This window comes from Mus musculus, chromosome 13, assembly GCF_000001635.26.
Source record: "Mus musculus strain C57BL/6J chromosome 13, GRCm38.p6 C57BL/6J".
Taxonomy (NCBI): domain Eukaryota; kingdom Metazoa; phylum Chordata; class Mammalia; order Rodentia; family Muridae; genus Mus; species Mus musculus.
The window spans coordinates 101,678,008-101,822,186 of NC_000079.6; the positions used below are offsets into that span (position 1 = coordinate 101,678,008).

Here is a 144,179-nt window from a genome sequence, read left to right on the forward strand (position 1 = left end):
CTTCCTATCCCTCCTATTGTCAGGAGATGGCAAAAGGTCATTTTGAAAATATATTTCCATGCACACTGTAGAGAACTCAGTTGCCAGTTTGGGTTCCCTAGAAGGATAGCTTTTTAAGATGTCTGCAAGACTACTAGACTCCAGTTTCTGCAATACTGTCCTTCAGCCACCTTGCTGACAGTGCAAGAGACTGAGTGATATTCAGATCTACCTCAGCCCTGCAGTAACGAGTCACGCTTGTGGGCTGTGACTGTGGCCAGATTGTGAATGGGATGTTGGGGGATGCAGATGTTTCAGTTCACCCAATTCCCTCTATATAGCCTACAGAGGCCCACGAGCCTCTAGATTCAGACTTTGTTTCCAGAGGAGGAGCTGGAGGCCTGGATGGCTACGTGAGTTAGCCAGGTTCTTGCAGTTGGTTAGAGCCACCAGGAAGATAGTCCCTCCCACTGCTAATTAAATTTACCTATCTGGAGTCTGTGCCATGAAGTAACGTTTTGAGCACTCATTAATGGAAATATGCTTTGCTAAAACACTAGAAGTACTCTGAAGAGGTGACATAAAGCAGCCATTTTCAACCCTTTGTATCCATGAAGGGAGGCTGCAGAATTTGTGGGAGCAGAGGTACAGCTCTACTCTGTCAAATGAGGCGTGAGGTCTGGGAGTTGGAATGTCAGCAAGGTCCCAACTGATGCTGATGTGTTCTTCTGAGTAAGAGCAAGCTTTCTCAGGCCCTTCGTCATTGGGCACCATGTTCTGTCTATCAGCCACGTCACATTGTTCAGCCCTTAGCAGGAGGAACTACTGGTGACCCCTCTTTGAACTGCTCTGTGCATTTTTTTTTTCATGGAATGTCTTTAGATTCTATCTTGGGAGGGGGTTGAAGGGTGTGCCTTGGCTTTCAGTGAGATGCTCTTCTTACTCTGTTCTAACATGTTGTAAGACCTTGAATAAGTTATATTATACCTAGGCATTTATAGTTTTTATAGGCATTTCTAGGCATAGATAGTGTTTTTCTATCTATAGAATGGAGGTGATATCTTCTAACTCATATAATTGTTGGGGGATTGGTATGGATAAAGCATAGGAAGAGTTTAGTAGATAACAGTCACTTGGTATGTCAGAGGCCAGTCCTGACAAGATTATAGCCATATGTCACATAGTGATATTTCAGCTCCCCTAAGAATAGTGTGGGTCACACACGGTTATGACACTGCCACAACTTATCATATAAATGTGCAAAGGCTGATTCAGACAAACCTACAGTGCAAGCATGTGTAAAAAGTAGCAATGGGCAGTACCTGAGACCTGACAATCAACAGTTCTCATTGGCCAATGTAGTTGATGTATCTTGGAGTACACTCCTAATTATAAAATGTTCTCTGTAAAAGTTTGCAATGCTACACCAGCAGCAGCCCCAGATAGCTAGTTTATAAGTCTGGATTCTACCATTTGCTCTTGTGCTTGATCTACTCTCATATTCACTAATTCATTTGGGCCCTGGGAGCCCATAGGTACATGCCACACAGCCCAGGTGTAGTATAACAGGCTATGCCAGTAGGTGTATGGAAATGCACCCTATGATGTTCACATAATGACAAAATTATCCCTGCTGCTAGATACTGCATAGTGCTGCTTACAGGCAAAGTTAAGTAATCAGAATTACTCAGCAGCCAATGAAAGGGTTAGAAACCCAAAAGAAGATGTATTCAGAAAACAGAGGGTTAGAAGCTGCATGAGACTGTAGACATTCAGAAGATTGCAGTGGGACCAGAGCCTTGTCTGGGAGCTAAGTGCACAGGATTTCACTCGCATCTGAAGGAGAAAATCTACATAGCAATCACAGTGTGGGGACTCACTCAGGGAGACCAGAGGGTATAAAAGCTAGGGAATGAGTTGTGATACCCAAGAGCTATTGCCTTGCTTACCACACACCAGATACTGTTGGCATAGACGTGTGGGTCCTCTCACTCATAACCCTAGCTCATGTCTTCTTTTCTGTTTCTTTGGGTTGGGTAATCATTTGTTTTTTGGTGTTTTTGTTTTGTTTTGTTGAGAAAGGGTTTCTTTTGTAGCCCTGGGTATACTGGAACTCCTTCTATAGACCAAGTTGGCTTTGAGCTCAGAGATCTGGCCCCCTCAGCCTTGAGAGGGCTGGGATTAAAGGTCTGAGCCACCACCACCTGGCAGTGTCTTCTTTTCTAGCAACCTCATTGTGCTTACATATATTATGTGTGGCCTACATACATCATACATACACAGTAGTATGGTGGTGGCAGATTCAACCAGCAGGAAATGTCGCTGGGGAAGTCATTTCACAGGAAGAGCTGTTTCTTGACTAGGTGATGCAAGGCACACTGGTATGTGGGGACTAAGTGGCCCTGTTTATAGTCTGAGGTCACCTCATTTTACCATGAGTTTAAATAAGCCAGTGTACAAGAGACAAAACCAGAAGCCATCAAAAACCCAAAGGAACTAGTAGATGATTGTCAAGGTTGGGTGGAGGACAGGAAAGATGGAGGGAAATGAGACATTTTGAATAGCAAGAACATGCCTTGAAATGATACCACCTAGAGGTATTTATTTTCTACCACCAACGCATTAAGATGCTATTTCTTATAAATAGCACTGAGCACATTCAAGTGACTGATTCGTACCTTCAGTTTATAAGACACAGTCGAAATAGTGAAAACAAACGGGTTGGTGGGAGTTTAGAAACATCTCCGGTGAACACTAAAATTTCAAATGGAAACTTTTAAGTTTCAAAACAACCTTTATTCTGTTTGAGGACCTAATACAATGCATTAAGCAACTTAAAACAATACATAGCTTCACTGAATCTATATCTTGAACAAAATGTCAAGGAGGCACACTCCCTCCCCTCCCACCCCAGTTACCTTGTAAAGGCAAAATTACAACCGACCATGACATCCTCCCTCTCGTCAAAAGACCAACTTTAGTTTATCAATGTCATATAAACAGATTTGTAAAAACATTGAACAGAGTGTAGCTTTAAAAAATACACACATATAAATGAGGGCTTTTTTGTTTGTTTTGATTTTTTTTTCTTCTTAAATAGCAGCATCCTGGGCAGCCAATGCTATCTCATGGCGACAAGCTCGGTATGAAGCAGGAGAGTCTTTCCAATGGAGCCAATTCTACCCTCTCCCTACCCCCAGTACTAGTTATTTTATATAATTATAGATTGTTGTAAGAAAGAGAAGAATTTGGCATTTTGGAATGTTGTCCCATGGGAGGCATTGTGCTTCTTAACTGCCCCTTTCTTAAATGACCCTAAATTCGAACAGACAACAAAACCCACTTTCCAACTGACTTGGATACCATGCATTGCGAAAGCACAGTTGAGAAAACCTGCAAGAACTTTCTCCCAATAAAGAACATCAGTAGGACTTCCCAAACAAGTTATAGTTCATAATCAGATATACGACAAAGCGATTGGTTCCCCACAATGACAGCTCACAGAAACACACTCTGACTTGACAACACTGAGAACAGGGATCCATCAGGTAAGCAAATCATCCAGGCTGCTCCCTGAAAGGGAAGAGCTTCTAAAAAGAGGAAAGTATCAAATGACGGACTTCTCACTTCACTTGTGGACAAATTGTACTTTATAAGACAAAACAAAGCAATAGCAAAGAAATACAGGAACACACACACACATACACACACACACACACACACATATACAAGACCTGTACTGGACATCTGCTTGTTATGTACTTGAACTTGACTGTGGATCTGCGTGGCTGAAAGGTGTATTGGAAACAGTCCATGCACATTATACATATATACATATATCCAGGGCTGTGAAGTTGTCAAATGTTGCAAAATATGCTTGCTGCCTTATCCCATGGCTATGATCACTCTGGTGTGGAACACAAGGTCCCAACCCTCCCACTTCTATAGTCTAGCTTAGTGTCTGGCTGTCTCTAGAATGGGACAGTTGGTGAGAAAACCTGAGTGGGCATGCTCACATCCCAGCTATGCTGTATCTATCTGCATTCATGAGCCACTCGGTGTTACTAGAAGATGGCTTGGATGGAATCCACAGAACCTTAATGGTCAAACCTCTCCAAGGACAGAGTTGGTGAGCATGCTAACCTGTCACCAAAAGGGCATTCAGTAGGACAGGTGTGCTATAACTCAATGACTCCTGCCTTCTGACACATGAAAGCTCTATTGTACTCACGTCAGTGAGATGAGAAATTCAGGCAACTGCCTAAGTTGCAAGTTATCTTGCAGAGAGTGTTGAAGGAAAAAAACAAAACAAAACAAAACAAAACAAAACAAAACAAAAAAAAACCACTTAACAGAACTTGTCACGAAGCAATCTCAGATCCTTTTTAAAAATTAAAGTTATTTGTATCTGATAGCATACATGATGTGCTACAAAAAGAAAAAGGAAAGAGAGAAAGGAAGAAGAGAGCAGAAGCCAACCACAAACCTAGCTTACAAATAAGTATTAACTCTTCAGTTGTATGTGGTGTGGCGGAATGCTACCGCTGGAGGTTGCAAAGCCCAGAGTCAACCCGGGGAATCAATTTCCTGGCAGTCAGGAGGTGGTCGGGTCAAGTTTGTGGGCTGACAGTCTGGTTGACTGACTTTTGCTCTTGAAAATGAGCAGTGGCTTCATAGGAAGAAAAACACATTCTACAGACCATTAACCCAGACACTGGACTGCAAATTCCAAGATCAAAACAAGAGCAACATTACAAGACCCCTTCCCCCCCCCAAATAAGGGAAGAGCTATAAAGCTGCAGGTGTGTCTGATATTGAGAAAGAGAAACTGATGATGGCTCATGAATCTACCTGGGCTGCGACAGGGACTACCATCAACCTCTACCCATCACAGCACATGGCAATTCCCCATGAACTCACCAGCTTTGACACATATACACTAGGGTGGGAAACTCGAACTTTTGTCCTGAATTAAAGATGTCACCAACTGCTCCCTTTGCACACCGTGATGTATGCAACATGCACAATCACGCTAATGAGAAGACCTGTCCGAACTGTTAAATGTTTGCACTTAACAATCTCCACAAAGCACAGTGACCACCCACTTGGGTCTACTTGCCTTCCATTCTAAACTGAACTCTGAACAGAGAGCTGGAAAAATATCAAGCATCCAACTAGATGCTGTTTTTTCAGACCATGATTTAGCCAAAATGAATGGTGACTGGCTGACTGCTGTGACTAGTCCAATGCTACAAAGAGAAAAGAACACATTTTCTAAATGCAGGGATTCAACCTTGAGACCAGTGTGTTACAACAACGAAAGAGGGCACATTCCAGGAACCCCAGAACAAACTCAGCACTTCATGACAACGGAGATGCTGGCCAACTGTGCTGGGATGGAGTTACAACATTAGGTCTGGAGTTGCTGTTAATTGCTAATGACTACCAAACTCAGATGGGGAAAGACAGGAGACAAACAGCCTGGCTCCTCCCTTCTCTGGGATCCCTAGAAAGTGCACACCACCTTACTTCCCCCCCTCCCCTTACCCCGCCTGTTACAACCCATGACTGCCTCCCCCTCCCTCCAGATTCAAGAAGTTCACAATTCATTAGGAAACAAACATTGCCAGGTACCGTATTTCAAGAGTCTTAACACTGTTGGACTCAGCAATACTTTGTCATATCATATATCATTTTCTTTTTCTCTTTTTATTGAATAAAGCAGCTTTGAAGCTTATCAGGGCCCTGCCCAACATTTAGTCCAAAAAAAAAAAAATCTGTTATGAACTTTTTAACCTTGGGCTAACAGCCAAGTATTCTGTACAAGAAAAACTGTAAAATATTTCATAGTTTTAATTCTTAAGCCATTCTCCTTTCTGGCATCCTGTACACTTCTTTAAAAAAAAAAAGTAAAAATGACAAAAACAAATATTAACAAAAATCAGGGACAATATTTTCAAGCAACAAAAACTGGGGTAAGGGAAGCTTATTCCAAAGGTGTATTTGAAACGGGTAACAACATAATAAAAATTAAGAATTGCATAGCGCTGCACGTTTATAGCCTTCAGCAAAACAAAACAGAAGCTATTTGGTATTGATACAAATCCATCTATTTGATAGTTAGTCACCCAATATTATGTACATATTTTATATACTGAATGTCACTGTAAGTCTCCTTCTCCACACTCTTTTTTCTGTTGGTGGGTTGTTGGTTGCTGACTTGATAAGTTTAAACAAAAACGTTTTCTGGTGTTTCATTTTTCCTCCGAACAGACTGCATCAATGTTCTCTCAAAGTGTCCTGCGTGAGCAGACGCGGCTCTCTGATACATATCATTCGCTCTTTTAAAAAGGAAATAATCCACAGTGTGATGTGTCTGGGTTCACCACACCCAGCGACACCCAGGCTACACCAGGCTGGACCAAGCGGCCCCAGGCGCAGGCTCTTCGGCCCTGTCTACCTTCTGGTCTCCAAAGTCCCAACTTGTAGCTGGTAAAGCTTCAGAAAGCGTTAACAAGCACCATGGTTAAAGGCCTCTTTGTCCCTGCACGGAGAGATTTTTGCATTTCTTTCTCTCTGTGTGTTGGTTGTGTGTTGTGGCTTTAAATTAGAAAGAAAGAAAGAAAGAAAGAAAGAAAGAAAGAAAGAAAGAAAGAAAGAAAGAAAGAAAGAAAGAAAGAAAGAGGATAAGGTTAGAAACGTCTGGTCATCCAACAGTCCGAGGCTGCGTGTCTTCCCCGACTTCTTTTTGTCCAAGAAAGCTCTAGTCCCATGTGCAGACAGCCGGCTTCATTTCTGCAGCTCAGTTCACAGGTCGGGCTGGAGAGGAGCCCTTTGCTTCTCAGAGGCCTTGGGTGGCTTGAAGGTGAGGAACTGGATCCGAGGGCAGCGCTTCATCGCCTCTGTTGTGCATATACTGGGTATGCTAGTGTGACATTGAGGGAGTCATTGTGCTGCACGAGGGAGGTGTGTTGATAATGTAGCACCAGCTCCTTCAGGGAGCTGTACAGGTTGTAGGGCTCGGCAAAGCCATAGCCGGTGGCAGTCTTGTTAATGACGCAATGCTTGACTTCGCCGTCTACCCTGGAAAGGGGAAGGGAACAAAAAAGTCTTTTTCAGTGGTTCTCAGATGATCTGGAATGCTGCAGGGTATTTTTAAACAAAGCCGACCTCGTGGAGGGGCACAGTGGATGGGTCTGTTTCCCTCCTGGGGAACCAAAGCCCCAAAGCCAGAGTAAACTATGAGTGCCCTTTGCAACATACACCAGGACTAACCATTTGAGCCTGCTTCACTGGACTTTAAATGGTTTAACACAAGGAGAGGTATAACATGTATGTATGGAGTAGGGTTCCTATGAGACATGTTTGTTATATGTGGGGCTGGATGTGCCATGTAATAAGCATGTGACAAATGAGTTTCCAACCTCTCTGGTGCTGTTCTAATCAAGTGGTCAGTTCTAATCAAGAGGTCTCTTAGGCTCTCCATCTTGGTGTGTATTCTGCATTCTGCTATCCTCTCATCCTAACTCAAAAGCTCTCCCTCTGTCTTTCTTAAAGAGATAGTTCATAAATGAATCGGTGGTGGGTTGTAGAAGGTTCTTTTGGTGTCCATGCATACAAGAGGACAGTTATTTTCTTGCCCCTAATATGCTCATGACTCCAAACCTTCCTTGCATTGTCCTTTCAGTTGACTCGGGGTCTCCATGTTGAAGCCTATGCTGGCCTCAACCACTCACCATCCTCTTGCCTACGCCTCTGAGTGCTAGGATTACAGACACCATGCTTGGCTTCCCAGTTTACTTTTCAAAGTACTCCTCCAAAGTATTAAGATGTAAAAAGAAACTAGACCACAAGATAGACATGTGCCCACTTTGGGGTGTATGTCTGATGACCGAAATGGAGTCTTCGCTCTTGTTTTGGTCGTCCCTGAAGGAGTGCTTGCTTTATCTATTTCAGGTGGTGCTCTCACAAAACAGACTATGCATTCTAGCTATACTGACTTGTAGAGGGGCAGGGACAGCCATTTCACTTGTCCCAGCTGTCCTACTAAATGGCAGCAGGTGTCTGTCTCTCTGTTAGATGTTCTTAACAGATTCATCTGCCTGGACTAACCATACTTCTTCAAGGTTAGAACGTTTTTTTTTTTTTTTTTTTTTTTTTTTTCAAATTCCCATCGCGGAGGAATAAACAACTGAAACACAAGTTGCCCTGGGCTACTTACACTACGGAGCAGGCATAGCAGCCCTGCTTACTGCTCTCCCGGACAAGGAAAGTGCCGTCTCGCTTCCCTCGCAATAGGTTCTCCGCTTTGTTTCGGTTGCTGCTCCCGACATTCCACGTCTTCTCGTCATGGTGGGGCAAATCCTCATCATCTTCTACCAGGGAGTATTGACTGCATGGGCAGAAGGGAAGGCTTGTGACTCAAGAGTGTGGGAACCCAGCCTGCCCCCGGGTCTCCTTCCCAGCAAGTCGGATAAGGTGACTCAGCCTTTCTCTCCGAGTTCTCTTTTTGTTTGGCCTTCTCACCAACCCCCAGGGTGAATGGCTGGCAGAAAGTTATTACTATCTCCACCTGGAGTTCAGTAACCTGGGCCGAGGGCAGGGACGGTATTAAGAAGACTGCCAGTTTGAAAATAATTCAAACTAAACATATACTTAACCCTCAAAATACACTAAACGTAATTGTTGGTTTTCTCTCATTGTTCCAAAAATATGTGGGGATTTTTTTCCTGATGTTCGGGGACATCATTACGGACACACAGGGTCAATTTACACAACTGTGGGTTAAAATACAAACAAAAACCCAAAAAACCCAACCCTCCTGGGCTCAACTCTCCCTGGGTGAAGCTCTGGACCCTGCCACTACCTTTATACATTTTTTTTTTGGCTTGGGATTTGTACCAAAGTCACTGAAAAATCTGTTGACAAAACTCCCACTGCCCAGTCCCCGCCACCCCCCAAAAAAGCCTCCTCAGTAGGTACTTACTCTTCGGTATTTTCATTCCCCAGCCACTCGTTCAGCTTCTTCTGCCGCACACCTTTCTGCGTCAGCCACCTGAAAGAGTTTTACAAACGAAGGACATTGAGACTCCCTCCTTGAATTTAGCCACTGCCAAGTCTTCGGGTTCTACCTCCGACACTTACATCAAGTATTGGTCTCTTGTCTTTCTCAACTGGATGAGGTCCGGCTTAATACTGTTCATGCGTTTGTCGATCTCTCGGTACTCAGCTGCCTGCTTCTTCAAGTCTTCTTCCAACCTCCTCCTACTGTCAATGATCTCACTGATACGCGACTTCAGCTTATCATGGTTATGCATAATCCTGCAGGCAGGAAAAACAGACCAGTAAGCACCTACGTACACCATACAAGGTCCCCAGAGTAAAGGGGGTTTTGTTAATTTCATTCGAAAGTTGCTCAAATTACAGGAAGGGAGATCTTCACTGCGACCAATCTTAAACGATTTTTGCCACTTTCTGTCACAAGGATAACGGGAGCCTCTTGAGGTTCATCTACCTTTGAATTTCTTTCTCGTTGCCTTCGCGTTTAAACTTCTCTATGTATTCTTTGCTGTACCGCTCCTGGGTTTGGCATTGTTCTTCAAATATTTTTATGGTTTCATTAAATGCTTCGATAGCCGTTCTTTTCATTTGGATTTCCTGCAACACAAGTTTCATCAGGCAATGTCATCGCTTTCAGAGAACGACTTCTTTACTATAAGAGACAAGCTAGCTAGCGATGCAACGCAAATGAGCTGCCAGTCAGCACAGTCATCCATGGGTACCAGCAGCCCTCTTGGCCACTAACAAGCCAGATGCTTAAGTCTCTTATTGAAGTGATGTAATGGCCACACAGAGCCTGAGCAATTTTCTCATCGACTCCAAATCACCTCTAAATGGCTTGAGCATGAGACAACATCAGTGCTACGTAAATAGCTGTACGGTATGGCTTAGACAACAGGAGCAAGGGGGCGGGGAGATGCCTACACTGTGCATCTTCAGGATTCAGGAGCAGGAGATAGGCAAGGGCTGTGTATGTTAGCAGGGCTGGTCATGAATTCACCAACTCTCGTCAAATGATCAAGAAACAGATGTTCCTGACAGAGAATTATCTGTCTTTCACTTTTTAAAATTATGTTTTCTTTTTTTTTTTGAGATTATAACATAATTACATTATTTCCTCCTTCCCTTTCAACCATCTCACATACCACTCCTTGTTCCTTCAAATTCATGTTGTGTGAATGAACGAGTGCATGCATGCATGTGTGTGTGTGTGTTCCTAAGTATGTAAGTACAAGCCGGTCAGTCTTTGAAAAAGCCATTTTATTTTATGACACCCATGCTGCTTTCTCTGATAATCAACACGGCCATTTCTCCTCACAGCAGGAGGGATGGGTCTGAACTTTCCATTCTAGAGCTTGGACAAACTGACATTAGCAGTTATTATCAATGTCTAGCCTAGGCAGAAGTAACCAGTCGGAAATTAACGTTCCATCAACTGGAAGCTCATAATAGTAACACTGCGAGTTAGAAGCAAGCTTAATGTAGGACTTTATAAGCATGGGTTAAGCTGAAAAGGGTTAGAGACACTTGATTCTTCCTTTGAATCTGAGTATAGTATGTGTTAGTCCAAAATATCTTAAACTCACCTGGGAAGTACGGGTGTACTCCTCATATAATCTATCATATTCCCGACTTTTTTCTTGAAATTGAGTATTATATTCATGTAATTTTTTCCCTACAGCTTCAATATTATCTTCTTTGACAACTTGATCCTGGAAGAATATACAAGCAGGGAAAAAAAGAATTCAGTTGATAAGCTATTTACTCAAATAACAATCCCTAATGGCATAGTCAATATGGTATCTGATTTAGCTATTATAAAATTCTGGTCAGGGTGTAAAGTTTGTCAAAACCCAATTTCAGATCATTTCCTATGCTGAAGAGTCTCTGGCCCCCTTGTTACTGCAGCGGGAGGAGCTCTGTGTGAATTACCTGCTGGTATTTGGACACTGGGTAGAGCAACTTCACATCCAGCTTGGGGTTGTACTGAGCTAAAGACTCATTCCGGTAGTGGTTTATTAACTCAACCACAGAGTTGAAGGTTAATGGATCAGAGAAGCCATATTTTCCATCACGGTGAAAGATTTTGATTAATTTGTTATTTCCTCCTTTCCTGTAAATACAATACAAAAATAATGATTATTAACATTTTCTGATGCAGAAGGAGGGCTCTCAGGATGGGGAGGAGAAGGCAGTAGGAGAAAGGGACGAATCGAAGATGTTTGAAAAAAAATCCTATAGTGAAACCCATTACTTTATATGCTAATTTAAGGAGGAAAAATAGGCAATCTAATGAAGAAATGTTTTCATGACAACTGAGACATCGCAATTACAGCTGACTTCCTGGCTCACCTTAGTGTAAGAGTGTAATCGCCGTGCATTTTAGTAGATGCGTCTCGTACCAAAAAGGTCCCATCAGCAGTGTCTCGGAGTTTTTCATTCACTTCTTCCCTAAAATGAACACAGTATAAGACCATACTTACTTTTCAACTTTGAGTAACCACACACTTACAAAGACACACACACACACACACACACACACACACACACACACACACAGAGCTTCCCTTCTTCTGCACTGGGGATTGATTTACCACTGGGATAGATCCTTAGTCTTAAGAGACACTATTCTTTAGGACACTGAGCAGAAAATCCAAAGGTTCCTTGTCTTTACATTCTGCGGTCCTTTAGATTTTACATGTTGGTATTGTACATTTTCAAAGAACACTAATAGTTCCTTCTTTGCTTATACAAAAGTGCTACAAATTCATCCCACAGAAAATAAGTGCACTATACATTACATACACTTATGTGTGTGTATGTATATATATATATATATATATATATATATATATATATATATATACACATACACACACACACACACACACACACATATATATATATATATATATATATATATATACATACACACACATACACACACACACACACACACATTTACACTATTGGTGACTATAATACAAAAATTGTTGGATATATATACACACACACACACACACACATACACACCAGTTACTTTCAAATCAGCACAGAAAACCAGGATCCACAAAAAAAAAGGGGGGGGTTCTAGCAGCTCCCTCACTAACCACTCTAAGAGCTAAAGGAGCAAACCCCTTTATTCCCGAAGCCCTGCCCATTAGAGAGAAAGCAGACAGTGCCCTGTTACCCCGACCTTCTCTGGCACCTCTGGCAACAGGGAAGCTTCCTGGGTATTCAATGTCCTATGTCACCCAGCACCCACAGTGCTCCAGTGCTCGGTGACTTTTCTTGTCATCTTTGGAAGAGACCCAAGTATGCTTCATGCTTATGTTGGATGACATCCTAAAAACGGCACTGAGCAAGCCAGTGCTCTCTGCTCTTACTCGAAACCTCCCTGCAGCCGGTGAGAAGGAGAGGCTCTGTGGCCTTACCTTGAGATGTCTCCCCAGTACCATTCAGCATCCTGCAAGGACATATTGTTGTTCATGCTGTTGTTGGCTACAGTAGTGGGCTTGGGTGGTTTGGGGGGCAGTGCTGCAGGCAAAAGAGGAGACCAAAAAAAGTTGTAATCCGAACTCCCAAGTGTACATTTAAAATTAGACTTGCATCTTTTCATTATAAAAACAAACAAACAAACAAAAAGTAAGGGGTAGGGGGTGAGTGGTATAATCCTATTTTAGTTAAAATATATAAAAATTCAATTCAATTTTCAGTTAAAAGGCAATTGAATTTACTAAAAACATTTACAATGGAGGGGGAAAGGGGAGGGGTGGGAACGGATACCAGGAATTCATAATTTCATGTGCCATGGAAGACACTAGTCTTTGAAGGAAATCTCAGAATATGACTTAAAACTAAAACTGGAAAGGAAAAAGTAGTAGTGCATGACAGGGGTAGGGGTGCAGAGATGACACAGACAGACAGACCAACCTAGAGATTAGGAAATACATGGGGCTGGCTGTGGGAGAAAATTTCATAGCAAATCCAGAGTCGACATTCTCTACTTCTAGATTTTATCTGCACTAAAGTTGTGCACCCTAGCAGCTCCGTCTAAAGTAAGAAACCAGGAACATCTGAGAAGCAGAAATAACAGGAGCTGGGCTTTCATTCCTCTCCCTTAATTACGAAAGGCAAATTTGGTTGCTGTGCCCTGCCTGAACACAGCAGTCACATTTAAAGCAGCCCTCATTTGCAGCAAGCATGCTTTAAGAACTGGGTTTTTCTATGTTGATACTTCAGGCACAGCTCTGCCAAAGCCACTTTAAGAACCTCATCTGTGACCTAAATCTCCTTAGTCTCCATGTTACTCTTCTGCTGGGGGACGCTGGGCTTTAGATGCCAGATCCGGTTAAAAACCCTATCCCCTTCTTCAGTGTCAAATCAGCACCCACAGGGTGGCAAGAAGCCCCTCGGCGTCTCTGAGTTCCCTCGTGGTAGGAAGGGCTGACCCCAGAGGGAACAACCAATGAGCCTAAGATTTTTAGCTAAATCCAAAACCATTAACTTTGAAAGCACTGTAACTGCTTGAATTTATGCCCCGGGAAGATTCCAGGTGTCTAGTAAGACTATTTTACAAAGGCGAGGAAAGACAACTTCTTTTCCCATTGTAGTATCTCAGCATGAGAGAGAGAGAGAGAGAGCGAGAAAGTCCCCACATCTGATTTATGAGAGAGTCTCGGATCATCAGAAACCAGTTTGAGTCACTGCTACATCTCACATGCTTTCTGAAGCACCCGGTGTCATCAAAGTACCACAGAGCCCAGAGCCAGCAGAGAAAAGCCTCACAAAGGACACGTCCTCTTAATGAAAGGAACAAAATACAACAATATAGCCCAACTTGCCAAGGATCACAATTAACAAAAGACAGCAGCGGACAGAAAAAGTAGAAACCAGTTCCCATGCATTCAGCAAGAACCAGCATTTATCAGACACAGCCTGGGCTGCTTGCTGCTACAGGCAGGCAAAGAGTCTATTTAATTTTAAAGTTCTAATCAAACTAATTTTAAACCGTGAAACACATCAGTAAAAATAGCAACCTCAAGAGGATCTGTTACAGCAGCTTTCAAAAAGAAAAAAAAAAAAAATTAAAGTCACAGAATTATCTAGCTCTCTCCGTTAATACTGCAGTTTTACCTGGTGGATCCATTTCTATATAAAACACCAAGTCTGTGCCACAGTTTATATCTGTCTTGGCACACTCTAAGTCCAGGTCTTCCATAGTCCAAACCGTGGTGTACATGTGTGCGACAGTTTCCTTGGCTTTGCTCGGTTATAAGAAAAGAGTCCGGCTTTCTTTGTAATGGTGTCTTGGAATTCATTTTAAAACCTATACGGCCCGCACTGTAACCTATTACATCACACACCCCAGCCAATCAAGTCAGAAAAATGTCACCAGACCACTCCTGCTTCGTCAGTTCTCCTGGATGCCAGCTTCACACGGCCCCAGCCTCTCTCTGAGAGCCTACATGTCACGCCGGCTCTGCTCTGCTCCGCTCCGGCATCTCCGTGCTCACCATTTAAGGTGTTTAATTTGCCTGCTCTCTCCCAGCCCTGTGCTCTCTAAGTCTCTCTTTATTACTCTGCAGCATGGTACATTCCACCGTGGGCAGATTGACGAGAGCTGATAAACTGCAGCTTCCAGCTCCGTCCCCTTCGTGCATCTGGGTTTAGAGATAGCCTGGCTATTCCTTGGTATAAAAAAAAAAAAAAAATCTTACAAAGGCACCAAAATATCCCTAAGGTCTCTATTACAGCCCTTAGATATCACGCATATATTAGAAGCAGAAAAGATCCGAGCACTCTGGATATTTAAATCCAGTCTTCCACAATTCACTGAGAGCTTGGATTTTAAACACTGCCATAGACGCACCACATTAGAGAGAGAGAGAGAGAGAGAGAGAGAGAGAGAGAGAGAGAGAGAGAGGCTTAAAGACAGTACTTAGGCAAAATGCCTCTATCAGATATCCCAAGGTCAAAACAAGACTTTATAGAATAATCATGAAAATTCAGCACAGGAATGAAGCTGTCTATTATTTGTAGAAATGCTAAGCATATGCTCAATAGTGGTGAGTTTCAATGTTACTGCCTAAGACACTGGGCAAGAGGATGCTTCTGAAAAAAAAAAAAAGGCAGTATATCAGAACGCAGAGTACAGGTGCTCTCTGCCAAGTGTCTCACTCAGGAACCCATCTCATTGCTAGCTGCTTTAAGGAAGGTGATGTAATCTCTCTCTCTCTCTCTGTGCCCCCCCCCCCACTTCTCTCTTTAGCTCAGAGCCCTACTGAGGGATGGGGGGGGGCGGTCGGACAAATATTCCTTCTTAGTAGTGTTCAATATAAAGAAATCAATTTCCCTACAAATGTAATGATTCATTTTGGCTCTTTAAATCATTCTGCATGCAATTCTGTCACCAAGACTGGAGCTTGATATACGTTGCCCCTGGGAGCCAGAACCTCTTGACATTTACATGGATGGTTGGGGTAATGCTGCAATGTAAATGTGGCTTCCTTTTAAAGAGTGGGCTTTGTGGCTGTGAATGTTGTGCACCTAGGGAAGGATTTACACAACACGGGGGTGGGGGAGCACTTTACATTTCTATCCCAATTGGAATCGCACAGCATTAAAAGTGGAGCAGGGCATTCCGTTCTCTGGATGCTGTCCACTGGCGTCCCTTCTCTACCGCATTTCTGTATTATTGGAGACTCAACCTGTCCCCTTCCACCTCATACTTCTCTATTTGCCGGTAGATTAGAAACCCAAAGTTTAAATAAGTCTAAACTCAACGTCAAATAAAAATGGTAGAGAAGTGTGTCCTTAGATAAGATAAATTTTTAAAAAAGTAGTTTAATTTAAAACGTTGAGTCTTCTCCCAAAAGTAAAGAGACAGGTTGTCTGGGCAGTAAGGCCCAAGGGTTAGCCCACAGGGGACTTATGTACGGCACTCAGTAAAATCAGCCTAGCTGTAGACTGCTGCTGCCCATGTGGCAAGGGAACCCAAAGAGCAGGTCTGGGAGACAGGTGATTTTCCACGGTCCCTGCAAGCCCTGGCTTGGCCCCAACTTCCTGCCCAGTACTTTCTAAACTCCAAACTAAACCCCATCTCTTCTCCGCAGTGTCCCCCCCTGGAGGACAGAAGGGAGTGTCTCCCTAATCGCCCATCTGCTCTCCCCAGGCAGCACTCACCCAGGCGCACACACTTCCAGCGCTCACACACACACACACACACACACACCCCCGCCCGCCCAGCCAAACTAGAGAGGACGCCTTGCAGATAAAGAGCCCGGTGCAGAGAAGTGCATAAATGAAAGAAAAAAAAAAAAGACTTACTTTGCAGGTTATGCATTTCAACGGTTTCGCTTTGAACTGCCAGTATCCCACAGAGAAAAAAAAAAAAAAAAATTCAAAGAAGCTGTTCTTCTACCAAGTGGTCCCAGCCCCTGAGGTTCTCCCGCCCGCCCGGTACCGGCAGTAAAGAACCTAGCTGGAGGAGAGCGCGCAAGGCGGGGGCGCGCGACTCTCAGCCCGGCTGCCGGCTCCCCGGGGCTAGGCTGCAGCGGGTCCCTCCGCCCCACGCCCCGCCCCGGCAGCAAGTCCCCGGCTCCGCGAGAAGAGCCCCCTGGGTCGAGCTACTGCACCGGGGAAGAAAGGAGCCCCGGCGGGCGCTCGCACGTCTCGCTCAGATAAAGATCGAGGCTTCATGATTAACTCGGGCAGGTTCAAATATTTGCTGAGCTAGGGATTTTGGGAGGGGGAGGGGCACCCAAGTCAAAGTCAAAGTTGTCATCAGGCTGACAAGTGGCCGAGGCAAGACTAACTTGCTCATTTTCGTCCGGGAAATGAGAAGGGCATTGTAAGGGGGTGCTGAAAATAGTCCTCCCTGGTGGCCATGGTGCCTGTAACGCGCTGGCAGCCCCCGCTCCGGGGACTCAAGTGGGCCGCAGTGAAGCAGCACAGGAAGTAATCCACCTAGTTCATCAAAAAATAGAATCAAAGCCGCGTTTGTGAAGGCCTGAACCTCTCGGAACAGCTCAGGACAGGGTGCCTCTCTCTCGTGTCCTCCTCCTCCCACGCACTGGCACAGTCAGCCCCGCAGGTGTTAACAGGAAAGCCCTTCACATAGCGCATCACACGCAGGCTAGCAGCCCCGGGAGGGCATCCTTCAAGCAAGCCCAGATCTTTAAGGAGTCAACTTCAGCTCACCTTCAAATAGCCCTAGGACTTTCTAATCTGGAGTATCTAAGAGGTGTGTCTGCACTGGGTTAACTGGTGTGTCTGCACTGGGTTAAGTGCTGGCTGGGTGTGACAAAGGGACAGAGAAGGACGCGCTTTCCCTTCTCTGGGATTCTAGTCTGTAATTTGAGAAAGTTGCAGCTAACTGGGTTTAGGGTTGCTGGGTGGACAGAAATCAAGTCTTTTCCTAGGAAACGTCCCCATGGCATCTGCCCAGAAGCCCCCACTTCTTTTGAACCATTAACGGAAAAAAAATCACAAAGCCCCCAAAAACTTTTGGTCCTAAATTCCATTCTCAGCCCACTGCCCCTAGTCTTGGCTTTCCTTGGTCATGGAAAGTCGAAACTAACAAGCTGAATTTACTTTCTTTTAGGCCACTCTGAAGAAAAACTAAAAACCAAAAAGCAAAAACAAACCCTCACACCTATAACAAAACTCTGGCTTTCTTGTTTTCTTCTTTTAGCTTAAGAAAAACAAAGGTCCTTCTTATTTTCATGCATTGCCCTGATCTCAAAAGAGTTTCTCTGGAAGAAACATCAGACATTGGCTTCTTACAAATACCTGTCTGTGCGACGATTAAACTGTAAATCTGACAGTCTATTTTGTCTCAGAACAAAAGTATCTACCGTTAAACAGTATATACCAGAAAAGGTCCCGAATAGCCATGGACAGGTTGTTTCAAACAAACTCCTCACTATATGTACAATCCCCTACCACGGAGGCTCTATTAAGGACATTAACTCCAAGTGTGAGCAGAAGCTTTCTGCTCTTTATTAGTTTAAGGAGGGCGCCCTCTGCTGGCAGAACGGAGTAAATCATGCCTGCTTAAGAGACAACCATCAACTTCCAGTTTCACCTCCTCCGTATCCAAATAGCCCCACAAATTAATAACACATAATTATAAATAGCTTATAAATATACGTAATTCACTACTAAACCAAAGTCACAGGTGTCACAATTACCTAGGAATTTATTTCCACTTGGCTAATAAGCCCCTTTAAAAAGAAACTTGTGCTTTCTTGGCATCCTATCTATTTGGGGCTGCTAAGACCCATTGCACATGCATAACGGAAGGCTCACTTCACCTTCTGGATGCTTCAGGCCAGTGAGAACCCCTTTTCTCAGGGTTTTGTACAACTCACTTCAGAGGCAAAGGCAGGCCAGGGTTCGACTTGCCAGTAGATTTCAGCTAGCCAAGAAACTCTCATGATTATTAACATGTGTTTCCAAGTTCTGTGACATGCTTTCTGCTCTGAACAAGACCTCTTGGGGCATCACCCGAGACCTGGAAAGCTTGCTTCTCAGAGACTCATGTGCACCACTGTCAATGAACAAAAGCCAGGGAAAACAGGCAGCAGGAGGGAAAAATGAATTATCCAAAGTTACCCAGGGTAAAAAGAATATGTTTCTTCACAATTCCAATGTAAGACATCTTAGAAAGTAGGGCCCTCCAGCACGGGGCTAATTCATGACTCCATATCCATGCGAGCTCAATGAACCCACATTAAGAAAAAACACCCTTTCCCTTTCCAGTTAATAAACAAACCCAGGTTTACATACCAAAAATATATAATAATAATAATCCAGACACAGGCTACAGGCTTTCTGCAAAGGCACACCCACGCCCACTGTCTAGCAGACAGAGGAACTCCCCCTCCCACCCCACCCCCCATCCTGTGATGTCTGTCCCTTCAGAGTCAGAGAAAGCTGTACCCTGAAAACAAAAGTAAAAACATGGCCTAGCACGTGCCCAGGGCAGCGATCACGTGGCACTCGGGGAACTCGAGTAAAACTTTTCTAGTTTTCATGAGATGGAATCAGCTCTCCCCTGTTCCTCTACCCCTCTTGGGGCCTGCATCTTTTTCAACGTCTCAGATCTTACCTTAGAGACAACTCTCTCATGTCAGGCCATATTTTAAACCCAATGGGAGGAAAAACAAATGAGAGAAAAGTGAAACTCTGAAAGTTATTTCCCTCGTCTTCGTGTTTGCTTACATCTACAGCTGAGAATGCAGCCCGGGGTGTTTCAAGCAAGATGCATGGATTCTGCGATGTTTTGCAAAGCACCAACAGTTAAAAATCAACCTTGACATGTGTAGGAGGGCAGCGGGGGTGGGAAGGTGGGGGGTGGGGGGGTCACTTCTTTCCTCCGCCTGGCTTGCGGGTGCAATATTAGCCTCCAATTATGCTACATTAATATTTCTGAATATATCCATGAAATCCGAAACACGGGTAGTATTCAGAGGTACCCTGTGTTCACAGTGATCTCTACTGTGGTTGCCCTGTGGGATCAGCTTAGCTCCCCCCTCCCCGTGCCCCTCCCTGCCCCCGCCCCGTCTGAGGAGCCTAAGGAATTCCAGAAAACCTGCTGTTCAGCTTCAGATATAATGAAGACTTCTCAACCAGAGGGGATGGAGGGCAAGCTGACAATAGAGCTCTGAAAGCATACTGTCCCCATCACCTGTCCCCATCTGTGTCTCCTTCCATAAATCAAGGAATCTTTACCTCAGAGGGCTGCTGGGTGCAGGAAATCAGTTGGCTTCTGAGATTTCACTGCAATCTGAACAGCTTATCAGTGTATGTGTATATATGGAGAATTAGGAGGCTGCTAATTCCAGACACTAATTGGAATGAATCAAAATGAGGAATAGCCTTTGTCTTTGCTTCTTAGAAATGTAGCTGAACCAATTAAATTTACAGTAAAAAAGCAAACAACCAACAACCACAGGGCAGTTTAAGATAAGGGAACAGGGGCTGAAGAACACACACAGGGAATGGGCCATGTTAACAACCTGCAGAGAAAGCACACCGGGACTGGTTGGGACACAGATAGAGTGGATGGCACTGGGAACACTGTGTACGGTTGTACTTTCTGTACACTGTGCAAGGGCACACTGGCAAGGTGACAGAGGGAGTGGCGTTGACACCTAGGCCACTCCACCCACCAAGACACACAGCTTGTTAAATCCTAACCACCGAGGGAGAGAGGTTCAACTCTCCTTCCACTACAAACACCTCGTGGAGATTTGTCCCCCAAACTACCCACATAGGACTGGGATCCTTTGCTGCATATGGCCCTAAGATCTTCCCTCTCTCCTTGTTAGCTCAATACTTTCTGAGAACTTCAGAAGGCCTTTTCATTAGACACTGAAAACAGGCCCATGATTCGTAATGGATCCAGTAATGTAGGCAGATTAATCCAGTAATGACCTGCAGATGGGACAGGCTGAACTCAAAGGTAGCTTCTGGGCAGGTCCAGGTGTGGCATACACTGGTCGGGCAGCATAAAGCGAACCTCTCAGCTTTGTCTCCTCATCGTCCCAGTGATGCCTTATTAACACCGTCACTTAAAAAGTGGCCTTGTGTCAATGCCTGGTGGATCAGCTTGGAGAAACACATTAAGAAATGGCGACGTACATATGTCCTAGAGAGTGTACACACCCTAGAGAGCACAGCCTGCCACAACCTGATTCGCTATCTGCCTGCAAATCAAAAGGCTATTTTCCTTTCCTCCAGTTAAAACTGGATCTGCTTTTCAAGGCCCCTTTCGGGGTGTGCTCTTTCATGAACTTCTCCACTCATCTGATCACCCTAAAATGTCACCAACAGCACCTCTAAAGCTCTTTCTCTTGGGAGAAGTACACTCCCAGCTAGTATTTAGACACTGTGTCTTAACAGGCCTTATTTAAGTTGTGCCTCAGACATCAGCATTATCATTCCAAGTACTACCTGGTAACAGCCCAGAGACAATCTGCCCTGCAACAAATACTTCCTTGTAGTCCCCACTTAAGGATCCTTCAACGACTCCTTTCTGTTCAGAGCAGCAGTTTCTATTAAACGACTGGTTTATGAGCATTCATTTGAGATGTGCTGGAGGTGAGCTTCCAAAGCCCTCAGGGACTCTTTCGTGCTGGGCTAGCGACGAGGGCCTCTGGGAATGCACTGCATTCCCACTGGGGTCACACACACCCAAACCCTTGCCTGGGGGTGCCCTACCAATCACAGCACTGGAGCTATCCTAGAGCCCAAAGGTGACTCAGGACGGAGGCACCTTCTTTTACCCTCTTGTAGGTGGAGAGTGAAATGTTTGCACAGGTGAGAGACACTGAAGCATCCATTTGGTCCCACGGGGCCTATACAGTGCTCATCGTGGCTGAGAAATACCGCATGAAGTGAAAATGGCTCGCATAGGGCTTAAGAATTACTTGGATTTAATTCTTTTTCTCTTCTCTCTCTCTTTTGAAGAAGCCGCACAAGGACTGGGACAATCCAGTCCGTTCAAATCCGTCATTCCTCGGCCGAGCTGACGGAACTAATCCTCCTTTGAAATTAGTATACAAGCGTCTATGCAGGGCACTGTAGCCCTCTTCTGTGTATCAGCCGCAGTATGAAAATGGATACTGATGATACGTGCTTACTCTTATAAGTCAACCTTACAAAAGACATTTAATCCATTTGTATTAAACTACAGTGGTGAACTCCCCCCTCCCCAGACAAATAAGCCCTTAGTAATCAATTCATTTGTGAAAGTCCTGTCTGGCTTTGGGCTTCCATGTATATTCCCCAATGAGGCCAGAGAGTGCCATTAAGAAGACCATGATGACCAGCTCGTCAGATTCCCCACACCCGACTCGGCACCATCCCAAGCCCTTCAGGGCACACAAAGCTCAGCTGTGCCTCCTCTCCGACAAACAGCCAAAGGCAAGCAGGAGGAAGTGAACATTTGCAGCTCAGGCCTTTGGCTCAGGGCCTGAATATTCTTGGTGCCCCTCTTCCTTCCTAGCCTGTGTGGTGAGTCTCAGGGTAGGCAATCTCTATAGCTCACAGCCACATCCATGCCTCCACACTCTTTCTTCCCCGTTAAGGTCAAAAGCAGCTCCCAAGGATAACCCAACACTCCTGAATCCATTCTCTAGTAAACTCAGGATCATATGGGGTGATGCCCTTGGCCTCAAATCCCAAGCTAGGCTGAGGTTCCTTGATGCACTGTCTATAGCTCTGGGCACCCTGGTTAAATGCTGTCTGCTGTGGTTTGGAACTTTTGGAATATACCATTCATCCATCATCTCTAGGTACCATATTTTGAGCCAGTCCACAGAACCTCTTTCCAGGTCCTGCATCCTGGGTGCTCATCCATGTTTTGAGCCCAAGACCTGACCTCTCTCAAGCTGTCTCATCCAGATGCAAAGAGCCACAGCTGACCTTGCAATGACAGACAGAAACGCACGGTAGGATGCTCTGACCCCCTGGCTGCTCACACAGCGGTGCTAATCTTCGTGAGTTACCCATCACAGATAGAAGAAGCAGGGTACTCCATTGAAAAGCCTGGCACCGAGGAGGAGTACAAGCAGAACTTATCTCTTGGCCCTGCAACTATGCTCTCCTGCTAAGGGCTGACAATCAATCTAAAAGGCCAGCCCAGTAAGCTAACTGCTACTGGATCACAGGTTGTTTGAACTCTTTGGTCCAGGCTCTTCCTGCTTCCTGAACTTCCTGGACTTAAATGGCTAGCTGAAGGCCCACCTGCTTTTAGAATGGCATCTGGCTTGGTCTAAACAGCCCCAGCAGAACACTGCTTTCATACCGCCTGCGTTACTGAAAATGTTTATTTTGACAGACATTTCTTGGTATAGTCACTTCCAAAGCACACACTCCAAAATACTTTAAATTATATAGTAATTATAAATCCCCCTACTTTGTAAGATTTGGAAAAACAACAACAACAACAACAAAATGTCAACAGCTGCAACAAACTCCATAAATTTATTCAGCAGCCCGAAGCCTAAGTGGTGGAAGGCCCAGGGAGCTCTCTCTATTCTCATCTGAGACAAAAAGATGGAGACATGAAGGAATCTTGAGGTCAAGGCTAACCTCTGCTACAAAGTGAGCTCAAGGCCAGCCTGGACTACATGGTGAGACCTTGTATCAAGCTAGTAAATTAAATAAAAATAAAAAATAAAAAAGTAAAACCAAGGTAGCTTAAAACCTGCAAAACCCGACATATGACATTTCACAAATACCACCACTGTTATTTTTCCATGAACCATAAATTAGCATATTACTATGGATTGCAGAGATCTGTGTTAATTCCAAGGAGCTAGAAACCACCGATTTCAAGGTCCAAAAAAGCTGAGCCGGAAGTGAATGTCAAATGTTGCAGAGCCTTACCTGGTGCTGGCTGTCTCTCATTCCATTCCGTTGAGATTAAAATCTCTATCGCTTTTATGAGGTGTTCAGTATTATCAGAGCTGCAACAAAGAGCATTTTGTGAGAACCATCATTTCTAAAAGTAATTCTCTTTTCATTCATCTACATCCTATTGATGTGTGTGAAGTAAGTCCCCAGAAAACGTGCATCTGTGAGGCATCAATTTAGGGCCACTCATCAGCTCTCACCCATACCGTCCGAACCTTCTTTTCATCCTTCACTTACCTGGCGGCTGGAAATCTGAAAAGCACGGGGCTGAAAATCTCAGAGAGGACTCTTGCATTCAAAAGGTTTTTGCTGGAGGCTTGAGAGAGCTTGAAAAAATGCTTGAGCAAATACTGAAGCGTAAGCCAACACTGATGAGGTATATTAGGCAATCTAATGAGCTTCTTCAACAGCTGGATGCAGTCTTCAGGGCTCTGTAGTTCTGCAGGTTCAAAACAAAACAAAACAGGAAACAGAGTAAGGCTAGGTGTAGGTGCCGGTGAGCCAACGCTTTGACCATTTCTTCTCTCTCCCTTAGCTACACGAGGAGGTGCACACAGACATCTTCAGGAAAGGTACCTAGGACATTTGTCCTTCTTAGTAAGAAATGCATTGTGAGAAAGTAAAGTTCTCAGGTCAAATGAAATACAAGACAACTCTTTTTGTAAAAAAAAAAAAAAAAAAAAAAAAAAAAAACCCACAGACTGTTCTGGGTGTGCTCTCAGAAGCCTGGCCTCCATCAGGCAGCACCAAGCGTGATTGGCTACTTCCTCGGATCATCAGATAAGTAGCACAGGTTATACTTTGAAGGTCACGGACCACAATTTCCTGTCCCCAAAGCACTGAGCAGAGCCTCGGCTCCCGATGCTGAGTCTTCCACCCTCGACACATTTTGTTCTGGGTGTTCAGGGAAGAGGGCAAAAATATGCCCCATCGTGCACTCTAGTACTGGATCTCCGAATCCGGTGCTAGATGGCTGTGGCCTGCCTAGCTGCAGTGGTCTTTGCAGAGAGTGATCAAAAAGTTAACAGTTAGCCAGTTTCTCACTTGGGCAGGCTTCTGAGCAAACACAATAGGGTGTCTTCTATCAGATGCTGTGTGGTAAAGGAGATCTGGGGTGGCAGTTTAGTGTTTTCTCAACACCTCCTACTTATACAGGGCCGTTGGCGCCTCCTAGAGTGCCAAGTATACCTACATCCCAGTATCCATTCCGAGAGGTCTGAAAAGAGAGAACCAACCTTGGGCTAAAGACATCATCTCATTGTAAACAGCTACAGGAATGACAGGATTTGGTAAGTCGGCGAGATAGCGTTTGAAAGCATCTGCTAAGACGTGTACGTCGATCATCTCCAAGTCCACTGACGCGGCATCTGGAAGAGAAACAATGTAAGAAACCATGTAAGAGGCACTCAGACTTTCTGTTGGGCCAGTTTTCCAAGTGTGGGACTTAAACGAGACACAGGGAAGGGAGCGATGCAGAACAGAAGCATGGCACACTGACCACTGTTTCATTCCTGAAGTTGGGACAGAACAGCTTTTCCTCATGGAGTTCTGTCTCACAATCCGCCTTTAACTATCACGTTAATCCCATATGTCTTGGGGCAACAACAACAACAACAACAAAAATATGCCACTGTTACTGATCAGTTAATACTCTGCACTGCTAAGGTGGCATCCTCTCCATGCCTGTATTAAAAGTCAAAGGCCCAGTTTTCCAGAAAGAACACGGTTTAGAGAGAGATCCTGTAAGGGGTGATTTGATTAAACAAGGTTATTAGAGTGGACCCTAAGACCGCTAACTGGCATCATTATAAAAAAAAGACAAAGACACAGACACAGACACAGACACAGACACAGACACAGACACAGACACAGACACAGACACAGGGACTACGGGAACAGAGGAAAGGCCTCAGAAAGACACACTGAGAGGCGGCTGTTGGGGAGCCTAGAAAGGGAATCTCAAAGGAAGCGAACAAGGCCTAAACCTTCATCATCTTGGATTTCCAGCCTGTGAGGCTGTGCGAGAAATACATTTTATTCAGTTTTCTGGAGTGGTTCTGCTGTGGCTGAGGAGGCTCTGTCCTGGAAATAGCTCACCATACAATCAGCGTCTCCTCGAACCACTACAGGAAGAAGAGAAGCCCCAGGTTTTCCCAAATCTTTTTTTTTTTTTTTAAGATTTATTTATTTTATTTATATGAGTACACTGTAGCTGTCTTCAGACACACCAGAAGAGGGCATCAGATCCCATTACAGATGGTTGTTAGTCACCAGGTGGTTGCTGGGATTTGAACTCAGGACCTCTGGAAGAGCAGTTGGTGCTCTTGACCACTGAGCCATCTCTCCAGCCCTGGTTTTCCCAAATCTTAACTGATGAAGGCTGCGTGAAATATAACCCTAACAGAGTGATCAACCGAACATCTAGATACTACAGGCTTTTAGCAAACAAGTTCCAGATTACCTACAGAACAATTTGAATAGTCTCAGAAGAGCAAACCATTTCCAGATTACCTACTGAGCAATCTGAACAGGCTCAGAATGCCTCCCCTAATGCTGCTCCTTTCTAATCTGTGAGCATCAAACTAGCTGGGAAGAAAGAGAAAAGGAGCAGCTTTCCCATCGGCTAGTAAGGAGGCCACGCCATTCAGCCAAGGGTAACCTAAAGTACTTTCCTGTACACGGGAGGTGTGCATAGTTCAGTCCTTGGGATGGGACAGGAAATGAGGGCCAATAGGAAGCAGGTGTACCGAGAGCAAGAAGGATCCAGGATATCCATAGAAGAGAGGCATTTGGTGATGGGACCTTATCTGGGGAACAGTGTGCTCAGAAGGAGGACCTGACATTACTCATTCTCCTGCCTTCACTAAGGCACTGGGGGTTCTGCTGCCAAGGAGATATACGGAGCAAGATAATATAAAGATATAACCTAGTGTGTAGCTGATTCAGGCAGTGTCTGGGAGATGAGAAATGCCAGAGTCACTTTAAGATGCTTCTACGTAAGGCGAGGACAGTATTTAGGTTATCCTCGAACTAAAGATGATAGTGCAAAGCAGGCTCCTTAAACTTGCCCCATTCAATTAAAAACAAGCAAGCAAACAAACAAACAAACAAAAAAACCTTTGCCCATTCATGATCTCTTTGTACCCAGGAAATTTGTATATGATCCCAAATAGTTAGGTACATAAAACAGGCATACAAAGCAAATACTTAATGAAATTATAAAGCAGTTTATTTTACCAGAATTGCTAGGAACACATATAACTTTTATCATTGATTAAAGGTGAAAGCTAATTTGCATATTAATTAGAGATTTCTTTGTTTATTCTTATGCGGTAGTAAATCTTAGCTGAGTATTTGATGCTTCGAGATACAGAGCATCTTCAGTGCTTTTGGAGGTAATCAATGTTGACTTAAAAATTGTCAATGCTGGGACGTCGCTTTGTATAAATCCATGATACTAAATGACGGAATTATACGTCAAGGGCCATTCCAAATACTTCTGGAAATTCTTTCCTAATGATTCCAGCCCAAAATTTATTTAACTTTTTTTTTTTTTAAAAAAAAGAAACCCAAAGAACAATTTTTACGATCAAACATCTTTATATAATTCAATCCAAAGACATATTAATATTTGTGTATGTGCATATATGTGTATGTGTGTGTCTGTATACAAACATCCTAAGATAGACATGTTGAGGATGAAAGATTCACGTCAAAGTCTTCTATAGTTCGGTCACACTGTTTCTATGGGGCAGGAATCTCTGTGTAGATAATCCATAACATACAATAGTGTTGAATCTGAGCTTAGGTGCAAGTGGCCTGACAACATGGACCCCCATACACAGTGAGAAGCATGAATGTTGTATGTTCAGAACTAAGGCTAGCGAAAGTGAAGTGCGATGCGTGTGTCAATCTGGCCAAAAAACATCTTAGAGTGTTACATGTCTGACTTAAATCTTAGCTCAGAAACCTTTAGTGTTGTCAACTTCTTTATGACCACTACATGAGGTTACCCATCCCTTTATGGGAAGTGACCTCCAAACTGAGAAGCTATGGGAATCTGGGGTGAGACTGCGGTACAGAAAGTCTTTGGGCACATCATCCCATTAAGCAAACCTTGTCCCACTAAGTAGCCAGATGTCTGAGACTGTGACACCACAGCCTAGTATAAATGTACATAGGCCAGGTCAAGGAAAAACTGTAAGAGGTAAGACCTAAGAAGATAACTTCAATACCCTAGAGAGCTAACAAGACCACAGAGCACATGCTAACAAAGGTGCACAGGCCCTGCTGGGCCTTTGCATAAAGGATCTAGCCTGAAACTGAGCAATTATTTGTGAAATGATGTAATGCCAATTAAGATTATATGAGCATCTGAGGTTTCTGGCTCCTCTAGACGTGGCCCTTGTATGCCTCATGTCTCGTCTCTCTGCCTTGAAAAGGGGTATCTCGAAACTTGCTCATCCTGAAAAATATATGTGGCACCCATTAGGAGACGTGTGTAGACTTAAAGGTGTTGCAGTCCCATGTTCCTCTCTCAGGCATCATCCCCTTAGTGCTCCTTCCTGCAGGGGCTGATGAGCAATGCCTTCACTAGGACACCTGGCAAGCAGTTTGTATGTTTTATGAATCTCACATCACACTTAGGGGGCCTCAAGGACAGAGTGTGCCTCTCCCCTGCTCTTCCGGCCTTGCTCAGCAGCCAACGCAAGAGCTGTGGTAAATAGATGAGGTCTGGAGCCCTTGGGAGGTGCTCACTTCCGAGACCTTATGAAGAATCTAGGAAGCCCGGTCCTTGGAGTCTTCACAGTGTTTGAATGAAATTATGCTTCACAAGTCTTGGGATAAATTCCCCATGTGTATAAATCCACGGGAGTTGACAATAGAGTACACTTGGTTTTATTTATTATTTTTTTGTGACTTCTCCCATGCCCTGGGTTTTCTGACATGTGCAATACATGGTTCCCTTTCTGAATTAATACCACCGGGCAGCTCTTCGCTACCCACAGCTAAGAGGTATTGGTCCCTCACTTCACTCCTCACCAAACTACTGATGGGTAACCAGTTCCTTTAATGCTTCACTACTCTAGTTCCCCGGGGAAGTCCCACCCCCCCAACCCCCAGCCAGCCACAGGTTGATCTCTATCTGGTTTAGTGGTTCCCAGGGCGTGGGGGTAGAGTAGGAAGAGTCTGGCACTATTTGGAGACTGTTCTTGACTGTCATGACTGGGGGTGGATGCTACTGGCACCCGGTGGGTAGAGGCTAGGGATGTGGCTAAATACCCTGCAGTGAGCATGATATTCTTCCACTCTTGATCGGCAGAACACAGTCAGAGCGCCAGGTTGAAGAAGCCGTACTCAAGTTAAGAGAAACCAAAAGGTGTCAGGAGAAAATTCAGACCATTAAAACTCAAGTAAAATAACAACAACAACAACAACAAAAAAATGTTTTAGGGTAAAATGAGGAAGGTGAGAGGAAGGCTGGGACAACCAGACTAATCTAATCTGGATATAAATCACAACTTTGCTAATTTACCACTAAATCCTGTTAAAAGAATTTGCTTAATCGGGGCTTTTGTTGCTGGAGACTTAAGAGTCACTAGCAGCAGCAGCATCAAGTTAACATGAGATGCTGTAAAAGGGCGAGGAAAAGCAGGTGGCTGCCCACCTCTGGCTGGCTGGCACTGCAAATTTATATGGGTATTTGAAAGCCAGCATCTGTCAGGTGAAACTGAGGCTTCCATGGATACTCTAATAGCTTCATGGACTGAAAAGGCCACCACCCGGAGACACTCTGGCAGATGTGCAAGCTCCCAAGTTTGGATAAGGTTTGCTCTTTCTTCGCTAGGAACGTGTACCAGTTTTCTGCATGTGGCTTTTGATGTCAATGGGGAAGGAAAGTTGTCAAAATGCATGACTGACGTGAGCGAATCTTGGTGGTTTACGCCATCTCATGAGTGGTGTGAAAAAAAGCAAAAACTTTTTCCAAAGCTAACCCGGATCGTTTTTTGTATTGGTAACATTAAAACCTTAACCACAACTTTTCATAGTTTCATTAGTTTCTGGTGTCTTTACGTTTCCTGTGACTTTTAGCATGTGTTCAATTTCACAACACCCCCCCCCCTTTTTTGTAACCAAAACATGTAATTCTATTTTAATTGGCAGAGAGCAAAATTCAGCGTTTCCTTACCACTCCAGTAAGGCTCCTGCCCGTCAGCTTCCAGTGGCCCAGTTGGTAAGAGCACGGGGCACACAAAAAAGCAATGCAGCCCTCCCTGTGCATGCTCAGCTGAGTTCAAGGCACACGAGGGACCCGAGTTCAGACACTTGGTTGGGTTTGCTTCAAGTGAAAGCAAGCACTGATAAGCATCTAGTCTCGATCTTTCCTCTAAGAAACACCTTTTGTAGAAATTCCCTGAGTTGCCTAATCCCGAAGTGGCTTCTCTCTTCAAAGGGTTACCTTGTGAGGGTCACGTGGGCAGCCCCATTCGAGCAGGGTTTTGACAGAACCTTGCCCAGAATAAGAACAGCAGCAAATGCAACTCTTTCATTTAAATCTACAAACGTGGGTAAAGGATGCATGGTAGAAAGCTCCAAGAAAGAAACAGAAAGGGACAGAATACTGTGAAGGGACGAAGGGCTTGAGAGAGAGAAGCTGGCATGAGAAGGAAGGCAGCCAGGGTAAGTTGTACTACTTTATCCTATATGGAAAAGGAAAAGAGGAAGCCATACGAAGCCACCATTTGGCAGAATGAATTGGTGTCTCCTAAGTAATGGTGTGTCGGAGCTGGCTTGCCTGGTGCTGGTTCAGGAGGCCAAATGTTCTCAATTTCTCCTAATTCCACGTTCAATGGCATGTTAGTCATCCTGAAAGCCAGCACAGTAGGGATAACTCAACACTAACCTGGTACTTTCTCTCTGCAGAGTGCAGGGTTATCGGTACATTACTGAAGAAAGCACCCGATGCCATGCTCCTCAATGTGTACAGGGTGGGAAAAAGTGAGCAGGTGAGCAAGACAGCCAGCAAGCCAGGTGGGAGGGAAAGAGAGACAGGAAAGGGTAAGAGGACACCAGGAGACATTCGTTAAATGACACAGACTTTTAGAATCTTTTTGGCTGACCCAAATGAATGAGATGTGGCTGACAAGCAAGGCTCAGGGACAATGACAGAGACACAGAGTCAGGTAAATGCCAAAAAAGGCTGTTTCTGCAATTCCTGCTCAACCCAGGGGCTTGTGTATGTGGAAAGGGTTGAGAGCTTATATTCCAGTCCCAACTCAGAAGCCCTATGGCTAAGGTGTGGATGCTAATGTAATGGGGCAGAAGGAACTCCTGCATGTGAGTTGGAAATCCCTTTGAGATTTACAGTGCTGTATGAATGGGGGTGAGGTACATCATCAGAAACAGAAACTTTATCCTCATTTATAATAGTCCCGTGACACTCACCACAATCAAGAAGCTGTCGTAATTCTGCAGGGTTGCTGGAGCTTTGTGTTCTGTATAGAGTCGAACATTCCAGTCCTAGGACACAAAACAGACCATGTATGCAAAACACAGCTCTCAGGAGAACCTGTGAGCCTGCTGCCAGAGGGACATTCCAATTTCCATCCGCTATCTATTCTAGATGTGTACTAAATATTCTCGGAAGCCAACCTCAACAATTAATTTTATCTGGTATGTCAATAATTTTGGCAAATCCAGTGGACTATTAAAGAGCAGGATCTTAATAATCATCTTTATTAAATTATAAAGAATTGAATAGCTCTCACATAGTAAGCACATATTAGTTTTTGAACAGTGGTTCTCTACCTGTAGAACACGACCACTTTGGTGGGTGTTGCCTAAGACCATAGGAAGACATAGATATTTACAATATGATTCATAGCACAAGCAAAACTACAGTCATGAAGAGGCAATGAAAATAATTTTATGGTTGGATATCACTACAACGGTATTAAAGGGTCTCAGCATTAAGAAAGTTGAGAACTACTCACTGACCTAGAGTTAGAAATTATTAGCCAGGATTTCTTCCCAGTACAGATTCCCCATACAACTAGTGCGTGGATAACATAGCCTCTATCCACAGCAGTTAGTAAGACAGTCATATAACGAGTGGCCCAGAGATACTTATAAATTATAACAGTCATGAAATAAAACTTGTAAGAAGTCTGGTTACCTTTCTTCTCAATGGCTTCCAGGAGCTTTATAAGGAGAGGCGGGGCAACATCAGGAGGGGCAAACTGCTCGGCCAGGTCAGGAAGGGGCAACGCTGAAAGAGAAAGATTTCCAACATTAGGTTTCATGCAAGGCAGTCAAGCGCATTCAAACACAATGAAGAATAGTTAAATACAAGTAATTTAATTATTCCCAACCATAGGAAACTGGAGTCTCCTAAAGGGATTCCTATGCCAGGCTGCACAGTGCTGGGGCCCCAGAGACATATGTGTTGTTTCCTTCCAGAGAGAACTCTCTGAATGCTCACCAAGAATCCCAGAATCCCCTAGCAACGGGCTTCTGATGTTCTCCCCTCTGGGGCATCTTTCCAAGGACAGACTGCCCTATGTTAGGGCACCTCGGAGTACAGGCTGGGCCTAGGTGGAGGAGCTCCAGGCTAGCCTAGAGCTTGCATGTTCAGGGAGAATAAAGAGATGATGCTTCAGCCCCATGTCCTGAACACAACCAGGGAAGTCCAGAGACTCTGAAAGCAAGTCTGGCTTCTACATTATTATGAAAGAACTGTTGCTCAGGTAGGCGAGACTAGATAAAATCTTGAGATAGGCTGTTACCATGGTACATGGTCCATAACTGATATATCTGACTTCCTAGTAGCTTGGTGTTCTTTTGTGCCCTTGCACTGAGTTCTATCAATGCCAAGGTATCACTGCAAGCCAACACAAATGACCACTGGCCACCCAACAGCAAATTTAGCCCCTGTGTAAATGTTGTCAAAAATCTTTGCTTGCATATGCATGCATACACACACATACACACACACACACACACACACACACACACACACGTGCGCGCACACACATATGTGTGTATGTGTGTGTATATATTTATATATATACATATATATATATTTGTGTGTGTGTATACATATATATATATATATATATATATATATGGGTAGGAAAAGAGAGACTTCAAATGGTTTTAAGATTTATTTCATATTATGTGTATGAGTGTTCTGCTGGCATTTATGTATATGATGTATATGCACCACTTGTGTGCCTGGTACTTTTGAGGAAAGACAATGCATTAGATTCCCTGGAACTGGAGTTACAGATGTGGGTGCAGGGAACTAAACCTGGATCCTCTGTAAGAGCAACAAATGCTCTTAACCAAGTATTGTGATATGCTGTGTCTTCATATGTTATGTGAATATTTTACCAATGGCAACAATACAAACGATCAAATAGGATGACAATCTCAAATGCCTCCCTCTGACAACATTACAGTGATGACCATGTTCTTATTCAGAAAGGGGGTGGGGGTGGCTGAAGTAAAAGTAGTTTTCAAAACTATGCCAGAAGAGGGAGCTAAACATTTCACCTTAAATTTCTCAAACTCCAAAATACAGGTTGTGAATCTTAATGACGACATCTTCAGGAGTAACTTGTCTGTCATTAATGCATAAGTTCAGGTGTTTATAATTAGCTAGAACAGACAGTTCATATACTCCTAGAAACACTAAATGGTCATAATTAGGTTTCAGCGCTGCAAATATTATAAGTTGTATATGATGTTAAGAAAATTCCTAACTAAACCCATTGTAAGTACTAAGGATCAGCACTGATAATGGCAGTGCAGGACTGTAATCCAGCACTTGGGAGGCTACAGCTGGAAGGTTACAAGGTAAGAGACAGCCTGGGCTATCTCCTAACAAAAGACCTTGGCTAGAAGAAGGCAAACATGCAAAAGACACATACACACATACCACACACACATAGACACATACACGCACGCACACACACACACCAGCAGCAACAGCTGCAAAGGGCAAACCATTTCATTTCCTTTGATAAACTTTAAACCACTTCCCTTGACTTCAGAGTTTCAGCTCACAGCAGTATCCTCTCCCACAAATACCTTCCCTTCTACATGGAACAAAATGAAGGTCATCCTGTCCACATACATATGTACAGAAGAAACTGAAGACAAAGAGAAGAGCTACCCATCAGGATTCAGTACAGGGTCTTCCTGCTAACAAGCCTCAGCACAGCCCAAATCCCAAACCCAAGGGTAAGTAGTAGAGACACACACCCCTACCGCACTCACATAACTAATCCTCAAGTCCTCTCCCCTTCACATGTAACACAAGCATTTTTCATCGGAAAAAAAAAAAAAAAACCCACTGGCACAGAGATCGGAATTGCTTAATAAAGTTTATCTCTTTCCAAAATCTTATCAACTCGATCATTTCCATGGGCAAATATAAAAACTAAATTAAATGATAATTAAAAATTTCATGTAACTATTATTGAAATATGCACCCAACAGTTGCTGGCTGGGCAAGTGCTTGCACACACAGGAGGTTTCTATCTTCCTCTACTTCAGCTGAAAAAAAAAACAAAAAACAAAAATCAATATCCTGAGCTACAGAGTGTCTCCATCTCACAACTAGACTACTGCTAGATGAGGTCTCTGAAAGCCACTGTAGTGAGAACACTGGCCTTTTCAAAGCACTGTGCACATAGAGGGGGAGGAAGAGTTCTCCTTTTTTGTGCCGTATCGAGGAGATACCCAGCTGAATTTTTTAATACCGAAGAAGCTAGATTGGGCAAAGGTATGACTCACAACAGCTGATGGAGATTGCGCAAGGGGAACTTGACAGGGCAAACTTTACAAGGTAAGACAATGAAAACAACAACAATTCTAGGATGTCCTACTCCTTGGTAGAAGGTCTCTCACTCGGCACGCTTCCTCTCAGAAATATTCAGGCTTGGATGCTACGGCCGTTCCGATTGCCTGCTTTAGACAATGGGGACCATCCCTGGAATTCTAAACAGCACTCTAAAACAAGTGTTACTTTCTTACAACAATTCTAAGCCTAACTATTCTCTAACCCCATTAAATACACATGTAAGACCTATATTTCTGTCCGTAGATTTCATCGTAAGTGATTCCAGCAGGAAGTAAGTAGCTAGGGATGACTAACAGGCTAACTGTTCCCTGTCCATGATGAAGCATCAAATCAAACTCTGATAAAACAAAATGGTACCAAAAATTTCAATAAAAACAAACAAACAAACAAACAAACAAACAAAAAACCCTACAGAATATACAGGTTGGGGCTGCCAAGCAAAACCCAAATTAGCAGGCTGAACATTTCCATTTTACATATACATTCCATTCGATGCAATTCTCCAGACAGTCTGCTTCTGAATCAGAATGCACTTGGGGTTGGAAGCTTGCCCTACTGCGTTGTCTAAGGGCTGCAGAGCTACAATCCTTCTTCCGCATCTGGAAGTATCTGTAGATTTCCTGACACACCCAAGCCCAGTCTCTCACTTAGCCAAATCATTTTTCATCAGAAAAAGTTAATGTTGTGCAAGGAAAAAGGAAAAAGAAAACAAAGGAAGAAGAGTCGAAAGGTCTGAGAAGAGTGAGTCTAAACTAGTATGTCTAATTGCTAAGGAAGGCAGGTAGGCTAGCCTTCCACACTTACAAGAACTCCGGTGAACCAGGAGCCCCAGGTCATAGAAGAAATTACTCATGCGACGTTGGAGGCAGCATGTTCTGTTTGCTCTTTCTGCGGACCCTGGGGACAGCCAATCACAGAACAGAAGAGAACCTCTCTCCAACCTGAAGCCCTTCCCAGACTACTGAAGTGGGCAAGCCTCAACACTCCTGGGCACCAGAGGTGTGTGGGAGATAGGAGCATTCTGTGCTCTAAGTGGTGCCAGCGCTACCAAGTGCAAGATGAAACCAACACACAGCTGCAGCTCCTGGAGGCGTTCTCCATTAAAAAAAAAAAATTAAAAGAAAAGAAAAAGACATTTTAAAGTTAGTGCCTGGCAGGAGCGAGTGGAAAGTTTAAGCGGAAACATCAAAACGCAGAGACTGCCCAAGCCAAGTATTTCATTCCTAATGGAAGCGGCTTGGAAGTGTGTGAAAAGTTCCTCGTTTCCACTCAAAATCTAACATGGACTACACAGGAAAGAAAGGATATATGCAAATGGGGATCGATATTAAGTCAAGATGTTAACGTGTCTACTGACTTGCTGAATCCAAGCTTTCTTTCTGTCTGTACCAATCTTCTCTAGTGACTTCAAAAGAGGGGAAAAAAAATAGTGGACACAAATCAAAGCAACCCCAATTCTTTTCTTAAACAAACGCTGTAAGCACGTTCATACTGTCTACCTATAACAGCTAATACCCTGGACTTCAAACTTCTTAAGCTCTGTGGGCTGCAAGCCACATCAAAAGCTGGTGCGCTCTTTGGGCAAGACAGTAAGACTAAGAATCAAAAACAAAGTAGAAAAATAAACCATGGGTTTGTTCATTTTGGTACACACTGGTTTCATCAGTAGTGCTGACATGATTAAAAGCACAAAGAGACGTGTGTTTCCATCCTTGGGGTACCACTTAAGAACAGTAATCTTGGACAAGTTAATTGACTTTAGACCTGAGGTTTTTTTTTTGTTTTTTTTTTTTTGTTTTCTGTAAAATGGGAGTAATTATATGAGTTAGTGGACAAAGTACCCAGGGTGTAGAAAGACAATCATTAATCCCAGAATGATTAATAGATTTAAAAGGTTTCATTTTTACATCTAGTAATGTCTGTCTGCATGTCTCTACATGAACCACATGTTCCCCAGGTGCCCAAGGAGGCCAGAAGAGGGCACTGAATCCCCTAGAACTGTAGTTATTGATAGTTGTAGCTGCCACGTGGGTGCTGGGAACTGAGTGTGGGTCCTCTGAAAGAGTAGCCAGTACTCTTAACTACTGGGCAATCTTCCCTGCTCCATTAAAAGATTTTTTTCGATATTCATTCACGATGACAAAATTTAAAAGTAGACTCTCTATATAATATTAGGTCAGTTTTCCTAGTACTTCTTAAGGAGAGGAGCTTGAAGCGTATCTGACAGAGTAGTTATTAACGTTTTGCTTCTCACTCTATAAATAATACTCAGTATCTTTTCAGAAGTTAACTCAAATATTATACTATTTTGAACTTATCATATTGTCTCCTAATAAGGACCATAACACTAGTCTGTAAGTTATTTGACTTCAAGTCTCTGAATCTGAAGGATAAACTAAGTTGGAATGATTGTGTGATAAATTCTATTAAGCTTCCACAAGTGAACTAGGTTTTGCTTTGGAGAATGAAGACGCAAGGATGGGCAGTGAAATATGGGAGTTGATGTGAAAGTAAATTTTCAGGTGTAACCACTGTTTTCTGAGGTAACTAGGGTTACTAGTAACACTGACATTTTCAGGCGGCTAACAGATTTGAACTGACGCCTGAGAGTCCTTGCAGGTATCCTACACTCCTTACTTCTCAACATCTCCAAGTTCATCCCCTGCCTCATCTTTTTTTTGCTCCACAAGTCAGAAGAGAATAGGAGTCTATGTCCACTTAATCTTATTTCTAGACTGGCTTCTAGGTCAGCCTCAGAAACAAACAGCAGGCAGAGGTCTTAGGAAGTATATGCAGGTGCACAGCTTTGCCTGACGGCCTCTACTAAAGCCATAAAGTGACTTCAGGATACAGAAGGGCAAGGTTACACTTAATCTTTGACAGGCAAGCTAATTAATTGTGATCTTTATCACCTAAATTGGAATGTGATGTAAAGATGACAACTTACTGTGCACAGCGAATTAAAATGCTGAGCAGGAGGTAAATAGGGAAGAGAGTGAGCCCCCCACCCCCATTTCCTAGCAAGAAAATAATTTATAGTTGAGTCCAAGGAATTTCAAAGGCCAGTGATTTATAAGGAAGTTGGTCCTTTGGTCTGTTGGCTTAGAAAGATTTCATTTGAAGCATGACTTAGATAACCCCTAAAAGAAAGAATGGGGAGGTGGAAGTGGGGAGTAAGAGAAAAAAAAATCACATTTCACATATGTTCTCGTGGTGGCACTTGGCTCTTTGTTGAATGCATGAAGGAAGGAGTGTTAATGGCACCAGCTAAATGTCCCCACACCTTTTAACATGTATGCTCTTTTTTCTTTTTTCATACCAGCTCAAAGATGTATAGTCTTTATTGTTTTTTTGATGTAAAGACAAGGAAACAGAAGTTGAGAAATTAAGCCACTTGGTCCATGTCATAAGCTCCTAAGTAGTGTGTATGTGCTTAGCATGGGCCAGTTTTCTCTTCATCAGTCCCTGGTTTGGACATGTTTGCTATGATGTTTCCCAAAATTTCAAGGTTCCCAAATTTCAGTGGTAACTGCAGTAAGAATGTCATGTAATACAGAAGACATGTGATCCTCATTCCCATCAGGCAATGGCCAAGTACTGGTGGGTTCAAGAAAAGCCACCTCAACAGCAGCATCCGCTTATGTATCTCCTGCCCCCAAGTTAGACAGCAGATGTATTCTCTTCCATTCTCACACTGTTTTGATATACAGGTAATCAGGGGTACACACAGTGGAGCAGTGGGCACCCCTGTTCATAGCAGATGGAAGTAGGAACACCTTGCAGAACAAGGTGAGCGAGGGCTGGACGCAATGCTCACATCTCTCCTATATACATTTGATACTAAACCTCACCATCAAATGTATAAAAACGTGTTACAAATGCTCCAATGAAGCCAGATCATAGGAGGAGTTTGAGAAGCCCCAGATGCAATTAGAGGAGATGGAAGGGACTGGAAAGTTAACATGGTGACCCCAGAGGCCAGGAAGATGTCTGATCTCAGCTGGCAAACCCACTGATCAGGCAGAAGCAAATGCTGGCCAACGGAGGACAGAATTTGAGGAGGAGGAGCTGCCAAAGCAGTAAACTGGTTCAGATGAACAATGCTGAGAGTTTTAAGAAAGGCTGGATGGACATCAGAGGCAACAGAGAATCACCAGACCCCATCCTAGTCAGCCATTACTTTTCTCTGACATTTAAAAATATACTGAAAACTTGAATGCCTGGCTATACTCCACCTAGACCCAACAATTAATATTTTGTCATAAATGTTATCTGTAATTATTTTTATGGTACATTTCAAGGTAAGGGATGTGATTCAGTTGCCTTGGACTATATTGTGTTTCCCATAAATCATATGTTGAAGTCCTTTGAGGTACCACCCTCTGCCCCTAAAGTGAGGATACTCAAGAGACAGCCTCTGGAAGATTATTGAGTTTAAATGAGGTTTGTGTGTGTGTGTGTGTGTGTGTGTGTGTGTGTGTGTATGGGGGGGGGGGGGTCCTTCATAATGAGAGCAGTGGTCTCACACTTTCCAGAGGAGGATCTGTGGAAGGAGGCATAAGGCTTCCTTACCAGGTCTTTACCAAATTACCAGAGTTTACTAAGGTTTTATGGTAACCTGAGCTCATGTATCAAGATCCACACCTAAAGTGAAAACAAAGCAAAACAAAACAAAACAAAAAACTTCCTTTGTCTAGAAAGTCAGTAGCAAACTCTTTTAAGTATTTAGAAAACACCTCTATGGGTAAGAATGTTTCTGACAGTGATGAAGAAAGAGGGTTGCTGTATAAGGTTTCAGGTACTTATCAATAATTCCAGCTGAGCAAGTGATTGATACCCATGCTTCGAGATCTCAGACCACAACTTTCAAGGAGCAAGAATTGAGGATGAGTGTTCCTCCAGCTATAAAGAGAAAAGGACGCCAGGAGCCAGAATACTGATAGCTGTTCCCTAGCTGTGCTTGGTTTCAAAGGCTGGTTTTACAGTGAAACTCCGCAAAACACCTTGTGTTACGCAGCAGATGGAACTAAGTAGAAGGTCTCCCTGTCTCAGTGATTAAGTTGGATATCCTACCTAATGTCATATCAACAGATATTGGGGGCAGAGACCCTTGTTGTTTGGTGCATCTCGAGAGTCACAACTTGACTGAGGTCCCGAAGTTCTGGCTAAGGGCAAGACTCCTTGGTTTGGATGTGTGGTTTGGAGAGACTGTGGAAATGGGGCATTGGAGATGCAGTGGAGCCCAGTTACCATGACTAGAGGTGAGAAGCCCCTTGTCTTTCACTCTCAAACCCCTAAGAGCTTGGGAGGCCGTATAATTATCCCCATTTTACAGATGAGGAAAAGGAAGATTTAAAATAACGACGTGATTTGCCCAAAGTTAGTACAGCAGTTAAGTGGCAAACTAATCTGAATGGATCCAGTTTGCTTTCTTGGGAGGCCCACTTGGTGCGCGCTGGAGGTTACCCAGCCAAGAACAGAGGCTGCAAAAAGCTTTGAATAAGATGGATATAAACGATCCTGGCAACACGTACGGGCCTTGGTGACAAGAAGCATGTTTGTTCAAGTCGGGCTGGGATTGGTGGGTCAGCATCTTACCATCACTTCTCCTTTATCAGGCCTGAGCCCCTGCCAGGCTAAATATTTTTGGGACAGCATTTATTAAATATTTTTCTCATAAGGCTAAACTAAGCACATTCTTCCTCAGGAATGTCACTGGGTTTATTCAGCTAAAAATAACTGGCCAACTTATCATATTTGGCAAACTATGAAGGGCTCACTGTGAGTCATCAGGTGGAAGAAAGGTCCAGTAAAGACCTGGGCACTGGTGGGTATGAGCATTAGCTGCCCTTCCAAAGGACTCAGGATCGATTGTCAGTGCCCGCACAGCAGTTCACAATGGCTAACTCCAGTCCCAGGAGATCCAGTGACGACTTGTGGCTTCTGAAGGCAGGACATGCACACGGCACCCACACAAAACACCCATACGTGTAAAAATAAATAACCACAACAAAATATATGGAGACTAGAATATCAGAGGAAGAAGAAGAAGAAGAGAAAGATGGATTGCATATGGGATGGGCAAGAAAGATGAATGACTCAAAAATACTGAATGGAAAATTCACAATAAAATTCGAGAAATACATGAGAAACTGAGGTTGTAACAGTCAGAGTTATTCATTAACAAAACCCCTTAATTAAAAAAAAAAAAGACACAGGCAGAAAGCTTTATTCCACAGAATAAAGGCAAATGATCTTGAGATAAAGGTAAACACAGCCTTAATGGTGTGAAGGGTCATGGTTTGAAAGAAGTCAAGCAATATGTCTTTACTACTACTGTTCCGCGCGGGCAATTAATTCTGGTGGGCGAACACATTTTCCTCTATCAAAAGACACCACATTCATCAAATAAATGAACACAAACTTACCCACCTCTTCACTAAAGAAGTGACCTTGGCTTTAAGAACGTTAAATGGGCCCACTGAAGCAAGATGGACTGTCTCAGTACAGTCTCTTACAAGCACCGCCAGTTGGAACTAGTACTAAGCTATGGCAACTCATTTATGTCAGGCTAACTTTTTTTTTCCCTTAACTGCAATACCAGGAAGCACTGTAGATAGAACTGTCGCAAAATATTAAGTATATATTGATTGCATCTGACCTTGTTCCGCCAAAGATTCTCAGAATAAGCTAACAAACAGGGAGATGACATTTGAGGAGTGCTTGTGTCGTAATAATTGCTTAAAGGTCTGGGGGGCGGGGGGGGGAGCGTGAAGTAGGCAACTCAATATAAAGGAGCAACCTGCTGAATGAAAAGTTGTAAAATAAGCCTGCCGCCCATCTGGGTGGCAACCAGTCAGGCTTTTTAATCAACACCTTAGCTCCTACTCCTGCAGACAGGACGCAGCTGAAACTTCCTGGCTGCAAAGTGGGATTGGTGGGAAAATGCTGATTTTCTATAAATGGAAATACCTGGGATGTTGTTAATGAAAAAGAACCAGTGACTCAGCCTGGCAGAGGGGAAGGCACTGCCCTCGCTGTGGGGTGCTCTCTTCTGCCATTAGCATCTCACAGAGGACCCTTTCTGTGTTCCCCTTCCGCCCCGCTTAGCCACTACTTCTTTGTAGGGTTGAACAGGAAGTGATAGCGCCTGCACCATGGGAAGGAGTTTTGTACATTTTGTTCTATCAGATTAGCCCCAGTAACTTTATGAATTATGAGCTGTCAACTCCTTTTTCAACCGCTATAGAATATGCTTCTTAGAAATTGTAGCTATAAATAAAACAACAGATGTTTTCAATTGGCTCCAATAGCGCTTGGGCAACTTCGTTCAAGGGGAGAAGTGAAAAGAAATCATTGTAAGACTGCGTTAGGGCTCCGCCTGCTGGTCGCTTTTGCAACAGCCTTGTAAAGACATGCTCATTGAAGCCACTTAGGAAAACCAGAGAGGGGTTAAAAGCCAGCCGTGGCCTCTCTGTGAGTTTTATGTTTTGTATGACTAGATCCTCTTCTAGGCACAACTGTCACTATATCTAGAAAAGAAAAGGGGGGGAGGGGGATCCAAAAGAGGAGGAACATGCTTGAGCTGTTCCTGGTTTCTCTATGGGCAGTGAGAGTCAGGGAACTTTGAACTAAATATCCAGTATCTCGGGATCCTCGCGGTGCAGCTGAGAGAAATTGTCAAAGATTAATAGGATTAATAAGACCAGCCATATTAAACTGCTTCTAGTTCTTAAACTCTAGGGGGGAGTTGGAAACATAGCTAAATAGGAAAGTATTAAATTTACACCTTTCAGGTGGATTTAGCAGCCAATGGTTGATTGGACTGAGCGTGGGGGGTCCCCTCCCTGATGGAGGAGTTGGAGAAGGGACTGAAGGAGCTGAGGGGGTTTGCCGCCCCGTATAGGGAGCAACAGTGTCAACAGGCCAGTCACCCCGGAGCTCCTGGTGACTGGACCAACTACCAAAGAATACACATGGAGGGACCCATAGCTCTGGCTGCATATGTGGCAGAGGATGGCCTTGTTGGACATCAGTGGGAGGAGCAGCCCTTGGGCCTGAGGGTGTTCAATGCCCCAGTGTAAGGGAAGCCAGGGCGGGAGGTCGAGAGTTGGGGGGGGCGCACCCTCATAGAGACAGGAGAAGGGGGAATGGGATAGGGGGGTTTCCAAAGGGGAGACCTGGAAAGGGGAAAACATTTGAAATGTAACTAAAGAAAATATCCAAAAAGTGTTCTCTGCTGCCATGCTACCGAAACCCTGTCAATCACGTGTTAGGGATGGCTGGCATCAGCAAGCACAGGTTCCTTCAAATGTGTGTGCAAAACATTAGAAAGTGAGAGGGTGGTAGGAGTCACTGACACATCGTCTGGTTACAATGACCTATCCTTCTGAACCTAAGGTGTGGGGCTTAAAGCAGGCTTTGCAAATTAAGTATTCATTTTCACTCTGCTAGAATAAAAAAGACTGAAGAGCTCCGGTGACCTCTGAACATGGACCTCGCAGAAGACAACGGGCCATGTGGCCTTAACGTGAATCTCAAAGCCTGGGGCAGCTACAAATCAGAGATCATGGCTGCAGGAGCCTCTGTGTGTTCAGATCTGGTGGGGAAGGAAGACCGTGGAACTGCGAATAGCATGAAGCCAGTTAGTGAGGGAGGAAAGGGGATAGTGGAAACTATGGTACACATTCAGGCCGCTACACATTGAGGCCACTTCCGGGAGCCGACACAGCAGCCTCCTTGTCTCCTTTGGGATAGACTGGGAGGCTGGTGTGAGTGCTTACCCTCCCCCCCTCCCCCCCCCCCCCCCCCCCCGCAAAGAGGTTAAGGCTCTAGGAGGGCTTCTCTTTCCAGTCCTCACTCTTCCCTACTTCTGAGTCATCTGTCAAAGTAACCTCCTTTGATGGTTTTGGAATTCTGAGCAATGCATGCACAGCACTATAGGACTCTGAGAAAAGGGTGGGGGAACAAATCTGCCTGTGAACTACTACAGTCAGTCAATGACAGGACAGGGACAGGTGGCTTAGTCTGAGGAGCCCACTCTGCTCCCACCACAGGTTATTCTGGGGTGTGTGTGTGTGTGTGTGTGTGTGTGTATGTGTGTGTGTGTGTTACCATTCAGTCATTTCATTCTTCAGAAAACTATGTTTTTTAAAATGTGGTTATGGGAAAATAATCCCGTTCCACACAAGATCAGAGACAATGCACTAAGGCCAGAGCATCTGAACTGTGGGTACAAAGACTGTCGTCGTCATCGTCGTCATCGTCGTGGCCAACATGATGATGATTTAATATGTGCTACATTCTGGACTTGAGTGGGTGTACTGAAATTTCCAAATACAATTGTCCACAACACCGTGAGGAGGGCTCTGCCATCATCCCATCTTTATGAGGAGGTGGGCAGACCGGAGACCCAGATAAAGAATTTGTTCAGTCTCACACAACCAAACCAGCCAGAACCAGCATTCAATTCAAGGGACTCCCCATGTACTAAGTAAGTACTTCATCAATGGACTGTCCAGAGCCAGATGGCAACATTATTAGTGGTTCTGTGGCCAGAGAACGGACTCAGGAAGTGAGAACTGCTCCTTGCCTGGTCTGGCCTTTACAGAACATAGTCTTCTTTCCTAAGAGAGTCCACCATTAAATGCATAGCATATCTGATTGCTGGCTGTCCAATGGAAGCAAGCCCCATCATAGCGACTCGACACACATCCCTCCTCACTCTTAAAAACCACAAGAGTGCTTGTGAGAGCAGCTTGGGCACAGTTCTCTCCTTTCCCAACTGACCATTCACTTTGGAAGGGGAAAATGCCAGATCTTAGATGAAATCACGCAGAATACATGACACAGCCACCATGTGGACTTCAGACTGGGACAGAAACAAGTCACAGGGCCCTGCAACAGGGGCTCTGAACAGAAGGAGGCGTGGAATCAAGTTTCCTGACATGCATCCTGCACTTACTCTTATAAATGTAAAACAGAAAATGAATTAACCAAAACTTTTACGGTCATTCTTGCCCGCCCTAGTCACACTTGGAACAATGTCAGCACAGAGCAAGGACCTGCCAGCAGGCTGTGACACAAGACTGGTAGACTCAGAACTGGGTAGACAGCAGTGCTCTTTCAAACAGTCTTCCGATCTTCTTCTGTGTGGCTTTGGTCATCTGGGGGATGTATTCATTTCAAAATAAAAACTATTAAGACAAACAAATGAACTATACCATAGTGTTCCAAGAGGATCGAGTAAGCAGGCACACTTTTACTGGGGTTATTCAAGATGGCTCTGCCCTCCTGGAAAGGCATTTGGGCTGAGCTGAGTGGAGCTGGGAACACCCACAGCATTTGACACAAGCCAAAAACCTGTTGGGTTTCCAGCTATCTCGGAGTTTGTCATAGTGTCCAGCGTGAGAGCAGGACATGAGCAGGGCTCTACTGAAACGGTGTGATTAGTAAGGTTCTTGCATCTGACGCTTCTCCATCTGTCCCTGGCTTCCCTTTAAACGAACAGGAAGTTTGACTGTGTGCCTCCTGCTTCGAGACCATCATCTGCTAACTGCAGATGACAGAAGGTTCAATTACCAGGGAAAGACTGGCATCGCTTAGCCATTAAGTCAGAAAGCCCACACGGTCTGCTTAGGTTCACATCTGGACAATATGAGCAGGAATAATTTCATTTATTAAATTAGGGGTTATTAACATGTCCCATATTGGCTGAAAGACAAATGGACAGAAGTTATAATATAAAAGGGGTCGAGGTAGAAATATCTACCAATATTAGAGACAGAAGCAGGCTCCTTATAGAACTGAGTTTCTTCTTGATAAGATGGTCCAATGGTATACATTTTAGTAGTACAGTTGTCACCAATTCAGTCTTTATAGAGCATTCGGGTTAATGACCTCATTCTTATGAAGACATGGAACTATTTTTCAAGGGTGGTGGTTACAGTCTTAAGTCTGAGCTGCACACTTCGGATAAGAATGATGACAGAGAATGGCTGAGCCATGCAGCCATTCCTTAAGCTGCAAAGCTGTCTTCCTGCATGAAGTGACTCCTAAAACCCAACTTAGAAGTGGCCTGTGGACCTTCAACCCAGCACCTAACACTTATAAAAAGCACAACGAGTTTCATAATGCAAATAGCCTTTAATCGTTTGGGCCCAGAAGAGAGTTTTCTTTAAACACGTGAGTAGCTTTTGTTCTTTTTCATTGCAAGGTGTTGGTGGTGGGGAGCGGGTAACAGAGACTAGAGTTGCAGACAGTTTCCATCTTAGACCACGTATTACAAATTACCAAAACCCACCAAATTAAAAAAGGAAAAAAAATTATTCTGGAAAAGCAGCAAGAGAATGGGAAAGTTATGTTTTCCACAGGGGAATCTCCCTCGGAAATGTCACTTCCTGGGTAACAGATGCTGCACACAATGCATGCGTGAACAAGCAGTTAACACAGAGCAGGGACCAGATATTAGATACGGAGTCTCCCTCAGAAATGACAGTTCTAGTTTGGTTTTTTTTAAGCTATACAATAAATGATTGGTTGGAAATGTTAATGTACTCTGGAAAAATTATCTGACAAAGGAAGACTATAACTTTGCAGGCAACATACATATAAAAGCATCAGCAAACAGATAACACATTCAGAGTGTTTTACACCCAGAACAGGAAATGTGCCAACTGGCTGCCATGACTGCATTAAGCCAGGGAAAGGGGTCAAGTTCATGGTTACTCCGTCATGTCAGCTATCTTTCCATTAGACAGAAAGGGTAAAGTTTAAGGGAAGGGTAAAGTTTAAGGGAACTTTCTTAGGTCTGCCTGTCTGTTATTTCTCTAAGTTCCCAAATCTGTTACTTGCTCCTTTAACTCAAGATGCTAGAGAGAGGTTAGGAAAAGCCCAGATGTCGCAGTAATCTGGACTTGCTCCCACCTCGGTCCAGACCACCCATCATGCCAGCTTTCTACGGCACCTAGCATAGCGATGTGCAAGAAGCCTCTATGATGTACTTCTGACCTCTCCCTACAGTGGCCATACCTGATGATGCTCTATAATGCAAGATAGGTCCCAACATACCACCTCCCCTGAAATCTGAAGTCACGAAGGTACAAAAGTCCCAGTGAATGCACTGCGATTCAGTAAGAAGATACTAGGGGACAGAAGAGCACGAGGCGTATGCTTGCCGAGCAGCTGCCCTTCCTTTCCTAACCCTTTCTTAACTTGCCGATGCTTCCCCCCGACATACACACACACAAACACACACACACACACACACACACACACACACACACACACACACACACATACACACACACACATACACACACATACACACACACACACACACACACACACACACACACATACACACACTGCACATCCTCCCCAGTCCCAGGCTTCAGGTACTCTGTCTTTGCCCACACAAAAGCCACCCTCTTCAACTCACTAAAAGAAAAATCCATTATACTGATGCAGGAAACATGGTATGCAAATGGCCCAGGACACCAGGACATGGTCAATTTTCATGGAGCATCAAGCCAAATTCTTCTCATTGCAAAGATGTGAAGGACGGTCTTTCCTGAAAATAACTGCTCACTGATAGGAATCTTGGGAAAGTCTAATTAAGATTATCAACATGCTCCACCTAACAATGGATTCATAGAGATCAAGATAAACAACCATACTCACTTGACCCAAATCAAATATTAATAAGCAAGCCATAAATTGGTGTAGCATATAAAACATTACAAAGTATTTTTACATATAGTTTATAGACTCTAAAAATAAAAAACCAATTCTAATAAGCAAGTACAAACTGTTTCCCTTAAAGACTAGGGTTGGGGCTGGAGAGATGGCTCAGAGGTTAAGAGCACTGACTGCTCTTCCGAAAGTCCTGAGTTCAATTCCCAGCAACCACATGGTGGCTCACAACCATCCGTAATGAGATCTGACTCCCTCTTCTGGGGTGTCTGAAGACAGCTACAGTGTACTCACATATAATAAATAAATAAATCTTTAAAAAGACTAGGACCATTAGTTACTTTGAACTGTGCTATTTTGAATCAACAGATATTTGTTTTTAAAGACTTCTTTGAGTCTCTCCCCTCCAATATCCGTGAACAGCCACAGGATTGGGTGTTGCAGGGAGTGGTAGATCCTGGCTGTTCCCTGACATCCTGACTTCCTCCCTTTAGATGAAGCACAGTGGGGCCTGAGCAAACCTGGGAGGCTCAATGCTGTACAGACAGCAAGGCTGACATGAACACATCACATCTTCCACCATACTTTCGTGTGTTCACGAGTTCCTCAGCCCCATCGGTTGTCACGGCCTCATTTCCCTCCAGAATTATTTTGCAGGGCAGAGTTCCATTAACTCTTGGTCCACAAGAGTCACAAAGCAGTAGCTAACAAGTGGTATTCTCTGCTCTGTTGCTGAAGCAGACAGTGGAGCTGCGCTGGAGGCCGACCCTGATCATCAAATTATTCCAATACTGGCAGTCAAGAACGGATACCAATGGATACCAGTCTTTGGGAAGGCCCTGACTTCTGTATTTATTCCTGAGCACATTAACTGCCCCTTTTTCTTTACAAATGAGTTTTCCACGTGTGTGGCGCTGAAAGATGTTTGCTAACCTATTCATGCGGACTGAAAGAACCCACGAAAACCAGGGATTGATGCTTCCCTGGTAATTTTAGAAAATCGGACAGTGTTAAATTTCATCATCTACTTAGAAATCTCAGAAGCTCCAAAACAATTGTGCTCTCTAACAACCCAATGGCTAAAAGTGTTCCAGGCCCTTCTAGATTTATTCTCTTCAAAGGTTCTCTCCCCAGAAACGCTGCCTCAGAGCCACATCGAACCCATTCCTGGAGTCAGGGCCTGACTCGTGTCAACTGGGGACACAGGCAAGAGGGGGCCTTGGAGGTTACCCAGTGGAAAATTTAGGAATAAGATTCCAGAACCTCAGGAAACTCTGATTTAATTTAAGATACTGTTTTTGTTTGCCTCGTGGAAGAAGAAGAAAAAAAGCTAGAGGCAACTGAGTTAAGCTGCACCTCTATATTCCATAAGATTTAAGACTTAAAAAGCAAAACCACACACAATTATAGGTCTTAAAAAAAATACTTAAATGTTTCCAAAGGTGTCATTTCTTGAATTTCAGTAAAACTTAAGTTACAACTGGAAACTAAGACACTTCTCGGTCTGGACAATCCAAGAACTGCTATTTCTATAGGCCTAGCCTTAGGATCTTGACAGGGTCACTTCTTAATTGAAATTTTCATTAAACGTTAAATAGCCTTTGGGCTGAAAACACCTTGGTGATGCCCCAACCTCTTGGGAAAGAACCGAACATCTCAACATTACACCTCCTCCTCCTCCTCTTGGGATTTTATTTTATTTTTATTTTAGAAGGAAAGGAAGTGTAGGTGGGGAAAGATAACCCATACAGTCCTTTTCCAATCTGAGATCCACGACTTGAAATTCTGTTCAGTAAACTTCCAAGTTTCTTTTCTAACCTATAGGAGGGGACAGCAGAAGAGGAAGCGACCACACATAGCGATGAAACACCTACTGAGTTTACATAGGGGGAGAATTGCTGCTTTCTTGGGGACTTCTCTTGGCTGAGCTCATTTGCACCAGGTGACTAGGGACCTCACAGGAGTTCCCAGAAGTTTACTCTGACACTGAGTAATACTAGTTTATCTCTCTTTCAAATGTACACATTCCTATTTACTGACCATACTGTTGACCAGATGGCCGACATTTTGGCATCTCTTGAGATTCCAGAAAGATGACTGAGAAGATTGCATCATCAGTGAAATATTTGCTACACAAGCACCAGGATCCAAGATGGCATCCCCAATGCCCACATTTAAAAGCCTGGAAGAACCTGTCTGTAATCCTGGTACCTGTAAGGCAGAGGCAGATGAATCCTTGGAGTTAATTCGCCAGCTAGCTTAGGTACATCAGTGAGCGCCAGCTAGAGAGAGTCTCTGTCAAAAGCACATAGGGTAGTGGGACTGGAGAGTGGCCAGTGGCTGATAGCACTGGCTGCTCTTTCAGAGAATGCAGGTACAATTCCCAGCACACCTGGCAACTAACAACCTGTAACTCCAGTTCTTGGGGACTAGACACCCTCTTCTGTCCACCATGGGCACCAGGAATGCATATGGTATGTGCAAATACATGTTTGGCAAGCACTTAAACACTATCTATATTAATGTTATATATTAATATATTATATATTATTATCTATTTTACATGTAGGTATGTATAAATATTATATTACATGTTATAAATATTAGTGTGTGTGTCTGTGTGTCTGTGTAGAAAGTGACTAAGAAAAGACACTTGGCACTGACTTCTGGCCTCAACACATCCAGACCCGCATGAATACATACATACACACAAAACACATATGCACAGATACACCACACATAATATAAAATCAAAATGAAGTTTATAAAAGCGTGAGGCCTAATGCTGCAATCCATGGGGGTCACAGAACGCCACTTTTCAAGAGTGGCTTAGATGTTTCTGTTTCAGTCACTCTTCCTGTGGAGGAAACGTCCCACCTGTTTGGTCAAGTGTTGAGAGACTATGAATCCACTGAGGTAGGCAAGATGCATGTGTTCCAGCTACCATGAAGAACTCCAGTAAAGTGAGCCAAACGTGTGCACCAGATTCCAACAGCTCTGCTCATGGTGCGGACTTGCAAACACGTCTAAAAGCCCCAGCTGCTTTTAATTAATAGCACATGCTGGGAGCACCTTGCCTAACTTAGCAAAATCTCACTTTATTTTAAATAGGATTCTGAACATTTTTTTATAAGCACTGGATCCATTTATTTTTCAAGGCAAATAAATAACCCCAAAATAAATTTAAACTGGGCTCTTTTAAAAACAGTCATATTTCACATTGAATGTGTTCCTGAGGCCAGAGGAAATGGTCTTTCCTTTCCTAAACTTTTTAGCCAAGTACTCACAAACCCCATTTCTTCCCAAGAATATTTGCTTTTTTTTTTTTTTTTTTTAATTTCTCAGAGCCCAGTTTTAAAAGGCTGGAATTTTTCACAAGGCAAAATAATTCCATTTGCTAGTTGGCTCCTTCTCTGAGGCCAGCTCAGATCCTATGGGACACATAACCCTTAACTGAAATGCAGGCAAAGTGTCATGAACCATGCTAGGATATTGGTCAACCACAGCTCAAAGTACAAATTCAAAGGGAGATGGGGAGCTAGCTTTAAAGTAAGTGTGGCGAGCAGATGCACCCGCTGAGCATTAATCCTTCGGCCAAAGCAACAGAAACAGTCAAGGAGAAAATACAGACTTTATGCCTAGTTGGGGGAGTAGGGTAGGGAGCCAGATAGCAAGAACTACTGTTAGGAATATGGGGCAAGGTAAATAGATTCAATTGCTCTCAGTTCCTTAAGCCCGAGTCAAATTTTCTTATCAAATACTGCTTGCAGGGGCTGAGAAGTTCTAGGTGGCGGGGATCATCAAGCACGGGCAGGTTCTGGGTTCGATTCCTACCACTGGGGAGGCAGGAAATAGTGCAGGTACCATATTGGGAGGAGGAAAAAAATAGAAAACTGAGCAGCAGAGGCAAACAAAAAAAAAAAAGGCTTGGGAGAAAGAGTGGGTCTAGTCGTCAGCTCCTGTGTTGTGGAGCCAACCGCCACTGGATGGCAGTGAGGTTGTATCTACTGAAGCTGCTCTGTGAACGAAGGAGTTAGTCTTTTCTCCAACCGGCCTGGCCCCAAGGCCACAGAGGAAGGTTAAAAAGTAAAAATAAAATAAAAAATAAAGTAAAATAAAATGGTTCTTCTCTGCAAAGAAAGACTGGGTACCTCTGACCTAGAAATCACAAAGCTCAGTCTGATTTTTTTGTTAAGTTTCTTGAAATTTACTATCAATAAGTCTGGAACTGAAGACCAAAACAAGCTAGAGCTTCTAAATGATTTCTAGGAGTTTGAAATTCAGGCAGCACATGCCACACACATGCAAAAATCTGTATGCAAGCAGGCAGCACACACACATACACACACATCTGAATACAAGCAGGAAAGCACACACATACACACAGGCACACACATCACACACACACACCTGAATGCAAGCAGGAAAGCACACACACATACACACACGCACACACACACCACAGCACACCACACACACACATACACACACACACCTGAATGCCAGCAGGAAAGCACACACATACACACACGCACACACACACCACACAACACCACACCCCCCCCCACACACACACACATGTATACACACCCCTCTGAAGTTTGTTATTGAGATATTGTCATCTTGAACCTAGTAAACAAACTGAAACCACATCTTACCCCTACTATTCCTGGTGAACTTGATGGCTTCGCCACACTTTTCAAAGCTATACAGTTCCCTCCTTTCCTTGGCATTTGATCCTTTGGGGTGGGAGTGTGGGGGGGGGGGCTAGGGGAAGGGGGATTAGTAATCTCACCAGTGACAAGCTTTGCTTTCAGTAAGGACATTTGCCAACTTAAACAGCATCTCCCAGGGCAACAGGATAATGAAAGACACATGGAGGTCTTTGCTGTCATCAGATGCAAGCTCAGCTCTGCCTGAAATTGAGCCTGTAATTCGGCTGATCCTCATGTTAGGAGAGGTGTGACCCAGAGGGTCTAGAAGACAACCCTTGACTTAACAGCAGAGAAGGGTCCCAGGGGCAAACGTTCTCATCTTGCAGGGCTTCTGACCAGCACTACTCCTTCAGAGGAGACACAGGAAGCCAACTGCTCTAATTCTTGGCAGACACCTTAATATACTAAGTGTTGAAATCTTCCATCTCTGCTGCTGATAAAACTGAGGCTCTGCTACCCACCCTGGACCACCAGACACCAGCAGAACACATGCAGGTGGGTCACTCTCAATCACAGCCAAGACCCCATAAACCCCAAACCAGGGTCACAGCTCCTGAGACTCCTAACCTGGAACTCCAAGTTTCTCTTTTCCCCCCATTTCAGGACATAGTCAACTGTGTGCGTTTCTCCGTTCATCTAGAAAGACTTTTAAACCACGCAAAATCTAAAAATGAGAAAGAATGAAGAGTCTGGAAATTTCTGAAAGAAAGAACAGAAGCTGTAATGGTGCGCAACGCTGTTTCCTACCCTCTGCGGCTGGGTCCAGTGTCAGGCGTCAGTGGCTGATTCATCCACAGGAACTCAAAGCTGCCCCCACCCACAGGCAACTTGACCCAAGAATGGCTTATACGTACCCAGAGCCTCCATTTTTTTTTCTTGTTTTCTGTGGTACTAGGATTAAGCCCAGAGCTTCCTGCATATCAGGCAAGCACTCCACCACCATGCTGGCTAGTTTTATTGCAATTAGCCAGTTTTGAAAGAAGGGACCTCAGTTAAGAAAATGTCCCCACCAGATTAGCCTGTGGGCAAGCCTGTGGTACATCTTTTTTGTTTGGTGATTGCTAAGAGAGGACCTAGCTCACTGTGGGTGGTTCCTCCCTTGGGCTGGTGGTCCTGGGTGCTATAAGAAAGCAGGTTGAGAAGGCCATGAAAAGCAAGCCAGTAAGCAGCACCCCTCTACTGCCTACACATCAGCTCCTGCCTCCAGGTTCCGGCCTTGAGTTCTTGCCCTAATAAATCCCTGGTCCCTGGAATAAATTCTTTCATCACCAAGTTGCTATTGGTCATAGGGTTTTAGCATAGCAACAGAAACCCTAAGATAACCACTAAACTGATGTCAGTTACCATCCCTTTACTTCCTTATCTATTTATTTTCAAACTGGGTCTCAAACTCGCTTAGTGTAGCCCAGGCAGGTCTTAAACTTGTGATTCTCCTGCCTCAATCCCCCCAAACAATGGGGTTTACAGGGTACCACTAAATCTGGCTCAGAGTCCTCAGTACAGCCTAGCAAGTGATAACTTAAAGAACCATGGGCCATAAGGGATTGTCAGGACATACTCAGCAGAAAAAATGACTATCTAAATATAACCAGATACCCTGGAAAACCAATGGATTTTCAAAATGGTGCTTCTACCATTTGAGCTGAGAACCTGAGTGGCCTTGGGCACACAGCAGGCGATTGTCAGAAGCGCTTTGTAAATTTTTATCCAAAGTACAATGTCACTCATCTACTATAACATTGCTATTTCAAAAATCTAGTTTCTTTTTCTTTTCTTCTCTCCCTTTCCTTTTCCTTTTTCCTTTTTCCCCTTACCTACCTACCTCCCTCCCTCCCTCCCTCCCTCCCTCCCTCCCTCCCTCCCTTCCTCCCTCCCTTTTGAAACAAGGTCTCCATATGTATCCCAGGAGATCCTTGCAGTCTTGATTATCTTCCTTGCTTTGGCTTCATGAGTGGTAAGCCTACAAATTTGCATCATCATACCAAACTTTAGAAACGATCTCATAGTCCAGGTTAGCCCTAAACTCATCATGTAGAGCAGGTTGGCCTCAAAATCCTCTTGCTTCTGTCTTCCAAGTGCTGGGAGTTCCACACTAGAATTTTTACTTCTACACTAACAAAGGCAAACCTTTCGGCACAATCACTGTATTATCTATCTTACAGACTACAGTTGGGGGCAGAGATAACATGTGGGCTTGGTGCCAGAGCCTGCAGTCCCAGCACTCAGGAGGCACAAGCTGGAAGATCTCAAATCCGAGGCCAGCCTACGCTACATACACAGCAAATTCCTGTCAAAACAAAAACCAACAATGTCTATTGGTGTCATCCTTGTTCGGATCACGCTTAGGCAGCCATGTTGATGAGACTTCACGGCTGTAGCTTGTGACATATTTAGGAGACACCGTCTCATATAGAAGGGGGAAAGCTCACAAGGACTCAATTATAAAGGAAAAACCCAAACTGCAGGCAGCCAAGGAATGCTGAGTGCGCACGAAACAGGCTTCCCCAAGGAAAAGCACAGGAATCGGTTATCCAAATACCAAATGATCAGCCCTAAAAGTAACATTATACAGTCTGAGCAGGTTGTATTTATGTATCTGGTATTACACACACAGGCACACACACACACAGAGACACACACAGAAAACAGCAATTAAAGAAAAAAAGATATGAATTTGAAAGAGAACAAGGGGGTACACAGGAGAGTTTGAAGGGGGAGAGGGGGAAGAGAAAAGCTGTGTAATTATAATCTTAAAATACAAACAAACACAAAGGAAAGAACTCCTACAACAGTAGGAGCCGTGACCCAGCAGAGGCAGACGGTTTTGAGGGGGAGCCTTAAATACTGATCTTCCTTCTCCCTCGGGAGTCATGAACAAAGCACAGGATTAATGTAGTGTGTGCACAGTCTTAGGAGGACACCAAGCCATTTTCTTCCAAGTGAGTGATGTTCATGAACGCAATTTTGAAATCTCATAAGGAATCTTAAAGATTTCAGGGCAGCTCATTCACCCTTCTGGGCGCCGCTCTTAGGAACGGGACTCGATGACAGGAACAGTCCTGGTCCCAAAGCAGGCTCTCCTCACAGGCTGCCTGTCGCCCGCCACAGGAAGTCTCCAGCCTACATGTGGGTACTATTTCCCAAGCTCATTGTAAGATCTAAAACATGTGTTTCCCCTCGGCGTGTTCTATAGCTGAAGGTTACGGTTCCAGACAAGGACACCAAAGCCACTTCACCAAAGTCACTTTTAATGATAGTACATCACTGCAAATGGGCATACCAATGACATTATGGGTCACATAAATTTTAGCAAATGAATATAGAAATCGAACGCACTTAGGGAACTTCCCAATTTACACACTGGTATGTTACCAACAGAAATAGTCAAGTCTTCTGCCCTGCCATCTTCATCACAGGCATGCAACTGACAAAGCTCGCCAAACACAAGCAGGCGGAAGGAGAGGGCAGGCAGCAAAGGCAAGACAGCAAGCATGGGTCTCCACTACCATATCCCATGGAGCCTATGGCTGAGGTGTAGATCCCACGGGATACCTTACCACTTCAAACACCAGCTGTCTACCCCCCAGAAAGAAAAGTCAGCCACTGGCAGGAATACGTAGGAGACTAAGGAGGGCATGGCACCTCAAACACAGGTGCCTCCAGCTTAGCTCCAATCCTAAAGGACACTACTTGTCTGGCCGAACGGCCAGCATTCTGTTTCCCTCCATTAAGTTATGAGCTTTGATCAAGGCATCCAGGCCAGGACCAGGTCCTGGCACAGAATGAACACATAACACACAAGTCTGTGAAGAGGAGTTCCCAAGGAATTCTCTCCAGTTATCGTGGGAACGAGTGAAAGTCAGCGGTAGGAGATGGAGCCTTAAGTATTTGTTCCCTCACCCATAGTCCACCAACCCTGTTTTATGTGGGAATGTTTATAACTGTGAGAAAAAACGCTAGTGTTACCCTTCCCTCCCTGGCAGTTTTCATTTAAAGAGCCCTTGAAATACTTGGTAAGTGATGCCTATAAACACCTATTAAAATGCAGCTTTATAGGAGGTTAAATCATTTATAATGGAGTCCGGTAGTACAGGGTACCAGTTGCAACAGAATTCCTAGAAGGGCTTGCTGGATTAACCTACATCGTCTAGAGAAACAGTTTAGTTATGATGATGTCCAACAACCCAGTCCAGTATTATTTAAAAGTAAGGCTGAATTTAAAGACGTCAATACTGGATGTTTCAATTCTGGGTTTTATGACAGGGCCACTTTGTGCCAGAGCAGATAATCTATCCAGGCAGAATTTTAAAGCTCAGTATATCTGCCTTTATCCAAAAGGGAAAGACCAAGGAGGGGCACCACGATACAGATCTGGTGGATGAGAGGGGACAGCATTTTAAAAAGAAAGACATATCAGGTAATAGGAAAATGGAAACTTGACAGAGGGACCAAATGTTTCACGCGGACCTAATTCGATTCTTCTCAAACTCGAGGAACAAAAGCAACCAGAACAGGAAAATGACTTTGAGTTTTAACTAACGAGTAAGCATCTAGTCCTTTTCCTAAAGGAAGGGACAAAAATAGAAGTGAAAGAAAGGTATCATGACTGGTAAATGGGCAGGGCCTTTTCAGAAGGAAGTTACACAGCCTGACCTCAACAATACATCTCGGCTTGCCCACAGGAGATGCCCATGCCTCAACCATTTCCATGATGCTGCCCTTTCTCTTCTCCCCACTGCTCACATGACATTAAGCCATTCAGGGTGAGCCTAATACTGACCTGTATCAGAACACATAAACATGTCTCGCTTCCTTCAAAAACTCTGCTTTCTCTAGGCCCCACTCCAACCGTTCTCCTGCCGGCTTCTTGCTCGTATCATGCTCCACTCATTTCAATTCATCAATATGCTGCTTTGTAACAGTTTATATATTTGTTTCACACATATATAGGTGTACTATGTGAAAATGGAAGCAAATAACATATGGGTTTCCTGGTTTCTCTTGTACCGCCTCCTTCTTTAGCTGTCATCGTTCTTAGTTCACAGTGGAAGGCACAGGAATTAATTAACTGAACGTCAAATGCCTGAATCCAGGGTATCAAATGATTACTTGGGTAGTACACAGCATTTAAAAAAGCTTCACACTCCAAATATGAACAGGCAGGTAAGGAAGAAATAAAACCACAAGGTTAGACTGTGAGCCTTATTCATAGTTGGTTAGGATACTACCCAACACACACACATACATACACACATACACACACACATACACCACACACACACACACACACACACACACACACACGCACACACACATACACCACACACACACATACACACACCATGGTGAGGCATATTAAGTAAAGCACTAATGTATATACAATTTAGCTTTCAGGATTTATAAGATTATTTTCAGATATTAGGGATGAGAAGTCAATTTAAAATGATGTGTTATTAATAATAAAAATTGTTATACTGGTGCTTTCTAAGTTCAAGCTGTCCTATGTGTTTGTGTGTGTGTGTGTGTGTGTGTGTGTGTGTGTGTGTGTGGAGTGTGGAGTGGGTGAGTATGTGTGTGTGTCCACCCAAGACCAAAGGAACTCTTTCCCCTGTTTGCAGTTGCTTGAGAATTTTCCACGAACCACCTCCCTTTTTTTGTCAAATGCACCTTATGACATTATACAACTCTGGAGAGATGCCACTACTTAAACCTCTAAATAGTGCACATGGTCAAATTAACCAGATCCCAGCACCAAGAGCCACCAGTTGCCCGTTCTACAGAGCCTGTCTCATGTCAGCTGGGCAGGAAATACCAGATTCCAAAGGCTGGAATGAAAGAAAGCCCAAACCAACCACAGAGTTACAAAATCAGCCATCAATTTGTCTAATTAAAACTCCATTTAATATTTCATTAAAATGGAATTCTGGTGGTCTCAAGAAATATGCATTTAAAAGAGCTATGTAGCCACTTCTTAAATACCTATCATGACTTACAGAGACCGGCTACGGCCAATGATCCTGGGCTTAAGGTTCCTAAAGAATCATGCATTTTCATATATTTTAGCCAAGAACTTTACCAAAAGAACCTCTCCGTGACCATCGCACCACCTGGAGCGTGGGCCGAACTTTTCATTTTATTTCTCTCTTTGGCCAATAGATGGCAACCTCTATTGGGCAGGAGAATCAGATTCAGAGCAGGCAGGCAGGCATGTCCTCCCTCCCACCAAGACCCAGCACATTTTTTCTTTTTTTCCTTTTAAGCATTGAGCTATTTCATAATGAATTAGTGAGCAAGAAAACAAAATATTTTTAAGTTATTTTGCTATTGCAACTCTGACTTTGTAAAGGAAAATGGAGTTCTGAAAAACCAAAGGTTTTCCTCAAAGAGGAAATGGACACACTAAATGGACAAAGCAGAAGTGAACTGCAGCTCTGGGTATGGTTTTGCCAGTACTATGCCCTCTGAAGATACAGTATGGAGTCAACTAAACTCTGCCTAACAGATCCATGACCCTGGAATGGTTTATACCTAAGTGGCACAAACAGTTGGGCCTGATTGCCTATACTTATAATTCTAGCTCTAGAGAAGCTGAGGCAGGAGGATTATCATGAGTTTAGAGGTCAGCTTGGGTGTGTGTGTGTGTGTGTGTGTGTAAAGTATTAGTCTCCTAGGACTAAAGAAGAACAGTCTTGGAAAACAAAACAAGAAACAAACAGAAAACAGAACTAGATACTATTGAAGCAGGCAAAGGAAAACATGAGTAGAGACTCCTAATGAGCATCATTCAAGCAACAATGTTCCATGTTAAATGAAAACTCTGTGCTAAGAAACGAAACCATTCCAGGTTCCAGGGTGCCTGCGCCTGGGAAAGCACCGAGCTGTGGAGAAAAACGCATTTTGCCACAGAACACAGCTGGTCCTGTCTGCCTTCCACGGACGAGGAGGAGAACTCTCAGGTGAGGTAGAAGAGGCAGCTGGTCTAAACATGACAATTCTGCTGTCATTTCTCCCTCAAACACCGACAAAGAGAGCGTCGAAGCGTTTGCTATCTCCCATGATCTCCTGCTTTGTGCGTGGTTTCAGCTGTTTAACTTGGCCCTTGGCCTCTATTTCCTGTGGCCGGGCAATCTCAATTCCTTTCATTTTCGTCAGGTTCAAACATATCACTTAAGTCTAAGAAACACTGAGTGTGTGTGTGTGTGTGTGTGTGTGTGTGTGTGTGTGTTCAATGTGTCCTTTCTGTTTTGAGAATTATCATCAATGAGCCTTAGGTCCTGGGGTCTTCTGGGAGTGGAGGTGTGTCTGAGAGAGCTCCCACACAGCTCATTCCTGGCCATCGATCCCATTTTACAGATGAGAAAGCCAAGGCTATGTATGTTATGGTACCATCTTTAGGTCATGCAGCAAATACTTCACAGTGACTAAGACGGACTCTCAGCCAAGGATGCCACTGGAAGTTTTTAATGCCTGACTTATTTACAAGTTCACCATGTAACTGAGACCATAGTGCAATGGCTACCCCTTTGGCTGTACAATAGCAGAAACCAATCTTCATCCCAGGCACTTTACACCAGATTCAAGGGCGCACACATAATAAATGATGCAGAAGCCAAACAGTTTGTCTTTCTTTTTTTTTTTTTTTCCTCTAAAGTATATTTGTACAAATTCCCAAATGTCCCGAAAAACTGTTCCTACTGCTGACTGTGTCCGTTTTTACTCTAATTAAGAACTGTCAAAGACAACTGGGAATGGCCAATGTACTTGAGTAGTCTAAATTGCTTTGTTCTACAGATTCTCTTTGGCGAGAAAACGAGATGGGTAACAAGGATTGTTCTGTGCTATACATGGAGGATGTTGAGATGGGATCTTCCATCCCAGAGACAGCAGCTAGGTCTGAGAGTCAACCTGAGGCGCGCCACTTGGATGCCCGGTTTAATCCCGACAGGAACTGTGAGTGAGTTCCCCCTTCCATTCTGCCCCTTTTCGTAAGAGGCTGAGAGAGTTGCCTCTGTGGATTTCCCAGAAACTCTGTCAAACCCACGGGAGGGGCAACGCAACAACAGCATCTGACAGAGTTTTAAAGAGAACACAGCAGAAGTAAGCGCTGCTCTTTACCTCTGCTTCTAGTCACCTGTATTGATCAGAGCAACTCAAACGAGAACCTTTCTCCAGAAAGGACACTGATTGCTCTGCCACTATTACTGGAAAACGAAAAACATCAACAACAATAGGTCTCACCAGTTAACTCTCCAGAAACAGTTAGCCAGCTAATCAACACAACATTAATATATTTAGCATGAGTTATGATTGTGGTTAAAGCTAAAACGTCTTTTTGGTACCCACAAAAATTTAATTTATTACTTGACGTAAAATAAAATATGCAATTAGAAAAAAATTTTTTCCATGAAGCCCACTGAGTGTAGCTTAATATTTCTAATTAAAATAAATAAGCCCCAACGTCTTTAATTATGACCCATTTAGGTAAGACTTTCGACACATGCTTTCTGCTAAATCCTACTGAAAGAAAAAAAAAAAATTTCCATCACTCAGGCCTGTCTCCACGTAAATATACTCAATTGCTTCATGCTTCTGATTTTTTCTTCTACTAGGTATCCAGAAAAAGAAAACCTCGTTAAATCATTTCAATTTTAAAAGGTTTTAATATAAACAGAAAACTAAAAACACCACTCAGGATTTCAGCGTGCAGAACTTTTATTTGCCCTTGATAAGCACATATTGTCACTTTTATGTATCTGTCAAATCCACAGGAACGTAATCCCAACAGAGAATATAATGAATGTAGTCACAGAAAACTCCAAATTAATGATTTAATTTAAACTTCAGCTGTTTAATCTTTTCACTGTAAGAGACCAGAATATTTTATGCTTGATCCCAGAGGATTAGGTAGTGACCATAAAGAAAGGAAACTGGGGTTATGGGGTTACTCAATTGTCCATGAAGCCTAAGAAACCATTTTATTTGACGGCAGAGGGAGGTTGAGACAAGTTTTCTCTGTGTGACCCTGGCTGTCCTGGAACTCACTCTATAGAACAGGCTGGCCTCAAACTCAGAGAGTCATTTGCCTCTGCCTCCCCAGTGCTGGGATTAAGGGTGTGACCCACTAAGGTTCAACTAAGGAACCATTTTATACACTTTCAATTAAGCAGTCCTTTGTCGCTTGGGTCCACTCGATTGTGCAACAATTGGCAGGCTGTCCACTCTGGGTGCCAAGGATGATCAGCCTCTGATCCGAACAGCACCTGCTTTATGTGGAAGGCTGGGGCTGGGGCCAGCCTCGCAGCAAGGCGAGTTTTTGGTAGCGAGCATGCTGAACCAGTCTCTTCCACAACCTGTTGACAATGGCTTACACTTATTTTCTCCAGCAGTCATTTGGGAAAGATACAACTACTGGTGCAAACTCCTACTTAGCTAGGCTATTCCTGCCCTGTGCTGGAAACAGAAATCTATTTTTTAATATTTTATTTAATAGTTATACCTGCATATACATTGATCAAAGTCCACTCTTTCCTCGCCTCCACTACACTTCTCCCAACTTCATGTTGTTCTTTCTTTTTCTTTTTCTTTTTTTTAATTTCCCCCAAAATTTCTGCAGATGTGTGTTACACGTCCCATGAAGGCTGCAGCTCAAGAAAGCAGGGGCTCACACACCAGTCACCCACTGCAGCACTCAGAGCTTCCCAACCGTCCCTGCCCTCTTCTCACTGAAACTTCCCTTCAAGAATTTTGTAGGTTATGACCTCTATGGAGGGCTCTTCCCAGAACTGAATTTTCTCTGAGGAAAATCTTCTCATCTTCTGGGAGTTCATAGGACAGGGTGATTTTTTTTTTCTTAAACAGGAAATGAACAACAAAACTTTGCAAAGTTTTATATGTCTGATCGCAGCAGCAGAACAAATCTTGCCTTAATCGACATTCTCCTTCAGCAGTTAGAATCCAGTAGGTCTTACGTGCCTATCACTAAGGTTTAGAACTTAACAGTTCTCCCCATCCTGAGGCAGAAAGCAGCTTTCCCATAATACAGAAGAGCACAGGGTTCAAAATGGGTTTCCCTCCTTCATCTTGGCCCTTTGTGGAAACTGTGACAGTAGACCAGTGGGAATTCTGGCAGGAAGCAAGTCTCATCAGAGACTGACATTTTGTTTAGTTTACAAAAAAAAAAAAAAAAAAAAAAAAAAAGGAGGGGGAGAAAGAGGAGGAGGAAGAGGAAGAGGAGGAAGAAGAGGAGGAGGCAGCAGTATCGGCCTTTCTGTAGAAACTTGCAATTTCCATTATGTGGTGTCTGGAGAGGGAGGAAGGAGGAAGTCTTCTTTATCTATAAGCACTGTAATTTATGATGACTCGTGTGAAATATAAATGAAAAATGTGACCCTCTGAGGCAGAGGTCAACAAATTTTATTCCCACTTAGATCCAGTTTTCTCTGCCAAACCACTGGCTTTCCCTGGATAGGCATTCAACTGACCCAGACACTAAGGGCTGAGTCCATGGGTGACAAACACAGGAAGGACTTTCCACAGTGGGAAATGCTCAGCTGTGGCTTGGCTTTGTGGGTAAGCCTGGGCTCCGTGCACTTCCTACCTCAGAGGCGTGATGAGGAGCCTGACCCCAGTACTGGGGATACCCGATTCCTAAAAAGGAGGGAACAATGTATCCTGGAGCTATGGCATCTCAAAGCCCTCTACTCAGTCTCGTGGACCCAACGTGGGAAAACACTGGGATGCTTCAGAACAGAAGAGCGTTTGTTCCTTGCCCCAGTGTCCTCTGGAAACAGGACTTCAAAGATAAACATTACGTCCATTCATCTTCATGTCTTCACGGAACCACCCTGCACCTACAAACTTCACTTTTGCAAATTATGCCCAAGATGTGAACCCAACTTTGACCACTACGTTCTCTGAGCAAGACCCAACTGAAAGTCACATGAAAAACATTCACACCCTGACCCAAGAGCTCAGAACAGTTCTTTTTGGTAAGACTGAACTTTTTCCCTAGCCAGTCAGATAAAGCACAAATGCTCTTCAAGACTGCGGTGGTTATGAAGGACTTCAAATCCAAGTTACAGAACTAATAATGAACTAATAGTACCTTTGCTAAGTAAATAGGGTCACTGCTCTAACATGCAAAATCTCACAAAGAAACCTTGAAAGAACTGGATGGGTCTCATGAAAACAAATACCTGGGGCTGTAGTGGGGGATGCTGGGAAATTTGTCCCATGCACATTGAATACATGTATGGAACTAGCCTTGTCATACCCTATATAATAAAAAGTTAATTAAGATAAAATTTCAAAAGAAATGAGTATACCAGTGATCTCCTGTGGGTCTTTGATTTAATTCATGCTCCAAGTACATGAGTCTGACACAAACAGCATCCATCTGTCTAGCACGTGACCTGTGGTATTTGTAAATTACTTTGAGATAAAAGAAGTGTTAAGCAAAGTAGAGAAATTCAAAACTGTGTTTATTAAGCCTATGGTTTAGACACTGCTGTTTCTTAATGCACGAGGATGACCGACAAGAGGTCCTGGTCCTCCAGCCTGGCTCTTTGAAGGTTGAGGGTGGTACTGAGACGCACACACTCAGAAGTGAGACCACTGTGAGGACTGAATGACCACCAGCTGTGCTTGACCCTGGTCTAGTTTCTTTTCCTAAGCCTCAACCTGCAATCAGGATTAGTAGGTGCACAAGAGCGCAGTAGCTGGTGTCCAGCCCACCACATACACTCCACCTATTTCTGCAAACTTCCAAACAGCCACATTGAAGCTGACTTTTTTTCCGTGTCTGAGCAGGGCCTTTCCTCTTAGAGAAATGTGGAATCTAGGATTATGAACTAAAAACGAAAATGTAAATTAAAGTCACAAATACAACCTTTCTAGCAAATCGAAAACCTGTGTAATTATCCAGGTGCACATGCACAGATGGGAGGTCCAGGGTCAGGTGGCCACATTCCTTAGGTCCTGTCCCGCCTTCAGCACAGTCGCTAAATATTAACTCCTTTTCTGTCCTCTATAAACAAAATACTTTTACCCTCATGTCAAAAGAGTTTACAACCACTATCAACTAGCCCTCCTTTCTTCTCTTAGGAAATTACACATGAGATGTGAGAGCGAACTCAAAAAGGTACTAATTGTAAGTGATAGGATGTAAAATTCACAACACTTGCACATGTGAACTAAGCACGGTTTCCGATGTTGATAAAAGATGGACCCTCAAAGAACTACTGAATCCAGGGGCAGGATATCATCTAAGTAGAAACCAGAGCAAATGGACAAGCAGGGCTGCCTGAGAGGTGAGGCGGGACACTGGTACTACATCATCGGGAAAGTTGGTTGTGAAACCAACCCATCCTTTGTGAGGTATGTGAAAGACACCAGCCTCTCAGAGTGGACTCTGCAAGCATAGGATGGGAGAAGAAAGAGAGGAAAGGAAGGAGCCAGGTGGGAACTGCGAAAAGGGGGTGGGGGCAGAAAGGGAGAGGGGAAAGATTGGTTTCCCAGTAAAAAATATGTATATATAATATATATTATATATAAGTATACTTATAATATGTAATATATAATGTAAATTATATATGTATATATATATATATATACATATATATATATGAATATGATAGCTAGTGGTGTACAACTTTAATCCCAGCACTCAGGAGGCAGAGTCAGGGGCAGGAGGAACTCTCTGAGTTTGAAGTCAGCCTAGTTTACAGAGTGAGTTCCAGGACAGCCAAGGCTACCCAGAGAAACCCTGTCTCAAAAAACAACAAAACTATTTACCCAAAAGTATTATCTAGGTTTTAGAATTAAGTTGGAATTGGCCAAAAGCAATTATACAACTAAAACCTGTAGACTGACGACAGGCGGCAACCAAGCCTCAGATCTGCTGAGCAGACCCCAGCTCTGGCAAAGGAGAGAAGAGTAAACATTTGTTGCACTCGGTGAAACTTTTCCTTCCTGAGAGCCAAAAGCTAGCTGACTCCAGCCGCAGAGGGCCTGGAAAGATGTGGTCTGACAAGAATGGGAGTTTAAGCTAAACAATTTTGAAGACTCTGCGCCAATATGTTTAAACTTCCTCTACTCGAAAAAGCTGACAGTGTTTCTCAAGCTTCCCTTAAGGGGAAGATTAGACCACAAGTGACAGTTACAATGTAACTGTCCATAAAACTCCTAACTTGAAGGCTGTTACAAGTTACAGTAGCAAGTTACAGCCTGCTGGAACCATCAAGTAGTTCCATTAGAAAGGCATATTTGAATAATTATCCCAGCAAAGCTTTTCCTATGACATTATATGCATGCTGTACTATCAGATCTTTTTATGTAAATACAATTTTATATATATTACATATAAGTACATAATAATTTGTATAGAAACAAGTTTATATGGCTTATATGTGTGATATATAACATTGAGAACCGTAAGTCAAATAGAGGTTAATTTAACAGTTAATATTTTCATCAATCTCATAAAATGCACAGGTTTGGGCTGAGGGTGGAAGGCTCAGTCACTACAGTGCTGTCCATTTAAGGATAAAGACATGGGTTTGATCCTCAGAACCCACATAAAAATGCTGGTCACGGTGGCTCACACCTGTAATCCCAATCCTAGGGAGGCAGAGAGAGGCAGAGCTTCGGTACTCACTGATCAACCAGCCTAGCCTAAACGTCATACTTCCTGGCCACTGAGAGAGCCTGTCTCAGTGGAGAGGGAGTTCCTAGAATGTCACCTGACCTTGTCCTCTGGCCTCTCTCTCTCTCTCTCTCTCTCTCTCTCTCACACACACACACACACACACACACACACACACACACACACACACACACACACGCGCTCGCACACACACACACACACGCGCACACACACACACACACACACACACCAAAAGCAAGGCTCCAACATGCGGAGGGGATAAACTCTCTTTAAAATCAATCACTTTTTCCTAGCTTGCTGACCTGGCGATCTTTTGATAGAAGGAAAAATGACACTCATGTCTGCTTCATACATTAGTTTTTCTTGCGTCTATTTCCTGAAACAGGAAACATCCATTTTGTTGAGCTCCTTTTGTCTTGGCAGACCATAGGTCACTGCAAAGCAAGAGGGTAGGGGTGGGAGATGGGGGTGGGGGTGTCATCTGTCTTTGGCTCCGGGACACACCCTGGCCGAACAGGAGTGAGTGAGTCACACGATATAACATGATTATCTACCAGCTCTTGTTAGCATGCTATATCTGCTTGAGAGCACTATAAGGTCAAATCTCAGCTTTCCTACTGGCTGTGTAACTTGGGGATTTAACTACACTTTGACTTTACAACGGGTGTATGGATAAAGTCACTATCATAGAGTTATCATGAAAAGTAAGTAGCTAACACACAAATAGGTGTTAGCAGAGAACCTGAAATATATGCAACATGCAAAGGCAGGTGTAAAGCTAGCTTTAGGTTTATGTGTGTACACACAGATATATATCTTTAAATTTTTTATGCCAAGTAAGCATTTTCCATCCACATTGATATACTTTTGGTATATCATGGTAGCTCTAGGATTTTGGAAGATGCACTCTGTATGTATGTAACAATTAGTTCTTAAATTCAAATTTCTTTTAGCATATGCTCTAGTTGTGAACTTAAGGATGAAAATGGAACTTTTGAGCCCCACCCCCGAGTGACATGAAAGGTTTGCTGTGTTGTCCTGAGTAAATGCAGCCAGTAGAAAGTATAAGGAGTCAGCTCATCACCCTAGTCCCCATCATTTCTTCTCAAACCTGGGTTGAAGCTCACCAGCTTCCCACACAGACTGCTAAAGATGGAAGGCAACTTTGTTGCTTGGTAACAAACACCTTGTTACTTATTTTGGCAAAGAACTCTAATATTATTCTTATAATCTATTTTTTTTCCTAAAACATATCTAGAGGTGGCTTTACGGTGACATCACGTGGGAACGGCGGAGAGCGGGTTCAGGTCTACACACACAGTTCTTTCTGAAGCTGCTTCAGCCATGTCACCAAGTGTCACTTGAAATGAGTCCCTGTTCACAGACACCTGAAGTTTTCACCACGTCTCTGACTCTCCCCCGGCTCCTTTCCATTCAGACTTTTTCTCTGGATTCGACAAACTCTTTCTTCTTGTATCCTGCTCAGTACAGATCTTATTTTTAACACTGACCATTCTCCTTTTTTTGCTGGCTACGTCTAGTACACATTTAGTTTCTTTAATAACTCCCTGTCCATCTTACCCCGTCCTCATCTCTTCAGCTCGGAATCACCCAGCTGCTTTCTGTCCACTCTGGGCAGGCAAGCTTGAAACACTCACTTCAAGAAGCTTCTCTTGCCTTTCAAGTCCTTGGACGTACAAAACAACAGTTTCCTGTATGCCTGGGAGGGTTTTCCTGTTTATCAGTGAGTAAGATCTCTCACAGACATTCGGATTGCCCATCCTGCACACCAGCTTAGGTCCTGGGTTCAAGTCTAAAGTCAGATACAGACTGAAACCAACAGTTGCCAGGCAATGCCCAAACTGGTTCTCCTTTCAATGTAGTTGTGCTAATGTGAAAGGAAAAACTCCTTTCCTGATGTTAGTTTGGCTGTCTGAGGCCCTGAATGACCAATAGCCCAGAATGCATGAAACCTCACTCAGCTAGTATCTTTCGGAGCAACCTCTAGCACTTTTCTTCGACCCCACTGCCCCACCCCTCCCTGCTTAATATAGGGAATGTATTTATGTGTTTGCTTCTTCGCTTCTTGGGCAGGATCTCATCAGGTAACCTAGGCTGGCCTTGAACTTGGAATCCCTGAGCCTTGTCTCCTGAGAGCTGGAATTGCAGGTTTGAGCAGTCACCCATGACTTAATTATTATCTGAAGTATTACCTCCCACTGAAGAAAGATATGGGTTGGAGAGATAAAGAAGAGGGGAGAAACACCCCCAGTGACAAAACAGAGACAGGGGGGTCGTGGGGCTACCTGACTACTTTGAAGAAGTCAAACCTCACTCTGTTGTGTATTTAAAACTGGATCCACTGTGTTCACAATAGGCAGGCTTTCCAATTAGATCTGATTCCTGGAATCACCAAGAATGCGTTTTTGTTCTTGCCTCTTATGACGGTGGTGGGAAGAGAGGTCCTCTTGGAGACTCTTAACAAGCTATGCCAGAGCCACCGGTTAGGGCTTTATAAACTCAGGAAACTTTTTACATAATATTTTTTTTTCTATTGAAGAAGGAAAAAAAAAGTGAGAGTCAAAGTATTCAAGAAGTCTTCCTGGTGCCCAGTACTTCAGAGACTTTACCAGTAGTGTCACATTGTCATGGTAAGTCCCTAGAAATAAAATTCACCTGTGCCCTATGCAAGCCCTCTATCCCCCCCCCACCCCACCCCCACCCCATCCTTGGAGTTCAGGGAACAGAACACAGTGTGTACATTACAAACTTGGCAGTGGCCGACTCTGCTGAGAAATAGAGTTTGACATTCACAGGAATTCAGCAATTTACTCAGTCCTCTAAAGCAGCATTGACTGCTAACCTTGACATAATTCAGGGAACAAGGCTCCGGATTCATTTGAGTCAACGTGAGAGCTCTCATAGGTACAGACTTTAAGCAACCGGTCTTCCCACGCCAAAACACACAGCTCTTGGACTGGCTATCCTCGGGATTTTGGCTTTGAAGCAGGGCAGGCCCAGACTGTGTTTCATTCTAATGGGAAGGCTATGAGCCTGAAATATGAAAAGCTGAAACTCAGAGGCATGTGAAGCAGCACCTAGCATCGTCAAAAATAACAGAGGTGGGTGTGTGGGGTATGTTTATAAGTCTATAACTTGTGAACTATCAGACCGGGGTACATATATCCTAGTATGGGGGTGGGGTATACATAGGCATATACCCAAAACATGGTCTTCCTTTTGAAGCCCCATCCGCCTTTGATGTATAAGTCAGAAAAGAGTCATATATATACTATGAAGGTAAGTTCTTTGCAGCTGGGTGAATAGAATGACTAATGCCTAACAGATAAAACAGGTATCTATGAAGACGTCAGCTGCCCGTACGTGAGAGGGGACAGTAAGCCAAGATCCACGCTGTGGCTGCCACCATGCTCCACGTGGCTCTCCAAATCAGCAAAGGCTCCTGGGCTATGGCATCAGAGTCTGGCTTACGCTATATCTCAAAGGGGTTCTAAGAAGCTCCCTGTGAAAGGATGAGTGAGTAGCTGATGAGAAATGGCTATAAAACGCCCAGCAGGAGGCTGGCGGACACTCGTGTCTACAGAATTGTAAGGTTCAAGTTAAAAATAAAAACGTTTCCAGTAAATATACTTATGAGAAGGTATGGGACAGTAATCATTTATTCTAAACATATCTGTTTCATATTCATTCCTTGGAATTAGATAAACATCAGTGTTCTGGGCTCTTTAAATACGTTTCTTTCAAAAATATTCATTTTGGGGCCGCCTTTAAAATAAGAAGGTGGGACTCCAGAAAATCAAATAACCCCATTAAAAAATGGGGCTCAGAGCTAAACAAAGAATTCTCACCTGAGGAATACCGAATGGCTGAGAAACACCTGAAAAAATGTTCAGCATCCTTAATCATCAGGATGAGATTCCACCTCACACCAGCCAGAATGGCTAAGATCAAAAATTCAGGTGATAGCAGATGCTGGTGAGGATGTGGAAAAAGAGGAACACTCCTCCATTGTTGGTGGGATTGCAAGCTTGTACAACCACTTTGGAAATCAGTCTGGCGGTTCCTCAGAAAATTGGTCATAGTACTACCAGAGGATCCCGCAATACCTCTCCTGGGCATATATCCAGAAGATGTTCCAACCGGTAAGAAGGACACATGCTCCCCTATGTTCATAGCAGCCTTATTTGTAATAGCCAGAAGCTGGAAAGAACCCAGATGCCCCTCAACAGAGGAATGGATACAGAAAATGTGGTACATTTACACAATGGAGTACTACTCAGCTATTAAAAAGAATGAATTTATGAAATTCCTAGGCAAATGGATGGATCTGGAGGGCATCATCCTGAGTGAGGTAACCCAGTCACAAAAGAACTCACATGATATATACTCACTGATAAATGGATATTAGCCCAGAAATTTAGAATACCCAAGATACAAGATACAACTTGCAAAACACATGAAACTCAAGAACAAAGACCAAAGTGTGGACACTGTGCCCCTTCTTAGAATTGGGACCAAAACACCCATGGAAGGAGTTACAGAGATAAAGTTTGGAGCTGAGACGAAAGGATGGACCATCTAGAGACTGCAATACCCGGGAATCCATCCCATAATCAGCCTCCAAACACTGACACCATTGCACACACTAGCAAGATTTTGCTGAAAGGACCCTGATATAGCTGTCTCTTGTGAGGCTATGCTGGGGTCTAGCAAACACAGAAGTGGATGCTCATAGTCAGCTATTGGGTAGATCACAGGGCCCCCAGTGGGGGAGCTAGAGAAAATACTCAAGGAGCTAAAGGGGTCTGCAACCCTATAGGTGGAACAACAATATGAACTAACCAGTGCCCCCCCCCCCCCCAGAGCTCGTGTCTCTAGCTGCATATGTAGCAGAAGATGGCCTAGTTGGCCATCATTGGGAAGAAAGGCCCCTTGGTCTTGCAAACTTTATATGCCTCAGTACAGGGGAACGCCAGGGCCAAGAAGTGGGAGTGGGGGGGGGGGGGGGTAGGGGAGTGGGAGGGGAGGGTATGGGGGACTTTTGGGGTAGCATTGGAAATGTAAATGAAGAAAATACCTAATTAAAAGAAAAAGAAAATGAACTTTGAACGCCAAAAAAAAAAAAAAACCTAGTAAAGCTTGTTATTGATGGAAATTGCTTTAAATCTGTGCATACTATACGAGCACATAAAGTTTAAGTGTTATATTTAAAAATAATCATACATATCAAGTTTAACAGTGACACAAATACCCACCTATGTGGTTATAAAGTTAGGACAGAGACGAGCAAGAGATAGCAAAAGTTCAAGTGGATTGTTTAGTGAAGAAGCAATCTTCGTGCATTTAATTAAAATAGACATCAAAGGGTTGGGGTGGAGCACAGTGGAGTGGGGTGTCTGCTTAGCATCCACAAGGCTCTCAGTTCAAGTCCCAGCACCAGAAAACAAAAGAAAGACTCCATTTTTTTAAAACTGTAGTAGAATTAAAGCCAGCAGCACTGAATGCAGTCACAATAGCTTAAAAGTTCACATCTCATGATATACCTAATATCAAAAAATAGTACCTTCTCTGCACCTTTAAATAATTTTGAAAATTGCATTTTATCAAATCAAATAAGATAGCTTCTTTTTTGCTGAGACCAGTATTAGTCGTTTTCCTGTTGAGCAGAAAGTTCAACCCAGATAATGTCCATAAAAGACAGGAACTAGCTTCAGGACAGTCCTGCCTAATATGAAAATGTTACCTCTTCAACAGATGTGAAGTCTGAATAAGCAAAACCTCAGAATCCAAAGGAACACATTATGACTATCATTCTTTACCGATCCTGGAGACTATAATTCAGATATCCATGAAATCCTCAGGACAAGGAGGACTCCAGAGGCAGCACAGGGTGAGAAGGCATTCCACGGACACCATTTCATTTGCTCATGAACCCTGAAGAGTCAGCAACTGCCAAGTGCCCACCAATGAATGGACAGCAATTGTTACACCGTGGTGAACTATGTCTTAAGAAAGTGTATCCTATAGATTGGCAAAAAAAGTACCAACTGGACACTTTATTAGTAATGGTTCCTATAATTGCCAGAAGCTCCTGAGCAGATCCTAAGTCAGTCCTTCACATAAACTCTCTTTTCTCCGCATCCAGGCATTCAGGGTAGTGCTGCTGGACTATTAGAGGGGAAAGAACTTATCCTTGGGGGCTAGGGGAGTTAGTTCTCTAATAGTTCTTAGCAGTAAAAATTCAGAGGTTGAAACAAAAACAGAGCCAATATTGAACTGTTCATTTTACAATTAGTGTTTATTGGTATTAAAGTGGTTAAGGAATATTTGGAGAGGCAAGGCAGTTTCAGGCCTAAATAGCATATCAGAAAGAACTGATATTTCAAGCATGCCAATATTCCTTTCTGGCCTGGATATCAGAGTTGATCAACAAATTACAGGAAGTCTTCTACAATAACTTCAATATGCATCAAACTGTGGCAGGACAGAATGATCTAGGCCTTGCATAATGCATGCCAGTAGCTGAGAACAGGTAAGATGGATGAATCAAGAAGATTGCCAACATCTATCTCTAAGCAAAGTGAAGAGAAAGTATTCCTTAAAATGATGCCCAGGCGATGTGGTGGCAGTGGCATAGTGCCACCAGGAGAAAGTGGGAGGTTCTGTCACTTGTTTCTCTTTCTAATACAAAGTTGCATTTTAACAATGTACGTTGAATTTGACTTTTAGTTACAAGATTGCTCCTTAACACTGTTTATACTGCTACAGTAGTAGAATAAAGATAAGTAAGGATACTTCAGAGATAAATAATGATAAATAGAAATACTTTGTAAGTGGTAGCTCACTCCTCTAATCCCAGCACTCTGGTGGCAGAGGCAAGCAGATCTCTGAGTTCAAGGTCAGCCTAGTCAAGAAAGTGAGTTCCAAGTTGGCAAAGTGAGTTCCAGGACAGCTAGGCTACACAGAAAATCTTTGTCTCAAAAGCCAAAACAAAACAAAACCAAAAACAAACAAATAAACAAAACCAAAAAAACCCAAACAAACAAACAAAAAACCTTTATAAAGCATTCTAATACTATTTTGTTAAATTGAGGGCAATTGGATAGTAGTTACTGGAATAAAAGCAATTTTTACTTAATCTTGTTGGTCTCTATTTAGATTTGTTTTATTAAAAGCCTGAAGATTGTCTTGATATTAAATAGTATAAATTAAACTAAGACATGAAAGCATTCAGTACAGCGTATGAAACAATGGTGTTCCTACGTCCAGCTACCATACCAAGTGACCCCACCCCTACCCCCATCTCGGGCTTCTGCCCATTTTACATCTTTTCCTATGGCAATCTGTCAGCAACAAAAAAATATACATAGACCTAGAAACAACAGCCAGCTGCACAGCTAACATTTACTTTCTGTTTGTTCGTTACTAACTAAAATACGAATATGCAAATGACATGCACACTTGGCATGCAAATTTGCCACAGGTACAAAATTTTCTCCTTTTGGGATACAACTTAGCAGATGCAAGGCACCATGTGTTGTTGACTTTCAAATTTTCTAATGTTTATTTTCCCAAGTGTGGCTGTACTGAAGACATGTTTACTAATCCCTTTTGGACAAAAATACATACATTCACCTAGAAACCAGACTAGACACCAAGCTTACCAAAGACTCTAAACTAAAGTTATAGTCCACAGGGCTTTATCCTTATGACAAAGAAAACTTAGGGAGATAACATTAATTCAATCATTAGTGGTAGAAAACATGAGATTTTGGCTTAAATAACTTGTTTGAAGGGAGGTAGCTTCATTCACACTGAACAGGTAAGGCCTGTGGTCATTCACACACTTTGCAAACACACACACACACACACACACACACCCCAAAATGCTATGTCAAAAAATTTAACATAGAATATACTGGAATACAGTAGTTCTAAGACCCTTAGTAGGCACCTAAATACACAAATAGTATCCTTCTCTATATATTCCATTTTCTTCCTATACATACACATCTGTGATAGGAGCATGGTGTATAAACAATTAATACATACAATAATCACAATATACCGTAGTAAAAAAAAAAAAACATCATGGAAATATGGTCTCTGCCTCTCTCTCCCACAAATGCCTAGTTGTACAGTAATATTTTCAGATCTCTGTTGACCTCGGGTAACCAAGCGCCAGCCAGGGGTTACTGCATTTCACTTAAGGGAAAAATAAAATGTGGAGCTAGAGAGATGACTCAATGATTAAGAGCATGTACTGCTCTTTCAGAGGACCAGAGTTCAGTTCCCAGGACCCATGGCAGGCAGCTCACAGCCATCTGTAACTCCACCTACAGGGAACTTCGAGGTCACTAGCACGTACCCACAGAACTATTATCTATAATAAAAAGATAGAAATAAATCCAGAACGAAAGGAAACCAAGGAAACCAAGCTGCCTGCCTTGGCCATCGATCCTGTAAAGCTCTGGCCTTTCCCTGTGAATAATGCCCAGGAGAAGGTGGTGTGTCTCATTTCCGCATAGCCCAAGGCATCCTTGACTCAGTAGCCAGAGGGCTCTGTCAGTTCCTAAAGGTTGCTTCAGAAGAGGGCTGAAAGGGAGTGAAGGAGAGACAGCCCTTTCGCTTCTTCTGGATTGCCTTTTACAAATGGATATGCAGATTGTTCTCTGGAATTCCTTTCTCCTTTTAATCCTGGCACTCCAATGGCAGAGGAAGACAGATCCCTGTGACTTCAAAAACCACACTGGTCTCTTCAGTGAGTTCCAGGCCAGCCCTTTCGTTACATGGTGAAATTGTATCTCAAACACCAAACAGAAAAAGAGCTACATATGTGGGCTAGGTGCCTAGTACTTGCTTCACATGCACAAGGTCCTGGGTTTGATTCTCAGTACAGTGCTATCACCATGGCCACTAAAATAACTACAAAAACAACAACAATTGTGATGAGTCGATTACACTAGTCATCTTTCGGAAATACATGCTGTTTCCTAGGAAAACATGGAAGGCAAACATTCAAGCTTTTTCTGGCTACCTAGAAGCAGAGAGTGGAGGTTTAAGAACCCTCCCATCATGGGTCCAGCACCTTGTTCTGATTTCTCCACAGAGAGCCATGATTACAGAATGCAGAACAGGTGAATGCCACCCAAAGTCAGATGGTGAGACAGCCCTCCAGCTTCCTGGCAAAGCTTCCCTTGAAAGGAGGAGAGGAGGTGGAGAACGGTAAGAAAAGGCATATTTGCAAACAGAATTCCCACAAACAGGAATACATCTTGGTCTACCGTCTCCTGCAGAGACTCATGCATTGAGACCATGGCACCCCACCAAGGAGTGTAATTTGGGATCAGGTCTCTCTCTAGCTTCTGTGACCTCTGTGTGGCGCAGTCACTGATTTATTGCAGCCTGGCTTTCTAGTCGAGGAGTAACAAGCATTGCAGGGACACTCAAAAGCTAGGGTGTGAAAAAAATATAAAGATAGCATGCCTGGGGAGACCACGAAAACAGACGCAGGGCACAGGCTCTTTTCTTCTTGTGTTTAGAAGGGATTTGGATCAAAATGTAGAACAGTTTGAGCCAATGTCTGAGTTTTGTTTTATATTGTAAAACCAGCTGGGACCGGCTGTCAGGAGTCCTCAGGGTCATGGGTGCATAAGGCATGCCGAAGGTTTATATAAACTTGGGTGCCCAAGTGGCCCCTCGGGTTGGCAGATTTTAATGCTTTACACAAACTCTCTTGGTCAGCAGCTCACAAGATTAAATAGCCAGCTACAGCTGAACTTCAACGGGAGGATCACAATGTGTTCCATGGACATCTCCTGCAGAAGAAGAGTGTATTTATCTTTCTCACCCCTACAGACGTTCCTTGCGTACAGTGGTTCAATTCCTTGTATAGGAAAGGAAATGGGAGACCTCCAACAAAGGAAGGTTGTGTGTACGACAGAATGTGCTTATCCAACTGCTAAGACAGAGGGTCCAGATCATGGATGTATGTCTCCGTGTGGAAGATACATCTTGCACAGTCCAACAAAACAAAGAAAAAGCTGTCTCCAAAGATGCTCGAATGGGATATTAGGTTACAAGAATGTGAAATAAAACAGGAAGCCTCATTTTTGAACACCGTGGCCCTCCTGCAAAGAGAAAGTCATAAAAGGGGGTGAGGAGGTAAGGAGGCCACTACCAATAATAAAATCTGTGCCCCAGGTCACCTGCTGATAGGACACACCTTCTACTCCCTATCAGCTTCACCCATTTTCCCAGCAGCAGAACGACCTGTCCCAAGGGCTGAGGCTGAAGATAAGCAAGCAGTCTGGAGGCCCAGCAAGCAATGCTGAAGGGCAAAGCCACAGGGTGCCTCCCAGGTGAGTGAAGCAAAGAGCAAATAAGGCATGGTGGCTGAGCCATTCAGCCTGTGCGCCCGCACGTGACACACAGAGCAAGTGGCTCACTTCAGCCACATGCACTGTAACTGGAGGAGCCTAGGCCTTGACTCACTTGACAACACACTAGAGCACTGCGCTGCACAGTTGGCTCACAGGGAACCTAGACTCCTCCTCTAGCACAGCGCACCATGAGCCAGCTTCAGTGAGAGGAGGAGAGGGATCAGCAACTCTGGGGACCTAGGGAGGAATAACTGGAGCTAAGAGAACAGAACACAGCCGTAAAGGAAGAGGGGAAAAAACGAAAAATGTCATTTCACCTCCTGCTTTTGCTTTCTAGCACAAAGTAGGACATCCCCCCCCCATCTGTATTTACTGAATGTGATGTCCCCCCAGTCCAAGATCATCCAAGAAATAAACTTATTCAATGTGCAGGGTAGGGTGCTCTAGACAACTGCATGCAAAATGTATTGGTAGAGCGATTCCCGAGAGGAGTTGCTTAATCGGATGCTCACATAGGTTGCACTGCACTGTTTTGTTGTTGCCTGCCATTTACCATGAACTTGGCACTCACTGGCTTAGCTGTGTAACAGTGCCTGCTTTGTCCCTGTTCAAATGCTAGTTTCTCCAACGCCATAACTATACTCCATAGTCTTCCTTCTAAATGCACGCAGCACAAAGAAAGAAAAAGGTTGATTCTATTGCATAAGGAGGAACCGCTCATAAGAGTCTACTTTGGGCCAGAGCTGTGGTACCCAACTGTAGTCACGGGTACAGAAGAGGCAGAAGAGGAGGGATGACGTGAGCCCAGGATTAAACCCACCTGTTAAACATGAGGAAGAAAACAAGGGATGCTCGGGGTATGGAGAATCAACAGGATAAAAGAAACAAGTTTACCATGCATACTGGTCCAATGTTACACCACTGCCCATTAACAGGGTGCCTGGTGTCCAGGGACCCCAAAGAGAGAATGCACACAGCTCTTGGGGCTTGAAGAGTAAGTAGTCTTATGGATGAGAAGCAGAAAACCAAAGAACTCAAAAGAATACACAATCAATGGAGGGAAGAAATTGTTACCTAGGAGGAGTAAAGCAAGAAAAAGAACTCCCTTTTCTTGCTGCCACACAAGTTTCCACTACAAACATTTTGGAAACAAATACTTACTCGGGCAAAAGAAAGCTGCATCTGCACCTACATGGGAGCTGCTGATCTCACACGTATGTCACAAGCATCATATTTCAGTGAGAATATGAGGCTAATGTTCCTGGAGTATCTAATGAATGTCGAGGACAGTGCCCCCCCTGGGGACCCCTCCTTCCACTGGTTTCCCGATCTTTCAGCTATTTCAAATCTCTCACTTATATTCAGGCGCCCTTTTCCCCCCATATTTGCACATACATTATCATGGGTCTCTTCTTGAAGCCTACTGAATTTTTTTATTTTTATTTTTCCCTTTTCCCCACATACCAAAAAAAGAAAAGGCTGTTAAAAAAAAAAAAAAACTCACTGCTGAAAAGTGATAGAAAGAAAACACAAGAAACACGCAGCACCTTACAAAAAAGAAAGTCCTGTGCCTGTTAGACCTGTCCCTTGACTGGGTATGACAGCTGAGTAAACTCCCACCGGATGGCAGCTATCACATGCAACTTTGTTTAGAAGCAATTTCACAAAGTCTTTTTTGTCAGTAATTATGACCTGGCACCCACAACCCCACCTTATGAATCATCTCTAATTTAACTGAGCTATTTTTTTTTTTTATGGTTCTGCAACCCTTTATATTTTGGGTTCAATGAAGTCATTTTTTTTTTCTTTTTCTTAAATGAACCTATTTAACTGTTTCTAAGTTTAACAGAAAAGAAGGAGAAGGAGGAGGAGGAGGAGAAGGGGAAGGAGAAGAGAAGGAGAAGGAGAAGGAGAAGCAGAAGGAGAAGAAGCAGAAGCAGAAGGAGAAGGAGAAGGAGAAGAAGAAGAAGAAGAAGAAGAAGAAGAAGAAGAAGAAGCAGCAGCAGCAGCAGCAGCAGCAGCAGCAGCAGCAGCAGCAGCAGCAGAAGCAGCAATAGCTGAGGCTGCTGGAGGGCCAGAGACAGAGAGAGTTCCACAATTACAGCACTTGCTGCTCTTTCAGAAGACCTGTGTGCAGTACCCAGCACCCACACGGTAACTCACAACTTCATGTAATTTCAGTTCCAGGCATCCGATGCCCCCTACTGACATATGGGCACCTGCATGCCTGTGGTGCATATATACACAGCCAGGCGCACACACATAGACATAAAATAAAAGTACGTAAATCTTTCAAAGCAACGACAAAAAAAAAAAAAGAGAGAGAAGTCAGGTCAGAAAACATGTTATCTGAAGGAGAAAAAAAGTGACCTGTTTATCTTCAGTCTGCTAAACTATAATATGGGAGAAACACTCTACTTAGTGCATGTGCCCAGAACACATGCACACATTCAAAGCTTTTTGATTTGCATGCAAAAAAAAAAATTTTTTTCCTTAGTTCAGTTTTAAAATCTACATTATTTGTTATCATTAAATATAGAATAAAGTTCTCCAAATATCCCTTTGGGGGTAGCTTAGGTCTGTTCTCAGTTCCGTTGCCTAGTGTTAAAAGGACGCTCTCACCCTTGAGATCCTCGCCTCTTTATTCGTAGTCGCTCCTTCATCTGGGAAAGCCTGATGCTGTGTTATCAGAATCCCTTCCAGAATCGCCCTGTGCAGCCCAAGATTTACTAGTAAGCAACAGCGTCTGACAGAAGAGACAACACCGAAGCTGAACATAAAGCTCTCCGCAGTAAGAAACTGAATAGAAGAAACGTACCAAGAAACAGCTGTGCCCAAGCCCAAGCCCAAGCCCAAGTGTGGGCTACCTCCCCTCCAGCCTGAGGACTTTGAATGGAGGTGGTTTCCATTTAAGAGAAGTACCCAGTGAACCCGAGTTTCTTCTCGGGAAGGCCAGGCAGACTACAGGCATCGCTGCCACAATGGTACTGCACTGCCCTTGTGGGAACAGAAACCCCTTTCCTTTTATGCTAACTACAAGCCTAGAGAGGAAGCCGAGAGGCCGAGTCTAGGTTAGAAAAACAATGGTTTCTTCTCTGCTGAGTTCTGTGGTCACTTTAAGACTACATTTTTCCATACAAACCACACTGCCATCACATAGGCTTCTATTAGACCTACCCTTTGCTTTCCCAAAGCAAGAAGAATTATAAGGATTGTCTGTAGGGGTTAATTCAATGGCCACTGCAGTTAGAAAGCTTAGTGGTACTCACAAAACCGGCTCTCAGACACCATCTCCCAATTTATACAAACTTAAGCAAACTTCCAGGCATGAAATGACTGACCAAACTTTTATACACTATATACCTGTTCAGGTCAATTTGCCAAAATGACTTCAGCCCAAAGCCTAGCCATCCTAGCTCAAAGATGACTAAGGTCTTAGCAATTAAAAAATAAATAAAAATTGAAAATGAATCAAAAGGTCATTAAGTAACCAGCCACTCATCATACTGACCTTGCTGCTCCGTGTCAGCTTCAGTTTTTGAAGAACCCGGAGCAACAGGAAGCGGTCGAGGGGGCCGAGGCTTGGGAGTAGGGGGTGAAATTCTTTTCCTTCCAATGTATTCAACGTAAGTTCCTGGAAAGTCTCCCCTCTCCCCAGTGGTTTCATTGTAGCCATTTAACCAGCCAATATCTTCAGGCCGGGCTTCCTGGCCATCACTGAATCCAAGTGCCACTAAGGAGCCTTTATTCACAGTCAGTATGTCCCCCAGGTGTAGGTCAATGTCTTCCTCTCGCTCCTTCTTGTAGTCGTACAGTGCTCTGTACTGGTAGCCCTCTGCACTCATGTCTGCAGCTCTAGTGCCCTGCCACAGAGGAGCTGGCTCGCACACTGCCGTCCGAGTTTACGTTTTAAGAGAAAGTGAGTTCAGAGAATGGGCTAAAATCCCCAACAGGTGTCCAGCAGAGCACAAAGGACCACTATCCAAAGGTTTAAGAGAGGTGACTGGCCGTCCGGCTGCTGTCCATCTGTCCTCCATCAACGGGGTGACTGAAGACAGGGCTCTCCCTCCGCGCGCCACCGTCCTCCCACGTGTCCTTCTCAGCAACTTGTCAACACCTTGACTCCAGGCTGACTCTCGCAGCGAGGCCCAATCCTCTCTGACGTTCCTGTCACACTGTCCATCTGTCGTCTGATTTTACTGCCACGCTCCACTCTCAGCTTCACCTAGCAAAGCAAAAACAAGGTTTATGAATGGACGTCACACTCGGCCATCTGTGTGGATTTGAATTTCTACCCCCCATTCAACAAGTCCTTAATCAATCTGGCAGACGACACACACGGGCCGGTGTGCTAATTCTTGACACAGTATACAAAACCACAATTAGTAAGACAGTCCCTGCCTTCTAAGAACACTGGGCGGGACAGGGGTAGAAGTGCTAGTATGTGGCAATGTCCCGGAGATAAGGCTAGTACACAAGGAACCAAAACATTAGGTAAATGCCACAATAGACGCTGACAGAGATTGCCATGGGGTTCGGGTGTGTGTGTGTGTGTGTGTGTGTGTGTGTGTATGAGAGAGAGAGAGAGAGAGCACATCAAATTGCAGGAATCTGCAGACAGAATGGAATGTGTGGCATGATCCTGGGTACAGATGAGACCAAGCAAATGTCATAGGATAGAAAGAAGCAGGGCAGTCTCCATCCATCAGAAGACAAAGAGGAAGCAGTGAACCTGGGGTGGGAAGACAAGAGGGCCACCTGAAATATACACCAACAGGAAATGGAAGTCCCCACGTGTAAGTGAACACAGCATGGGCGCTGAGGAGAAGCTGCAGTAGCGGAATTCCAGTCTGACCTCAATGCCCAGGGGGGACAGGCACGGGGAGAGAATGGTGGTAAGGGCTCCTGAGAAAGGAGAGGGCAGAGACTAGAGAGGCAGCAGCAGCAGGTCTATAAAGGTGCATACCGCAGTAGGACAGTAGGAAGGGAGACACTGTGGAAGGTGAAAAACGCTCTCTGGAGGAAGCAGGAGCATCATGTGCCTGATCCTGTGTGGCTGGGAATTCCCTACCAATGTCAGGCGAAGAAAAGAGGACAGATGGGCTCATGGGATAGAAGCATCCACTGCAGGGGTGCCACGGATGGGCCAAAAACTCTGGCTGAAGACAGGAGTATACCTGAGGTTTTGTGAGTAGCTGCAAAATAAAGTTGGGACTGATTACAGTGAGATGTGAAAAACATACGAGTGTACACACACAAACACACACACACACACACACAGAGACAGAGAGGACAGAAAGCGGGTGGGGGTAGAGATCCACAAATACAAAAACATTGTGGTTCAATCACACTGAGAAGAAAAGTCAAGGCTTAGATACAAAGTAAACCCTAGAAAGATCAGGTAAACACAGGGGACCCCCCCCCCCACAGGTCAGAGCCTTGCAGAAACTCCACACATGGGAGACTGAATTCCTGCCTGATCAGTATTCAGGCCTCTCTGCTCATGCAGGAACCCTCAGTGTCTGAGATCCCAGGCTTGCAGGCCAGCCATGAGGATGGTAACTAGACTTCATTTCTTGAGTTAAGAAACAAAAGGAAGTAGCCATGCTGACTGCTACGGAAGTACTATGTAAAACAGGTTTGGTGGAGGCCAGGCTTTTATTTGCCAAAGCAAACTGAGGGCAGAGCAACTGGTGAGCCAAAGTTAAGAGAACTGGGAGTCAGCACTGATAGCTACCAGGACAGTATGCAGCAGAGATGCACCCCACTGTACTTCTCAGTGTTAGCTTTACTGCAGAGGCTAAACTCAAGCTAAAGGTTCCAGTTCACCAATGGTACAGTGAAGCAACTCAAAAAAAAAAAAAAAAAAAAAAAAACAGCCGAGTGATCTCTTGGTGCCCCATCAAAGGGACTTTTCTAAGTCCACAGAGTGCATGCAGCACTTGGGAGGCTGAGTTCTCCAGGCACTCGTTGGGGTAGGCATCTTAAGAAGCAAAATCTAATCACAGATTAATTGTTAGGTTGGCATTCAGAAGTGTAAAGTATTCAACTTCACATGGCTAAAGCCTCTTACCGCTAGACAATAACACTCTAAAGAGGGCTGCATATTCAAAGGAAGTAAAAACAAACACTGGAAATCTTTGTGGAGCAGGAATATTAATCTGGGGTCGTACTCTACTCTGCACTTCAGGCATCAGAGGGGGGGGCGAAAAATAATGCAGCCAGTGGAGCATATGAGAAAAATAAGCTATATTACGTTTGAAGAAGGCCTCTCCTTTGAAAGATCCAGAATCAAATTAAATATTCATTGCATAAATTCACACAAAAATGTAGAACTAGCAAATCTCTTTTTTTTTTGTACTAATGTGCTCCGTACAAAAGAGACACAGAGCTCCAAAGAACATGAAAATTTACATATCCCTAAATGCTTGGAATCCAGGCAATATGCCTAAGAATAATTTAATTCCTTCAAATCTGCCCTGAAATTTTTGTTAGCTTTTCCTGGCAATGTGTGTCTTTGGGGGGGTTGGGGGGGGGGGTAAAGTCCTAAATCAGTAGCCCGGGTGGATATCTTTCTGCCAGCTGGTGCCTAGCACTTCCTCAATCTCAACCACCCAGAAGACCAGTTTGGTGGGATTCTCGGTAGAACAGGAAATGCAAGGCCTCCAGCCCCCAGCAACCAAGTAACAAACCCCAGAGCACAGCACAACAATATAGCTAGGCACATTCCACACAGGATACACAGAACCTGCGCCCAGCCTTTTAAGGGCTTTCTAAACCTGAGATCCTATTGAGCGCGCCTGGGGCTAAGTCTGCACAGGGGGTGAAACTTGGGAGGAGTCTGACAGCTGTTGGAGTCTGGATTCTAGAGAAAACAATCCCATCCCATACCCCCCCCCCCCCCCCCCCCCGCGCCCTAGAAGACCTTGAGGCTTCAGAAAATGCTCTGCCACGGCCACTATCATAAGAATCTTGAGACCTCTGCAGGACTCTGGGTCTTAGTCTCATAAAGAAAGCCCAGATCTCTTATGACTCAGGGATTGCAAGGAGAGCATGTCTGTTTCTGAGATGCCCCAAACATGGCCAGGAAGATCAATGCAGACGGTTAGTTAAGGTTAGCAGTCAAGGTGAGCAATGACGCAGTGTAGGTGAAGTGCAGTAAAAATTGAGAGAGCGCAGACAAGTCATTTATTTGGGTGGGGACTTGATCCTGGGGTGACAAGACTCAGGGAGACCTTGGCTGGGCCGAGGGGGCAAGCCTTCCTCTCTGCCTGCAATCCTGCACACCCTGCACACTTTCTCTAGCCTGCCAAACCCATTTAAATGAGGCTGTTATCACAGCTATCACATGACACTCTACTGGGAGCTGTGTCTACATCAACCCAAGATAACCAGGGTACTACAGACATTCTCACTCAACAAGAAGTCAGAGCTAAGTATCTCCAACATGACTACACTCAGCACCTGAGGTAAAATCTAAACTCAGTTCCAGCCCCTTTTAACACCACCATAACTTACTTCTGGACTCCTTGGGTTTAGATTGTCATAGGTGTAAGATGCAGCTTACCCACAGAAGCAATATCAACAATGCAGTGTCCTGCCTACACTGGCCCCATGAGTATTTTGTGGATCTGCCTTCACAGCAGCCACAGGGGTGAGTGGGTCTGGCTCCCACACACCTGCACAAAAAGAAGCCATAATAATAACTGGGCAGCATGCCTGCCAAGTGCAGGACCGGGCACCTAAACCATGCAAATGTGCTTCTCCAAAGCACTTCATTAAAATGAAACCTTACCTAAGAAGCCAATAAATTAGTGAATTAAAGGGACCCTGAGCAAATCGCTTCTGGAATCCTGCGCTTCTGTGTCCTACAAACTTAGCTCCTGCCACCTGTATCCCTCTTGGCCTCTTTGCCTGTGTCACTCTCCTGAGCCTCCCATTACACAATTCCGAACAACTTAGCTCCTCCCTGGGGAGATAAGTAAAGCCTCTATCCAGAGTCATGAGGAGTGTCACATCTAGAGGACTGGCAAGCTCTTCCTCAAATTGTCCCCAGGACTCCAGAACACCCGGCAGCCTGAAGCATGTGGAAGTGCCCGTGTGCCTCTTCTGAAGTCAATTTGGAGTTTTGACAGATGTTTCCCCTTTCATTAAATCATGCCTCCCATTCTCTTTAGATGAATGAAACACCTGCCCACCCAGATTCACAGAGTTAAGATTATCAGGTATGTCATTATCAACAAACTATTACTTTCAGATAACCTAGACAATTTTATGATATAAGCGCTAAGCTAATAGAATATGGTATACTCCCCTCCCCCACCAAAAAAAAAAAGCATAACGGAATTCTGTGAAGAAATTACAAAACTTGTTTTCATGCAAAATCGTAAGCAACTGTCCATCATTCCCTTGAGAGGACTTATTTTGCTCCAGTTTTTTAACCTGTCTACAAGCCCACTCACTGAAAGTAGATTTTCTTTCTCTGGCAAACATACTGAGAAATTCTCATCTACTCAAATAAAATTGTTTCTGATGCTTGACAAATAGAAATCCCTGACTATTTAATGGGCAATGGCTTAAAAATAGGTTCTTTATTTTTTTTTAACCTTCTAACCTGCAGGCCTGATGGGAAAGAGACAAACAGACTCTCTGAAAGGCCCTCCAGCTCTGCTGCCTTACTCTGTCCACCTTTTACAAAGGACAGGATTTGGAAAACCTGATTGGGAAGCAGAAATAATGGTTATCTTCAAATTGCACTTAAAAAAAAATCAAGATGATATTTATCTACTTGTGCATTGCCATCCTGTGATAAAATTAGTGGTCAGACAGTGGGGGGCAGCAACAAAAGTATCTATAGTTAAGACAAAGAAGACTCTGGGTGGGCAGCCCACACCACCATGTGTAATCCTTCCCTCCCCCCCCCCCCCCCCGTTAATGGGATAACTCAGAACCTTGCACAGACGTCCCACCTCAACTTATACAGTCTTTTATAAAACAAGAATCATTAGTTGAAAATCTGTCTACCTTTCAAAATCCTGGAAGTTACGAACTATGACCCCAATCCTAGCAAACAGCCTATGTTTGTGTACAGAGTGGTGGAGACACCAAGTAACCTCAGGTAAAGAAGGACAGAAAAGATGGGCCCAATGTTACAGGCATCTAATATCTCAATTGATTTCCAAACCAACAAGTTAAGCCAAATGTGCTGCCTGCTGCCACACACACTTCGGGCTGGGTAGCCAGTGTGGGTAAGTAGGGTGTGGAGGCTGTAATTCCTGCCTGCAAGCCCTAAGGGGCTAGTGAGTACACACCCAGGTGACACAGTTAAGAGACGGACTGCAAAGCAGTTACAACACTGGGTGTCCCTGAGCACACCAAGAAGAGGAGTGGAGAGACCTACCCCAGCCCACCCCCAGCAGCCCTTCTAGACTGTGAGGGTCACGATGGAGAGAGCTAGGACTAAGAGCCATGTTATTTATGGACTAAGAAAGAGATCCCCACTACCCAGAAGAGGGCAGTGTGTTGGTTCCCTGCATGACTACAGTGGAGAGGGACTGAAGGGGAGCCATGGGAGGTGTGAACTGAGGGAGAGGCCCCGAAAGTGCTTCTTCTGGTGAGGAAGCAACAGTAGTACTTTAAATTCATGGCCGGAAGGGTGAATTATGAGTTACAGCTAACAGCGGCTGCCCTGGTCCATGACTAGATATGTAACTATAGCTCCTCCCTCCGTCATCATATGAGGCCGATGGAAACAGACCTATACCTTCCCAGGTCATTATGAAGGTTAAAGGCAATTACACTCACAAAAGTATGTAGCACCACGCTTCTCAATTACCCCGACTCTGTGCTTGGGGTGTGCCAAGCACAATTCTGGGGAATTTGACGTGAACCCTTACAACCGCTCGAGTGTCCTTCTCGGCCCCATTTTGCAGATGAGAAAACAAGCAAAGCTAAAAGGCGTGCCTGAAGTGACAGTCAACTGCAGTTCCAGCACTCTTGTTCCGCTCTTGGTAACAATAGGACTGCTAGCAATATCGGCATTGAATGTCACTGCTGTTTGCACAATGCAGATTTAAAACCGAAACAGACAGGTGCCAGGAATTTTCTCTTGCGCTGCCTTTCAGTGCTGCAAGCAGTTCTAAAAAGAAGCCTGAAGCTACCTAAAATAAAACTCCTGCTGTAAATAGAGTCAGATAGAGCCTGCCTGTGGACTTAGCCCAAGTAATTCTCTCTCCAGACCCAAGGTGGAAGGTGGCCCAGGGGAGGTCAGGGGGCGTATGTGGGAGGGGGACAGAATTGTGACTTGGTGGCAGAGCACAAGGTGGGAGTCCCGACACTGCTATCTAGTTGAGTTTCATGGCGTCTTCCTCAAAGAGGAAAAACTGAACACAGTCACGCAATGCCCCCAGAGAATGAAGGCAGCTGGGTCCTCCTGGGATAAGCCCAGTTTGTCAGGACTACAGAGGCATTCCAGGAAGAAGGAAAGGGGCAAAGGCTGAACTGCTGGCCAGACACCCCGCCTGTAACTCCTCACAACACCCACTGGCAGAGCCTCCTGACCCTTTGGCCAGGCGCCTATGATTTCAATTCTCCCCCAGGTGATCATTAACCTGAGAACTGTTTTGACTACAGGTGCTTATGGGTATATATTTGATTTACTTTAAGGTATACAATAGTGGCAGAACAAAGTGCTGTTTTTACGATTTTTTTTTCTTTAGTAAGCTTGTACTCGGTGCACGTTTCTCCAGAAAATGGGAGGTTGGGGAGTGGGGGGGGGGGGAGGATAGCATGAGCCAGACAGACAAGCTATAAGTTTTTACACCCTCTATCTTTCAGTTCATTTGGCTTAGTGTACAAGAAACGGCCTTAATTGCCAGTACTTTAGGCAAGTGATTTCAATAAGAGTATTGGCAAAACCATGACCCCCCCACACAAAAAAAATTTCATTAGAGAGGAGTCAAAGGAGACTTTAAAAATTGCAATAAAATATGAGTGCTTAAAAGTTAATCACAACCGATGCTTTTTTAAATAAATAAATAAATAAATAAATAAAGATGCAATTTACACTGTCTTAAAAAAAAAAAAAAACAAAAAAAAAAACCCAAAAACCTGACAGTTGAGTTTGGTGGCACAAGTTTGTAATCCCAGGGCTTGGGAGATAGAGGTGAACCACTCCAGAGTACAAAGTCAAGTTCTGCTACATTAAGAGTTCAAGGCCAGGGTGGACTGCATGAGAAACTGCCTCCAAACTGATACATTCTCACACATACAACTAATAGCCCCTTGGACTGACAGGTGACTTTCTGGTTTTCCTAGCTTCCCCAGGACGCTTCATCTCCTGCCTTAGCTAGCAAAGCCCTACGTCATGGAAAGGGCTTTGTGCTTTGCTTGCCCTGTGTAATGAGCCTAATAGACTGATAGGAGCTCAATCCATCTGCGTGTGTACACCTTATTCATGAGAGATTCAAAGTCAAAAGCGCACATGCAAACCTTAGCTTGGCTTGTACAGACGACTTGCCCATGGGACTATTTCCCCAGGTGACTCATTCGCTATCTCTTTATCCAATAAAACACATTTTGCAAGTCAAAAAAAATGTAAACACAATAAAAGCTGGACCAGAATTCCTCCTACTGTAACAAGTATGTGGATAATTTTCTCAAAGTAAATGCCTTTTACAACATTTCGCTGCACTACTTAGGAGACAGAGTGGCAGAGAAGAAATGTCCATCAACACAACAAACTTCAAGTTCCATGGTGGGCTCAGAAACAGTTGAAAGGAAAAGCCACTGTTTTTAAGGGTACTAGGTCTGTGGAGGTTGAGTAAACTTGAACTTAAGATTCAAAGCCTTTTGAGAGATTAGCCTGAGAGGGAAAGAGACAAGAAAAGGCTAATGAATATGAACAAACTATGGTACATGCATGTAGAAAAATGTCCCCCCAAAAACCTCACTGTTGTATACAATTAATATATACTTAATAAAAGAACAAAAGGGCAGGGGGTGCACTGATCAGGTTAGGTGTAATTAACAGTTCCAAAAGATGCATGCACACCACCCACCATCAGCAGCCAAAAATGCATATTTCTATGTGTTCAATTGCTCAGTTTTCCCAAACTAACTTCATACATTAGAAATGTACCAAACACACACACACAGCTAAAGAAAACAATAAATGGAGTCAGTGGGCAGTGAAATCCTTCTTTTTACATGACTGCAGTGCATCCCAGATGTGAAAAAGCAGAATGCTATCATAAAAATGCAAATAAAATGACAGATAACAATGTGCACATGGCAGAGTTCTGTTATGCAACTAGGAACAGGTCTTGGTGCAAGATGAAAGTTAAAAGCAAACTCCCACAACAGTCTGAGAGCCAGTTATCAGCTGCATCCAACTTTCTTCAAATCGTAAAAGCTGACAGACTGCTATGGAAAAGTGGCGTGGCCTGCAACAGGCACTTAGAGGAAGGCAGCCAGCAGTGGCGTGGCACAGAACTCCTGCCAGGCAAGGAGCTTCCCCCATTTAAACCTGCCTTTGAACCACAAGAGGCACAAGAAAAACCAGGATCATTTTCTTTGTAATAAGCAAAAAGCACATGTTTTCCAAAGTTTAAGCAACTTGTGTGCTTCAGAAAATGGTCTGCTTGAGTGCAACTGTCAAAAAAAAAATGAAAAAAAAGGGGGGGGCTCTTGGGGTGCTGGTTCCCTGCTCAGTGACAAACGATGCATGGGCGGCTCACCTGTGCAGAAGGCCCTGAAGTCCTAATGATATCTACTTTAGCAATCAATCTGCTCTGAGGCAGAAATAAACCCATCTGCCTACTACAAGCTTTCTTAGCTCATAATTTACTATCTTTCAAATGCCCAACATGGAACACAAGCTAATGAAATATTAAGAGAGGCTTGCACAAGGAGCCTAGGTCAACCAGCTTTGTGAGTAACCCTACCACCTAAAACTTGAAACTCGATCTCACTGAAATGACAATCTCATGCTACACTTAAAACCCGGAACTGCTTCATCCTTTCCTATTTCACACTGTCTGACAAAGAGGAAAAAGACAGGAAAAGAAAAGGGGGAAAATTAAGTCCTAAAATCATGAAACCCCTAAATAAAGCATAAATTCACACCAGTACAGCAATAGAGCCTGCAGCTTCTTCAAGAATTAACGGTGGAAGTGAGACCTTTCCGGTATTACTAGCGCCAGGAGCAGAATTCCCCTGAATACAGTGCCGGCACACAGCATTCAACATGTCACAGCCACTCCGCTCACACCCTTGCGTTATTGTGCGCGAAAGCTGGTTACTAAAATGCATTTCTGTACATGCGTGCCTGGTCAGAGCGTTTCTATTCTCTTTGTCTCGTGATCTGCCGGGCAGTTTCTGCCTTTGGGAAGGAAGTAGCTTGCAGACAATTCCCCCAGATATTTTAGCTCTGGCTTGCACGCGGGCCGGTTCTCCCTGGCCGGCAGCTTAGTGCTGGGCAGGTCCTTCCAGGGTCGCCCCGCGTTAGGAAAAGCTGGATTTCCGGGCGGTGCCAGGATCCCACTCATTATGCCTCCAGCAACCTGCCCAAGCCCGGCGGGCGCCAGACGCCGAGCTAGAGCCCCAGCCACCGACCGCCCCGAGGAGCACTTCCCCCACCCCGGAAGAGGAGGGAGGCAAACTTCGGAGGGCGGGGGCTGGGGGCGAGCTCCGGGGACCACCATGGCCCAGCCTGGCCGGAGACCCCGGCTGGGGCTCCGGGCCTGGAGGGTACGCCGCGCTAACGCAAAGGCAGCGATCCAGGCACTCTCCTCGCGCGCTCCCGGCTTCGGAAAGCTGCAGGGCGATCGGGGACCCTCGGAAGCGTGAGGTGACGGAGGAGGAGGGGAGCCGGTGACCGCTGGCAACTCCAGGACCGAACGCTCCGGGTAACGAGCACAGCCCGCCCGGGGTGGCACGAAGGAAATGAGAGCAGGAGGTGGCTGCGACCAAGCAAGCTGGTCACTGGCCGGAGAAGGCTTCCAAGTGGCCGAGAGATGCTGGCGACTGGGAGCTGGCAGCCTGCTCGCTTCCCCTTGAGTGGCTCGGCAGCAGAAGTGGCTGCCGGTGACAGGAAGAGCAGCGGCCGTGCGCGTTCGCACCGCTTCCCCCTCCCGGGCACACCGGGACCCGCCGCCGCCTACCTCCGGGTCGGCTCGCTTCCTTCCTCTGCCCAGCCTGGGCTTCAGCGGCCTCTGAAGCTCCCAGCTCCCAGGCTCCTGCGATCCAGCTGCGACCTGCCGTCGCTTCGCTGTCCCGGTTCCTTGGCTGCACAGCCGTCCTCACCGCTACCGCTGCCGCTGCCGCTGCCGCTGCTTCCTCCAACTCGGCTCCAGCTGCTAGCTACTCCTCTCCCTGAGCGGCGCAGCTCCAGCGCCAGGCGCCAGCCCCACCCCGGGCCCGCCCCTGCGCCCCGCCCCCAGATACACACCAATCAACGCCCGAGACCCCGCCCCCCAGCGCCCGAGCCGCGCCCTCCGCCTCTGCCAGTCTCCGGGAGGGCTACCAAGGTCTAGGAGCTACGCTCTGTGCTGCCGACCCTACCCCGCACCCCTCGCTGCCCTCGCCCCCGCCCCCGGCTCGGGGATGCCCCGGGCGACTGGACGGCGCGCGCCCTCCGCTACGGAGCGCTCTAACTCTGCGTGCTTGGGGCTGGCTCGCCTGCGGGGCGTCGCCCAGGCCCGAAGCAGGGAGTTCAAATGGGGATGGGGGTGGGGGGTGGGAAATAAGTTCAGGCCTCTCTGGAGCCCAGCCGGCTGCCTGCGAGACCCTGCCTCTTTCGAATCCACTAGAGCTTCAGGACAGTGGCTGGGTTCAGGAAGATGCAGATGCGAGGGCTCGCCAAAGCGGGGAGGCCCTGTAATTCCTGGCCTTGCCTGCCCAGCTTCCCTAGTGGTCAGAAAAACCGCGCCACCCGGCGTGGCACTCCCGGGGTGAAGGAGGGGTGAAAGGGTGAGCTGGAGCAACGAGTGCCCGCCGCCTGCAAAAGCCTGGCACGGCTGCCTCCAGGAACCAAGGCGGGATCTAGAGGAAAAGGAGTGTTCTGTGAGGAGGGCGCATACCGGGTGATCTCTGGCAGTCCTTGCAAGGCAGAGCCTATGTAGGTCATTCAGCCAGTCCACCGCCTTCTAACGCTTCTGATAGGCTGGAGAAACTCAAATGAAGTCTATGGTTTGTTAGATGTAAAAATGTAGATCCTTGGAGTAGAAACCACTATGGAAGCTGCTCAAGAAAAAAGTGATAATGGCTCAGCCTTCCCAGATAAGAAAGGATGATAGCCCCGTGTTTTGTCTTCATAAAAACGTTCAAGAACTCATGGACTTTTTAAATTTTGCTCCCAAAATATGTCTTATTTTGTAGTTCAGGAACCTGTAGCCACCCACCCTTCTTGCCCTAAAGATCCCTTTTGCAGCTATTCTGGCAACAAAATGCTTTTTCTTAACCAAGAACTTAGTCTGTTGTCAAATTCTAAATTTGGTAGTGTATTACTGTGAGTTTTGGAAGCAGAGGGAAAAAATGAAATTCACAGTTTATGTTAAACAAATGCAGTCACGTTTAAAGGTGACGCCCATTCTAAAAGAAGAGATCTCAGTACACAATTCAGGTACTAATGTTTCTGGTACTCTTGGTATCTAATAAAGACAAAAGCAGGCTGCTACCCACATCACATTTAAGAATTTGCCTACCCATTGGACACGCAAACTTTATATGCCCCAGTACAGGGGAACGCCAGGGCCAAAAAGGGGGAGTGGGTGGGTAGGGGAGTGGGGGTGGGTGGCTACGGGGGACTTTTGGTATAGCATTGGAAATGTAAATGAGCTAAATACCTAATAAAAAAATGGAAAAGAAAAGAAAAAAAAAGAATTTGCCTACACAGAAGATGGCCTAGTTGGCCATCACTGGGAAGAGAGGCCCTTTGGTATTGCAAACTTTATATGCCCCAGTACAGGGGAATGCCAGGGCCAAGAAGCAGAGTGGGTGGGTAGGGGAGCAGGGCGGGGGGAGGATATAGGGAACTTTCAGGATAGCATTTGAAATTTATATAAAGAAAATATCTAATAAAAAATAAAATAAAGAATTTGCCTACCATTCAGGATGTGGTGACAAGTCTGTAATCCCAGCACTTTGAAGCTGAAGCCATAGTCTCGAGTTCAAACCAGCCTAGTCTTTATAGAATCTCTCTGAATATAGATTATGTTAATTTGTGTAGGGAGATCCATCTTAATTATGAGTAGAATCACACCTAGGGCAGGAAATTCTGTACTGTACGAATGGAGACAAAAAATGAGGGCTATGCATGCATGCATTACTGGTTGCTCTTATCTGATTGAGGGCATAAGGTGGCCAGCTATTCAAGTTCCTATGGCCTTAACTTACCCACCATGATAGACTACTCTGAACTGTGAGTTAAATGCTTTCTCCTGTAAGTTGCTTCAGTCGGAGTATTTAATAGTGGCAATTAGAAACCAAGGTACAGGGGTACATTCTTCCGTAGTCTGTGAAAGGAAGAGCCTCCTGGTGGATGGCCGTGGTGTGTTTCCTGCGGTAGAAGCCCTTAAATCTAATCCAAACTAAGACAACTCAAGTAATAAAACATTCACAGATGTTTTCTTTAGTTTTCCTCTCCTCGAAGAAAATACAAACTTTGCTAGCTCTCTCCTCCCTTTGGGCTCACTAGAGTCTTGGAAAGAGGCTCCAGCATAGGATTCTATTCAGCCGTAAAAAAGCATCTAATTCCCAACTGCACTTCCTCTTAATAGAAAAGTCTTCAGCAATTGATTATGCACTTACACGTTCTTTGACTTATTTTCATTATAACTGAACACAACACACAGCTTATGTCCAAAGAGGGTCACATGAAAGAAAAATAATTTTTCCATACCCGGGCACCAAATAATCTATTTCATTGATATTAAATTGATACCTTCCCACACATTTTATTTCCATTTCCCATAGATTTTATGAATTAAAAGCAATAACAAAACAATATGACTATTCATACTTGGAGTATGAGCCTGTGTGCATATGTATACATATTCACATGTGTATGCATGTGTGTGCCTGTGTATACTTAACAGTGGAGTCTTCCTCATTCTCCACCTTATGGATTGAGGCAGGGTCTCCCACTTGAACCTGAAGCACCCATCAGATACTACAGCTAGCCAATTTGCACCAAAGATTTTCTGCCTCTGCACATTGTACATTGGGATTTACAGTCAAGCCCCTATGCCCACCCACATTTACTTGAGCACTAGGGCTCTGAAGTCAGGTACTTACCCTTGCATGACAAGTTCTTAGCCTTATACTTGTGTTTTCTAGTAACCTCTTGAGTAAAACCTTATCTGGGAACACAAACTGTAACTGTAATAAAGCAAGAAGCTGATATGATAAGGCAAAGGGGCCCCTGTGCCACAAGCTTTCTCTTCATTTCTACAAAAACCCCAGATGGGCAGGACTGTGAACATCTCCTTGGAGTTTCCTGGAAATGCAAATTATCTGTCTTCTCTAAACCAAAAATGTCAGATTGGAGTGGAAAGAAAAAAAAAAGCTGTTTTAGGAAACTCTCCAAACCATTTGTTGCATGCTGGGAGTTGAGAATGATTATCCTGGGCCTTCTGGGACATACTGGAACCCACCCCAATAAAATGCTCGTATGTCACGTAGACACAGCGTTCTGGTTTGCTTTCTATTGCTGGGAGAAAGACCATCACCAAAAGCAGCTTTAGGAGGAAAGGGAAGGGCTTTCTTCCTTTTCCAGCCTGCAGTCCATCATGAGGGAAAGTCGAGGCAGGAACTGAAGCAGGGGTCATAGAGGAATTGCCTGTCTTAGTCTGCATAAATCCCTCACCTTTCTCTTTTGTACAATCCAGGAGCACCTCCGCAGGGGTGACATCACCCACAGTGGGCTGCACCCTTCCACATTAATCAGGAATAAATAAATAAATGTCCCACATTTTTATCTACTGGCCAATATAATAAAAAGTTTTTGTCAATTATGAAGCCCTCTTCCCAGAAGACTCTACCTTGACTCTACCTTGTGTCAAATTGACAAACAGACAAACACACAGCACACACAATTCAACCAGTACTTATCAAACTGTTGGCTTTGGTTATTTGATAAATATGTCAGAAGATGGGAAATTCCCAACAGAGATACAAGAGTATCATCGCTGGCAAAGATGGCATGGAAATCAGAGTCAATCAAGGACCCGAACTACAGAGAAAGAGTTTGAGTAACCATAATTGAGACAATAGCCTCAACAGTGAAAACAAGTAGGATGCATCCATTGGCCATCTGTACTAACCGTGATGTTAGAATGTGCTTCCACTGGCCTTGAAATCTTAGTGTGTATTTTAGGTTTTCAAACACAAACCAAATGAGTACCAGTGTCCTGGAGTCTTCGTCAACACCAGACCCACAGATCAGCTGCACCGGCAGAATTAAGAACGGGTCACAAATGCAGAATACAAGGTTCTGTCCTAGACGGCCTAGATCACAAGCTGCAGTTGAGCAGAATTGCCAGGTGATACACATACAGGTTAAATGATGTGTCTAAGTGGCCCTCCATCTTAATCATAGAACAATATTGCCTGGAGAGTTTACCAAAAATCCCAGATCTGCTCTATATCCCCGAGATGGATTCTATAAAGAGGTGAGCCATGAGAATCAATCATTTCTAAGTCTCTTCACATGACATCAAGGTGAATCCAGCTTTTAAAAAATCCTACCTCAGAGAATCCAAGTAGGAAAGATCTCTTTAGCAATGTGGACAGGAGTTGAAACATCTGATCTCATGAAGAGCAGCTGATGCTGGAGGCTAACTGATGGTTGCTGCCTAGACTGTAAGCCCGGGTTTTCCATACCTTCTGGCTTTCAGAAAGAAGCTGGAAATTTATGTTTATAGGAAATCCCCTGATTATCACATGGTAGCAACTAAGTCAGAGCATTTTTATTTTGTTTGTGTGTTTGTTTGATTGTTTGTTTGTTTGTTAAATGTGGGTTAGGCCAAGAGTGTGATGGTCACCTTTGTGAGTTTCAAAAAAAAAAAAAAAAAAGGTTAGGCTGAGGGTGTTCATATGCTGATACAAAGATCTGAGTTCCTGACATCTTCTGCTCTTTATGAACACTGTAGGTACTCAATGCCTCTGAGTTGGTGACTTCTGAGGATCATGTAGTCTTTTGCCAGTGCTTTTCTTTCTCCCCCTTTTTCTGCCTAATAGTTGAGAAATACTTGGGGCAAATCCAAGCTGTATGTTACTTACCTCAAGATCTTCAACTATTCTGAATATCTAGGTTAAATACATATAATACAGATCTGGGGGGAGGGGGAGAGATTATTGACCAGGATGCTTAATGCCGGAGTAAGAATTGAAAGAGCTAGCATTCCTATAGCTCTCATCTCACAGTAATGAGCTTATGCAAACTATCGAGATTGAATTCTGAGAGAGGGAACCTCCCCTCTATCATAGAGAGTGAATTAGTGCATAATTGCATGCTTACAGATCTCTGATGATGGCACACGCTCTAGAGGCTCGTGGCTTTTGTGAGTGCATGTGAATATGAGCATGCATGCATGGGTACACATAAGATAGTGGTAATTGAATCTAGGGTTTCATAGACAAGTGCTTTCATGAGTTGTGACTCACTCCATAGGTATGAGGCAGAAGCAGGTATTCAGTGGGCATTTCTATTAAAGTTTGTCCAATATTTTCTCTTAAAAACCACTTCCATGAAAAAGGTAGAAATTGTAGCTATAAGCTTGGTGTAATAAGTAAATAAACTATGAAACAAGAAAATTTTATGCATTTTTCTCAAAAAACCAGCTATGTTTTCTTGTTTTTATAGCTTTATCACATTGTAGAGTATTTGGTACCTTGTGTGCACTCCGTAAGGGAGAGAGAACTAAAGGGTGGGACCTAAGACTCACTGCTGGATTACTATGTCTGTGACTGTTAAAATATTACAATGTAAGTGCTGTTCAGGCAGTCCATCTTGGGGGCTGATAAACCAGAGCTAGATTTAAGGACAGATCAATGGGGACAACACACCACTCATCTATACATGGTGTAGCCATCACTGGGCATGAGACAAGTGAGAAGGTATGCACAAGGAGAAGAGATCCTTCATCTTACCTCTTACCACATGAAAATGAACTTGAAGTGGATCAACTTATATTTCACAGCTAAAGCAGTAGAACCTCTCAAAGTTTTGGAAAGGCTTGGGAAAGTTTTCTAAAATATTAGGACATACACCGAAAAATTCGCATTGCATGAAGGGAAAAGAAATATGTTGGATTTTATCAAAATTCAAAACAAAATTTCCCCAAACGATATGAAAATAAAAACCCAAACTTGATAAGAATACATTGGAAAATTTTATAATTGAATGATAAAAAATTGTAGTTTTGAAAAGTGGTCAAAGGGTTTTTGAACAAAAATTCAACAAAGAAAATATGTGGATGGAAAACTAACTCACATATAAAAATCCATAAGGAAGGGCAAATTAAAACCACAAATGTTCAATAGACAATATATATCATGTTCACATGAGCTGCATTCAACAATAGATCAAAGCTGGAAACCATCCAAATGTTTATCACTACATGAGGGATAGATACTGCCATGTAACACAGCAAGCATGCGTGTGTGTGTGTGTGTGTGTGTGTGTGTGTGTGTGTGTGTGTGTATGTGTGTGTGTGTCTGTATACTTTTCAGTGAACTTGCTGAACACAGATTAACTTTTTAAAAACATCATGCCTAGTGAGAAAAAATAAAAAGACACAAGCACATCATTGCATTGACATTCAACATCTAAATTAGGAAAATTTGTAGATAGAGAGTTTTCAGAGTAGGGAAGAAGGAAGGGCTTGGTGGTGTGTGTTTCCACTTGAAGCAAACTGTGGCCATGGTTGCATAATGCTGTAAGTATAAAAAATGCTGCTACAGTACCCTTACAATAGAAAAGATACTTAATCTTATTGTATCCATTTTAACACAATAACATTTTCTTTAAATTAAGGACCAAATTTATTTAAGCAATGTTATTTTGCATTTTCTAAGTTCTCAATAAATGGTTGTTGGATTGAAAAAGAAATATATGAATAGATAACATCTATGTGCCTAATGGAATGATGAAAATTCTAAAGGTTGACTATGTGGTAGATTTGGTTTATGGCTTATGTTATGGTAATTTTATTCCCTGTCTGTGGGTGAGACCCTGACATTCCCTGTCTCCAGCTGGTTCTAATTGGTAAATAAAGTTGCTGGCAGCCAGTGGCTGGGCAGGGTGACAGTGGCGGGACTTTGAGGTTCCCTGGCCAGGACTGCAAGGGAAGAGGAGAGTCGCCACTGCCGGGGAGAAGAAGGTCTCGGCCTGAGGCATGTAGGACAGAGAGATAAGAGACACTGCCGAGATGTATGAGTTGGAGTCATCGCTCATGTGGGTTGCAGGCCTGGGTCCATGGTGGTCAGGATGAAAAATGGGTTTTGGTAAGTAGTAATTCAGGAATATCGGAGTGAAGAGTGTGTTAGCTGTGGGGAGGGTTGGAAGTGCCCATCCATTGTGTTGTTTAAGGGATATTAAAATAGAAGGGTGTGTGTGTGTGTGTGTGTGTGTGTGTGTGTGTCTTTCATTTGTGGACCCAAGACACCTAGGCAGGTAGTGAAGAATGTGCACACCCGCTGGGGAATTTAGAGTGGATTACTTCATGACTCTATGAAGTATTGGCAAGGATACGGAACAAATGTAATCCCATTACACGGGCAGAGATGATATGGAATGGTACAGTCAAGGAAACTGTTAAGTAGTTTTCTTAACTTAAATGTGCATCTACAATAGTATCAAGCTGTTCCCCTCCTGTAGAGGAGTGGTTCTGATGTTTTGATTTAATTGGGAATCTGTGAGTATTGACATTGAAGGTCCTTTTCCCCCAAATGGTTCCTGACCAACCAATAAAGATGCCAGAGGTCAATTGCTGGGCAGAAAGAAAGACTAGTGACTTCAGGTTTCTACAGGCTAGGAGAGAGGAAGAAAAGATCTAGATACTTGGTAGAGAGAGAACAGACTCAGAGATATAGGGGCGATCTTCCAAAATGTAGGTGGAAAAGAATAGTGCCTCATGAAATGGCAGCCAGTAAGTGTCTTGGGCAGCAAGAGCTTCACAAAAGGTAACTAGACAACTAAGCTGAGGGTAGATTTAGAGGTGTTGAGCTAGGAGTAAAGGGAAGGGTGCACTAGCCTCAGAAAGTTTAGAGGAGCCCAGCCATAGAGCCAATAAGGGAAGTTAAAAATGAGCTAATATGTTTGTGTCTTTCATCTGTGGATCCAAGATAGGTCCTGGGCAGTTGCGTTCCCATGACTTGCTGGAAGATCAAAGCAGAGTAGCCAAAACTACTCACTACACCCTTCTAAGTATTCGGTCAAGAGAAATGAAAGCATAGGCACACAAGAGGGTCTGCAAATGTTCATACAAGTTTTATTTGCAGTTAAAGCAGCAACAAATAGGTGAAGGAATAAACAAACTTTGGTATCCTCTCATAGTGCAATACTACTTATCCTGGGGAGGAGAAGAAGGAGTAAAAAGAGGAGGAGGAGGAAAGAAGAAGAAGAAGAAGAAGAAGAAGAAGAAGAAGAAGAAGAAGAAGAAGAAGAAGAAGAAGAAGAAGAAGAAGAAAGGAATAAACTATTGATACACATAACTTGATCAATTTCAAATTATGATACCAAGAGGAAAAAATGATCTACACGGAGCATGGTTAAATGTACTTAAAATGTCAGAGAAAACAAGCTAACCTGTGTTTAATGATTGATTGCTGATCTGCCTGAATGATATAGGTATAGAGAGATGGAGAGTCTAAGCAAAGGCATGCAGAAATTTTGGGGCATGATGACTATATTCAGTGTATTTATTATGCTGCTGGATTCTTGGCCTCAGGTGTTTGTCAAAATTCACTAAAGTTTACCCTTCAAATATGTGCAATCTGTTATCCAAGTATATCATGGCAAAAATATAAGAAAAAAAATAATAAAGGGCTATCTTTTCCCCCAAAGCACTCTACCTTCAGCCAGAACTTGCAATGATTAATTGATTTTGTTTAAAATAATGGGAGTTTTCTAATGTCTTCCATAAAGTTGCTGTAATAAATATCCAAGTCTACAAAGTACATGCCATTACTGATGTTCTCTTTGATATGATACTCTTGTCTAGTACACAGCCTGCAGAGCAAGCTGAAAGACTCCTTGCTCACCTTAATCCTTTCCTGATTCTAAGGCAGCTCAGAAGCAGAATGATTCAGCGAATGATTGCTGTTTCTGCAGCTGCTGTATCAAAAAGGCCCTCACTAGGTAGCCCAGGCTGGCCTGAACCTGGCTGCCCTCCTGCCTCAGACTCCTGAGGGATGGAATTAAAGGTATGCCCTGACATGGCTGGATTGAAAGGTTGCTGTTAATGGGTAAATGGTGGTAGAGACTCTTATAGTATATTTCCTCCTGAAAAACCCTGTTGAAATCTCCCAAGTGCCTGGTGGAATGTGGAGCCATATTCTGTGGATTGTCTGATGAAGAGGAACACATTCTTGTTCCCTCTCTTCCTATTTTTTTTTTTTTTGGACGGCACACAGTTACCACACTTTTAATTAAAACCTTTTTCACAAAAAGTAAAATTTTCCTAGATTTTGGGCTTCTCGACTTAGCATTAGATTTCAGTTCTACCTCTTAGAGACTAAAACTTAATTACTTATTTCAGACTTGATGATCCAAGATTTTCCTCACTACCACTCACAGACAGTCTCCCAGAATGATTCATTTATGTATCAATTACTATATTGATTTCTTTTCTTTGAGGTCATTTTTCCCCCCAGTGTTCTAGAGTGGCCTTATTTTGACCCAAGCAACAGTCTGCAATCACAGGAAGCATGCCAGCTGAATTCCAGAAGCAACTCCAAGGCATTTTCTCCTCTTTTTAATCTGAAAATGAGCTTGCATTAGGAAGAAACAGGGAGGGAGAACACGATGAAGAGGGAGCTAATAAATTACGTTCCTTGGTGATTCAGCTAATTGGAAATTTAGCCCAGGGTTGATTATATTCCACACCCAAGCCTGGAGCGCTGGTACACACTGCCAGGGTGCTGCTACAGCTGTCAGGGTAAAAGGATTTGCTTAAATATGCTCTCATTGGCACTGCCAGCATAAAAACCAAGAGCAAAGTCACACAGATAGATAATGAGCCCTTTATCAAAGAAGCTGTGTTGGACAATTTCTCCACTCAGAGAATTTGCTAAAAGAAACCCCAGTCTTTGTTCCCTCCATTGGATGGGTCCCAGAACTGTTGCAACCACTGACACAACCTAGTCCGGAGTGCTCATGCAGGATGCAAGAAGCACATGACCATCAGCCTCCTCCATCTAACCCCAGTCACATAGCCTTTTCTCTGGTCCCACCACAATGTGTGTGTTAAGGTGAGACTAGTCTGACAGCATGCTTTCTCCAGCAGAACTGGAATCTTTTTGTCACTCGAAGTCCTCAATGGGTGACCATCATGATGCTAATGAGTGAATTCTCCTAGCAGTCATAAATGAAGTGTGTTTTGAAGGTGACTAACAGTCATGTAGCATGTTTCTTGAGATATTGCTCTCTTTTCTGCGGTGTTGGAAGCAGTACTTGATGTCTTTCTGTCTGCAGAGATCTCTATTAGGACAGTTTTCATGTCAGATTTGAATGTTTAGTTCCTAAAGAGGCTTTTTACAAAAGCTATTTGATGTGATTCATTGGCCCCAGATCATAGGCAGAAAATGTATGACGAATTTCACTTTGAAAATGACATAACAGACTCAAGGAGGTTACATCCTTGGTCTCTGGTCCAGGGGATGTACAAGGAAGAACAGAACCACTGCTTCCCACTTGAGGACCACATCACCTGTTGCCTAGTTTGCTCCCAATTCTGCATTCATAACCTGCCATATCTAGACACTTTCATCTAAGACTATAATCAACAGACGTATCATCTGCACACATTGTGGAGGAACTCTGAGAGAGTTCTAAGAGGCCTTCAGACGGTTTCCCACCATCTTTGTATAATGACCCGGTGTCAGAGCTGCTAGCTTGACTTTGAGAATGCTAAGCTCTGAAAATGGTTGACAACCGTCTCTGCTGCAACGGTATCTGCTGCTCCAAGTCATAGAGCCGGTTCATGCCAGAGCCACGTTAAGAGCTGGAGTGCATCCTCGCCCCAAGCCTGGCTGTGTGGACTCTGGCTGCATGGTACCATTATGAATCAGCCTAGTGCCTGGCAATACTTGGTGACTCTATAGCAGACACCATCAACTGACTGAAGAAGAGCTTTATGACTGAAATAAATGATTACAAGAAAAGTCAACAATGCCCTTGTAAAAGATTAATAAATATGTACAAAATTCAGGCATCCTGTCACAAGAAAAACAGGACAGCAATAGAACCGATGATGCAATCCAAGGTAAAACTTACCCAGACCTGGAATGGTACAAAATCCTGCACCATAGAAATCTGGGCAAAGAAACTGTGGGTTCCTTCCTTTTGCTTGTTTGTTTGGTTGTTGTTGTTGTTGTTGTTTTTGGTTTTTTTTGTTTTTGTTTGTTTGTTTTTGTTTTTTAGTTTGAAAGGAAAAGACAATACGCAGACATTGTTCCTAAACATGCATGTGACTTTGGATATTTGCATACATCCTTGTTCCCAGTTCTATCACACAACGCAGACTAGTTCCCATTAACACTTCATGCCCACTTCCTCCTCGTTCATGATACAAGCACTGTCTCATGCTGAAAACCTATCAGTGCAGGTATGAGATGAGCATCCTTCCCAGCTGGTAGTCAGCACTGCAGCAGAGAAAACTTCACTTGAGTTTTTTCCCTCCCTCATTCTCTCTTGGAAGAGATTCAGAAACATCTTGGTTTTCTATGAGGGTACTTTGCCAAAGGCTGTTAAGGCCCTGTGTCATAGAGTCAAAGGAGTATTGTGACATGATCATTAAGCATTAAGTTTGAGGCATGCACTTTGATTGTATCTGCCCTCACATGTAGAAGTTCCTGAACAGGGGAACGCTCTGCATATATTAATTCGTTTCATTTCTACAACTATCCTGCGAGAGAGCTTCAGTGACATCTTTTCATTTTACAGAAAAGTCTAGGTGTGAAGCTTTGAGCTCGAGCCAGTTTGCGGCAGACAGGGGTCTGCGTACTACACCACAGAGCGTGACTCAGGTCCATACCTGCTTTTTCTTGTTTGCAGTTCTGGACAGCTAGCTCTCTAGCTTGGCTATACTTCCAGATCTGACCTAAGCTGATGGTTGCTTTCATGCTGCCATCACTGAAACACACCCGTATGGCTCGCAACCCTCAACACTGACACTGGCAGTTTTCAGGAAGGGCATTGACTCTTGGGGTAATTTGCGCTGTGGAGTAATAGAGACTCCCCTCTGTCAACTTGCAAATATACAAGTATATGTGATGGGAAGTTTTTCCTCTATCTTTTACAATTATTTATTTATTTATTTATTTATTTATTTATTTATTTATTTTATTTATTTATTTTATTTATTTGGTAGGGGTGGGGAAGGGGATATATGAGGGCAGGTTTTTCCTCTATTTTTAACAGTTATTGACTGGTTGGTTGGTTGGTTGATTGGTTGGTTGGTTGGTTGGTTGGTTGGTTGGTTGGTGGGGACGGGGAAGAGATATTTGTCATGGTACAGATGTGGAGGTCAGATGACAACTGGTGAGAGATGACTTTCTCTCCAGGAATCTAATTCAGGTTATCAGGCAAGGGACTTTATCTGCTGACCCATCCTGATGGCCTCCTGTTAGACAGATCAACAGTTTAATAACCAAGGACTGTTTATCATCTAACTCCTCACCATTCAGATTAATATGAGAAAGAGAAGAAACTGTTCTTAAATCACCTCTTGGGAGAGGGCCCGGGCAGACCTGCTAGGCTTCACACTTAACTGTCAATGACACCTTTGAGGCGAAATCCATCCCCTTTCAATTCGGAAAGTCAGAGTGCCAGGGACTTTAGGCAGCACAGCAGGAGAAGGATGGAGTTAAATGTAAATACAGGAAGGCTAAAGGAAGCGACCTCGGGCCTCTGCTGGGAACAGATACAGCTTTGTCCAGGCCAGCCCTTGGCAGGACTCTCTAGCCTGTATGGACTTTCACTGTCTCTCTGTGCTAATGTGGGTTGCCTACTGAGGACTCCACGATGGATTATTTTATACATTTTGGTCGTATATGTGTTTAATGGGTTTTTTTTCCCTGCCAATAAAATAAGTCAATTCAAGATGAATTTAAAGTAAAAAAGAGCAGGTTCATTTGTGGGCAGCTCTTGGATGATTTGACTGGTCCCCCAAAGCAGGACCGTGGTCTCGGTAGTTGGGAAAGAGAGGGTTCAAAGACCAGAGAGAGAAATCCCACTCTTAGGAATAGGATGGTGGGGAAACAGACTATTGATTGACCCGTGAGGGGTGGATCCAAGTCTATTCCATGAAGCTTACAAGGATCCTTTTAAACATACAAAATGAGACAAGTATTAGACATGTTAGCCTTACCGTTGCTTATAATCTGTACTGAACCCTACGTATTCACACCTCTGTGTCACAGTAGAAACTTGGGAAATGGTTTTGAGTTAAAAGCATGAACACTCTTTAAGGTGCGCTCAGGGAAGACAGAAACCTTCTGTGGAGCAGAAGGGCAAATGCTCACTTGCTCTTGGTTTCCAGTTCGACTCCAGGCCGTGAAAGAGGGCCTTCTTCCCTCTCCCCAGAAGGCAGGATGTGTATGGATCTATCACAATGAGAAGTATTTATTTATTTATTTATTTATTTATTTATTTATTTATTTAATTTTCAGCCATTGCCCACCCTTGTGCCCCCTCCCAGCTAGAAGACAACCAAAGGCAATTTAAAATCTTGACTTTGTGACTACTGATAACAGTGGAAAGCACTTCACCCGAGTTAGACTAATTATTTTATTATTTTATTTTATTTTATTTTATTTTATTTTATTTTATTTTATTTTATTTTATTTTTTGGAGACAGGGTTTCTCTGTATAGGCCTGGCTGTCCTGGAACTCACTTTGTAGACCAGGCTGTCCTCGAACTCAGAAATCTGCCTGCCTCTGCCTCCTGAGTGCTGGGATTAAAGGCGTGCGCCACCATGCCCGGCTAGACTAATAATTTATCAGAAGTCCATTGATTAATGCTAAAGCTCTAAACCTTGAAGTCTCAGTACAACAGTAGCATACTGAGGGAGAAGAATCGGAAGCAGTTTTTCATCGTTTTTATATACCTAAAATCAAGAATCACCATTTAAGCTTTCTCATCCTCCAAACTACGTGACTCGGATTTACCAACCTTAAAACGCTTTCTTAGATCTTCACACCATAGCTTTCATATCCTCAGACCTTATGTAAACTTTATACTTTTCCTATCCAGTTATTCACAAGACACAGGTGGTGGATGACTGGGAGCAGTCACTGTAAAGAGAGTTCCTTTAGTTAAAGGAATAGTAAAAAGTTACATTGGAACCTGTTTTCTGAGTCTGGTAATGAAGTAAACTGTGTCTAGACCTAGTAATGGTGGCTATAGGAGAGTGAACCCTGTTGCTTGATTTTTACACACGAGGAGAAGGCAGTTGGAACTTTGGTTTCTCTGCTGTTAAGCCGATCAGACGTTTTTTAGTTTAGTCTTCACACACATCAGAGACCTGAGAAGCATAAATGTCATCTGTGTAAGCAGGAAGTGCATTGCAGACCAACCTGCTTCTGCGTATATACAAATAACAGAGACTTACCACACTACTCTGACAATCTGTCGCCCAAGGCTCCTCTGTGGTAGATGGGACACCAGGCCCAGAAAATCTGACAGACTTTTCTGTGATGCAGGAATTTGGGGGAGGGGAGCTGTCCTACCTTTTTCTAGGTAAAGTGGGGCAATCAACTTCCCAGTGTCCTGCCTGTCCACAGTTTGCACAGTGTGCTCTCAGCTTGCCTCATGTAAAGCAAGTTTGAGGGGCCCATCTTGTTTTGAGGAGATTAGGGTTACTGTCAGGAGCTAGATGTCTATCACAGAAAGGATTTTTATTAAACATTTTAAATGTCATATTCTACAGATCTCTGAAGGGTTTGAGGATCTATCTAATGTTTATTTGGATGGACAAATTTTGCTTGATTCTAGTTGTCTATCCTAGGTTTAACCTTGAAAACATATGCAGGAAGATAAATAAGGTTTATTCCTGTAATGAATTACATGCATACTTAGCATGACTACAGCTATAGTTCTGAACACATTAAAGGACTGGATCATTTATAAGTGACTATTAACTTGTATTTCTTAATTATCATTAACAGTTTATAATAATTTAGTAGCTACCATAAGACTAGGAATTTGGGTTTAGCCCTTTCAGGCTTAAGCCTTGAATATCATGATTTTTGAATTGTAGTCCTTTTAATATCAAAATAAAACTTTTTTGTTTTTTGTTTTTTCAAGACAGGGTTTTCTGTGATAATAGTCCTGGCTGTCTTGGAACTTGCTCTGTAGGTGGGATGAGGTGCTGGACTCAAGAGATCTGCCTGCCTCTGCCTTTTTTCTCTCAATTGCTGGGACTAAGGGCATGTGTCACCATGCCCAGCTCAAAATAAAACTTTTTAATCATAGATAAGCTCCATAGGGAGACTAACAACTTTGCTGCTCCTGAAAATAGGCACAGTAAAGAAACCAAAATAGCCATTCTGTGGGGAAAAGGGTTATTCTAAATTGCAATGGCTGTCCAGAAGAAAAGGAGGCTTATAAGCCGGGGTAGGGCTTGTGAACAGGGACTTGGGGAGCCTTGTGGCCAGCACTGACCTTGGCTGGTTAATAGGTACCATAATTATGTGTTAATGGAAGGGCCACAAGTTCCCCCCTGGCAAAAATAAGGAGACTGACTCCCATTTTAGCAAGTAGGAAGTTTCTTCAAACCTCTGAGGGAATGGGGTCTTTGTTTAAATGCCTGATCTTGGGAAAAGGACTTTCTTGGGGGACCAGACACACCATTATAGAATATAAATACTGCAGGTTTGTTTTGGTATGGTTGAGTTTATCCAAACAGCTAAGGCTTGAAAGACAAAGAAGCTAGACTAACATCATTGTGAACCTCACTAGACCCTAAGACTTTAGAGATCTTGATTATCAAATACACCTTATTCATTAAACATATATTGCTACTTATCCAAATTTTTTTAAAACAGCTTGGTGTTGAGCAGTTAGCAAAGATACAAATAGTTAGACATATATCTTAAATTAGCTTTTGTTAATCTACATAGACCTTTGTAACCTTATAATTTCAACATCATATACCGAATATTTGAAATTAGAGTTGAATCTAATATACAGTATATTGTGGCAAATATAACCTTAAATTTCTATCATTACCACAGAAAAATCCATACCAATTTAAAATATTTGGGATTTGTTGCTTTCTTAATCTAAAAGGAGATATAATAATAAACAGGGTTCATTATGTGGCAGGTTGTAAGCCATGTGGGCAACATGGTTGCTATTTAAAACATTTCTTTCCCTAGTAAATCTATCTATATGTTTAAATGAAGAGTTGGGTCCATGCACATATACACTAAAGAAGAGTTGAATCATATATACAGATCACTATGTATAGGCATAATGGGTTTATATCTTTTGTTAAAAGTTTAAAGCCAAATTTTGTTGCAGATTATATAGATTTTAAACCATACCCAATGAGCAACTTACAAATCCTTAGATAAGATTTTACAACACAATCCTAAAGTATTTTTTGTTTTGTTTTGTTTTTTCTTCTAGAAAGCAGAGTGAAAAGAAACCAGAGATAAAAATTTTTTAAGAGTTGGGGAGGCTTTGGGAGTGGAGAGCAGACTAGGTTTAGAGATATTTGTGAATATTTATCAGTGGCAGTGGGAATTTGGAAATCAGTTGGGCCAATTTCTGGCCATTGGAAGAAGCCAAGCTGTTGTAATAAAATCAGAGTCCACGAAGAAAGACGGCGAGCACGCTTAGCTTGGCACAGACTGGCTTCAGAAAGCCAATAGCATAGGCCACGTGGACCAGCTACAAGCAGCAGCGCTATATGGAGGACACAAAGCGGGCTTTCGAGTTAGACTCTAGAATTTAGAATCAAATTTACAGACCCATGATTCATACATACCTCAGCAGTGTAGGAGCGTCAGATTAGCAGCTTGGGCGGGAGCAGGTGTGTATACAGAGTGCACAGATAAAAGGCTTGGGACCCAAGTCCTTGGCGGCAAGGAAGTCTGCTGGCAAGACCAACCCTGCTAGTAGGACTTTGAGCCTTAGAATGTCGGCTACAGAGCAGAGTGACTAGAGAAGTACCAAGTAGCATCCTACTAGGTAGCCTGGGTAGAACAGTCGGGGTGGGGTAGCCTCAGAAAGCACATCTTCAAATCCAAAGGTTCCCCAGAATAAAGACTGCCTTTGTTCAGGAACTTGTGTCTTGGCAGGGGATCGTGGGTTCCTGGACCCGGAAGGAAGATTGGAACTTCTTAAGGCTGGGGAAGTTGGGGGGCTTACCTAGTCAAAAGTCAATCGTGTCAGACAGTGGAAGACCGGGAGAGAAACGGCTCCACATGGCTAGCTTGGCTTGGCCCATCAGGCTGAATGTTCAACTCCTCCTGAGTCTTTGGCACCAAGATAATAGATTTTCTCTGCTAACAAAATAAGACAATTCAAGCCAAATTGAAAGTTCAAAAGGTCAGGTTTATTTGGGGGCGGCTCTTGGGCAGGTTCACTTCTCCCAATGAGTAGGGCCAGGGAAATCACCAAACAGATAGGGAGATGGGTGTGTGTGTGTGGGGGGAGCATGCCCCTGCAGGGAGAAATTCAGAGACAGAGAGAAATTGGAGGGTTGGGGGGGGGGGGCGTGGAGACAGAGAGAGGGACAGATAGGCAGAAAGGCAAAGAGACCCTGAGACCAAATGTCTGGATTATATAGGGAAAGTTCCGGGTAGAGGGCGTACATGCCAGCCATACCATAACAGGTAAGGATTGAAGGACTCTGGGAGAACCTGGAGGCCAGGTCCGCTTTGATATGTTAACTAGGTTGATATGTTAAATAGGCTGCTTGTCTCAAGCCAGAAACCCTAAATCTTTTCTTCCTATCTCTGTGGATCCCTGAGGGGAAAGGTCAATAGATCAATAACACCTGGAGTAGGGTTATTTTTTTATTTCTCCTCATCCTTCCTCCAGCTATGTCCTGGTAACTATTTCCTGGTGTTTTTTCATGCTGTCCATAAAACTACCCACAGGAGATTTTTATTTGTGACTGCTTTCATCACACATAATATATACAGCCCTCATTTAATCTCAGAGCGTCAAAGGAAGCAGGACCCACACCGGCATCCCTGGACTTGTCTGTATTTCCCCAAATGCTGTGGAATCCGGTGTCTGTTGTTTCTCTCGGGACTCTGAGGAGTCTTCATGTCCGTCAAATGAGAACCAAAAGAGCTGGAGTTTGTTATATAATTTTCTGTCTATAGAAATGCAAATGAAGCTTTAAATTAGCATAATTTCAGAATGAGTATTTTGCTTTGTTGAAAGACTCAGCTCTAACCCCATAGTCCAAATCATGTAAACACCGCTCCGTTGGCATTCATATGACATTTTGGAAGCGTTAGATGCCATACTAATAATTTTTAAAAACAAATATTTTGTAAAATTACAAGCATTTTTGGAGGTGTCTCAGGTTAAATCATGTTGCACACACACATATTAACTTACTCAATTGGAATTTTATTGGTGAACTTTCTGTCAGATAGTCAATCAATTATACATACTTGGGCCGTTTTAGTTCATGATAGGCTGCCATATCATGGAACGGTGGTAATCCATCACAGCTGGAGCATGGAACACATGCAATATTATTCACCCCTTGGCTGAGAAGCAAAAGAGAGGAGTGGGGAGCTTGGTCCCTCTGTGCGGTCCCATCCTCTGTGAGGGCCCACCCCTTGTAAGAGCTCCATCCCCCAGTGACCTAAAGATGTCCTATAAGGCCTTGACTTGCATAGGCCTCTGTCATGTTCCCTGAGGAGCAAGCATTTACTTGTGAATTTTTAGAAGACACTGAAGAGCCCACTAGAGCAGGATGCATTGGCCAGTTCTCACCAGTTCCTCTGTTCTTTTTCATGTCTTACTCTCCCAGTCCTAGTACAGGCATCTTGAGCTATCATGGGAATGTTGATTTTGGCCGCAGTTTATCATGGTATAAGAATCAAGAGGGGTGATCACCACCTTTTCCAGGGTCCCAGTTCCTGGTACAGCTGATTGGTCCAAAGGAAGTCAGGTGTGGCTTGTGTATCCCAAAAGACAAATGTCTAAAGTCGAGGCCTGAACCCCCGGGAGCTGTCACTTGCTATGGTTTTTAATTTTGTTTTTGTTTTTTGGTTGTTTTTTTTTTTTTTTAATTACAAGAAATGGAGATGAAAGCAGATTTGTGAGGAGAGAAAGAACTCTAATACCATCAGTTCAGGTTGCTGGTTTTGTTCAACCCCACATGTACATTAATTCATATGATGTACAAAATATTTATACCCTTAAGATAGAACGATGTCTTGGTTTTAGCTCATCAGGGTGCGGACTTTTAATATTTGGCACAAGATGTCATAAATCATTTTAAAGGCAAGATGGAGATAAATAATTATTCAAGGAAAATAAATGTGTCCTGTGTGGGAAATATATTTGTCAATTTCTACTTCATGTTCCAGTCGGGGGTTGACACTTAGATAAAGCTTTTCCAGCTCAGTTGTTTCTCCTGATGCTATTGTGCTTCAGTGAATAAGCACCAACAATTTGTAAATGATGTATTGATAACCTAAAGAGAAAAGGGAAGAAGTATACAGGAACACGGGTGAAATCCCGGTCTATATGAGATCTGGTCTCAAAAAATAAAATAAATAAATGAACACAAAATAACGTGAAGAGTGTAATACAGTTGTTAAAATTGAAGTCCATCCAAATTAGCTCCCTCTGGTTCTGATCTTTGTTCCTACCTCAGTGCTGCCATGCCCTCAGTAGAAGCTGGGTGTCTTTCCCTCCCGTTTCCCTCAGAGTCCATTATTTCAGTTATCCCATCATTTCGTCCATGATGGTATGAATGAGAAGTGCCCCCACTGGTTCATGTATAGGAACACTTGGTCCCCAATTGTTGGTACACTTAAAGGAGGTTACAGCACCCTTAGGAGTTGGAGTCTTGGCCATTTTCTCTCTGGAGACTGTCTAGGGTGAAACCAGCCAGGACCTCACAGGCCAGAAAAGTGATGGAGCACTTGGAACAGGGTCCTGCCTGCCTGCATCTGCACCCAGGAGCTGGGGCTGTACTGCAGCCTTCTGTCCACAGGTCCTGCCAGGGGAGAGCTCTTCTCCCAGGAGTGCTGACACAGGCTTACAGGCTCATGGGAGGGACAAGCTCAAGCCAGAGACATCAAGACCAACTAACACCAGAGATAACCAGATGGCAAATGGCAAGTACAAGAACCTTACCAACAGAAAGCAAGGCTGCATGGCACCATCAGAAACCAGTTATCACACAAAAGCAAGTCCTGGATATCCCAACACACCAGAAAAGCTAGTTTTGGATTTAAAATCACATTCATGATGCTGATAGAAGACTTTAGGAAGGACATAAATAACTCCCTTAAAGAAATACAGGAGAACACAGATAAATAGGTAGAAGCCCTTAAAGAGGAAACACAAAAATCCCTTTAAAGAATTACCAGAAAGCAAAACCAAACGGGTGAAGGTATTGAACAAAACCATTCAGACTCTATAAATGGAAGTAGAAACAATAAAGAAAGCAAAAGGGAGACAACTCTGGAGATGATAGAAAACCTAGGGAAGAGGTCAGGAGTTATAGATTCAAATATCAACAAGAGAATACAAGAGATAAAAGAGAGAATCAGGTGCAGAAGATACCATAGAAAACATTGACACAACAGTCAAAGAAAATGCAAAAGGCAAAAAGCTCCTAACCCAAAACATCCAGGAAATCCAGGAGAAGACCAAACCTAAGGATAATAGGTATAGAAGAGAGTGAAGATTCCCAATTTAAAGAGCCAGTAAATATCTTCAACAAACTATAGAAGAAAACTTCCCTAGCCTAAAGAAAGAGATGTCCACGAACACACAAAAAGCCTATAGAACTCCAAATAGAGTGGACCAGAAAAAAAATTCCTCCCTTCATATAATATTCAAAACACCAAATGTAAGCCGGGTAGTGGTGGCACATGGCTTTAATCCCAGCACTTGGGAGGCAGAGACAGGCAAATTTCTGAGTTCAAGGCCCGCCTGGACTACAGAGCTATACAGAGAAACCCTATCTGGAAAAACAACAACAACAACAAAGAAAGAAAAACACCAAATGCACAAAACAAAGAAAGACCATTAAAAGCAGTAAGGGAAAAAGGTCAAGTAACATATAAAGGCAGACCTATCAGGATCACACCAGACTTCTCACCAGAGACTTGGGTAGATGTCATGTAGACCCTAAGAGAACAAAATGCAAATAAAATAAAACAAAATTAAATTAAATTAAAAAGTTTTAAAAAAGATAAAAAATGCCAGCTCAGGCTACTAGCAAAACTTTCAATTACAGTAGAAGGAGAAACCAAGATATTCCATGCCAAAACCAAATTTAAACAATATCTTTACATAAATCCAGCTCTACAAAGGATAATAGAAGGAAAATTCCAGAACAAGGAGAGAAACTGCACCCAAGAAAAAGCAAGAAACTAATCTTACAACAAACCCAAAAGAAGATAACCACACAGGCATAATTCCACCTCTAACAACAAAAATAACAGGAAGCAACATTTATTGGTCCTTAATATCTATCAACATCAATGGACTCAATACCCTAATCAAAAGACATGAACTAACAGGTTGGATATATAAACAGTACCCAGCATTTTGCTGCACACAGAAAACTCACCTCAGTGACAAAGAAAGATACTACCTCAAAGAAAAAGGATGGAAAACAATTTTCCAAGCAAATGGTCCCAAGAAACATGATGGAGTAGCCATTCTAATATCGAATAAAATCGATTTTCAACCTTAAGTTATCAAAAAAGATAAGGATGGATACTTCATACTCATCAAAGGAAAAATCTACCAAGATGAACTCTCAATTCTGAACATCTATGCTCCAAATGCAAGGGCAGCCACATTCATAAAAGAAACTTTGCTAAAACTCAAAGCACACTTTGCACCTTGCACAATAATAGTGGGAGACTTCAACACCCCACTCTCAGCAATGGACAGATCCTGGAAACAAAAACTAAACAGACACAGTAAAACTAACAGAAGTTATGAAACAAATGGAGTTAACAGATATCCATAGAACATTTCATCCTAAAACAAAAGGATATATCCTCTTCTCAGCACCTGATGGTACCTTCTCCAAAATGGTCCATATAGTTGGTCACAAAAAAGGCCTCAACAGATAAAAGAAGATTGAAATAATCCCATGCATCCTAACAGATCATCATGGACTAAGGCTGGTCTTCAATAACAACAAAAATAATAGAAAGCCCACATAGATATGGAAGCTGAACAATGATAACTTGGTCAAGGAAGGAATAAAGAAAGAAATTAAAGACTTTTTAGAATTTAATGAAAATAAAGCCACAACATATCCAAACTTATGGGACACAATGAAAGCAATACTAAGAGGAAAACTCATAACTCTGAGTGCCTCCAAAAAGAAACTGGAGCAAGCATACACTAGCAGCTTGAAAGCACAACTGAAAGCTCTAGAACAGAAAGAAACAAAGGGACCCAAGAGGAGTAGAAGGCAGGAAATAACCAAACTCAGGGCTTAAATTAAACAAGTAGAAACAAAAAGAACTATACAAAGAATCAACCAAACCAAGACTGGTTCTTTGAAAAAATCAACAAGATAGATAAACCCTTAGCCAAACTAACCAGAGGGTACAGAGACAGTATCCAAATCAACAAAATCAGGAAAGAAAAGGGAGACACAACAACAGAAACTGGGGAAATCCAAAGCAATCTTCAGATCCTACTACAAAAGCCTATACTCAACAAAACTGGAAAATCTGAATGAAATGGAGAAATTTCCAGACAAATATCAGGTACCAAAGTTAAATCAGGATCAGATAAGTGATCTAAACAATCTTATAACCCCTAAAGAAATAGAAGTAGTCATTAACAGTCTCCCAACCAAAAAAAAAAAAAACAAAAAACAGGACCAGTTGGGTTTAGTGCAGAGTTCTATCAGACCTTCAAAGAAGACCTAATACCAATAATTCTCAAATTATCCCACAAAATAGAAATAGAAGGAACACTTCCTAATTCATTCTATGAAGCCACATAGTTATGATACCTAAACCACACAAAGATCCAACAAAGAAAGAGAACTTCAGACCAATTTCCCTTGTGAATATCAATGCAAAAATAATAAAATTCTTGCCAACGGAATCCAAGAACACATCAAAACCATCATCCATCATGATCAAGTAGGCTTCATCCCAGGGATGCAGGGATGGTTCAATATATGGTAATCCATCAATGTAATCCACTATATAAACAAACTCAAAGAAAAAAATGATCATTTCATTAGATGCTTAGATAGCATTTGACAAAATCCAATACCCGTTCATGATAAAAGTCTTGGAAAGATCAGGAATTCAAGACCTATTCCTAAACATAATAAAAGCAATATACAGCAAACCAGTAACCAACATCAAACTAAATAGAAACTTGAAGCAATCCCACTAAAATCAGAGACTAGACAAGGCTGTCCACTCTCTCCCTACCTGTTCAATACAGTACTTGAAGTCCTAGCCAAACAATTAGACAACAAAAGGAGGTCAAAGGGATACAAACTGGAAAGGAAGAAGTCAAAATATCACTATTTGCAGATGATATGATAGTGTACTTAAGGGACCCAAAAAATTCCACCAAAGAACTCCTAAACTTCGGTGAAGTAGCTGGATATAAAATTAACTCAAACAAATCAGTGACCTTTCTCTACACAAAGGATAAACAGGCTGAAAAAGAAATTAGTAAAACAACACCTTTCACAATAGTCACAAATAATAAAAAATATCCTGGTGTGACTCTAACCAAGCAAGTGAAAGATCTGTATGACAAGAACTTCAAGTCTCTGAAGAAAGAAATTGAAGATCTCAGAAGAGGGAAAGATCTCCCATGCTCATGGATTGGCAGGATTAATATAGTAAAAATGGCCATCTTGCTGAAAGCAATCTACAGATTCAATGCAATTCCCATAAAAAAATTCCAAATCAATTCTTCATAGAGTAAGAAGGAGCAATTTGCAAGTTCATTTGGAATAACAAAAAATCCAGAATAGCGAAAACTATTCTCAACAATAAAAGAACATCTGGGAGAATCACCATGCCTGACCTCAAGCTGTACTACAGAGCAGTAGTGATAAAAACAGCATGGTACTGGTACAGTGACAGGCAGGTAGATCAATGGAATAGAATTGAAGACCCAGAAATGAACCTGTATATCTCTGGTCACTTGATCTTTAACAAAGGAGCTAAAATCATCCAGTGATAGCATTTTCAACAAATTGTGCTGGCTCAACTGGAGGTTAGCATGGAGAACAATGCAAACCACTCCATTCTTATCTCCTTGTACAAAGCTCAAGTTCAAAAGGATCAAGGAATTCCACATAAAACCAGATACACTGAAAGTAATAGAAAAGAAAGTGGGGAAGAGCCTTGACCACATGGGCACAGGAGAAAATTTCCTGAACAAAACACCAATAGCTTATGCTCTAAGATCAAAAATTGACAAATGGGACCTCATAAAATTGCAAAGCTTCTGTAAGGCAAAGGACACTGTCAATAGGACAAAACAGCAACCAACAGAGTGGGAAAAGATCTTTACTAATCTTACATCCAATAGAAGAGTAATATCCAAAATATACAAAGAACTCAAGAAGTTAGACTCCAGAGAACCAAATAACCCTATTTAAAAATGGGTACAGAGCTAAACAAAAAATTCCCAACTGAGGAATACTGAATGGCTGAGAAACACCTAAAGAAATGTTTAACATCCTTAGTCGTCAGGGAAATGCAAATCAAAACAACCCTATGGTTCCACCTCACACCAGTCAGTATGGCTTAAATAAAAAAAAAAAACTCATATGTTCCCAATTCCAAGAAGGGGCAAAGTGTCCACACTTTGGTCTTCGTTCTTCTTGAGTTTCATGTGTTTTGCAAATTGTAAATTATATCTTGGGTATTCTAAGTTTCTAGACTAATATCCACTTATCAGTGAGTACATATCATTTGAGTTCTTTTGTGATTGGGTTACCTCACTCAAGATAATGCCCTCCAGGTCCAACCATTTGCCTAGGAATTTCATAAATTCATTCTTTTTTAATAGCTGAGTAGTACTCTATTGTGTAAATGTACCACATTTTTTGTATCCATTCCTCTGTTGAGGGGCATCTGGGTTCTTTCCATCTTCTGGCTATTATAAATAAGGCTGCTATGAACATAGTAGAGCATGTTTCTTTCTTACTAGTTGGAACATCTTCTGGATATATGCCCAGGAGAGGTATTGCGGGATCCTCCGGTAGTACCATGTCCAATTTTCTGAGAAACCGCTAGACTGATTTCCAGAGTGGTTGTACCATCTAGAGACTGCCATATCCAGGGATCCATCCCATAATCAGCCTCCAAACGCTGACACCATTGCATACACTAGCACGATTGTGCAGATAGGACCCTGATATAGCTGTCTCTTGTGAGACTACACCGGGTCCTAGCAAACACATAAGTGGATGCTCACAGTCAGCTATTGGATGGATCACAGGGCCCCCAATGGAGGAGCTAGAGAAAATACCCAAGGAGCTAAAGGGATCTGCAACCCTATAGGTGGAACAACATTATGAACTAACCAGTACCCCGGAGCTCTTGACTCTAGCTGCATATGTATCAAAAGATGGCCTAGTTGGCCATCACTGGAAAGAGAGGCCCATTGGACTTGCAAACTTTATATGCTCCAGTACAGGGGAACGCCAGGGCCAAAAACTGGGAGTGGGTGGGTAGGGGGGGTGGGGAGAGGGTATGGGGGACTGTTGGGATAGCATTGGAAATGTAAATGAGGAAAATACCTAATTAAAAAAAACTCATATGACAGCAGATGCTGGTGAGGATGTGGAGAAAGAGGAACACTCCTCCATTTTTGGTGGGATTGCAAGCTGGTACAACTACTCTAGAAATCAGTTGGCAGTTCCTCAGAAAATTGGACATAGTACTACCTGAGGCCTCAGCAATACCACTCCTGGGCATATACCCAGATGATGCTCCAACTTGTAATAAGGACACATGCTCCACTATGCTCATAGCAGCCTTATTTATAATAGCCAGTTGTTGGAAACAACCCAGATGTCCCTCAACAGAGGAACGGATACAGAAAATGTGGTACATTTACACAACGGAGTACTGCTCAGCTGTTAAAGGGAACATTTGTCCAGCAATGCCATTGGACTTCACAACATAAGGCAGTACCCCTGAAGGTGCGGCCGAGCATGTAGGGAATTGTTTTGGTGACAGAAGGAAAACTCACCCAACTAAGGGTGGTGTAGCTAATTTGGGGGTTAGCCTGGGACCCAGACTTCCTAGTATCACATGTCTGTAGGTATTGCTGCTTAGTGACCTCAGGACAAATTATTTGTGTTCCTTATATTCCAACTTTGGAACTGAATCATGCAGTTGATAACAGTCCCTACCTCACTGTGTATACATCAGATTATATATACTAGCCTCCACCTCACAGTAAGTGCATTAGATTATATTGATTATAGTAACATTACCCACCTCATCATGTACATATTAGAATATATATGTATATATATATAACAGATTATATAACAATATAAAATTATATTATAAAATATTGTAATATAATTTTAATTTGTATTATAACCTGTCAGTCTCCTCATTTTGGATTTTGTTTCAGTGGGTACAGGATGGTGCTTTGGCAACTGCTTGCTCTTAACATGTCTCATGTCTTCCACAAAGCAAGCCAAGTTTCCTACCATTATGTGAGGAAGGGATCCTGATTTATGACTCAGATCAAGGTGAAGACTATTTCTGATTCCTGAAGTTTAGAAACATGATCATGGACACATGATCTGTTTTCCAACTACAGACAACACAATGCCTCAATCTGAGTCTGTGTGTGAAGCCTTGTTTTAATCTCTACTCCATGACTCCCCCCACTCCCACTCCCTGCAAACCTGGCATCTTCTGTTGTACAGAGAAGAGCTTGCACAAATGCTCTTCCTGAGATGGCCACAGAGTGCCCACAATACATAAAACATCTTCCCCCTCAGACACCAGTTATCACTGCACGTATTTCTAGGGACAGAGATAAAGGAGGTATATTAGTTTCTTTTTTAGCATTGTGACAAAATGCCTGGCAAAGGCGACCTATGAAGGATGGGTTCATTCTGGCTCACAGTTAAAGGGTGCACTAGTCTACTGGGATCAGGAAATCAATGATGGCAGGAATGGGAGAAAGGTGTCCATTTGTAGTTATGAAGCAGACAGATAAGAGAAAGGTATCCATCTGTAGTCATAAAGTAGACAGATGAAAGGTTTTATCTGTTTTCCTTGGGGGGGGGGGTCATGAAATTTATTTATGCTATTCAAAAAGTTGGGATCTACAGGCCCCTCTCCTTCTTCTAGGAGTCTGGCATGAAAATTGTGAGCAGAGAATCTTAGAGCATTGGGGCTGATTTGGGGCAGGGAGAGACTCCCTGGAAGGGAGAAAGGCCTTTCCTGTTCTTTTTGTAGTGTATGTATGATTCTGGCTTCAGGAGGTCCACTGTCCTGTTTCTTTAGCCAAATTCCTTGTCACACAGGAACTGAGATTGACAAAATGGTGATCATGATGGGGCAATGCCAGCCCCAGCATCAGAGTCAGAAGAGTGGGTGCTACATTGTCTGGGACTGCAGCCCCTGGGGTGGCATAGTGCACAATTGGAGTGGTTCTTCCCTCCTCATTTAAATATCTTGGGACTGTCCCACAGACACACTGCCAATGTGTCTCCTAATTATTCTGAATGCATTCAAGATGACAGTAAAGATCAAACATACATGGGCTGCCCCATATAGTTACAGGCCCTAAATAGAAATGCTGTGGGCGCACAGCAAACAGGAAAAACTTTACATATACATGAGTACCAGATCAGAGTAAGTAGAGAGACATTTCTGTTACAATCATGGAGATTTATCTGAGATTTCTATCTGATTAGTCCTCTGTAGTGTGTGACCCCATCACCGTAAGTGTGATGGCTAATTGTATCAAAAGTAACTGTGTAAGAGATTTCCCAGATATCCAGCCAAACATATTTTGAGTATGAGGGTGTTTGTGGATGAAATTAATACTTGAATTAGTAGACGTGGTAATACATCGTTCTCTCTAACATGAGTGAGACTCAGGCAGATTGCAGAAGCTTAGAACATAGAGGTTGGCTACTACAGGAAAGATGGTTCCTTCCCTCTGGGTACCTAGAGCTGAAGCATTGCTTTGCCTTGTTTCTCGTCTTCAGGTTACCCTGGATCTCTGGTCTTACTGGCATTTGCCTAGAGCTACTCCAGCTGGCTTCTGGTTAAGCCAAGTCATTGGGACCCAGCTTGGTGACCCCTGCTTTCCTAAGGTTCTAGTATGCTGCTCATTGAGCTTTGTCAGCTTTTCATAACAATACTAGCAATTCCTTGCAGCAAATCTCTTTGCATCTTCACACACACACACACACACACACACACACACACACACACACACACACTATTCCGTTTCTCTGGAGAACCCTAGTGTTAAAAGGAGCTTAGAGAGGGATGTACCACATTAGTAAGTTCAGGAAGCCAAATGTTAATGAATTTCCCCCCTCCTAATGAGGACTTAGAGTATTTTAGATAAATACTGAGCATTGTGAATGTGAATCACTTAATTACAGCCACAGTACATGCAGAAGTAAAAGCCTTCTGCTCAGGAAAGCTAGACAAACCTTAAGCCAGAAAGCATTGCTCCTACCCTCCTGGTAGCCACTAGGAAGGCTCTTTAACAGTTCCATTCTTCTTTGCAAACCTGCATCTCCGTGATACAAAGGTGGCTACTGGGCTCGCTGCTTGTCTCATACCGAAAGGCCAAGATGATGACTTACATCACGGTCCCAAGTCATAGGCACTGCCTGAAACATAGTCTAACGTTCCTGGAACATTCTGTGACATCTCTACTTCCTCACAGCCTGTGTAGAAGTCACAGGAAGCCTTTCAGACTCTGCTTGGTCCCAGACAGATAGGCCACAAGATTCTCCTGAGAAACAAGAAGAAACGGCCAGGAAGTTAGTTTTTTTCAAGACTGCAGAGATCAATGCAGAGCCCCAGGGCCTCCTGGGGAGGCCTCTGGGACTTTTCTTTATCTTCCTAGAATAGACAGAAAGGTCAGAGAGAGAGAGGGAAAGGCTCCTGCTGCACTCAGCAGATTGACAGAAAGTCTTGCCCCATTCTTGTGTATAAGAATGATCTAAGCCACTGGAGTCTCTCTGAGTTTCAATAAAACCAAACTCTCAAACAATAACTGATAAAACAGAGCTTTCAGGTGGACCAGAAACAATGACTAGACCTTGGGCACCAATGGTCCTGTCTTTGCTACTTGGCTGTACAGCTTAACCTGCAACTGTGTCATTGGAGGGAAAAGAAGAAGAGCTGAATTAGATGACTGGCTCAGACTCAAACAACCTAAGGTATCCTGGTTATCTCTCTAGGGTGGTTTTATCAGCACAATAAACCTGACTGTTTGCTTTGAAGGGTGGGATTTTTTTTTGACTGTAGGCCTTTGATTCTGTTTTGTAGCACTTGGTACACAACAGCCCCGTACTAAGTTCTAGAAGCATAAAACGAACTCCCAAACGTGTGGGGTCTTGAAGATGATCTGTAGTCTAGTTTAAGAAACTAAGCACCAAATTGTTCTTCTTAAAGGACACAACAAAAGGAAACCCACCACAGCTTCAAAACATGCCTTCAAAGACCCCCTTCCTCTTCCCACTGGGAGGTGCCCCTGGCAGGGGCAACTGAGAGTGAAAGTCCTGCCTTACTCTCCTGCATATTCCAAGTAAGGTTACCCGCCACACAGGACATCTGGCTGCTCTTCAACACTATGCTGGAGTCAACAACAAAGAGACCATCAGTAGGGACTCCAAGCAGCCAGTGCATGCCTCATCTGGGGCAGGAGCCCAGGTACCATTGACTGTACCTGTAGGCGAGGTCCTGGGAGAGACCTGCCTACGGAGACCTTTTTAGATTCTCAACCATAAAGCTGAGAACAAAAATGAAAGCACAGGCCTAAGCTGCTGGTTTGGGGGTAATTAATTATGTATTAACAGTGACTATAGTGATGTCTTCACCAACATTATTCTTACAAGAACCAAGAATTAAAGATATAATGGTAACACATTATCACGAGATTTTTTTATGTGTACAGCCCACTCCAGAAATGATAAATATAGATTAGATAGATACATACAGATAGAAAATCATTCAGCTGTCCTAAAATTTCCAAACATAGAATTATGCCATGCTCTAAAACTTAAAAATGTAACTTTGAAACATGGTTTAAAGTTCTTCAAACCAGAAATGCACATGCGAGATATGAGTATTAGGAAAAAAAAATCATCTGACTTAATAATGTAAAAAGAAAAAAGCCCTTAAATTACAGTTACTTTTCTATTTTACACTATTGGTGTGCTCTCAGATGACTGGACATTTGTTTCTGTTAGAAAAAAAAAGTCACGCTGAGTCTTCTCTTACTCTAACCACACTGAGGCACATTCTGGTCTGGTGATCAGAGGAAAACTAACTTGAAGATAAGAACAGGCTTTCGCCTCCTACCCCCGTGCTCCATCCTGTGGCATGTGATTCTTCCATTATATGTTCATAAATCCATTCTGTCTTTTATTTTTTTAATCTTAACACAGGTATTTTTAATGTGATCAAGATTCAAAGACTCTAACTCAAGTGGAGGTGAACCCCTGACCCAGCCCCTTCTTAGAATGACAGCTTTAGCCGGGTGGGGGTGGGGCAGAAACAGGCAGATCTTGGAGTTCGAGGCTAGCTTGGTCTATAGAGTGAATTCCAGGACAGCCAGGACTACACAGTGAAACCCTGTCTTGAAACAATAACAAAACAAACTAAGTCATACAGCTGCATGACTGGACAGGCTGTCGTCTACTGATCTAGGTTCCAGTCACTGCAGACAATTTAAGGTCCTACCTGGGGACAGAACTAAGCTTGCCCCTTCATTTTGACTTCTTTATTTGAAGAGCTGGAATTATGTTTCTGCCTGACCTTAGGAGTCATTGGGTAGGTTTGCAAAGGAAGCAAAAGGTTTTAGGATGAAGAGTCTGAGAGTTAAATACCAAACTGTCTTTGCAAATATGTAAGCTTTCAAATTTAATTAAAATTAAATTTGCTTTCCAAAAAAATTAATTTAATAATTTGCATCCACTCTGGCTGCATTTGCCTTTGTCGCTTGTCTGCATTCCGCTTTCTGAACAGAGCATTCACACTGTGAGTGAGGAAATGTCTAGGGGTGAGTGTGTCTATGGGGCTGGGTAAGCTCAAACCTTGTGCAAGATCCTTGTGGGTTTGAAATCAGTTAATGGGAGTGGGGAAACACTTGTTTCATGACTGCCTGAAGTACAGGTGGATGTAAAATCCACATGAGAAAGAGAGAGGTGCCATTTAAATAGCAAGTTCATGCCATGCTTCTTTTACATGGTGGATCCACTCTGAATTGGAACATGTTGAAAATGTCTAAGTGTGTCCTTGGCAAAATCTTTTGGAAATTTCCCTATGACAGAAGAAGAAGAAGAAGGCATGTCTGCATCTAATAGTGTTAGTGCTGGGTCCCAACTTGGCTAGGAAGAAAGGACCCTTCAAGCTACAGTTATGTTTCTAAGCCAGCTGTGGAAGGAAAGTCTCCCTGTTGGCAAAGTCTCAGGCTTCTCCCTTTGCTCCAACGTTCTCTCTGGTGCGAGACCTTCCGATCGTCTTCCTGTGAATTGTGTGTCTTGTTTTCTGGTCTCCCATTCATTAGGCGTTCAATCCCCTCCATTCTTACAGCCTCGGTGCAGTTCTCACATGACTTGTGCACATCTCATCTTCCCATCAGACAGTGAGCCCCCCTACCCAGGGAGACCTCCAAGACTGCAGATTCTCTTCTCTTCCTTCACAGCCAGTACCAGCTCTAGGTGGACCAGGTGCTCCAAATGCACTGCCGGTGGTCCTCCTGCTTTGTCAATGTCCCTTCCGAGATCTGCCCCTTTGTGACTTTCACTGCATCCTTCTGCATTTCGACTCGAAAGCTCTTCACTGTGGAATAAAGACTCTGTCGGCTGGTGCAAGGTGCCAGCGGACAGCATATGCCTGTGTGAATTGAATCATTTCTCCAGCACTCTGGTTTCCAGCTTTGTCTCTCATTTGCATGGTGTGTCCCATGTTCGTTTCATTTCCCTTCGGATTACATATGCAGGTGAGAAGGTGTCATTTCACCGCTGTATCTGTACTTTCCAAATGCTGTGCGGAAACCCGCTATGATTCTGCAGTTATTCTGAAGACAGTGGTGTGTTTCCAGGGCAGATACATTTCCTGACGTTGATAGCTATGAGTAGTTCATTCTAGGTTTTAAGTCCAACCTGGTATAAGCAAACTCTATTCAGGAGGTTTTTTATTTTCTTGTGTGAAGCATAACTCTACTCATTATGAATTATTGTTTTAAGAATACTAATGGCATAGGGATTGGTCACCAGAAACCAGAAGAGCATGATACAAAGACGTTTCACTTAGGAAAGTTAACTTTTTTCCTTTTTCAGTGTATGTTTAAAGATTTAAAATAACTGCATAAAAATATAAGCACATCCTAACTTAACGGCGCAAACTTTAAAAAGAAAAGCTCTGTCACAGATTGTTGCTTGGAAAGGCAGAGTGCAAAGGGCCTTTTTTTCATTGCAATATTTTCAAGTGAAAACGTTCTAACTCACTAGCAGAGAGAGTGACTGCTGGATTTTAAAGGCATATATATGGTCACGCTTGGTGCTAGGGATGGATAAATGCTGCAGCTAGCTATCCATCAGCGAGCTTAGCCAGTGGGCCACACTTCCCATCCATCCTTCTCCCTTCCCCGCAGCCCTTTAAGAGAATCCCAGAATCCTTTCATTCATTCGCATCTGCTTTATTTCATACAGTGTGGGGATTCTCCTTTGGGAGACCTTACAAATCCCCGAACGTTTTACACATCCGCAAATAGAGTAAGGCTTCTCCAATACATTCCCTTCAATCCTACCAGGAACAAAATCCCACTGGTCTCCATAGCAGACATCTATCACACGCACACACACACACACACACACACACACACACACACACACACACACACACACACACACAACACACACACACACAGCAAGCCAAAGGCGATGCTATTTACTCAACTTCCTTCTGCGCGGCCAGTCAGGGAACAGGCTGCAGCATTCAGGATAAAGCCGGCCCTGGCCGGCCCTGGCAGCCCGAAAGCCACCCCATTGTGATTCAAGATTCGGGGTGTAAACAAATGCAGCGTTAACAATCAGCAGTTTGCATTTAATGCTTTATAGCCGTGACTGCGCTGGGAAGAACACAGTAGTGTCTTCTTCGCTGGAACTGCAGTCGGGGCTTTATTTAGTTTTTGGGCAAGCGGCACCGGCAGCTGCAGGCGCTCAATGGGCGCTTTCTAGTCGGCGTGGGCCGCGGGCGCGTTGCCGGGAGCCGAGGGTCCGCCGGGCGGGCGGCGGGGGCAGGAGGAAGCGGCCGCCGAGCCTGCATCCCGTCTCCGTGACAGGTGCTGAGGAACAAGAAGAGAAAGGAGCCCTCCTACCCGTCCCCTCCGCCCCCCCCCCCCCCAGCCTGGGGCTGGGATCTGACACTGTCTAACTGTCCTGGGTTATTGTTATTATTGTATTATTATTTATTTATTAATTATTGCATTCTTGTTTCAAGAACAGAGAGCATTGGCGAGCACAGATGTACCCTGTGGCGTGGCCTTTCTCTGCTTGGCCAGTGATGCCCTGACTTTGCTTAATGACCAAGACTTGCTTAGATACAAACCAGAGGCTGCTGTTGGCAGAGTGCCTTCTAGATGCTTCGTGTAGTTAAATTAGGAAACATGCCGAGGAAAGAGCTGCGAGCCATGTTTCCTGTGGACCAAAGGGGATTATCTTCTCCTGATTGGGAAAGATAACTGTGTTTATTATCAAACATCGTTTACCGAGAACTTTGAGGTGCCAGGCACTGAATTTGTACTCGTTCCCTCGGTAGGTACAGCCCTTCAAAGTTTGATTGTGGCCTTTATGTTCTTTCTCTTTTAAAAGAGAAAATAACGTTTCAGAGACGTTAATCGTCCAACTTTTTACACTGCTTATAAATGTTACAGAAAGAAACCCAATCTTAGTAGGAGTATAAAAGTAACAGTCACTTTGTACGGGAAAGCTCTTAGTTAATGCCATACAGAGCCCATATTGATGCTACTTAGATGGCTGTGGCCCTAGCAGGTGACCTACCATGGGAACGCAGACTAAATTTATGATTCAGATACAAGGCACTGATCACTCTTTTCATTACAGAGGATAGTACAATTCTGGAAAATTATGCGTGCGAAAAAACCTCCTTTTCCAGTAAATATTTCTCGGCCTGGGCTTGTGAGCTTGGATGAAATGCTCCACTGCTAATAGGCCATATGATCTTACAAAGTTTTGGAAAAGATTTTTTTCAACAACAATTTGATATTTAAAGAAAAATAAAATAGTACAAAGAGCTTTTATAAACTGTCTTCCTGGTCCCTTATTCCTAACATTGTCCTTAAGGTACATCAGTCATGTATGTTTGTTATAATTTAAAAATTAATATTGATATACTAACCAAAGGCAGACAATAGTTTATTAAGATTTCCTTAGGGTTTTGTTTGTCTTTATTGGTGGGTGGGCTGGTTTGTTTGAGATAGGGTCTCATTCTGTAGATTAGGCTAGCCTGGGACTCACTTAACAAACTCACTGGGCAACAGCCCAGGTTGGCTTTGAACTCTTGGCGATCCTGAATCTGTCTCCTAAATGCTGGGAATGTAGTTTTGAACCACAAGCTCCCTCTACCTGTGATTCCCATGATACATTTATTTCTTGTCTATTCTCGGCTGTACTGGCTCTAAGAGTTCTGAAAGCTTTCCAGTTTCAGTGACCTTGACAGTCTTAAGGAGCCCTGGTAACTGACTCGTTAGTGGTAAGAGGACGCCCCTACTGGGATTTGTCTAATTTCCTTTCTCTCTCTCTCTCTCTCTCTCTCTCTCTCTCTCTCTCTCTCTCTCTCTCTCTCTCTCTCTCTCTCCCTCTGTTCCTCCCTCCCTCTCTCCTTTCCTTCTCTCTCTCTCCCCCTCCCTCCCTCCCTTCTCTCTCTCTCTCTTTCTCTTTCTTTCACGATTAGAGCAGATGTAATAGATTTGGGGGAGGAGGACCACAGAGGTACAATGTCAGCTTTTCATTACAGGTCTGTTGACAGTTGAACATGATTTATGACTGTTGATGTTGACCATGACCTCCTGGCTGAAGAGCTGGTTAGGTTTCTCTCTAGCATCATTCTATCCTCACACTGTGGCCTTCTTAGTAGGGAGACACAGTCACTCTCACAATGGTCTTCCTGATCCCGGTGATTCATTTTTCTCAGAATAACTTATTTAATACCACTTATGCTCATCAGTCGTTGTTCCATCTCTACTTCAAGTCTTCAAGTTACAGTCAACAACATGTCACCTTTGAAAGCTCAGAGAGAGAGAGCATATGGCCCTTTGACAGATGGATTGTCAAAACCAGATGAAAGATATGTGTGTGTTATAATATATAAATATATATATAACATAATATATAACTAACCATGTGTGTGTGTGTGTGTGTTTATTCCACAAGTTCACACTAGTGCTTCCATACACATTGGAAAAGCCAGAGGCTAGCCTGTATGAAGCTAGGTGTCTGTGAAGGCTATGTGGAGTCCTTGCTCCATAAGAAACTTTGCAGTGATGCCTGAGACCCTGAGAAGACACATGCTGTTACCCTGCTTCCCCTGGCATGCCCCACCTCTATGCTCAACTCTCTGTTGCTAATCTAGGACTCCCAGCACAGGAGCCACTCTAGGCCACCCTGTCTTCTGGACATCCAGTTCTGAGAATCCCTTTCTCCCTCCCCAATCCTGTTGCAGCTCTAAAGTTCAAGGAACTCTTGGTGAAATTGGCCCTATCCTTCCACCTTCTGGGCAGGTGTACCAACCCTGTCCTGAGAGTAGCCAGAGTAGGCAATAACCGTAGAGCATGCTGGCCACCTTGATCCTCTGAATCTGTCTCCACCCAGGCACAGCAGGCACAGCAGGGTACCAGCTAAGCACAAAATTGGATGTGTGCATCCTGGGCTCTGCCTGCATCCTGAGGTTGTTCACAGATCGCTATGTCCTATTCTGGTTTGTTTTTTGTTTGTATTTTGTTTTTTGACCCTGCACACCCACACTCTTTTCTTTTTTCTTTTTGTCCTTATTAAAGAGATTGGTTCTAAGTGGATGTGTCTTCTACCCCTACCTCTTGGTTCAAATGGAAGCAGATTCGACCCCAGCCAGGCTGTCTCGTAAAGTCCTAGGAAGAATCTAGCACCCTTTCTTCCCTCTTAACTACTTGGTTTAAGGTTATCTCCATCCTGGAGGGCAGAACCTGGACATGGAAAAGGATCCAGGCTCCCCCCCTCTCCTCCTCTTGATCCCACAGCAGCAGAACCAAGGCAAACGCAGACACATCCCATTCTAGACTGACACCAGACCCTAACCTTAGAGAGCTTTGACCTTAGTGTAATATCAAATACTCTGAGAAGCAGATGCCATCCCTTAAGCCCTATTCATAAGTCACCACTGACTGAGTGCCTCAGATCCTTTTTAGTAGCAAATTCCTACAGTGGGAGGGAGGGTGGAGAAAGACAGGGAGATCCCCTTCCCTTCCCCGTTTTCTACCAGATGAGGAAAGAAGACCAATGGTCACACAAATTCAGTTGAAAATTGGGGGCCTTCATGTTATCTTCTCTGTTAATTTATGGCAAAGTAATTGAGAGTCTTATCTAGAGCAGATCACTGACAAACTGTAATTGAGATTCCACTGGAGGCCACCATAGTGGAAAAGACACTCAATGGGCACTCAAGATAGGGCTGGATGGGTAGAGAGCCATTATTGTACAGCACGAAGTGTGACTAGCTCAGCAGTACTTAAAATCAGTACTCATCATGATCCTGCTGCTGATCTATTTGATTTCTATACACGGCAGGTACTATTATTGCCTCATATTTAACCGGTTTAAAAAAGAAAAGCACCTTTAATGATGACATGATTCATCTCAGTAAGTAGCAGATCAACAGGGAACTTCGTTATCATTTTTCCAAAATGTCAACACTCAGTTGCTGTGGACCAACGAGATAGAGCCAAGACAGGGTCTCATTCTAGTTTACATCTTGCATCCAGCTCTGTGGCTTTAGAAATGGCCATCTAACCTCTTTGGCCTCATCTCTGTCTGCTGGTAAAGGAGATCAGAATAGACCCTGCTCCCGCACTGCAGAGATTCTGAGTAGAGCATATGGCCACAGCGTTTGTTCTGTGTACCTCTGCTTGTGCTAGTAATGTGAAGAGTGGCTTTTACCCCTGCAGCCTTCCCGTCTTCAGCCCAAGGGTTTTTGTGCTTGGGTTGGTCATTTCCTTATCTGCACCTTTGTTAGTCTCTGGCTTGGTGGTGATAACACTGATTTGGGCGCCTGCTTTTGAGATGCAAAGGGATGGGAGGGGCTGCCAGAGTCAGATGGAACTGAGAATGAAGCATAACTTTGGCCAGCTGAGTGGTTCTCTCTCAGCTTCAGCTTTCACTTTCACAAGGGTTAGAATAGGCCATCTGACCTTGTTGGACATCAGTGGGAGGAATGTCCCCTGGGCCTGAGGGGGTTCAATGCCCCAGTGTATGGGAATGCCAGGGCTGGAAGGTGGGAGTGGGTGGATGGGTGGGGTAGCACCCTTATAGAGGCAGGGGGAAGGAGGGATGGGATATGAGGCTTCCAAAGGGGAGACCTGGAAAGGGGATTACATTTGAAATGCAAATATAAAAAAGAAAATACCCAATAAAGGGAAAGAAAAGTGTGTGTGTGTGTGGGGGGGGGGGGGGGAAGAATAGGCCATCTGAAGGGTTTGTAGGGATTCACTAAATAGTATCTGTAAAGCATCAAGGATGGTCAGTCTTTCATACACAGTGGCTGGTCAACCTGCCTCAGTTACAGCTCTGTTTTCTGTCACCCTCCCCTCCTAACAGGCCATGTGGAATCCATACCTTCCTCTTTTCCTGACTCTGAAGCAGACATTGGTCAGGCTGAAGGCCTCATTTTCCTGTAAGTAGACACTCCTCAGCAACGATCTCTGCTTTTAGTATGGAGACATAGAGGCCATCAGATGTAAAGCCTTGAAAGTCCAACCTAAATAGATTTTAAAAGAAACTTACCAGTTCATAGCACTAAAAAAATCAATAGAATGTTTGATTGACTTCACCGGAGGATGACAGCGAGGGAGCCATCAACACTGTAGCATAGGAGGTGGTCCATCCATCTCTGTTCTGGTCTAAGCCTATTGGACTAATGCTTGAATCCCATCAAGGTCACCCACTGGTTGCCACTGGATCCTGGAAGGAGCCAAGCACTTTCTCAGTGTCACTCAGAGAGGCAGAAAGAATATCTTTGTTACCCTTGCCCTCCATAGAGCACATGTCCTCTCTTGAATCAATTATACTCTATCTGGGCAAGGTGCTGGTTTATACTCTATCTGGGGAAGGTACTGGTTTTGTAGGCAAAGTCATGTACTTTCAGGGTGTGTAGAAGATCTATTTCTTGGATCCTCAAACAGAGTGCAGCTGTTTTGAGAGGAGGAAGGTTGATCAATAAATTCCTGGTGGATGCCTGAGGGACCTGACCAGGCTGTGGAGTCACTGGAGCTAAGTCTTGTGGGTGGCTTCCTTACAGAGAACAGCACTCAAATCTTGCTTCTGTTTCCTTAGAAGCTCTACCTCATCTCCTCAAGGCTTTGGAGTCCAATTCCTTTAAATCTGTTGATGCCTGTATCATTCCTGTCTTAGTTAGGGTTTTACAACTGTGAACAGATACCATGACCAAGGCAACTCTTCTAAGGACAACATTTAATTGGGCTGGCTTACAGGTTCAGAGGTTCAGTCCATTATCATCAAGGCTGAAACATGGCAGCATCCAGGCAGGCACGCTGCTGGAAGAGCTGAGAGTTCTACATCTTCATCTGATGGCTACTAGTGAAAGACTGATTTCCAGGCAGCTAGGTGTGGGTCTTAAGCCCACACCCACAGTGACAAACCTACTCCAACAAGGCCATACCTACTCCTACAGGGCCACACCCTCTAGTAGTGCCACTCTCTGGGCTGAACATATATACAAACCATCACAATCCCAACAAATGCCTCTTTTAAAGGCTCAAAACAGGATCCATTTTATTAAATCACAATTCCAGGGTAGTTGGGTATAGCTCGGCCATCGTGTGTTGTGTGAAGTTAGTTGAAGGAATACTCCTATGGGCTCCATTGGTTCTGAGTGTCCAAAACTGTCTTAGTTTTATATTTCCATGTGGATACTACATTGCTGAGGGTTTTAGTCAAATATTAATCCAGTTGTTGGTATGCAAGTCTTACTTTTCTCATCTTTTCCTCCCTCACTTCTCTTTTTTTTTTCCTTTTTTGTTTTATGTTTTTCGTTTTTTAAAACAGGGTCTCACTATATAGTACCAGCTGTCTGGGAACTCACTCTGTAGACCAGGCTGCCCTCAGATTCAAGGAGATTCACCTGCCTCTGCCTTCTGAGTGCTTAGATTAAAGGCATGCACCACTATACCTGGCTTTCTTTTGTTTTGAGAGAAGGTCTACTTCTGGCCTCAGACTCATGGTAATCCTCCTGCCTAAGCCTCCTGACTGTGGGCATCACAGGAGTGAGTCACTGTTATCGGATCCAGTTATTCCTTAATAATTACCTATGGATCTTTGACCATGCTTGGCTCATTAGTGATTAAGGTAGGATTCCCCAGAGGTGGAATGTTCTGTGTACTCAAAGACTTTGGATACACTGATAGAGATAAGCTACACCTTTGTGGTAAAGTACTCAAACTTCCCATTTCTATGACTAGCTCAAACTTTGCCTTTCATTTAAACCAAAGATTCTGAATCTGTGGGTCTCAACCCCCTTGGGAGGTCTAATGACCATTTCACAGGGGTCACATCAGATATTTATGTTACAATGTATGACAGCAACAAAATCACAGGTATGAAGAAGCAACGAAATAATTTTATGGTTGGGGGTCAACACAACATGAGGAACTGTATTAAAGGGTCATAGCATTAGGAAGGTTAAAAACCATTGTTTTAAACAAACACTATCCCACTAGACATAGCTGCTTCTGTCTTTTTTCTGAGTCTTCATAGCTCTTAATACATCATGCCTTTTTTTTTTTTTAAAGATTTTAGAACACTCCTTGACCAGCAATTAGCAAAGGAACTTAGGTCTACAATCACAAGGAACTGAATCTATCCCAGCCATGTGAGCTTGGGATGTGATCGCAGTTCCAGACGAGAGCGCAGCTTGCCTGACATGTTAGCTTTAGCACTGCGAGATCCTAAGAAGAGCCGAGACTCGTGCTATATTTCTGACCTCAGAGCTAAAAATCAATGCTGGATCCTCCTTCATCTTCTGTGGTAACTGGTTATACCATTACACCACCTGCCTTGTCTAGTGAACTTCATCCTCTCCTCCAGAGTGAGGGCTGTTTCATTTGTCAACCAACACCTCTGAGAAAAGGGCTTTATGTGGAGCAGTGGTCTCTCTCCTGTGTGCTGAATAAGAACAAGGGAGCAGATGAGCTGCCTCTAGCAGTCCTGTGCAGGCAGTTAGAGTTTAAGAGCCAATGCCTTTGAGCTGTTTCAGTTAAGGATTCTTCAAGCTCCCACTTGGTGCTCAGCACAAGGCAGGTGTCAAGTTCCCCCTAGAAGATGGTTTTAACTGTCTGGCTCTCCATGTTTGCCTTCTCACCACACACAGCAAGCGGTTCCCGATGTTACAGAGACAGAGACCCCAGGTATCATCCTGCTACACATAGGAGATGATGGAGCAATAAAAACAGTAGACGGGGCAAAAAAAATCCCAGAATTTATTGCTGTGGTTTGAAGGGTTTACATCCTCCTAAAATGCACAGGTTAAAAATCTTCACCCAACTGAGTCTTCGGGAGATTGACTCATGAACGTTGAGTCCTCACAAAAGAGACATAAATAAATACATAAATAAATAAATAAAACCTTTGTCTTATTTTGCCCTGTGAGGGAACAGTGATATTCCCTCTGTGGACTAGGAAAAGGGCCTTAACCAGAACCTAAATCTATCAGTATTTGTCTTCTTTGACTATCCATCTAAGGCTTCTAGAACTGTGAGACACAAATTCTCCTATTTATATGTCACTATTCCATCTATGATAGTTTAAAAAAAATATCAGTCAAAACAGACTAAGATACTTATTTTGAGGGACAACTTTGTTTTGGTACATTTCATTTGTGTGTGTGTGTGTTTGAGAATGCATGTGCCCACGAATGTGTTCATGTACTCACTCATACATGGTATTACCTCTGAACTTCATGAGATCTGTAAGTGTAGATGGCCGTATTGTGTTATTCAGCCTTGTTAAATAATCCCCATACCGACCAGGCTGACTTATTTTTTTTCCTCGTGGGTCAAAAAAGGATCATCTCAGCCTCCTCCGGAAGCAAGGAGACATGTTTGAATTTTCAAGATTCTTCTCTTAATATCATCAACTTTGGTTTTAAAAGGGGGTCAAAACCTTTTTGGCTCTGAAAAAGTTCAGGCACTAACAGCCCCAACCAGAAAAGTCTCAGGCTAAAAGCCTTGACATTTGACTATTTGGGCCGTCATGGACTGACTATGAATGCCAAGTGATTAAATGCTTAAACTCTGCTTTGTAGTCCCACCCCAGTGGAGAGCGGCTTGAATGATGTAAGAGCAAGTATCACTAGAATGGATGAAGACCTGAGGGAGCAACAGCTAGTGGCTTCCTGTTGGCCACCCTGTTTTAACCCTGGAAAACAAACACATTTGTTAACTAATTTTGGTCCCCTCTTCAAACAGAGACACATTCAGAGGAAGACCTCTTACTTGTCCAAATAATGAGAATTTAACAGGAAGATAAAACCATTGTCTTTTCTTTTTATTTTCTTTTTTCTTTTTTAATGATTTACTTATTATTATATATAAGTACACTGTAGCTGACTTCAGACACACCAGAAGAGGGCATCAGATCTCATTACGGGTAGTTGTGAGCCACCATGTGGTTGCTGGGATCTGAACCCAGGACCTTCGGTAGAGCAGTCTGTGCTCTTACCCACTGAGCCATCTCGCCAGCTCTGTCTTTTCTTATGGAACTTAAACTTTTCAGATTAAATAGGAGGCATTTCCTCTAGAGAATGCCATCCCAAGTTCAGTTTCAGAAACAACCACTATATGACCAGCACTGAAGAGAGGACGATTTTGTGATATTTAATAGCTCCAATGCTCTCCACCTCGGGTCCTATGTGCCCTTGTCAGTGACTGGGATAGGAGGATGGGTATAAAGAACATGTCCCACTTAGGGATCAGCCTGAGCAGGACAGGCGTGTTCCCCCAGAGCTCCCTCCAGTTTGCTTCCCTCTACCACGTTGTGCCTGCCCAAGAGTCTGGAATCCAACTTTGGCACCATCAAAGAAGGCTTGGAGTGAGATGGGCACCACTCTGCCAAGGGCCTCCAGACCCAGGTTCTGCCACAAGTGTTTTGTGCCCTGTTCTCCCACGGAGGTCACCCAACAAGACCAAGCCAGTCACTGAAGCTATGGCCAAAGGGTGTCTGGAGCTCTGCCCGGAGAGATCAAAGGGACTTTTCCAAAGAAGCACCCTGGAGCTCCCGGGAGACGTTTCAGCTGCGCCATGACTAGTGAGTTCTGAAGGCAAAGGACCTTTTCTAATCCACCAATAACCAAATAAATACATAAATCAAATAAAATGTAAAAACTCCATCTACTCTGCCGAAAGAAAGGCAGAAATCATCTCTCTACATGAAACAGCATTCTACAGGTCGTGCCATGAAGGGACAGATGAGAAAGTATTACAACAAATTTATAAGTGAGCTGAACGGTTAAACTGTAATAAACCATTGGCTATTACTTAATGCCAATTATTTATATTATTATATTTATATTACTATTTGTATCATCTTCTGGGTGCCTTCTATTATTTGTAAGAAGTTGTGACTTTCTTATTTATTTTAAAATAGACATTCGCTCTTGAGCCTAATTTAATATCCTTGCTCATAACAAAGGTGCCATGTTTTACCAGCTTTATGAAAACCTGGGTCTGCCCTCAAGAGAAAATAGATTTTAATGAACTGTACCAGATAGATAATAAATAAGAAATCACCGGCTCCAAGAGAAAACAATTCCTTTATCTGCTTAGAAACACAAAAACCAAAACCGAACCAAAGCAAAACAACTCTATTAAATTCTCATTCTTACTGGTCTTTACTGAAAAGCCAAACAAGGGTGCTCAAAGTACTTAACGTCTACCAAAGCTGCCTATCCCGACCTCGGTGGAAAAGGCAGGCCCAACCCCGTCTTCTAAATGGGAAGAAGGCCAGTTTGCCTGAGCCTGTTTTTTGGAAAGAAATTAAAAGATGGATAGCCCCTTGCCCTGATTGAAAACCATCTCATTTCATCAGTATATTTCTTTAGAAATGAGTTCCGAATTCAGAGGCAGCTGCTTCCAAACGTCTCTGTGAACCACACCAGCCAATGTTTTCCATTTCCTCGGGAGTGAACCGCAGGGCTGCAAGCCACGGAAGAGAACTGCCTGCCCATTTTGTTGCAACGAAACCAAAGAGCTCTTGATTTATCAGTACATTTGACACAGTCTTTATTGCGCTTACGGGGATGAGGGTTGAGGATGGGCAGTGGGAATAAAGGTTGTAAATCTTCTAAATGCAAGCCCTCTAAAGTAGGCCAATTGGTCAGCTGTGAACTTGGCAGCATCCTGAGGCATGTGTGCTGGGCAGCTTGGGAACACGATGTTCTGTTTCACTTCTGAGAGCAGAGGGAAGTGGGATAAAAGGAGGGCTCAGCCCAGGACAGAGAGGGCTCAGCCCAGGACAGAGAAGGCTCAGCACAGACGGGAGAAAGAAAGGGTGAGGGGCGAGGCTGGCGGGGATTTGGAGGGGGTACCAAGACAGAAGATCAGGGGAAAGAGAGATCTCACGGCAGCTAGAGAGACTGTGGTTCTGATGTTCGCTGAAACAACTTTCTAGAAGATTCGGAGTGCTTGTGTGACTGAAGGCTAAAGCTAACAACTGGCTTGTTTAATGTTAGAGACACGATGAGAGTTTTGCAAACCTCCTTGAGAATAACGATGACTTTATAAGCTGTGAGCTTTAAAGATGTGTGGCAAAAAAAAAAAAAAAAAAAAAAAAAAAAAAAGCATATTCAAAAGGGAAACCTGGGCTGCTTTACATCTTCTTTTCATAAGGACTCGCTTGGGGTTTCTCAAACCTAAATTTACATTTTATATTGTTTTAATAAATGTCTAGCTGTTTATGTGAAAAATGACACAATAAATAAAAATGATAAAGCCTTTTGACATATTAAGTGGTGACTCATTGCAAGCCATAGAAAGTAAATTACTTACTGGCTTCCCTTCCTCTCTCCCTCTTCAGAGTCCCCCTGTCCTTTCCTGTAATGGTCAGGAGAGAACTCAGACACAGTGGCCACAGTTCAAGAAAGACAAGGGCGACCGTAAACTATACCTTAACTTGTGGAACTTCTTCATGGGGCGAGAACAACTGCCTATACCTTCAGGTTTGTTTTTCCCAGTAATTTTGAATTGCATTGACACGATGTTCCATCAGGTAAAATCATTCACAATTGGCAGTATGCAATGAAGATGCTCATATATTTTTTTTCTTCAAGTATGCAAACAGCCAGCTTGAAAGAACAGAGGTTTACACGAGCGATCACTGTTTAGTTTTTCACGCACACTATTATTTAAAGGTATTAAGTAAATGAAATCCACCTCTTAAGGGATTTTTCTGTATTTACACATTATTTCCTCCATTAATTGACAGACTAAGCTTAATTGTAAAGACAAACCTGATTTTTACTCAGCTGTACCTCTTCTCTCCCCCCACCCCTCGCCCCCGTTACACCCCAAAAGAGAAAAACAAAAAGTCCCCTATTTATCAGTGTAAAAAGCACCTCAGATGCGGAGGCCAACAGACTCAGCTGGTCTTTGTAAAGGAGTTTATAGCTTTCAGCTGAGCTCTCTAAGTGAGCCTTCTCATTCTCAGCTGCTGGCTCTCTGCGAGCTCCCTGTGGCCTCTGACCTCATCTCCATGGAGACAGAGGTGGGAAGGGGGGAAAAAAAAAGAGAAGGAAACTTTTTAGGCAGCACTTCTAAGTCTCTGCTCCTCTGACAGTACTGACCACACACCAATAGTGGAGACTCTCAGTCAGTTCTTCAGGTTAAATGCTGAACAGGTAATTGATCTGAGGAGGAAAAAAAAAAGGCATTTGCAAAGATGGAAGCAAGCACCTGCCTGCCATACTGGAAGCCGGACGCCTTCTCATCGGTGTTCAAAGCGGAAGCTCAGAATAAAGGCAAAATGGCTGCTGACATTTAACAGCAGAAAGACGCTCCCGAAATCATTCAGAATGTGGCTTCTGGCTGAAAGCCATGAATATCAGGTGTGAGGACTTTGCAGTTTCTGTAATCTGTGGTGGCTAGTGTCTCTCCAGACCTCAAAAACTTTGAGATTTTAATTAGGAAAACTCTTTAAAGAAAAAAAAAAGACAATTATTTTCCTCTTCTGTATTAGTTAAATCTACTTCCTTGCCTACCAGCATTTGTTCCTGGTCATTCATCTAAGGCCAATACAAATAGTGGTGAGACTCCAGCCATGACCACACCACTGGCTCTCCAGCTGGGACCTGCAGTCAGGGAATTATGTAGTTGCTACACAATATTAACGGAGAATGCTTTATTCTTACCTAACCATAGTCTCTTGGAAAAAGAAATCCAAAATACTGTTAGTTAGGGAAAAAAAAAACAGAATACACAAAGAAGAGAGACTCACACAGTGAGCCCCTTATACTCATTGCTCAGTTATGACCATTGTCAACTCAAGGTTGTCCTTGTTTTATACACTCCCTTAGACATTTCTCCCTTCATTATTTTGAAGCAAGTCTAATACACTTTTATTCATAAATATTGTAGCATGCATTTATAAACTAGAAGGACTCATTTAAAGGCAATACAATACCATTAGCATACTTAAGTCATTAAGAACAATCACCTAATGTCAACAAATATCAGCGAGATGACTGAACTATGTTCTTTCTAGTTCATAAATTCAGAAACTTAAGGCAGAAGAGGCTTAAAGTCCTGCGGAATATCCTTCCCTTTCATACACCCTGCCCCAGAGATAAGCAGGAGAATCCTAATAAAAACCCAGTTACAGATCAAGACAAGCAATCTTCCAACATCAAAAAGCTCCTGGTAAAAATAATATGCTTACTAAGTGGTCAACTTCATTACAATTATGATCACAATTCCCAAAACTCAGTGAGGAAATATTGTTCTCCCCATTTTACAGACAAGGAAATGAAGGCACAGAGGGCTATGCAACAGCTACTTGTGGGGATTCACTCGCTCTTTTACTCTCTGATGTTTCTTCTACCTTTATATATATTTATTGTATTTTTGTTTTTGTTGTTGTTGATAATACAAATGCTTTATTTAACAGTGGTAAGTCATGCCATGGGCTAAGTGGTGGATATCCAGGACCCAGCAGCAAGGTCAATGAATACTCTGAGCTTCTTTTTCTCTGTAGTAGTGGGGACTGGACTCAGGACTTGTGTGTGATAGGCAGGCACTCAGCTACTGAGCTACATCCTCAATAATCAGGAGCACTGTTTTAAAATTTCTAGAGATGAGAAACAAAAGAAAAGAAAACCAAACTTCTCGTCATAGACTTGTTGACACAGTAAAATGTCATTTTTAAAATAAGAAGAAACTAGACAATTTCCCACCTCCAAGTCATCACTAAACAAGCTCCTATTGACAAATTTTCTGAAGAAAGAAGCAGATCTCAGAAGATCTGATTTTCAAAGAAATATCCTAACAAGGAATGAATAGTGTCTGGTATCTAAACATGAACAATGGATAAAAGAATATAATAATAAATGTCACAGTTAAAGCAGATGAAAAACAACTAAACGTAAAAGTTACTGATTAAAAGGGCATGTCAGGACTTCCATTTATCATTTAAACATAGTGTTTCTCACTTTTCCGCCTATAAATGTCAAATAAATTTAGACTTTAAAAAATAAAAATACGTGTTAAAATTTCTAGGCTAAACATTAAAACTACAAAAAAAAAAAAAAAAAAAACAGCAAAAGGAAAAATGGAGGGGGTAGGGTGGTGAGAAACCCCAAACCAAATCCCTAACAAAGAAACAAGAAAGGAGAAAACATTTTGAAAAAAATCTGACTCAATAGAATATGAAATGTAAAAGTGATTTTGAATAGATCAGTAAAGAACATAGGAGGACTAAAGCCATCAAGTACAAGACTATAAAACTGAACTTAAATAAAAAAGAAAGCAATATGCTGTTTTACATGAGCCTCATTTGGCAAAACCTTAAGGATAGAGCAAGATTAAAAGCCAGTACAGAAAATTAGACGATAGTAAATTACACAAGAAACTGACCCTAAGCTGGTTTATCAGAGCATTACTAGAAATAAATTGAGTCACTGTATCTTTGCAAAAAAAAAACTTTAGTTCACCAGAAAGATGTCAAAACTCTAGTTTAAATGATGCAATGATATAGATTTAGAATATTTGAAGTAAATGGGAAGTGAACAATATGGCAGAGCTGACAAGGTCTTTGACACACCAGATCTGAAATTCTCCAATCTAAGCCTGCATTAGAATCATGGGGAAGGATGGTTGAAACAGAAATTGTGCCCACGACACCCAGAGGGAGCTCCACTCCCAGATGCTCTATACACCTAGGATCAGAGCATCAGAGGAGAGGAGGACACAACATCTGTCCCAACACCATCTGGAGTAACCAGCAGGATCCAGAGACTTAGGAACCCTGTCCATCCAGTCTGGGCCGCTGCCCTGAGTAGACCTTGGGCCCAAACTTTGCAGCCAGTCTCAAAACACTCAGAGGAAGCTCCACTCCCAGGCACTCTAACATGCCCAGGATACCGGGATCCCAGCATCCCAGGAGCTTTGGTCACACCAGGATCTCAGAATCCCTGAGGCAGCTTGACTCTCAGAAGTTCTCACATACCCAGGATCTCAGTATTACAGAATCCCAGAATCATAGGATCGCAGAGACAGATGGACTCTGAGGAGTTCTGACACAACCAGGATCATAGGAAGGACAGGCTCCAGTTAGATATCTCGAAGACAGGTAGCACTAGCAATAACCAGATGGCAGGAGGCAAGATTAAGAACATAAGCAACAGAAAGCAAGGTTTCTTGGCATCATCAGAACCCAATTCTTCCAACATACCAAATCCTGGATACACCATCACACTGGAAAAGCAAGATTTGGATCTAAAATCACTTCTCATGATGATGATAGAGGTCTTTAGGAAGGACATAAATAACTCCCTCAAAGAAATACAGGACAACACAGGTAAACAGGTAGAAGACCTTAAAGAGGAAACACAAAAATCCCTTAAAGAATTATAGGAAAATACAATCAAACAGGTGAAGGAAATGAACAAAACCAGCCAAGATCTAATAATGGAAATAGAAACAATAAAGAAATCACAAAGGGAGACAACCCTGGAGATAGAAAACCTAGGAAAGAGATCAGGTGTCATAGATGCAAGCATAACCAACAGAATACAACAGATAGAAAAGAGAATCTCAGGTACAGAAGATAGCATAGAAAACATTGACACAACAGGAAAAGAAATGCAAAAGGCAAAAAGCTCCTAACCCAAAACATCCAGGAAATTCACAACACACTGAGAAGACCAAACCTAAGGATAATAGGTATAGAAGAGAGTAAAGATTCCCAATTTAAACAGCCAGTAAATATCTTCAATAAAACTGTAGAAGAAAACTTCCCTAGCTTAAAGAAAGAGATGTGCATGAACATACAAGAAGCCTACAGAACTCCAACTAGACTGAACCAGAAAAGAAACTCCTCCCATCACATAATAATCAAAACACCAAATGCACTAAACAAAGAATATTAAAATCAGTAAGGGAAAGAGATCAAGTAACATATAAAGGCAGACCTATCAGAATTACACCAGACTTCTCACCAGAGACTATGAAAGCTAGAAGATCCTGGCCAGATGTCATACAGACCCCTAAGAGAACATAAATGCCAGCCAAGGCTACTATACCCTGCAAAACTCTCAATTACCATAGATGGAGAAAACAAGTTATTCCTTGGCAAAACCACATTTACACAATATCTTTCCACAAATCCAGCCCTACAAAGGATAATAGATGTAAAACATCAAGACAAGGAGGGAAACTACACCCTAGAAAAAGCAAGAAAGTAATCTTTCAACAAACTCAAAAGAAGATAGCCACACAAACATAATTCCACCTCTAAAAACAAAAATAGCAGGAAATAACAATGACTTCTCCTTAATATCTTTTAACATCAATGGACTCAATTCCTCAATAAAAGGACATAGAGTAACAGACTGGATATGTAAACAGGACCTAGCATTTTGCTGCATACAGGAAACGCATGTCAGTGACAGAGACTGACACTACCTCAGAGTAAAAGGTTGGAAACAATTTTCCAAGCAAATGGTTCCAAGAAACAAGATGAAATAGCCATTCTAATATCAAACAAAATTGACTTTCAACTAAAATAACACACCACTATGATTTACAAGAGAAGAAACTTTGAATTAGCAAGAGATGCATGGTTATAACAAATAAATATGTTTAAGAAGAAGCCAAGAAAGATGGTATCCACATGAACACAGTACCAGTAACATAGGCAACCTGAAGAAATGAAAACAGAACCAAATACTCCAGACCTCAATATGCCAAATGACCCCTCCACAAATTGTGTTCAAGTGGAAAAGACAATCTGCATTTAGGTGCAGCAGATTCTAGTCAAAACATTCCAGGTCTCAAGTAATTTTGGAAACCTGAGTATATAATGTCGTCCAAGACTTTTACAGTCCTGGGATAGAATGAGGGCAGTCTTCAAGTTACCCATGCTTCCCAAACTAATTTGGAATATCTATGGTATCTACCCTGGAATTGGCTAAAGTAAACACATTGGAGCTTCTTTGTCGGATGCTGAAAATCTAGAGAAGAATACCAAATAGCAACATTACACAACAATTTATAGTTATCAAATTACACCAGTTTTCAAAGCACTCATAAAGATTGCATTTGTTTCTCCTCCAACTCCTTGACCCTTTCTAGGACAATCATATACAACCAATACCCATTTTATGGTTGAATACATTAAGACTCAAAGAATTTAAGAGTAAGTTCTGAGATTCCTAACTGTGAAAGAAGAGGACAAATGGATTCAATGGAGGACTGAAAGTATGACTGACTTAAAAAGCAATGATACAATAGAAACAGATGTATAAAAGTTGGGGTTTTAGACAGATGCACTTAGCACTTAAATGAGCAGAATGCATAGAAACAAATACTTATCTAGGACTAATTGTCTATCCTGGGACTTTTGTTGTTCCATATCAATTTGAGGATTTTCTTCCTATTTATGTGAAGAATGAGATGATGGTGATTGTGATTTCATTGAATCAGTAAATTGTTTTGGTAGGAAGGTCTTTTTTCACAATGTTAATTCTACCAAGCTATAAGCTTGGGAGGTCTTCAAATTCTAGTAAGTTTCTTAATCTCATTCTTCACATATTTAAAGTTTTCATTGTAGAGGGTTTTTTTTTTTAACCTCTTTTGTTATGTATATTCTAAATATTTTATTTGAGAGACTGGCAAGAGGAGTGTGTCCATGAATCAGAATGGTTGTTATTCATATGTATTAAGACTGGTAAACTTTGTAAGTCAATTATGTATCATAACACTTTGCTGAAATTATTGATAATTTCTAGAATGAATGAACGGACAAAAGAAAGAAAGAAAGAAAGAAAGAGAGAGAGAGAGAGAGAGAGAGAGAGAGAGAGAGAGAAAGAGAAACTGCTAGACCCCACTCTGAGTGGTCCTGAGTCACTAGGTCTGGAATCAGGGTTGAGAACCATGTTAATTATTAGATGTCAATATTACTGGACCCCCAAAAAATCATACCATGTTTTAGGAAGATCTTAAACATGCAGGCACATGTATATTTACACACACACACACACACACACACACACACACACACACACACACACACAGAGCGATATGTATGCTACTAATATATGAGAGTATGTACTGATATAAGGCATCATAAAAATATTAACAACACCTCTCATGGCAGAGTAGAGAACTGTAAATAACTCACAGTATGTTTATACAGTTGGGCATAGTATATGACAAAGAATTCATGACAGTCATGTGCATGGATCGACAAAGCCATTTCTCCAGAACAGTGACAGAAGGAAAAACCAAACAGACAACCTGGGATACATTCATATAAGATTCAGTGCAGGGCACATTAAGATGTAGTTTAGTGACACATCTAGTGATGATTTTAAAAATAGTAAAAGAAAGAAAGCAAAATCAGAGACAGGAATTCTCTGAGTAGTGGGAATGGAAGGATGCGGTTCTGGAAAGTGATGCTGCCTCGCTTTTGGTCGTAGGTGGTAGATTTTTGGATGCTGGTTTTATTCTAGGATATATGTACAAATGATGCCACAGTTTGCATCTGCTATGATTCAACTATGAAGTGTTCCCCAACAGGATCATGTGTTTGAATTGGTTCCTCGTGGTGGTATTGTTTTGGAAAGCTTTGGAACCTTTGGGATATAAGGCATGGGTGGTGGGTCTAAGCCACTGGAAGCATAAGTTGAGAGTTATGGGCAGGTCTTACATCTGGGTAAGCTCTCTGCATCTGGTTCACCAGGATCTGAGGAGCCTCTTCACATATTCCTACTGCAGTGAACTCTATTATGCCTGCCCCACCACAATTAACTGTTCCCTATGAAACTGTTAGCCAAAATAATCTTTCTTTCCTTGGGCTGTTTCTATCAGTTTCTTAGTGTTTTATTGCTCTGAAGAGACACCATGACTAAGACAAGTCTTATAAAGGGCTGGCTTACAGTTTCAGAGAGTCAGTCCATTATCATCATGGAGGGAAGCATGGCTGTGTGCAGGCAGACATGGTGCTGGAGGAGCTGAGAGTTCTCCATCTTGAGCCACAGGCAGCCAGGAGGAGAGAGTATGTGTTTGACACTGAGTAGGGCTTGAACATTTAAGACCTCAAAGCTCCGCCTCCACAGTGACACACTTTCTCTAACAAGGCTACATCTATTCCATTAAGGCCACACCTCTTAATGGTGCTACTCCTCATGGACTAAGCATTCAAACATGTGAATCTATTGGGGAGCCAAACCTATTCACACCACCACAGTCAGGTTTTTGTTGTTTTACACAACAATGAGAAAAAAGGAAGTAACATAGTATCCCTGATATATTTCCCAAGAAGTTAAAAGACCATTAAAACACACAGGGTATTAAATAGAACCGATCACTTGTACCCAAAGGGTTAAGAATAGGTTCCACCAACATTATGAGCTAACCAGTACCCCGGAGCTCTTGACTCTAGCTGCATATATATCAAAAGATGGCCTAGTCGGCCATCACTGGAAAGAGAGGCCCATTGGACTTGCAAACTTTATATGCCCCAGTACAGGGGAATACCAGGGCCAAAAAGGGGGAGTGGGTGGGCAGGGGAGTGGGGGTGGGTGGATATGGGGGACTTTTGGTATAGCATTGGAAATGTAAATGAGTTAAATACCTAATAAAAAATGGAAAAAAAAAAAAAAAAAAGAATAGGTTCCACACAGAAATGGGATTTGAGCCCTTAGTAGAAATTTGATAGTTGAAGGCTGGCAATATAGGGATGAAGATAGTTTAACTTTTGCCACATCTTATAATCAAGTCACAGGGTGTAGATCAGCCTGGAAAGAGACACAGAAGACAGGTTTGTGTGAAAGTTAGACAGACTTTTTAATCCAGCAAACATACAAGGGCAGACTTTTCTGAAGAAATAATACACATCAGTTATATTCTGATAAGAGCAGAGCCTCAGAAAGCCAAGGATGTAGCCGCTTTCAATGTCTGCAGAGGAATTTCAAATGTTGTGGTTTACCAGCAACAGTCAGGTTGCAAGTTTGGTTTTGCAGTCAGACTCTTCTCCATGGAAACTGAGACATCTTTGACAGAGTTTTTAAAGAGATAGGATTTAGGACAGGGTGTGGATGAAGAGCGAAAGTCACAAACTCTTCTACTTTTATTGATATAACTTATGGTAAAATATACATGAAATGTTAAGTGTACATTTCCACGAACTCTAGAGTGAAAACCCAGAGTCACTCTCCTCTAATATGCCCATTCTAACTTCTACTACATGGACATGTTAGGTTCTTCTGACTCTAACTCCTATTTTCTGAAGTATAAACTTATACTTTAGCTTCTTGACTTAAACTTTCTTTCTCTACTAGATGAAGACTCAGCTCTTATGATCACCACATTTGCAGGTCCCCTAATCCTAACCTCCCAACATGAACATCCCCGGCTTGTGGCTATGTCAAAGTATAGTGATATCAGTCACAGGGTCATGTAAACGTCGCTTTCTGCTAAGCTCTGAAGTATACTGTGACTGTGTTTTGTTTCCTGATTAGCAGTGAGAAGAGATTAATTAGTTTTTCATTATAAACATATCAAACTATAAACTTAGAATTCTGTACATGTTTTATCTCAAATCACATCAATGAATAATAAAAAATGAATGGCTTTAATTTTGATACAAGGACTGTACCTTGCCAAGCTAACTGTGTCTTTTACACTCAACTGTTAGTTGTCTCCAGGTGAATTTGCGTTTCTAGAATGCCATTCTATACTATCAAGTCCACCTGAAAG

The 144,179-nt window shown here is 43.2% G+C and overlaps 1 protein-coding gene across 4 annotated transcripts; it reads right to left on the reverse strand.

The window, feature by feature from the left end:
- Window positions 1–2,753: 2,753 nt before the first annotated feature.
- Pik3r1 (phosphoinositide-3-kinase regulatory subunit 1) lies at window positions 2,754–90,210 on the reverse strand. 4 transcript variants are annotated; one of them, NM_001077495.2, is made up of 16 exons: window positions 89,970–90,210; window positions 79,319–80,032; window positions 31,643–31,735; window positions 30,913–30,987; window positions 24,702–24,833; window positions 23,704–23,905; window positions 23,440–23,519; window positions 12,474–12,576; window positions 11,392–11,490; window positions 10,972–11,152; window positions 10,626–10,751; window positions 9,494–9,636; window positions 9,124–9,300; window positions 8,966–9,034; window positions 8,201–8,371; window positions 2,754–7,062 (listed from the first exon to the last, which is right to left on the reverse strand). In NM_001077495.2, exons 2-16 carry the CDS (start codon window positions 79,650–79,652, stop codon window positions 6,873–6,875), a joined length of 2,175 nt encoding a protein of 724 aa, NP_001070963.1. In that variant the 5' UTR covers window positions 79,653–80,032; window positions 89,970–90,210; the 3' UTR covers window positions 2,754–6,872. The 4 variants fall into 4 exon arrangements, with proteins under 4 accessions (NP_001070963.1, XP_006517632.1, XP_006517633.1 ...); XM_006517569.3 differs by lacking the exons at window positions 23,440–23,519; window positions 23,704–23,905; window positions 24,702–24,833; ... (2 more) ...; window positions 79,319–80,032; window positions 89,970–90,210 and adding an exon at window positions 16,369–18,744; XM_006517570.4 differs by lacking the exons at window positions 23,440–23,519; window positions 23,704–23,905; window positions 24,702–24,833; ... (2 more) ...; window positions 79,319–80,032; window positions 89,970–90,210 and adding an exon at window positions 14,440–16,356.
- Window positions 90,211–144,179: the final 53,969 nt, after the last annotated feature.

Excerpts from the sequence above, each read along its gene's own strand:
- Pik3r1 (NM_001077495.2), bottom strand. The coding sequence starts at position 79,652 with ATGAGTGCAGAGGGCTACCAGTACAGAGCACTGTACGACTACAAGAAG. Across the intron at positions 23,520-23,703 it reads TTCAGATTTCCAGCCGCCAG|CTCTGATAATACTGAACACC; the intron begins GTAAGTGAAGGA and ends TCTTTGTTGCAG. Across the intron at positions 10,752-10,971 it reads CAGTGTCCAAATACCAGCAG|GATCAAGTTGTCAAAGAAGA; the intron begins GTAATTCACACA and ends ATATTCTTCCAG.